The sequence below is a fragment of the Arachis hypogaea genome, chromosome 15 (assembly GCF_003086295.3).
Source record: "Arachis hypogaea cultivar Tifrunner chromosome 15, arahy.Tifrunner.gnm2.J5K5, whole genome shotgun sequence".
Taxonomy (NCBI): domain Eukaryota; kingdom Viridiplantae; phylum Streptophyta; class Magnoliopsida; order Fabales; family Fabaceae; genus Arachis; species Arachis hypogaea.
In genome coordinates this window covers 158,719,715-158,863,893 of record NC_092050.1, presented here as the reverse complement: position 1 = coordinate 158,863,893, position 144,179 = coordinate 158,719,715, and the positions used below count along the sequence as shown (strand labels likewise).

Sequence of the window (144,179 nt, the reverse complement as noted above, 5' to 3'; positions counted from 1 at the left end):
TTAAGTGTTGCAGGCCAAAGAAAAATAAAGCAGCAGCCTAATATTATGGAAAATAAAACCAAAGCTGGTGGGCTACAGAACACTAACAGCCCAAAGGAAACAAAGTAATAAAATCAGATGGGCCAAGTAAATCAAACACAACCTAAGCCCAAGCTTCACAAGCAAATCCCTCCAAGTTGTTGCCTCCAAAGCAACGTTCACCTTTTTCTCTTTCGGTCAAAAATCAAAGAAGTGAGAGAGAGCTTCGTTTCTAAGCTATTCATCAAAGAAGAAAGAAAGAGAAGGGTTAAGCAAAAAGGTTGAGGTCTAATCACCCAAATCTACCCATCTTAGGCTAAGGTAGAAGTTAAAGGTAACTTATTTCCTTATGTATCGTGCTTTCTTCTCCTCTTCCCCAACTCTCTGCCACTCCAAATTGAGATAAATGAAGAAAGTGATCTCTATTCACCACTACTGTAAATCAATGGTCAAATTTGTTTCTTGGAGACAAAGTAGTATTTCAAGGGTTCAGATGTGGGATTGCCATTGAAAACTGTTCTTAATTGCTTCATTGAGGCTTTCGGTCAAGCAAGAAAAAGTCAGACTCAAATTTCTAATTTGGGGATCTGGAAAAAGTGATGTGGTAAGTTGGTAGCACACAGCTCAAGGAGTTGACTTGGTAGAGAGCAACTCAGCAACATGCAAGGAGATACAAAAGAAGATTTTTCATAATTTTGAAGTCAAGGAGAGATAACCAGTGTTTTTGAGGTTCATGTTCTGAGAAGAGTTCTCTAAAGAAGTTCATCAACTTGGACAGTGCTTCCTAGTCAAAGGAGCATTCTGCAAGAATGAGGAACTAAATCAGAGGCAAGCAAATTTGATTTATCACATAGCAAATAGGCTGTTGAAGCATTAATCTCCTTCATGTTTTACAGATTCTATTTTTCTTTTCAATGTTTATCTTTCTGTAATTTCTTGAGGTAAAAGGCTGAATGAGAGAGTTCAAGAAAAAAGCTTAAAAGTGGAAAGAGGCAGAGGGATACACTTGAGTGAAAAGTCTAGAGTGATTTCATATTTCTTTAAGTTAATTTTGTGTCTTGTATCTTGTACCAGTGGATACCCCTTTCTTAGTTGGTTGAGCACTAAGAGTGAATAGTTAGGTATTAGCATAACCAAGTCAAGTTATGTTAGAACTTGAGAGTGAAAGGATTGTGTCAATCCTGTGGAATTGGTGTATGTAATACTTTAACTATAGTGAAAATTCCACCACAGTTGTGGTGGAGACTGGATATAGGTTGCATTGCACAAGGCAACTGAACCAGGATACTTGATGGTGTCAGCTTCTCTCTTCCCTTCTCTGTTCTATTTTCTGATATTCATGAGACAAAATAAAATTGTCTCATAAATTCTCCGCTGTTGAGTTCAAACAGAATCAGATTAAAAGTTTATTTTAAAGGGTTGTTTTATTAAAGTTAAAAAATGTTATAAATTCAACCCCCTTCTCTAAGCCTTCTAAAACCTTCATAGCTCCTATGAAAAAAAAAAAAAGAACATTTTCACTACAAATTGTACTATTACTCTATTCATTAAAAAAAATGTATCAAAACTTAACTATAAAATTTCATTAAAACATAAATTGAAACAATTTATATAGATTTTTTTTTAAGATTCATTTAAATGAATATTTGTTCTTTAAAATTAGACTAACTGTAACTAAGTTTATAAAAAAGTTAAAGTGAAATTTTATTATAATTTGAAACAATTTATATAAATTCTTTTTTTAAAAGATTCCTTGCCTATAAATAAATATTTGTAGTTTAAAATTAGGCCAACTGATAACTTTGATTGATTTTAACGGTTATTAATAAAATAGTATAAAAAGTCTTAATAAAAAAGATTATTTTTCTAAAATTTTTATTATTTATAACCTTTCAAACTACTACATGAATTTAACCTTTTTTTTGTTTGAGCTCTTAACCTAGCCATCCTTTTCTTTTCTGATTTAAATGGAACACCAGCGAATTCCAACTCATTTGCCTAATGTAACTAAATGTTATTTTTCTTAAATTAAGTCTATTAATAATTATAATTAATTAATCACTTTTTTTATTAATAGTGGAATGTATAACCATAATTAAAAATTATTTAACGTCAAACGTTTTTTAGATATAACCTAAACTTTTTTTTGGTCAGTGTATTAAGGTTGTAAACTTGCAACGGAATGAACGAATCATAATAACTGCTAGGGGTGTACATGGGTCGGGCCACACCGGGTTTGGCTTAACTCAGATCTGGTCCGAAACATAGACTGAACTTAATTTTTTGACCTTAACCCGATCCTAGACCCGATGAAATCTACGCACTTTTGGACTGGGTAAAAATCGGGTAAAAACCGAGTTTTTAGCATGTAAAAATCACCTAATCTCCAACCATTATTTCACAATTCATATAGTAAAATTTACTTTAAAAAATATAACAAGAACTAACAATTCTCTAAAATTAAAACATAACTATAATCAATACTAATATTGTCTAATAACATCAAATATTTAAATCAATACAAATAACACAATATTATGCATTAGTCTAAAGTCTTATGCATTTTAAACATAAAACATTAACTTATAATCTTATAATGACTAATAACACAAAATATTAAGGTTTACAATATTTAAATTCCACATAAAAATAGCCATCATCTATCACTAATAACATAAAATATTAATTGTGTATGATGATCGGGCCACCGGGTCAAGTTCGGGTGACCCGAGCTATGGTCTGGACCCGACCCGAAATAATAATCGGGTCTATTTTTGAGACCCTTATTCGACTCTAGATCCGATGAAATCACACTAAATTAGTCCCTAAAATATTCGGGACCAAACCAAATATTCGAGCCGGATCAGACCATATACACCCCTAATAACTGCAATAGGCCCGAACTAAATTTGCAAACACAAAGAGATAAAAACAAAATATTCATACAATAATAAACCGTAATTTACATTGCAAAAAATAAAATGTCTGCAGTTACAAATACATGATTGAACTTCTAATTTTGTCAATACCAAAAAAAATTCTAATTTTATCAGTTCAGAATCAATTTAGTTTTCAAAATTTTAATTGCAACTATAATTTAAAACTTAAAACTCTAATGGTCATAACTTTATCTTCTTTCAAATTTCTATTTTCCATTGATATGAGCCTAAATAAATTTTGGTTCATATACCTAATTTTTTTCTTATCTAAGCTTAAAGTTTACTACTTTAAATATTCAAAATACATTCCTATCCTTCTCTTGGTCGTTGTAACTTTACATGTGAGATTTTCTTATTTATTAAAGTCCCTTTTTACCTCATCAATTGTAATTCTCAAAGCATATATTTATTACCGTGAGAACTTTATCTCATTCAATACAATTGATTGATTGAATTAGTAATGGTGTCACCATAAGTGATAACTCACTTTGGATTTTTCTTCCTTAAAGTCTTTGAACCCTATATTACGACATAGAATTATCGGACTTGTCATTTATAGTGGATTTTATCTTAATAACTTTAATTTATTCGACATATGTCCATATATTATTGGAACAATATGAAAAAATAATAATAAGTATGAATAATGTGAACAATAGGTTAAAAAAATAAATAAATTATAATTTATAGTTTTATTAAGTAAACAATAATTTTTGTAAATAATATGAATAATAGACTTTAAAATTGACTCAATAAAATAAAAAAATATTTTCTCTTCAAATTACCTCCTAAATCCTAACATTAAAATAATTATATGCATACATAGTGAATTAAACATCTAGCCATTGTTAACTGTGCATGAGTAAATGTAAATCGAATAAAAAAGAATAATCATCCAATTAAAAATAATTAACATAATCATCTACATACATATTGAATTGAACATCCGACATATCCATTATTTACATTATTTAGTATTCTCATTATCTCTTTATACTTCTCCTATAATTTAATATCATATTTTTAGTTAATTATCTAACTAACAGATTTTAAAATTTTAAAAATTAGAATTCACAATTAAATCTATGGACAATACGGATGGTTACTCTAAATTTCACCATAAACTTCTAATCTACGTTTTCCCTCTCCCGCGCAGCCTCACCTGGGTCGTTGAACCCCCTCCTCTCCCGACCAACCGTTCTGACGCCACCGCTAGCTCCAACCAATGCCGCCCGGTCACCTTTACACACCACCACAACATTAAATTGTGTCCCTCTTTCTTCCTCTATAACCCAGCGATCTCCGATCTCTCTCTTCCCGCTGTTTCATCGTCTGTGAACCCTCTGTTCGGCCGTACACACGCCGTCAGCGGCTCCAAACGACACCGCTGTGGATAGGGACGGACTCACATGCAATGAAGAGGGGGTAATAAACTTTTATATATATATATATATATACCAATATATATATCAATACCAGAGTTTGGTGTCCAATTTTTATAGACATCCTTTACTCTCAAATAATTCATTCTACAAATCAAATTTATGGATAAAATAGTAATAATACACTTTTGTTTCTTAATTAAAAAAAGTCATCAACCCACAAAAGAGTTAAATAACTGCTGCAATCGTGAGGAAATTAAAGAACTGCTCCACTTATAAATATGTCGTCTGGCTGTTGTCGACATATGATTTGAAAGGGAGAATTCAGAAAGGGAGAATTCAGAAAATTAATAAAGGAAGAATAAGGGAGAATTCAGCAAATTAATAATTACGTGCAAATGATCGCCATATGATTTGACAAGGGAGTTGATACAATTCATACGCCAACTTCATTGTTAAACACAGGTATCTATATTTTACCTTTTGAAAAATATAGAAATCGACACGATAATGATCCAAATAATAGGTATAAATGGTAGGTATTTTTATATTCATGGTTTATTTTATTTTTGAGTACTAATTTTAAATTTTTAAAATAAAATTCAAAGACAACATCCTCAATAATATCCACCTTCTCCTCTTTTCAACATCCTCAATTGTATCGCCTCCATCGTCATCCATCCGTTGCAGTTGCAAATTTAATTTGGCTTCACGCATAACTTCTACTTACATTTTTTTTTTCTTCAATTTACTTATTTAATTTATATTTTTAGTCATTCTTCTATTCTTTTAATTCATTTCCAATATTTTAGGTAAAAAATAGTTCTATCTTTTTTTCTAATCAATTTGATGTAAAAGAATTATTTTTTTTTTAATCTTATTAATTTGATGTAAAAAGAAAATATTTTTTATCTAATATGTGTTCTTATTTTTGTTTATATGTCTTTATCTATGGAATGAAGAAATTTTATAAATATTTTCTTAACTTTTTAAATTGTTTTGCAATAATATTTATTTAATTTTTTAAATTATTGATTACAGTACATAAATATTTTTTTTAAAATAAAATAAAATTATTAATTTTGTCTATCACAGTATCATTTATCTTACATATTGGACCGTACTAATGTATAACGGGAATAAGAAAAATTTGGTATCCAATTTTTTCTTCCTATTTTATCTCTGTTTATTTTTTTTGTTAAACAATGAATTTAATATAATAAATTGTTACTACGTCCTCCATATTTTTTATTCTTTTTTTATCAAATAAAGAATTTACCCATAATAAAGTATCAAACTGATTCACTATCAACCCACGACATATTTTAAAACCGAAAAAAATGACGTACTCAATTTAAAAACTAACTCCCTTTCAATAAAAAACTGTTCCACCATCAGTCATACTTAACCCTCAATTAAATTAAATTACTCTTTCACTTTCAAAAAATGCAGACGGAATTGCTAATAAATAAAAAAAATGGACGAGAATGAATATAAATATTTCACATTTTTCACTATCTTCATATTTTATTATTTAATTCTATGTTAATTTAGTTTCTACTTTTCTATATTTTTCTTGCTGTTCATTCTTCTCCTTTCTTCAATACCCTAGTCTCCATCATCTTCCATTGCCTTCAGTTGCAAATTTTGGACGATTTTGCAGCGGTTATTGCTTTCACGCGCATAACATCCACTTATATTTTTTTTGTTCTCTTTAATTTACTTATCTAATCTATATTTTCAGTAATTCCTCTGTCTTTTTAATTTATTCTAAACTTTTTACATATAAAAATAGTACTATATCTCATTTTTTTAATCAATTTAATGTAAAAAGAAACAATTTTTTTTATCTTATCAATTTGATATGTATTTTTATTTTTTGATATATCTTTACCTATTAACGAATGAACGAAGAAAAGTCTCATAAATATTTGGTTAACTTATTTTTTTTAATTGCTTTGTAATATTTTTTTATTTTCTAAAATATTGATTATGTAAAGTATTATTTATATTTGATATTTGAGTACATAAATATTTACTTTAAAACTAAATTAAATTATTAATTTTATCTACTATAATATTATTTATTTTGAATATTGGCCAATTTATTTGAGTGGCATATACATAAGACGCGAGTATTGAATTTGATATTTAATTATACAGAGTACTTGATTTGACATTTATTAATTTCTAAATTATATTGCAAAAAAATTAATTAATTTAATATTATTTATTTGTCACATGGTTAACATATAAAAGATACAAAAAAATCTACACCTATCAATAGTAGAATAAAAAATTTCAACGCATATTTTGTTAATTTCTTTTTTTATTTGTAATCTATTTTATATTGGATAATATTTTTTTTATTGATTATTAGTTTGACATATAACACAATAAATGTAGTAATATAAGAACTTTGTTAATTAATTTTTCAAATAATATGGCGACCTAATATAAGAAATTTATTAATTAATTTTGTTAATTTCTTTTTTATTTTTAATCTATTTTACATTAAATAATATTATTTTTTATTGATTATTAGATAGACATATAATATTTAAATGTGGTAAGATAAGAACCCTGTTATACTTTTTTTATTGTTTTAATCTTAATGATTATTTTCTTCTCTTTATTTTTCTATCTCATGGATCATGTAAGTTTTAATTTATTATTTTTTCTTATATATATTCTATTTTTTAACCTATTTTATTTTATTAGGTTTTTTAATTTATTTTATTATATTTTTTTATTTTAAAAATTTTAGAGTCTAAAGATCTCCCGTTTAAACGATTCCAATTATATGATCCAGAAGTAGTTCAAGAAAATAGATTTAAATTTTAGTAATTTATTAAGTCTGATTATTATATAAGAAGTTAAAAATATTCTAAATTTAAAAAACTTTTTACTAATAAAATTGATTTTGTCCAAAATCGTAGAGAGAGATAGAGAGAAAGAGAAAGAAAAAGTTGACATTTTTTAACTAATTACAAAAATTCACCACCATCAAATAGTGTTTCACTATTAATAACTTATTAAGTGAGGATTAATAAGAAGCAAACCAGAACGATAAATCAAAAAATTTGTTGTCTCTCTTTATATAGTATTTCACTTTAAGTAACTATTTTTTATGGATAGTATTCAAATGACAAACAAAATAATAAAAAAAATTACGTTAGATTATAAAAATTAATCTCATCCTTATAATACTGGAATTATTCTAAAACATGTAAAATAAAATAATAAAGTCCATTTTAATTAATGTGCATAATAAAATAAATGTAAAACTTATATAGTAGCAGTCAAATATAGATAGCAATGGCTGTCTTCCGTCCCAAATTACTATATTAAATTACAACTTATATTTATAATTATTAGTTAAAAAATTTACAATTATGTATTATTTTAGTTGAAAATAATATATTTTGATTTTTTTTTAGGATTACTTACATCAAATTTTGATAATTGAAAAAAAAAATTAAACGCTCTATATCTTACTTCTTTTAACAAAACTTCAACCACTCATAAAAGTTAACAGAATAATTGGTTATAAGAAAAAACGAGAAAGTAGAATAAGATAATATAATAATGACGATGAGACAATGACAGATATGTGTATAGAGAATAATAGTAAGAGAAAGAATAGCGTTTGATATAGAAAGATAATATAATAAAAATATAAATTAATAATCTAAAAAAATAATAAAATTAAAGAAATTTTAAAAAACTAAATATAAAATTAAAAAGATATTTTTTATCAATTAAAATTATGCATGAAAATAGAGTGTGCTTTGAATATAAATTTTTATCTCGACTTCAAATTAAATACTATTAAGAACAAATAATTAAACTTAATAACAATTATAAATAGTGAATTTTGTAAATAATGTTTCTAAATATTATTATCATTATTTTTTAAACTATATTTTTTCTGATAATATATATACCTCTTTATTATGTGCTTTCATAATTTAATATTTTAAAAAAATTTTTGTAGTAATTTTAATTTTAATAAAATATGATATAAATAAGGTCACGTTAATATTAAAATAAAAATATTTATCTAATAAATTTAAAAAATAAATAATATATTAACAAAAAATAAAATTAATTTCTTAAAAATAATAAAAAAATGCGGCTGAACAGGCACGTTAGTGCCTGTTGAGCCGCTAGTATATATAATGGGAAAATCTATTTTAGTGTCCAATTTTTTTTTCACTTTTATCCTTCCTAATAACATACCTCAATATATGTCAGTTATTCCGTATTACAGAACTCCCACTACTTCATTTTTATTCACGTTCTTTTCTCTTACTCATACATCTACGTAACTTCTATAATTATCTCTTTCTTCTTTTATTCTCTCTCACTTTACATTACTGTTACTGCATAATAGAAAAACTTCTTTCGTTTTTCATCCATCTTCTCATGCATTCTTCTCACTTCATCTAAATATAATGTAAAACCTAATATAATTTATTTTTCTTCCTTAAATAAAAATGTAAAACCATGTTTATATGTTTGTTTTGATTAATTACAGTTGATAGGATACCAATAAAAGATTCAGGTGGAAGTGGTCGACCGACTTGGCAAGACTATGCCAGGCAACAAAGACAAAATATGAGCCAAGAACAGAGGCAGCAACACCTCGCCCGCAAGGCGTGCCAGTTATCGAGAGAGTATTAGACGAGGAAAATAAATTGATACATCGAATGGTTGTGTCATCTACTCTAAGTTATAACTTTTTCAATCCTTCGCTCAAATAATTTACTTTTTTTTTCTATTTCTGTATTTTTATTTACTTCTCTTACTCAACTCTAGCATTTTTAACCTTTAATAACTTTTTAGATAACTTCATGATGACCATGCCAAATGTTAATTTTCAAGTCATGAATAGAAAGAAGAAAAGAATAATTATGATAAAAGAAAGTGTTCAATTATCATCAATAATGATAAGTAATTTTTGGTAAATATTATTATATTTTGATATATTCAATTAAATTATATTTTGTTTAGTTTTATGTTTATTTTAGTTTGTACTGTTTCGTCTTGAACATTGTACTTTGATCAGTCATTTAGTTTGACTCTAATTATTTTATTAGAGATTTTGTTGTAATTTCTTAAAAAATTTTTTACCATTTTTGTATTTCTATCACTGTCTTTCTTTTCCTTTTTTTAACATTCTCAATTGAATTGCCTCCGTCCTTTTCTATTACCTTTCTTCACTGCATTCATCCACCGCAGTTACAAATTTTCTTTTTCTTTAATTTACTTACTCTATCTATATTTTTAAAATATTTTTTTAACATTATTCTTTTTAAACTGCTTTGTATAGGATAATTTTTTTTATTTTCTAAATTATTAATTATGTAGAGTATTGTATTTAAAATTTGAATACATAAATACTTATTTTTAAATTAAACTAAAATAAATAAATCATACTATAAAAATGTTTATTAATTTTGTCTTTTACAATATTATTTGTTTGGCATATATACTAAGTTATTTAATTGACATATAAAACATGCAAAAAAGTTCACACCTATCAAGTATTCCTTAAAACATTGGTATGCTAATTTTTTAAAGGTTTAATTACTCTGATGGTCCTATAGTTTCGCAAAATTTTTAATTAAGTTCCTATGTTTTTTTTTCTTTTAATTAAGTCCTTGCACCAATTTTTTTTGGATCTCTACACTTTTTTTTCCTTTTATTTGGGTCTCTGCACCAATTTTTTTTTTGTTGGGTCCCTATAAAATTTAGCCAATTACTATCAAGAGGGATCTAATTAAAAAAAAATTAGTGCGAGGACCCAATTAAAAGAAAAAAAAAGTATAGGAACCTAATTAAAAATTTTACGAAACTATAGGGACCAACAGAATAATTAAACATTTTTTAAATTATTAATTATTTAGAGTATTGAATTTGACATTAATTATGTAGAGAACTGAATTTGTCATTTATTAATTTTTTAAAGTATATTACAAAAATTTAAAAATAAATTAATTTAATATTATTCATTTAACATATAGTAAAAAATTATTTGATTGACATACAAAGGATACAAAAAATATGCACATATCAACGATAGAATGAACAAACTTTATATAACATTAAAATATGACAAGATAAGAACTTTGTTAATAAATTTTGATTTTTTAAATAATCTGACAACCCAATAAATATCTAAATATATATTTTTTATTATTTTAACATTCATGATTATTTTCTTCTTTTTTTTTTATCTCATGGGACATGTAAGTTTTAATTTATTATTTTTTATATATCTTTTTTTTTGAATTATTTTATTTTATTAGACATTTTAATTATTTTATTTTATTTTTCTTTACTTTAAAAATTTTAGGGTCTAAAAATCTCCTATTTAAATGATTACAATCGTATCATTAAAAAGTAGTTCAAAAGAATATATTTGAATTTGAACAATTAATGGATAACTACTAGAAGAAAAAATTATTGCATAAATAACAGAAATAAGTTGATAATATATAAGCTAATTTAGACAACTAAAAGAAAGTAAAATAAGTAACAAAAATAAGATATAGAATTTTATTTTTTATTATGTGGTACAAAGATAATATATAATATAATAAATCATAATATTTTCATATATAAGAACGTGAAACTTAATATTACCTTTTTATATTGTTATAGATTTTTGTCTTTAAAAAAAATACTATCATTTAATTTTAAACTTTTAGAATAAATAAAAAGACGTGATATTTTATGCATTAGATAATTTAAAAGATACTTATTATATAAAAAATTAAAAATATTTTTACCTAAAAAAATTAAAAATACTCTTACCTAAAATAATATTTCATAACAAAATTGAGTTTGGAGAGAGAGAGAGAGAGTGAGAGAGAGATGAAACTTTTTAACTAATTACAAAAAATAAGAATCATCAACATATTAAATTTGAATAATATCAAATGAAGATTAAAAAAGAAACTAGAACGATAAAACTAAAATTTTTTTTTCTCTTTATGTAGTGTTTCACTTTAAATAATAATTTATAATTATTAGTTAAAAAATTTACAATGATGTATTATTTTTTAATATTTAGTTAAAAATAATATAGTTTAATATTATTTTTTAGAATTATTGACACCAAATTTTGATAATATAGCAAAAATTTTGAATATTTTTTGTCTTAAATTTATTCTTAATAGAATAAAATAAGACAACTAACATGCTTACATAAAAAAATATAATTTTTATACATTTAAATATTGAAAAGACACAAAAAATTCTTTTAGCAAAATTTCAAAAACTCATAAAAGTTAATAGAATAATTGATTATAAATCAAAGTGATAGATAAAATTAAAAGTTATGATAATGATATTTGGTGATAATTAATAACCATCGAGAGAAGAGAAGGTAGAAAGAGGGGAAGATGAGAAAAAAGAACAATGCAATATCACAATAGTGGCATTGAGACAATAATAAAAATATAATTTAATAATTTAAAAAAATAATAAAATTAAACATAATTTTAATTAATAATAAATATTTATTATTAATTAAAATTATGCATAAAAATAAAGAATACTTTAAATATAATTTTTTTTTATCTTTGATTCAAATTAAATACTGTTAAAAATAAATAAATAAACCTAATGACATTTATAAATATTTAATTTGTAAATAATATTTCTAAATCTTTATTTTAACTTTTTTACATGTAATAACAACATAATAAAATTTTTTAATATCTTATTTAATTTAAATTTATAAATTTTATACATTCTAAAAATTAAATAATTTAAAAAATATTTTTACCTTTAAATTTTTTGTTCTTAATATTTAAATTATTCTATTAAATTTATAATTTTAACAATAAAAATATAAAAATTAATATCTTAAAAATAATAGAAAAACAGCTGTTGAGCCGCTAGTATATATAGGGACGGACTCACATACAATGGAAAAGGGGCATTTGTCCCCACAAAATTTAAAATATATATATGTATATTACTCTTGTTATATTATGTTTATCCTAAAATAAAATATAAATAATTTTTTCGTATTTTTTGTTAAATTTTTTTTGTTAAATTTAACATATAATAAATAAATAAATAAATAAATAAATTCAAAAAATAGTAATAATTAATTTTTATTATATTAATTAATTTGTTGATAATTAAATTAAAATTTAATTTTTTAATTAAATATAACTTAAATTATTAGTAATTTTTTAAAAATTTATTTAAGATAAATTTTTTTTTATATATTAATATATTGTATTAATGTTCATTATTAAAATAGTCTTAGTTATAATAATTACTTTAGTTAAAAAATTTATTCATACCAATTTTCGAAGTTTGTTTCACTGCACGGTATTGAAAATATGACATTGAATTATTGATGGCCTTGTCATTTGCCACTATAATAAGTTTAACAATACCAAACATATAATATATTATGGTGATAGCATGATGCATATTAATTCATATAAAATACACATGTAAATTTTATATTGGCTGGTTTTTATTGTTTCTTGATATTTTTCCTTTAAAAAATACAATCACACTTTCATCAAAATTTCCAAACTCACCAGAGACAGAAGAATGAAAGAAGGAAACAAGTTGACTCAAGTCAAGTAATAAACTAAGGTCTTTCTAATAATGCCAGCTTACATTGGAATATTCCATCAAGTATATGTTATTTTCATACTTAAGTTTGTGACTACTTGCCAATCTTAAGTTTTGGAGTGGTCCAATTTATTTCTCAGCCTCAAAAAACACTTGCCTTGTAAATTTATTTTTTTCATACGTATACGATGTTTTTATGTATGTGAAGATGATAATTAATAATAGCTATATAATTTAATATGTTTAATTAAATTATTTTTGGGTAAAATATATTTTTTGTCCCTAAAGTTTGACAAAAGTTTCAAAAATACCCCTAAGTTTTATTTTGTTTCAATTTTGTCCCAAAAGTTTTCGATTTGCATCAAATATACCCCTGACGGCTAATTTTTCAAAAAATTTAAGACGAATTCAACAACAATTTCATAAGAACAACCTTCAATACAAGCAAATCAAGCATAATTTTCATGTATTATTGTTAGATTGGTCTTAAATTTTTTTGAAAATTTAGCCGTTGAGGGTATATTTGATGCAAATCGAAAACTTTTGGGACAAAATTGGAAAAAAATAAAACTTAAGGGTATTTTTAAAATTTTTGTCAAACTTCAGGGACAAAAAATATACTTTACCCATTATTTTTAATTATTAATTTTTTACAAAGACAATTGTACCTGAGGTTTTAATATTCTGAAACCAAGTTAGCATTTATTAATTAATAGTAAAACATGTGTCCGTGATATTCGACAAAATTAAATCAAGTTTCATCGATTTCTCTATTATTTCTTTTTATTTTTCCCCTTTATGGTTTAGTTTGTAGAAACCTTTTTTTTTTCAAGTTGGAAAGGTTCAATTGTAGCCTTTAATCTAAGGATTATTCTCATTTTTTAAAGAAATATTTCGATAAATTTGAAATTTTATGAGATGCAAAAATCATCAGATAACAATTTTTCCGTGACCTAACTAATAAGTAATGGTGTCAGTGTCACCATAAGTCTTTGAACCCTATCTTACGACATAGAGTATCGGAATTATTGGACTTGTCATCATTTATCGTGAATTTTATCTTAATAACTTTAATTTATTTGACATATTGTGCATATATTATTGGATTTCTCTAACCTTTTATCAGTGGACGTAAATTTTTAGATGTTAAAAATTGTTTTTATACACACAAAAAAAAAAAAAAGAAAAATAAGGTATATACTTGGGTGGTTGTCAATAATGAATAAAAAATCAACCTCTTTATAAAGCGGTACCTGGACTAGAGTAAAACCTATCCTCATCTATCATAATTTTCCGTTGTTAGTTCATTATTAATGACCACAATCACGACCATGGGTCCAGTTTGTTTCAAGATTCTCGTTCAAGCCATATTTATGTTGTGGTTGACGATGTCGCAGTACTTGCATCATGTGAAGTATGTTTCTGCTGAATTTTGGTGCAAAGATAGTGAGAAGCTTGCACTCCTGGACTTCAAGTCAGGTATTAAACAATCATATATAGTTAGTAGAGTTGGTTATTCTACCTGTGTGTTAATGCATCTATCTATTATAAATTTATAATATATAAAAAAATATCGGATAAAATATACTTTTTATTTCTAAAGTTTGAGAAAAGTTTAAAAAATATCCCTAAATTTTATTTTATTTCAATTTTGTTTCATAAATTTTTTATTTGCATCAAATATATATCTGATAGTTAATTTTTCAAAAAATTTAAGACCGATTTAACAACAATTTCATAAGAACAACCCCTCAACACAAGCAAATCAAACATAATTTTCATGTATTATTGTTAAATTGGTCTTAAATTTTTTAAAAATTTAGCCGTCGAAAATATATTTGATGCAAATCGAAAATTTTTGGGACAAAATTAAAACAAAATAAAATTTAGAGACATTTTTTAAATTTTTGTCAAACTTTAGAAACAAAAAGTATACTTTACCCAAAAATATTAAAGCAATATTACAGTGAATTCATATTTGTATATAATAATGACATGTACAATATATTTAAAAAATTAGACTAAACAATTTTATCATTTAGTTATATACTTATATATAATAATAACGCCGTTTAGTTTAAGATTATTGTAATGATCACTTCATCCTTTTTTAATCATTAGTGAAATCTATTTAGTATTTACTTAAAAATTTAATTTTGTTGTCGCATGAAATTAGAGCCATTAAAATAGATTAAATTTATACCAGCTTATTTACCTGTTTAAAAGGATAAATTTTATTTACCTGTTTACAAGCGGTTTGGATCGGTTTGGATTTATGATTTTTTAAATAAAAAAAATTAACGGAAATGTTTGGTAACCAAAGAAAATCAGCAAAAACACTCATAACTTGCCTTATTTAGAATTCATTAATTGTTGCGACAATTAATTAATGCTAAATAAGGCAAGTTTTGCCTGTTTTTTTTTGTTTACCTAGCATTATCCAAAAATTAAATACATATAATAAGTCTCAACATCAAATTTTAAATAACAAACAATGACATAACAAGTCTTAACAATATCTTAAAAAGCCAACGATAACATAATAATAGAAATAAAATTATAGGTTAGTTAAAATAAATAAATAAATAATATTTTGAACATAAAATATTTAATAAATAATAATAATACATGAATAATAGAAAAATGTATAACAAATTGAACATGTTATAAGTATAATTGTAAATATAATAATAAAATAATATTATAGCACATTGTGCGATTTGGATTGGATTGGATCGGTTATGAAAAATAGATCTGAAATCCGATCCAATCCAGCGGTTTGCAAAAAATAGAATCCAATCAAATCCGAATTAGTGCAGTTTTAATCGGTTTTCGGTTTGGATTGAATTAGATGAGCGGTTTAATTTAAATCGGTTTGGATTTGAACACCCCTACTTAAAAGTAATATTTTTTGTTAAAATATTTTTTAAAAATAAAATAAAAATGTAAATGGATCAATCTGTTTAACCTATCGAACTAGCCATAAATATCTGGATTGAAAAATTATGACATGTGAATAAAGCGGATTTAAAGGAATCGGTCTATTTAACCCGTTGACTTAAATGGTTCGGGACTAAATGGATCGAGCTAGCTTATTTGACAGTCCTACGCAAAATAGTTTTATAAATCCGTAATGCTAGAGAGACAAAAATAGTCAGAATTTATCTTATTTAGTATATTTAATTATTTTATTAATTGTTACAATAATTAATGAAGACTAAATAAGATAAATTCTGGTTGTTTTGGCTAAATAATTTTAGTTATCAAATATTTTTATTTATAAATATATCTAATTAAATAATGTTATGTCAACATAAATAATTATTTTTATATTGACCATATGAATGATAGTCCACATTAAAAATAAATTAAACTACATAAATATATAATAAATAATTTTGATAGCTAATTTTAACGTGTAAATAGCATCTTTGTGAAATAATTTATATTGATGGTTCAGCACATCAATATTTACTACTTAATTAATTTTCTCTCTACTCTTCAACATCAGGTTTAGTTGACGACTACGGAGTTCTGTCATCATGGGAAAGAAACGAAGATTGTTGCCATTGGAGAGGTGTTTTCTGCAACAACCTAACAGGCCATGTGCAATACCTCGATCTTAGTGGTCTCTATGATAATCCTCTTGTTCCCAATGTCGGTCTCGGATATACAGCTCGTCGCTTGAAGGGTCAGATCCACGCATCATTGTTGGAGTTGAAGCATTTGGTGTACTTCAATCTCAGCTATAACTATTTTCCCAACACCCATATTCCACAATTCTTTGGATCTCTCTCCAACTTGGAATATCTTGATCTCTCACATTCTTATTTTAGTGGTCAAGTTCCACCACAACTTGGTTCTCTTTCAAAATTGTTGTACTTAAATCTTGAAGACAACAAGCTTGATGGTTCAATCCCTTACCAACTGGGAAACCTTTCTAGCTTGTTGTATCTTTCATTATGTGACAATGTTTTTGAAGGAACAATACCTTCTGAGCTTGGAAAACTTTCAAGCTTGGAGCAGCTTTGCCTTGGAGGACAAGCCACCTTTGGTGCTCTCACAGTTGATAATCGCGGAGGTCAATGGTTGTCCAATCTCACCTCCTTAATGGTTCTTGATTTAAGCGAGGTGATTAATCTAAACAACTCTTATATTTGGATGCAAATTATGGTTGGTAGTAACCTACCTCACCTTCAAGAACTCCACTTAGAAAGTTGTTTCCTTTCTGATCACTATTTGACCAAGTTTATGTCAAATTTCAAATCCAATTCTTCTTCTTCTCTTCGAAGTCTTGATCTTAGTAACAACTACTTCGAGTCACCCATGATTTTCAAGTGGATATCCCAAGTCAACCCCAACCTTGTTATTCTAGATCTTTCTGTCAACTCCTTGAAGGGTCCAATACCAAGTGATTTTGGCACAGCAATGACATCACTGCAAGAACTTTACCTCATTGGTAACAGATTCACCAAGGGCAAGGATTTGAGATCCTTAGCAGATATATGCAGTTTGATGGAGTTAAGCTTGATGGAAAACAACTTGGACGAAGAACTTGCAACAATTCTTCAAAACTTGTCAGCTGGTAGTTGTTCTGGACACTCATCACTTTTTGTACTCTTCCTGAACATGAACCAAATAACCGGAGAATTTTCCGGCATTTCGACCGGTTTTCCGTCTTTGATACAACTGAGTCTTGCTGGAAACCGGTTATCCGGAAAGATCCCTGAAGACATCACATTGCCATCCAAGTTGGAGTCTTTGTCTATTGGATCAAACTTCTTAACAGGTGGAATTCCAAAGTCTTTTGGAGATGCATGTTTGAATTCTTTGAGTCTAAATGATAACTCTCTGAATGAAGAGCTTCCTCTGATAGTTAACCACTTATCTGGAAGATGTGCTGGCAACTCGCTTCAAGAATTAGACCTGAGCACCAACCGAATCAACGGCACACTGCCTGACATGTCGAAATTGATTCCATTCTTGGAAGTGTTGAAGCTTAATGAAAACAATCTGAGAGGGACTATACAAGCAGATTATAGATTTCCATCTCAGCTGGCCACTCTGGAGTTGGATTCAAACTCTTTAGAAGGTGTGATCTCTGACTCTCATTTTGCAAACATGTCCAAGTTGAAGTACCTGAGTTTATCTGGCAACTCGTTGACTTTGATGTTTAGTCAAAATTGGGTGCCACCTTTTCAGTTAGAAGAAGGCATATTATTGAGTTCTTGCAAACTAGGTCCAGCTTTTCCCAAATGGCTGCAGACACAAAAGAGCTCTTTGATTGATATTTCCAACACTGGAATTTCAGATGTGGTTCCTAACTGGTTCTGGGAAAAATTGGCATTTCCAATGCCAATGGATGTGGATATTTCACTCAATAATCTCATAGGTAAAATTCCAAATTTACCTATATGGCCTAGCTATGTAGATACTTTAAATCTTGCTTCAAATCAATTTGAAGGTTCAATTCCACCATTTCTAAGTGGGGTTTATATTCTTGACCTATCCAGTAATAAGTTTTCAGAGTCTAGGCTGTTCTTTTGTGCTTATAATAATGCTACAATTGGCATGCCAATAAGCATTTTGAGCCTTTCAAACAATACTCTATCTGGCTCCATTCCCAATTGTTTGAGTCATTTCAAGTCATTAGTGTATCTAGATTTGAGTCATAATAAGTTCAAAGGAAAGATTCCAACTTCAATAGGATCTCTTCTTAATCTTGGAATCTTGGTATTGAGAAACAATAGCTTAACTGGCAAGGTTCCTTTGTCTTTGAGGAGTTGCACAAACCTAATGAGGCTTGATTTGAGTGAAAACAAATTATCAGGACCTATTCCTTCTTGGATTGAGAGTTTACACAAGACATTAACAATGGTAAGCTTAAGCAGCAATCACTTCCATGGAAGTTTACCATTAAATCTTTGTCATCTAACAAACCTTCATCTGTTAGATCTCTCTTTGAACAATCTTTCTGGACAAATTCCCATCTGCTTCAAGAATTTTACTACATTGGCTCAAATTAGTACCCCAATAAATGTTTCTCTTCGTTTCCAAGTCAATATTGGTGGAGATATCATTTTCAGAAGTGTGAACTATATGGCAATTTTGATGTGGAAAGGTGCACAACGAATCTTCATAGAGAAACATTTATTCTTGAAAAGCATTGATCTCTCTAGTAATCAATTATCTGGGCAAATTCCAACAGAACTAGCTGAATTATTCGGCTTAGTTTCGTTGAATTTGTCAAGGAACAGCTTTACAGGAACAATTCCTTCAATGATTGGAAGGCTAACATCACTGGAGTTTCTTGACTTGTCAAGAAACCAACTCTCTGGTTCCATTCCTTCTAGTCTCACTCAAATCTACCGGCTCACCATGTTAGATTTATCACATAACCATCTAGCCGGAGTGATTCCAACTAGCACACAGTTGCAGAGTTTCAGTGCTTCAAGCTATGAAGATAATCTTGATCTTTGTGGACCTCCACTTCCAAAACTGTGCAAGGAAGTAGTGAAACCTCCATTGCCACCACCACAAGAAGATGAAGATGCCTCAGTTTTGTCTCTTGGATTTTACATAAGTATGGCACTCGGATTTGCTACTGGATTTTGGGGAATCTTTGGCTCAATGCTGGTCAATCGCCGTTGGCGCCATGCATATTTCAGGTTCTTGAATACTTTAATGGACCACATTTATGTCACCATAGCAGTCAAATTTGTCAAGTTCAAAAGGAGACTCACAGGTTTGCAGGTAATATATTTTATAAAAACTCAGTCATTAAATCGACTACTATGTATAATTATACGTCTTAATTTTATATTTTATATGTAATTTTACTATGGAGACTTAACTAATTTCTTAACTTATTTGTTTCTTCTCTTTTTCAGTCTTAGTTGGGAACGCTTAAACATGTTAGTCTCCTGTGCAAGGCATGTTTTCTAAGCTTGAAGCTAGGCTATGATGACTGATGAGGGCTACATTAGATCTTGTAATGTATTATGTAACTTAAATTTTTCATGTACTTTCATTTTTCTTAGCTTGTTGGAAATTAAACTTGTTTTGTAATAAATAAAGTCTTAGACTATATATATGTAATTAAGACGCTAGAAGTGTTAAAACTGTAGTAGAACTCTCAACAATGCAGCAACAATAAATGAAAGATTTGTGAGTTGGGAGAGAAAGAAACCGAAAGTGGTGTTGGTTGAGTCAGTAGCATACACCAGAAGCATTAAGTTTAACAAAAGCATAATATGCATATAAACAGAGTTTAGAATTAGTAAAAATTAATGATGAATAATACCTCAACTTGATTATAAATTGCTCTAAAAAGTATGGTATTTGATTATAAACATCCTTTCAGCATTTTTCTTAGTTCATGTTAGCATTCACCTAAATATTTTATTAAAAAGAAAGATTTGAAGTTTTATAAATCCAAGAAAAATTGACATAAATAATTCGTTCAACAAATTCTAAGCAATGGAGTATAAATTCTACTATCTGAAAATTCTGTCCATATATGATATCATACAATGCAATGCAATCCATAAAAGAGGGTTTGATGTAGATTAATCCTACTTCCCAAAAATCCATTGCATCTTCCAAACCACTCATGACAGTAGAATCCCCCTAATTCAACTAGTCCTAGATTTGTTTTGTAAACAATCCAAACAATAAATTTAGAACCCTTGATGCATCATGATTTCTACATATCCTTTGGAATTGGAGGATATATAATCTGCCCTTAAAGCTAATGTGATCTTAGCTTATGATCTATGAACTGTGGGAAACTTGGGCACACTTTGAATTCTCTGAAGGACTCCTCTCCCTTGTTAACGGTAAATATTTGAATCATTTCATAGTGCAAAATACTCAGTTCTGAAAATATAAAGACGGGTGATAACAAGAAAGGAGATGTTCAGTGATATAATCACTTGGTATACCAAGCCTTCAATTTTCATAAGGCTGCAAAAGTTGGTCCAGTTGTTCCTTCAGCTGTGATCGCTCCTGCGCAAGTGTTTGGAGCTTTTGTAATTGTTTCAACTCTACAGCATGAAGTTGTTTGGTTCAAGCTTCAAGATTAATTTTTTCTTTTGACAAAGATAGAAGAACTTCTTTGTCAAGCAGTTGTTTCCTGTGTTTAAGTCTTTGAAAAGGACCTTGAAGGAGATTTTCATTCTGTTCGATTTCAACAAGTTCTTTTAGGATAGCTTCCTTTTTTTTCTTTAATTGTTCTAGTTCAACAGAAGCAGCATTTAAATGGGAATCTAATGTAAGAATTTTTTCCTTTTTACTAGTCAGGGAGGCACCCACTTTGATATCATTCATTCATTCTCTTTGACATCACAACCTTCCTCCGGGATGTTAGCATCCACTAATACTCCATTTACCACAATCTTGGATACATCCATATCAACCACGTTAACCTCCGGCGCAAGAGCCTTAATTTGACTTATAGCACGATCAAACCCTTTCCGAAACATCTCACCCACCTTTAGAGTTAATGCCTCAATCTTCTCATCGCGTCCCTTCAATTGAGACTGCAAAGTAGTTATCTGTTTTACCATTTCCTCTGACTCTTTTTCCTTCGCCTTCAAAGCCTCGGTCATGTCCTTCATACCCAATTCTCTAGCCTTATCCTTCAATTGAGAAACCTCCAGATACTTATCAAGACCTACAACACCTGACTCTAGCTTTGTTCTCTTTAAACTAATCTCCTTAGATTGAGCAACCTTGACCACATTATCTTTATCACCTTCTGTCGAAGGGTCGTCCTTCCGGGACGACCTCTTCCCGGAAAAGGCCTCCAGAGATGCCGAAGTCAGGGTGGGAACTTTCTCACCTAGCAATATAAATCAAACAACCATGACAACATAAACACACAAAATAACAAAAAAAAAAAAAGAAAAAAAAAAAAAGACTACACCCTATCAATCTTCTTACCTATATGATCCTTCACGGAATCCCTGTCTATGTCCGACGTTCCGTTGCTGAGCGAGAAAAGAAAGGAGGTGCAGAGCACTTGAATACCGCGGTCCTCTAAGAAATAAGGCCTCATATCGAAGACTCGATTCACGAGTAGACGCACAGATAAGAATCTTTGCTGCTCCTCCTCTTGTACAAACCCTAATTCAACTACTAAAATGCAAAGGGATGGAATGCCTTCTGCGATACCACCGATGATAACGCATACTTTGCTGTTGCCAAGGTCAACCAAGTTGAGATCTGAGCACCCATCATCAAAGTAGGATGGTTGGATAGCCTCATACAACTCATCAAGGCATTGATGGCGAAGAATGCAATAATCTTTATTATCCACCAGCAAAGCGTGTATGTGATATTTCACACCATGTCGGTAAAGAGCCTCCAGGTTCCATGTCAGCACCACACTGCGATCGTCTACATCCCCAAGGGACGACACACCCAAGAAAACATGATAATAAGGAAGAGAAAGTGCGCGCTCCAGTTTAATCCATTTTTTAGGTTCGGGGTAGTAGACAAAGGCAACTCCTGGTCCAAGGATGCAGGAGGAGCTTGTCATTCAGCACGAAACCATGAGGCAAATCATTATGAGACTCGACTTCGGTTGGAGGAGCAGGCATGGAATGCCAGTTCGGGGGACGGAGACGGGGACTTAAAACCCATAACCCCGTCTTTCTTGCTAACCCTGGTTCCGGACCATGCTCCAACAAGTAAACGTCATCTTTAATGTTTGCAAGGAAAGTGAAGAAGCCGATCGGTAGCGGAGGGATTGCGCCCGTCGCTACTGCCTCAGATGTGCCCAACGTGTCGCCGCCGACATAGGAGATTTGGTAGATCTTGGTGCCAGAATCGGTTTCATTACCGACTAAGAAAAGTTTCGAGTCGAAGATAAAGTAGTGAGGCAACGGGCTGGACTCTGGAAGATTCAAACGGAAATCAATGGGAGCCTTCTCAAGATGGGATTTCCAATCCCTATCCTCATTCTTCCCCAATTTTTCTAACTTGTCAACGCGGATGCCAAAGATGTAGGCGTCTGTCACCATCCACAGGCATTCTCCTGTTTCCGCCGACTCCATCATCAACAATATGAACACAGAGAAGAAAGGATTTATTTGTTTGTTATACAGAAGGCAGACTTAGGCTAGGGTTTCGGACTTTCAGTTATAGAAGATTGGATGGAGACCCCGTTTTTCCTCACCGAGGCAATCCTTTGGTTCAAGATATGTTCAAAAAAATTAGATAAAAATGACAAATCGACTCTAACTTTTTAATAAGAAGATGGAAACAAAAATGGTATTGGACTCTATATGGGAAATACAGGTGCTTCACAGCGATGTGGTATCAGTGGAACAGAACTCGGACCATGCGAGTTCTTTATCAGTAAACGGACGGTCCGAATTGTGTTTGATATTCCATTTCATAAAAAAATAAAAAAATTGACAACAACAAAGGTGCGTTTTCTAGCTTCCGAAATTGATATTTGTCCAACTACAAGTCGGACCATGTGATTTCTTAAGCAAAATTTTAAAATTAAACAACTCGCATGATCCGATTTGTGTACTCCCATAATTTTAAAAAACACCAAAAATTACCCTTTTAAAGTATATCACTCATTTTGTCTCACTCATTTTGTTTCCATATCAAAATTTTTTAACCTAAGTTTTTGACGGATTAAAAATAAAAAAACTTTTTAAAATACGACATATTTAATTTAAATTTTTCAGTTTAAAATATATAAAGATAAATCGATCTCTTAAAGAGATTTAAATATTTCATATTTTAAAAGTAAGAAATTTTTTTTATTTTTAATTAATCAAAGATTTATTTGTCTTCAAAATAAAAAATCAAGATGTATTTACTCAAAAAATTTAGATAAATCTAATTCAAATTATAAACATTCTTTCAGCATTTTCCTTAGTTCATGTTAACATTCACCTAAATATTTCATTAAAAGAAAAGATGAAAAGTTTTATGAATCCAAGAAAAATTGACATAAATCATTCATTCAACAAATTTCTAAGCAATGCAGTATAAATTCTACTCTCTGAAAATTCTGTCCATATATGATATCATACAATGCAATGCATACCTAAAAGAGGGTTTGATGTAGATTAATCCTACTTCCCAAAAATCCATTGCATCTTCCAAACCACTCATGACAGTAGAATCCCCCTAATTCAACTAGTCCTAGATTTGTTTTGTAAACAATCCAAACAATAAATTTAGAACCCCTTCCCTAAAACCTTGATGCATCATGATTTCTACATATCCTTTGGAATTGGAGGATATATAATCTGCCCTTATAGCTAATGTGATCTTAGCTTATGATCTATGAACTGTGGGAAACTTGGGCACACTTTGAATTCTCTGAAGCACTCCTCTCCCTTGTTAAGGTATATACACCTTAAGATCAATGTTTACAAAGTCCACAAAATAAACCAGCTTTTGCACACACTTTAAAGGAAGTAAGTGAGTTGCTGCTTCTTCCTTGAACCTCCTTCTCCATATAATTCATTCCATTGTTTCAGCTCATTCATAACCGTTCCTTCGGATGCAAAACTAGCAGCCACCTGCATCGAAACGGATATTATTCATAAACTTATGTCCATGAAAGAAGACAGATTCCAAAACTCTAAGTAGCAAGTTACAATGGTTTAATCGGTTTGCCATTTACCTGACTCTTTGCCTGTCTCATGTCTTCCATGTTTAAAGACCTCAGAGTAATTTGATGATCTTCTTTATTCTCTGATGCATCTTCAGAGCTTTGGCCTTCTGTCTCTTTTTTCTTCTTTTCCTGATACAATATATATGCATTGATATTAGTTACCCTTTCAGCTCATAAGTCATAACAATTTTCTGCATGAGATAAAAGATGTTACCATATCCTTCTTTCTCTCCTGCTGTAATAACTCCCTAACAGGTCGATAAGCCGCAGTGATGCACAAATTCTGTTCAAACAAATTAATCTCAGCATCAAGTCACCACAGATAGAAGTAGTAAATCATAATAACCATAAGAAATTAACCTTAAGATCACTTCCAGTATATCCTTCTGTCATGGCTGCAAGCTCTTTGAAGTCTAAGTTTTCGTGTTTTTCCTTAGCTAGGAGAGTTTTCAGGATCATTTCTCTGTTCTCAACAGATGGAAGACCAACCATAATCCTGAACAACATTAATAGATGATTCAAGATCAAGTGTCAACTGATATTGATACTAGATGATTCAACCATTGGAAGCAAAGTGTCTAGAAATGTGAAAAATGTACCTGCGCTCGAATCGTCTTATAATTGCTTCATCAAGATCAAATGGCCTGTTAGTTGCAGCAAGAACCAGAATTTGTTCACCAGGTCTAGTTAATAGTCCATCCCAATGTGTCATGAACTCATTCTTGATCTTCCTCATGGCTTCATGCTCTCCAACTCGGGTGCGCTGTCCAAGCATGCTGTCAACTTCATCAACAAAGATGATAGTAGGGGCAACCTTTGCAGCCAGTGTGAACAAAGCTCTAACATTCTTTTCATCTTCTCCAAACCACTTTGAAGTGATGGTGGACATTGATACATTGATGAAACTAGCTCCGGCTTCATTCGCAATTGCCTTTGCCAGCATTGTCTTTCCAGTCCCAGGAGGTCCAAAAAGCAATATGCCTCTACATGGCTTCAGAAGTCCACCTTTGAAGAGGTCTGGTCTTCTAAGAGGAAGCATGACCAGTTCTTGAAGTGATTCTTTGATCTCATCCAATGAACCAATATCTGCAAAAGTAACTCCTATCTCATTTGCAGGGATAACTTCTGGTCGAATGCGCTTTTCAAACTCGTTGTCAGGAACTTCCTGCAAGCATATAATTACTTTTAAGATAACCAAATTCTGATATCAAGTAGTATCAACTTGAAAGCTTGGGAAGCCAAGACTATGATGAAAAAAAAAATGATCTTACTGCTTTTGCAGGAGCAGTATTTTCGCCATCTTTCTTTGTTACAGGGATAGATGTTTCATTTTTGTTTTCAGGTGCCTGGCCATCACACCGAACATTGGCTCCGGCAATGCCATCAGCATTTTCCTAACATTAAAGAAAACATATGAATAGATGAACATTGAATAGATAATAAGCATTCTTAATCATATTTTCCTCACTTTTCTGATATTCCTATGCTGTAACAGATAAAATAGTGTTAGAGATACCTTGTTTGAATCATTAGTCTTCAAATTCCCACTACTCTTGCCTTCTTGGAACAGGCTCAATCCATGGGACAAACTGCACCATGCAAGATATCTAACTAAAAATCTGTCTCTTAAAAGCCTTAAAGATTTCATAGAACAGAACATACCTGTTGGCTGATATAACTAGCTTTCCATTTCGATATTCAGGATCCTTGGTATTCATCAAATGGTAAGATATTGCAGATACCACAATTTCTTCAATGTAAGTACTGAGTACCATAGTGTCTGCATGGCATATTGATGACAGGTCATAACAATCGATGTCATTCGCTGCGAGTACTTCTGTGATGTGGTTTTTGTTATCTTGGAATTGAATCATTCTCATGTCCTCTTCCAGTTGAGATTTCCAGTTGCAAAGATGAGTTGCATCTTCAGGAGGATTTATGTCAATGTTGTATGGGAACACCATAGTGAGTCTTTCATCAATTTCTTTGCATTCATCTTCTGTATCTATTAAATGTGAAGCAAGTACTATCACAGATCCTGAAAGCTTCTTTATCATTTTATGTAACAAGTTGTATAACCTTGGTGATTGTAGAACAAGCCTCTCAACGTCCCTAATGTATAAAATGATGGGACCAGTTTCTGAGACAGAAACCAAGACCTACACAAAGAAAATGTTCTTAGAACTTGTTTTTGAAATCTATATACCAAAGGTGGTTGTTATCAAATATGAGATGATAATATAAGTTTAAAGAAATCAAATCACCTTGTAAAGTGACTGAACAAATAGCTTTTCATTGAAACACAAGCTACTTGTACGCTTTAAAGGAGCTGCAAAATAAATCTGAAACAATAAGCATAATATTGCAACACATTGAAATTCAGCACATAAAAAAGAGTATGATTGAATTTGAAGTATAACCTGGACTTGCTACACCACAATGAGAAGCAGCACTACTTATATCAGATGCAGCAGAGCCATTCCTCCGAAGTTTTGAAACATTTTTCGAACTTTCAGCATCGACACTTTGTTGATGTAAAGTACCTATAAGATCAAAAGATGGTTATAAAATGAAAGTAGCAATTAATATCTAGGACAAGGTCAATAACAAAAGGATATCAATAAATGCAATTCTAGTAAATTTTGTGTAGAAAATTTGAGCTTTGCTTTCTCTAGTACCTGTAGTTTCAGCAGTTGAAGGGAGGATTGAAAGGGAACCAAATAAACCGGACATTCGCTCGAAAGTCATCTCTGATATGGACTTCTTCAAACAACAAATAAATGGTTACATTTTCCTACTGAGAATCAACATGAAAGTAACCTAAGAATCTGCATTTAATTGAATTAAAGAATGATAAAACTTACAGGTTCTTTTCTTGGACATCCATATTTGCTCTGCATCTGTACATGGGAAAACATGGCAGGTATGACTATGTATTTGAATATCACCATTCAAAGCAAAATAAAGTTAAGAAAAGAAAAAAGTGCATAATTACCTTCACTGAGAAGTCATTAATATCTAGCAACAGCAACTTCGATTCGAAGCTATGTGCCAAAGCCCTGGCAAGCATTTGCTGGTATAGTTCTTCAAACATTCAATGTAAATGTAGTTAGTAAAACAGAACTAAAAGCCATATTTGTTTTCAGGACAAGATTAATTATTTGCATTTTATATACCTCCAGGACCAGATAGCAAAATAGCTCTGCTTGCTGGAGAAAGGTTCCTGGTGTGCTTGGAAAAATCAAGATGCTTCAAATGAACATGTGCAGCACTTGTCAACAACACTCGAGTTTTTTCGCTGCCATTATCAACATTATATGGAAACATGAGTGTTATTTATTCATCATAACTTATCCATGAATCAAAAAATAGTTACGAATATAAAATTGTTGCACAGTTAGACCAAACAGTAGATGATTAAACCATATTTCAGGAAACAATACTGTTTCAAAGTATGTTTGTAACTTGATAACTAATTGGAACATGATGATTGAGTTTAACTAGATTCCAATTATTGAAATATAAATTGAAAAGAAAAAGAAGCAAGAAGCTCTAGTTCTAGTTCAAGTTCAATTGACCTTTTTATTGTTAATATTTCAATCTTGAAGAATCAGTCTCATATTATTATATATTAAAATTGCTGAACTGAAGTTACATAAGATCTAACTGACCTATTAATTAGATCACATAAGAACACAAGAGCATATACTAAAATAAATGATGAAGACTTCAATTGAGTATGGAATACATAAGATTGACTTATTATTTTGTACATCTTGTGAGGTTGTAATTATCTTCACCTAACTTCTAAGCTATTAATACATCTACCAGTGTCCAAAACCCAACAATGGTGAGAATCTTATGCAATTGGCAACCTTCTCATCAAGGAAAGATTATCAGAGAACTAACATGATCTATAACAAAACTACATAAATAGTATTGGAGATCCAAATAAGCTATCATTTCATCACTCTTCTCTTGTAGCTTTGCAGTTCTTGATCCAAAAGATGCTCTCTCAATTCACTCCTAAAAAGCCAAAAGAACTAAACCAATATATAACCATAGAAATTTTGGGATTGACAAAGAAGCACAAGTGAACTCAACAACAACAACAACAAAATCTGAGAAAATACCATAGATATAAGGAGAAGACAAGAACACATCATTGAATCCACATACATGAAGATTCAGAGAAGATTCCAACAAAACATAGAAAGTCAACTAGGCACAGATCCATGTCCAAAACATGTTTGACGACCAAGGCTTATTATACTAATAAAAATTCAACTCATACACACCCCCCAAAAAGATAGATATCCAAAGCATAAAACTTTTTCACTTAAACCAATATCATTATATTATTATTATAATAAATGAATAGGAATCTGAAACCAATCACCTTAAGTAATAAGGGAAGTCATCAAATGTGATTCTGCTGTCTCTGCCATCAAGCAGAAGCTTCTTGAGCTCAAGAACAATGAGGTCCCCAGAAATCTCATCAGAATCAAGCTTGCTTCCACCAACCCATTTCTGAACAGCTTGCCCTGTACTCAACCCAAGACCCACTCCCAACCCAACACCAACACTCAATGCTGACAACAGAACATGCTTCTGCTCCATCACCACCAAACACCAAAAAGCTTTCTCCTTTACCACAAAAAATGAAACTTTTCACCAAAGGGTATTCAGGAAAAGAACAAAATGTGAAGCAGCAGAAGCACCAAGGTTCATAGAAAGAGTGCTTCAGGTGTTGTTGATTCAGAAACAGAGCAGAGAGGATTGAAAATGGAGGTTGAAGTGTTTGAAGTTTGAACTCAACAAAGAACAACCTATGTGTTCCTCCTAAGACAAAGTTGGTCTCAGAAGAGAGAATTTTTACAAGGCAATGATTCTTCTCTTTCTCTTTCTTTTTCGCTCTTTCTGTGTCTCTTTCCTTCCCTCAGTGTTCTATATATAGCATGCCATAACTAATGGACGTAAAATGCTTTCCATGAACAAAAAAATGAAGAAAGGAAATAAGAAAAAAGTTTTTTTTTTAATTATTTTTACTTTATTGTTGTTTATTATGCTTCTTTTTTAACATAGTGGTGAGGTGAGTGGTGGCACCAAATCAGGCTTCTCTCTCTCACACACACTCTCCATTGTTTTGTTAACTTTTTTTTTTTTAATATTATTTGCTTATTTGGAAACCTTTTTCAAAAGGCATGTTTTGTGGATTAATTTATACACATGCTTGTGACTCGTGAGTTGGTAGTGGTATGATATCTAATTACTTCATTCTTTTCTTAATATATGTGCCAAAACAAGAAAATATACATATTAAGAAAACAAAAAAAATTGGTAACTAGTAATAAAAAAAATTTAAATTATATGAAGAAATAGAATTAGTTTCATATGAAAATACAAACGAGCCAAATATTTTGAAATATTAAAAATACAAATGGGATATATGTTATGATTGCAAGCGTAAAAGACAAAAAAATAGTCAGAACTTTTATTTAATTTTTATTAATTGTTAAATAAAGTAAATTTTAATTGTTTTTTGTTAATATTTTTTTATTATCAAACATTTTTGTATAATAAATTAGGCCCACATCGATTAAAAAACAAAGAGAAATGACAAGTTTATAAAATAAAAGAATCATTAACTCGACATCTTAAGATTTTTAGTTGGATATAGTTGGATATAGTGTCTTGTATTATTCGCATTATATATATATATATATATATAGTAGGGGTTGTTCATGAATCAGGTCGAATTTAAGTAGTTTCAAATTCAATTCTAAAAAAAACACGTTATATCAAAATAAATTATTTTAAATATATTTTTATTATAAAAGACAATTTTAAAGTCAGGTCAAATGATTCAAAACATAATTTAAATTTAACCTAAAAATAACGCCGAATAAAAATAATGAATTCGAATTTAATAAATTATAAAAAGATTTTCAAGTGTATCGTCATATCGGTGTATCAATGATTTTTAATCGTTGATCTTAATTATATATATTATATATATTTTTTATAATTAAGATCAACGATTAAAAATAATTGAAACACTGGCGGTACACTTAAAAATTTTCCTAAATTATATATCTCAATCAGGTCCGTGCAAACCGGGTTTTGAATCGGTTCGGTTCTTGAGCCCCTATTAATGTCTACTAAATCTTTTTCTGAAAACCATTTTATTTATAATACATTGTTGTTGTGCCCTTTGTTTTCTTTGGTGGAGTGTGTAATTTTTTATTCCTCAATAAATCAATGTAATGTAAAGTGGATGAGAAACGGTATGGTTGGTGCTTGGCTTATTGTTTTTCTCTAATGGCATGAAAATGACAGCGCCATCCTTGCAGTTTTCATAAAGTTGTTAACAAATTAACCCTATCTTGGTACATTCCAATTTTTCATATTTTTCTCAATGCGGCATGCATGATTCTAGTAAGTTTTTTTATATTTGATTCATATTGCATTCTACTGGGAAAGGTTAGATGCTGATTTTGTACCTATTTTAATTTGTTCTCAAAAGAAAGAAATATCCTATCAATTTGATCTCTAATAAATAATAGTTTATGAGTGTTAAAATAGGTAAAAGTTAATGTTACATTTTTATAGAATTAAATTGAATATTGATATTAGATTTTATTGAATACTAGTACTATAAGAATATAGACAAATAACAATGCATACCTGTTGAAAATGTATTCATTTGTATGAATGTTGATATTCGAAAACATACTATACAGTCTTCAAGAGAATTAGATTAAAATATACATCTTTTTCTATTTGTGGTGAATGAATATTAATTATTAAATGCTAGATCATAAAGGAATCTTCTATTAATCATTGGGCCTAAGACTCAATAATACATTGTAACATTCAAAATCAAAATAAATTCAATTACTTAAACACTTTATTCAAATTTGAATAAATTGTTATGAAGCTACAGCACCATCTAAATATGAATTTAAATCTCTAATAGAACTTTATTATGTTTAGAGTCAATCTAGCTCCAGTTAATTTATTAACATTTTAACAAAATATTAATGTGTTGTAGATTATTTATAAGCAATTCATATCATCATATGTAATTATATTATCTATAATATATAACGAGTTTAAAAGCATGTTTGTACATGTAATTAAATCAGCACTCTATGTTTATACTTTATGCTATTTTGGAAGATTATATATCTTTCATTTAAGGGTGTTCATGACCCGGCCAGTTCGAAGACTCGGTTTGGCTTCAAATTTTTTTAGGGACTAATTTGATATAATTTCACTAAGTCTAAGGTTGAATAAGGGTCTTAAAAATAGATTCAGTTATTATTTTGGGTTAGGTCTGGATCATATCTCGAGTTATCCGAAATTGGTCTGGTGGTCCGGTCATCATACACAATTAATATTTTGTGTTATTAGTAATGAATAATGGCTATTCTTATGTGAAATTTAAGTATTGTAAATCTTAATATTTTATGTTATTAGTCATTATAAGACTATAAGTCAATGTTTTATGTTTAACATGCATAAGACTTTAGACTAATGCATAATATTGTGTTATTTGTATTTATTTAAATATTTGGTATTATTAGACAATATTAGTATTGATTGTGGTTATGCTTTAATTTTAGGGAAGGGTTGGTTCTTATTATATTTTTTTTAAGTGAATTTTACTATGTCAAATAATGGTTGGAGTCTTAAAAATTTGGATATTTTCACATGCTAGCTTACAAGAAGATAATGTTAACAGTCCGGTTTTCACCCAATTTTTACCCGGTATAATCGTAGTCCAAAAGTGTGTAGGTTTCATCGGGTTTAGAGTCGAGTTCGGGTCTAACAAATAGGCCCGATATATATTTCGGGTCGGGTCTCAGTCACATCAAACACGATTTCACTCGACCCATGAACACCCTACTTTCATCAATCGAGAGATATATAGATGTGATCGAGCTTCAAGTAATTTCACTTTACTTTTTGTTTTGAGAGTTAGCTAAAACGTTGATTTGGGTTTGAACGTGATATTTAGATTTTCTTTTTAGGCAGCATCCAACTTGTTTTGTGTCAAGATATCGCCGTCTGAATTTTTCGTGAGGAGGTGGGGTTGGTACCTACAAAAAATTTAGATGCTTAAGTTAGTAAAGGATTTAGATAGAATTTTAGTAAATTAAAACGTGAGTATACCTGAGGAATATCAGTATATTTAGAATAGAGAGTTGTTAATCACCTTTGTTAGAATAGTTCTACTGATGCTAACCATTCTCTTTATCTTAAGAGTTAGTTAGGATCTATATTTATTTAAATAAGTACAAGTCGATCCCTTTCGTCATGTCCAACTTTTTAAAGAAATCAGATATTCGATAAAAGCTATTTTTTAAAATCGACTTTTTATTTTTATTAAGCCTGATTTTATAATTTAGACCAGAATATAAACACTTTTATATATAAATTATTAGAATTTTGGTCACCACTAAATTAAAAGACTTTCTTTGGATAATATACATATATATGTTGATTCTTCCCTACAAAGTTTAGGATTTATAAGATCTCTTTCTTTCATTCTTTTATTTATTTACTTATTTATTTATTCTTGCTTTTACGTCAGAGCTAAAGATCATAACACTTTACCAATTGCATTAAGCAACCTTAGCTTATTATTTCCCTTTTTGAATAATAATATATAAAACTATTTCTTGCATAAAAAATATCTTTATATATAAAGAGATATATGTATTAATAATGTTTAGTAGATAATAAAAAAATAATTCAAATAGTCTAAATTTATTTTATTTATTATTACCATATATGTATAGTTAATTATTATTAATAAACATATTAAGATATATGCATGCCATATGTAGATAAATACATATTAATTAGCAGCTGTATCTTATGATTATGCTTTAATGAAAGTCACTTTTTTTTTTGGCTATCATAATGTTAGAAAAATAAAAAAATAATTAAAATTATAATTAATAAATATTAAATAAAATAAATTTTGATTTTTTATTAATTATTTTTTATTATTAAATATTTTTTTTTGCTAATACTGCCACCATGCTTACGTGTATCTGATTAGATATATGGTATGTGCCAGCAAGAAAAATGTTACAGCACAAAAATTAGACCTAAAATATATTATTAGTGCAAATTGCAAAATGTCAGCCTAAGAATATTCAATTTAGTGATGCCAAATAACAGTTCACTTTTATTGCCAAAACAAATAATAAATAAATAAAGCAATAAAACTAATTATACGTACGTAATGTTTCCGTATATAAGGTGAAAATGACATATTAACTAAATTAATTCTGCTATACATACATTGAAATTTATCATCAAAATTATTAATATAAAATATATATTAATATAATAATTAATTTTAATAACTGATTTTAATATACAAATAATATTTTTAAACTCAATAAATACCAACAAGGGATACCCAAAATTAAATAAATACACATGTATCTGTGTAAATATGTTAGATTCTTTTTTTTATATAGAAGTAAAAGTGGTGATATATTTTAATATTGTAATTTTTGGTATTTTTTAAAAGTGTAGAAGATACATAAATTAAAGGATCCGATTTCTATACTTTAAATTTTTATTCTTTTTTTAACAGAAATCCTTCGATCCGATTTCTGTTCTCTCACAAATCTCTCAGTCCGATTTCATAAATCCCTCAGTCTAATTTCTGTATTATCACAAATCAGACAGTCCGATTTCTGTACTTCTCACAAATTAAACGGTCCGATTTTTTTTTAAAGAGAAGCTCAACACTACAAGTGGAGCGTAGAGTCGTCTGATCAGAATAACAAAACAAACGAACAAAGGAAAACAACCTAACTAAAAAGAATAATAACCCATTGTCATCTCCGGCATAGCCATCAACAATAAAAGGGATATGCACCAAACCACTCCCTATAATCCATAAAGCACATGTTGATTATCTCCTCAATCCTTCTACCTTTATTCTGAAAAATTATTCTGTTTCGTTCCAGCCATATGTTCCAAATTATAGCACAAAAACACACTATCCACCTCTTACATTCCTCTTTTCTGGTAGATAACTCTGTCCAACTTAAAAAATGCTCATTTAACGTATCCGGGTAAGATTTTTATTTATCTAATTAGATAGTTCCACATTTAAAAATAACACTCCGTCAACCCACATTTTAAAAAAATATCATTACTATTCCAATATAAAAAACAAAATTTGAATATGTTATCTGAGTGTAAAAAATAATTTGTAATTGAAGAATCTAAGTTCAGTATTATTGCAGGTACCATTATTTATCCTGACAGTAGCCAAGACAAATCAAAGCCTGCGGATTCCATTTACTGTATAGTAAGTACTATTATTGACTATTCAGAGAATGTAAATTTAATGCATGGAGCCATGGAACATTTTTCTTTTCGCACGTTCCTAAAGTATTGTAATTAATTACCTTTTTTTCCCTTCAAGTTTGTTGTATATATAGACTTTTTTGTAGGTATATTTAAATAAAGATATTAAAAATATTTTTTTTATAAAAATATGTGATAAATGTATAATTTGTTTATTTAGTTATATTTTAAATAAAAATAATATTAAATATATAAAATTATACTTTATAATTTATTATTTAATAATAAAATAAAAATATTTTTATGTAAAGATAATTATAAATTTTTTGTTGTAGTAACTAATTTTTCTCCATTATTGTTACGTGATGAGACAAGCTAAAGGAAAAATTTTAAGGAATTTTATATATATATAATTTTAATTAATATTAATTTTTTATTAAAAATTATTTGTAAAATTTTTTGAAGGATTTAAAATTACAGTTAGAATTTAAAATCTAAAATTTAGGATGAAAAATTTTTAAAAAATTATTTGATATTGATTAAGAAATACTTAACTTTATGTATTCCAATTTGATTCAAATAAAAAATTTAAATTTAATATAATAATGTTAACTCTATAAATTTCTCTAATCAATCAAATCGGCTCTTAATTATTATAACGATTTTAAGAAAAGTCATATTAAGATTATTCAACTAATTAATAATTGTCACTATCTAGACATTCTAGATAGAAAACAATATATATAGCTCCCTTCTTTGATTTTCTTTTTCATATAAAACTCACATTCATGTACATGCAATAATGAAAGCTATTGCCTATTCTATGATACAAAATTTGGCACGCACTAACATATATATCAATGTTTCGAACAAATAAATAAAAAATTACTACAAGTTTTATATGTGGCAAGTGAGTGTACGAATTAGAATGGTCCATATGCATGTATTTTTAATTTTGAATGAATTGAAGGACGGTCCATATAATTCACATAGTCAATTAAAGGAATCATTTAAATATGCAGGCTTGGCTGAAAGTTCCAAAGTTTAGAAAATTACTTTCGGTCATTGCTTTTATAAGCACATGGACAAGCCCGGAAAAGTGTCTTTCCACATGCATGTTTTGTGTTTGTGTATATATATATACAACCCTATATTATTAGGTGGAAACTCAGGTGAAGTCGAGTTCACGTAAAGTTGATACCTGAGAGTCGTTAGATGATTTGACTGATTTGACTAAATTTTCATCCAACGACTCTCAGGTATCAACTTCACGTGAAGTCGACTTCACCTGAGTTTTCACCATATTATTATTCATAATATTAAGAAGATAGAAAAAATAATTTAAATTTATTTTATTTAATATTTATTTATTATAAGATATATTAAATAAAATTTAAAATAGTAAATTTTAATAATTTTTAGTTAAAAACTTTTATTTTTTTAAACTTTTCGTATTATTATATTTTTTGGAGGTGCGTATTTGTAACAGAAATTATGGTTTGTCAATTTAATTTTTGAAATATTAAACATTTTAAATTAATTGATAAAAGATAGAATATTGAATTAAATTAATTATTTTATTAGTTAAATAATAACTATTACAAAATAATTTTAATCACATGCATGTCATTATTATCATTATCTAACTGGCAAAATAAGCAATTATAATTATAATTTTTGAGAACTAATTTAAAATATTTAATCGAGAATCAAATTGCCTCACATATTCTTTCTAGAACTAAATTAACCATGCATTAACCCTTAAACAATATATATACATACACACCATCATGTTATTAATTAGTTCTTCTTTAGATAAAAGTAGAACAAAAAAATTATTGATTCATCTTAATTAAATAAATTAAATGATAGGTGTCTATTAGAAAGAAGGTAAAAATGTCAAAATATTCTGAAAATTACTTAACCTAAACATATATATTTCTATATTTATAAACTAGTAAAAAAGTAATATAATATTAATTTATCTATTTATATATACACTTAATCTAAATGTAAATTCTACATGTATGGCCAATGAGTAATAGCTCAAATGGCATAGACTCCCCATACTCAATTAAGAGGTTGCGGGTTCGAATTTCCTATCTTTCTCCCCATACTCAATTAAGAGATTACGGATTCGAATCTCATATTTTTGGTAAAAAAAAAAATTCTACATGTATGATTGAAGATATCATCAATTAATGTTATGTTTATATATATATATATATGAGATTAGTCATTAGTGTATATTATATACATATATAATATATCGTAAAAATTTATATATAATATCTTTATATAAAGTTGATAATTTAATAAATTATTATCTAATAAATTTTTATTATTATATTTATATAAAATAATTATACGTAAATTTTTATTATAATATATACTTTTATTTATAAAATAATAAAATATTGAGTGATAATATATGAAAATTATAGTTTTTAAGGGGAGAAAGAAAAGAAAAGTGGTAGAAAAAGTGAATGTGTGCATGGCAGTGCGCGCCAGGCAAAAGAAAACAAAAGAGAGAGAGAGAATGGAAGAGGCGGCTACGGAGGCTGAAGGAGGGGAGGGGGGCCTCCTTTATTCTTTCAATCTTTTTTGGTCAAAATTAATCCAAGTCACTCTTCATTGGCTGCAACTCTGCAACCTCCAGAGTCATAGATAGCATTTAATTTGAAGTATTGAAGAAAAGATTAATTAAGAGGAGGAAGTTTAGAAAGTTAATAGAATATCCGTATAATGTATACAATAGAGGTTTAAGAATGTTTAATTTAGTATTAGAGATATAACTATTAGTGTTATTTTTTTTTATTAACTTAAATTTTTGGGATGAGTGATTTTCATGACATGGTCCGAGAGTTCTAGATCTGAAAGGTCGATTATTGGTGAACTCCAAAATTAACTTAAATTTTTGGGATGAGTGGTTTCATGACATGAGATATTTATTATTCCTAGTATTCGGATGGTTATTCTGGATAGTATGGGTGATGTTCATTTTTTAACTCATAACTCATTGTACAAATACTTTATTGGATCCCTAACGGGATTCAATTAAGAGATTAAGATTCATTTTCATATTTGTTAGTCTAAAAAATAGTATTAAAATTTTAGTCTCCATTTTTAAAATTTTAATATTTTAGTACTTTTAAAAAGTGAATATATAAATGACTGAAATTTTTGGGATCAGAAATTGAAATTTTAATAATATTTTATACTTAAAATATTCTTATTTTTAATTAATTAATTTAAATTTTATTTTTGGTGTAAATTAAATTAGACATTTATTCTTATTTCAGTTTTTATCTCTCGTTTTGTACCAAACACAATACTAAAACTTATTTTAGATGTGTATCTCAATTTCAATCTCTCAATTTCTGTCTCTCTTCCAAACACTATCGTGTATAAAATTAAGATGTGTTACAAAATTTAAAATTAAAAAATTAATCAAAACGTCGACACCATTTTCTTTTTAAAATATTAAAAAATATTAGACACATACAAAACGTCAATTATTTTTTGAAAAATGAATATTATCTCATAGTAGTGTAAAACTCACTTGTACAAAAAAAAAAAAAACAAAATATATCACATATTTTATTACAATATCAAAAAAATTGAGCCTGAGATTAAATATAGAGTATATATAGATTTTAATATCGTATTAGAATTGAGGGAATTTTATTTACTTTAAACATTGTTTAAGAAATAAATGATATTTCAAACTTTTTAAGTATTATAGAGATTATATTTTTGAAATATGAATAACTTATAAGACAACTTTTTTTATGGAAGAAGAATTTAATAATGGACGTTTGGCTAATATGTAATTTATAGAAAATTATGATGTTTTTAAAATTTTAGAAGTTTTGCACTTTTGCTTTTGACAAAACATTATTATTTCTTTGATTAATGATATTTTATTGACTAAGTGACTAATAAATAAAATAATATTACAAATCATTTAAAAACAAGAAAAATAAAAAGAGAATGAAGAAAGAAATCCATGTTTAACCTAACCCATTCTTTAAGAGATCCCAATTAGTCAATTTTAACTTCAATTATTCATGGGCTAAACATGTGATATTTAAAATTTAAATTTTAAATAATAATTAATGTTGGTGTCAAATAATAGTGTGTCAAAATTTTGAAAATAGTATATTTGGATGAAATATTTCTTAAAAAGGTTCATTTAGTACTAAGAAAATGAAAATTGTGTGTGCTTGGAGGCTAACATTAATATTTTTCTTGAAATAAAATTAGAAGCGCAACTTTTAAGAATAAACATGAAAAGTAGCCAGTAAAAATTAATAAAAGATAAATATTAAAAAATCAACATATTTTATTATTTTTGATCAACAATATTTATTAATATAAACTAATAATTAAAAATATTAATAAAAAATAATAAATTTTACTCACCGTCAAACTTTTTTCATAATTAATTGGTTCCTATAGTTTTGTGAAATTTTCAATTAGATTCCTATACTTTTTTTCTTTTTAATTGGATCCCTGTACCAATTTTTTTTTTCAATTAAGTCCTCTTAGTAGTAATTGGCTTAATTTTATAGGGATCCAACTAAAAAAATAAATTACTACAGGGACCTAGATAAAGAAAAAAAAAAGTGTAGGGACCCAATTAAAAAAAATTTGGTGCAATGACTCAATTAAAAGAAAAAAAAGTATAGGAACTTAACTAAAAATTTTGCAAAACTATAGAGATCAGTAGAGTAATTAAACCTAATTAATTATCGACCAATATAAATAATTTTGAATGTGTGGGAGTGGAGAAATTAAAGCCTTGATACAATATTGAAATCTGAATAATCTACTTTTTGAGAAATCTTATTTAACATCTTTTGTAACAAAATCCAAAAATTAATTATAGAGGCATGAATTTTCATATAAAAATTAGAACAGCAGAATGTTGATTATCATTGGTAAAAATTACAAGTTGCAATGATAAGAGTTTCATGGGAAGTGTCTTGATCATCATGTGTCGACACTTTTGAGCAACCGATCACTTTTAGAATATGCAAAGTACATTTAAGTAAGATTATTGGCTCACATATAAGCAACCAAAACTGTTCCATATATATTCAATTTTTTAAAATATATATATATACTTTAATTTCCTCTATTTTTTTCTTTAATGTTTTTTCAGTCATTTCGTCTTCTTTATGTATTCTTCCAACTTTCCATCAGCTTCTCTTTTGACTATGAAAGTTTTGCTTAGCCAATGAGTAAAGGAGCATGCAGCAAAAAAAAAAAAGGGAATAAATAAAGCACATATATAATGCATAGTAGTGACTTTATTTTGATGCATTCAACATGTGGGAAATATTCGTGTATCCGACTCATTTTTTGAGTCAAAAGGAAGGAAATGAAATGACAAAAGGCAAGACACCAATTAATAAATAATAAATAATAAAAAGCTAGACCTATATAGAGAGTAGAGTAGACTACTTTGTTTATTATGTTATAATTAATTTAAACCACTGTAATTGAAGAAACTAAGGTTTTGTTAGTAACCATATTAAAGACTATATTTCATAAAAAATTAGAGAAATTTGTGTGTATTTTTTTGGATATTTTATTTTCATCTTATTCAAAAATATATTTTATATAAAGAAGTATGCATGATTAATAAAAATAATATTTAAAAAAATAAATTATATAAAAAAATATATATGTAACAACGAGAAAATTATCTTTTCATTTTATGCATGAAATTAGATATTGAATAAAACTTTTTTATCTTAAATTTTATAATTTTCTATTGAAAGTTACGAATTCAAGTTATAAAAAGAGCTAATCACCGATAATATAGATATAATTATCAAATTAAATTGTATACATTATATTTTTTAAGTGTGGCTCTTTCTTAAATTTTGTATTAACATAGGATACTTGTGCATCGAATTTCCTTTCTATACTATCAATGATAATAAAATATATGAATAATGATTAAATGTATGAAAATTTTAGTGAAAGTTTTGCATATATTTGCATGTGAATGTATGTTAAGATTCTAATAACGTACCAAAAGTGCGATTAATATTCTTTTCTTAATAATTATATTGGTACTATGCTTTCTTGCTCTTACTACTCAAGCGAGATAAATTTAAGGTGAATTCTACCCAACCCCCTCTAAAATAACATGTAAGTTACCCTTCATGATGTGTCACATTTTAATTGGTCATTACTTAACTATAGTTGGGTTATTTTGTAATTTATTATTTGAGATGGGTAATTGTATAATTTCTTAAAATATTAAAATTCTACCCCATTAATTGAAGCACGTTCTCACGCAATCTCTTTCTACAGTGCATCATTCCTTAACGAGTCGTTGAATTTCCATGGCTTGTAACTTTCTTCGTTCTTCCCAGTATAGTCAGCACCGACTTCCAGTATAGTCAGCATCACTCAATCTCTTTTTTTTTTTTTTTTTTTACCATGGATCATTCCTTACCAATAGAATTAATGGTTAGTTTGGTTATTAAATTTTTTTCATTAAAAATAATATATGGAATATATATTCATATGTAAAATATAATATAATATAATAAAATAAATCTATTAAGAGTACTTAAAAGTATAATTAAAATCAGGAATATACAAATATAATAATAAAATTTGTACTCTAAACAAGTAAACATATCTTTTATCATACATAAATTATTTAAAAAAAATATGAATTGTTAAAATTAATAATACAAATTTAAAATGATAAAATTCAACTTTCTTACAAGTAATTTTTATAGTATTTTTATTCTTTTAATTTTTAATTTATTAATATTTTATTATTTAATTAATGATTAAACAAATTATTTTCATGAGAAATATTTTTTGTATAATCTTAAAGAAGAGACCAATATACCAATTTAAAAATTAATGTAAAAATGATATTTTAAATAAAAAATAGTTAATATTAAAATTTTTAAATACAAAAGCAAATTATATAGATATTCAGGATATAAATATAAAATACATGTTTAAAATAAATAAAAGAGACAAAAATAATTATTTATTTCTCATGAGTACTTCCATTTTATCTGTTTTATTTATTTTATGCATATATTTTATATTTATCTTTTAAATATTTATACAAATTATTTTTATATTTAAAAATTTTAATATTAAATATTTTTTATTTAAAATTTCATTTTTACTTTATTTTTTAAACTAATATATTGGTCTCTTCTATAAGATAATACAAAACATAATTTTTTATAAAAATAATTTGTTTAATCATTAATTAAATAATAAAGTACTAATAAATTGTAAATTAAAAGAATAAAAATATTATAACAAATACAGTAAAAAATTGGATTTTATTATTTTAAATTTGTAGTATTAATTTTAATAATATATTTATTTTTTAAATAATTTATGTATGATAAAAAAATATGTTTACTTGTTTAGAGTACAAATTTTATTATTATATTTATATATTCATGATTTTAATTATACTTTTAAGTATTTTAAATAGATTTATTTTATTATATTATATTTTAAATATGAATATATATTCCATCTTGTAATTAAATAAATATATATTATGAAAAAATTTAATAACCGAACTAACAGAGTGATTCATGGGGATTGAGTGAGAGGACAAGAGATAGCAATGAAGTCCGCGTTGGCTATACTGGGAAGAACAGGGAAGTTACGAGCCATGAGAATTCAACGACCCGTTAAAAAATGATGCACTGTAAAAAGAGATTGCGTGAGAACGTGCTTCAATTAATGGGGTAGAATTTTAATATTTTAAGAAATTATACAATTACCTATCTCAAATAATAAATTACAAAATAACCCAACTATAGTTAAGTAATGACCAATTAAAATGTGACACATCATGAAGGATAACTTACATGTTATTTTAGAGGGGGTTGGATAGAATTCACCTAAATTTAATGTCACTATTCAAACCACTAATTAAAATGGATTTGACCCAAGCATGATAATGAAAATGACTCAAAAGTGGAATTAGAAATTGATAATATATAGTATTTTATTTTTCTTAAGTTATTATAACTTTTTATTTATTTTGTTCTCAACAAGCTTTTCAATGTTCCGAAAGATTACGAACAATAATATTAGCTTTTCTGGCTTCTTGAAGGTTTATATATATATATATATATATATATATATACACACACACACAAACTTCAATAGAAAGAAATAGATTTAAGAGGAAGAGAAACTAAAGTTAGTAAATATTTTTTAAAAAGAAAACTGACATCGGTCGACTAACTTTGAATAAGATTGTTTATTATTATTTAGCATTTCCATATTTCAAGATAATTACTTTTAGTCCTTAAATTTATCTAATTGATCTGAGGAAAGGTAGCATTATTATATATAATTGAGGCTAAAGTTTCATAATATTTTTTTAATATTAAAAGGTAAAACAACTCCAACTTTATATATTGGTCCAAGTGACTTGGACTTATTATTTTCCATTATTTGGGTCAGTTTATTGAAAAAAGTAATAATGAAAGTGTTTTATTATCATAATATATGATGAATAATTAATCTCCCATTAAAGTCAAAGTAATAGGGTTTACAAACATTTCAAATATATTGGTAACTAATAATTTAAAAAAAAAATAAAAGAGAATAAAATAAACACAAGAACAAAATCTTAAGAATGTCCCATGTTAATTAAGAGTCAAAGATAAAGCTCCTCTCAATGGATTTTTGGCTATTGACTAAAACACCACTAATACTATCTTCTTGTTACTACTTTTTGGGTTTGTTTATTTATACCTTTTTGTGAAAGAAGCTTTTGGAGTGATGTGAGTTTTCCATTGTAAAGTAGTGTTTATTAGTATGAAAAATAATAGTGGCATTGCGTGTAATCCACAAATCAAAATGTAAGAAAAAGATTGTGAGCCAAAGCATGTGATGCTGAGTTGGAAAAAGGGTACCCTAAGGAAAAAAGGAAGATGGCATGGATATACCAGAGGAATAATCTATAGATTTTTCTTTTAGGGTTTATTTTGCCTAGAAGCTAAGAATGATAGGAAAGTGAAAAAAGAAAAAGGAGAAAACTCCACATAAGAATAGATTCAAGCCGAGTATTATTGTCGCAAATTATTTTTGATATTGGGTTGAAAATGGTATTTTTTAGGATTATGAATAATAAGGGCGTTATTATCAAACGTGGAATTTTTTTTTAAAATGTGAAAATCGGACCCTCCGATTTGTTTGGCAATAAAAATCGGACCATCCGATTTATAAAGAACAAAAAGTCGGACCCTCCGATTTGTAATTTAAAAAAAAAATCATAACAAACAAATCGGACTCTCCGATTTGATATTTAAAAAATTTTAAAAATCAAGTTACAAAGTAATCGGTAAATCCGATTCCCATATCAAAATAAAACACATGCACACACCAACAGAATTGAATTGCACACATTTATCTTTCATAATAAAATTTTTTAGCCTATTATTACACGCTTTTTAATTTTTTTTACGTTGGGTTGATAATGATATTGTTTTGGCTTATGGATTATTAAGGTATTAATCTCAAATATAGTACTGTTTAATTTGAAATACATAAATTAAAAGATTTAATTTTTAAGAGGTACATAAATCAGACGATTATTCGATTTTTGGAGTACAAAAATTAGATTCATTGATTTCTGAAATTGGATTTCATTCTATTTCAAACAAATTAAAAATTTTGAGGTATAGAAAATCGAATTTTTTTATTTGTATATTTTTCATAATTTTAAAAAATATCAAAAATTATAATATTTAAGTATATCACTCATTTCACCTCTATAAAAAAAAATTAGTCTATTATTGCATGTCTTGTCCATTTTTATTTTAATTTTTAAATCATTGCATGCCCACCCTTTTTGTTTTTGATAACTTTGATAAGAGCTCTCACTGCTCACAATTCTAAGAACTTTCTCTTCAACTGGCTTCTCTTTCATATTTGAGGAAGTCTAAAAGGCACAACCACATACATTTAAACACCTTTACACTATGGACCCAACAAAATCCTCCATCCATACACACATACAATTAAAGTGGTAGATTTCACTTAGCTTTTATAAATAAATTGATTGATAGTCTTGTTTATTTTTGGAACCAACTATTTTTAGTGTGTGTAGACTAAAAAATGAAAGGGTATTACCAATAATAAATTAAATAATTGTATATTAATATTACTAATACATATTTAATGTGTTCCCTAAAATTTAAGCATCGTCGATATAATCATTGCTTAGACTTTTTATATAAATTTTACATATTATAAATGAAAATAAGTGATACTAAATATTTTTATAGCACACATTAAATAAATATGTTCTAAAAAATCTTAAATATTTTTAAAATTTTTCTTAAATGATTATTGGGATTAGAATTTTAATTTGCTAGAGGGTATATTGTTAATTAAGGTCATTCCCATAAAAAAAAGATTAAATTTTTTTCTCATCATGAAGGCTGTATATATTTAAAACTACTTAATAATTAATCTTTTTTATTTTTTTAAATAATAACCTTTTACATACCATACATTAATAAGTGTCTTAGCCAATTTTGTAAGATCAATTGAAAACAAAAATATTTATTTATTTATTTTTTGAATAATCTCATTTCTATGACATTTTCAATGTGTGAGAGAGAGACATAATTTTTTTTTCTGAACTCTTTATTTTCATATCACCAAACCCTTTCTTGCTCGCCTAAATTTAAAGTGAACCATCAAATTAAAGTAAGGTGGCTGTCCATATAAAATTGATAACTGAAAATCGTTAAATAATTTAATATATTTGATTAAATTATTTGACATAATATTTATTAAAATATTACTAATATAAATAAATAATATTTTAATATGATTTGATAACATCTTTTAAATATTAAAAAAATCAAATATATATAATACGTAGTGGTTCATTTATTTGTTATCATTTTCATATGAAAAGTATTTTAACATGAATAACCACTTTAAAGTAAATATTGTACCATGGAGGGAAAAAAATAGCACAAGAAGGGGAGTGACATGTAGTAAAACGGTTTAGCAGTATCAAACCGTCGCTAAACACACAAAAAGAAAAGCGCCGCTATATATTATAGGGTGAAAATTCATATACAATTATTTTTATGTGAAGTTAATAATTAAAAATTATTAGATAATTTAACAAATTTGACTAAATTATTATCTAACGATTTTTAATTATAAACTTCATATGAAGACATCTATGCATGTGAGTTTTCACCATGCTATATACTTATGTCGTATAATTAAATTAAGGTGAAAACTCGAAGTCGATTTCATGTAAAGTTGATATTTGAGAGCTGTTAGATAAAAATATAGTCAAATCAGTCAAATCATCTAATGGCTCTCAGGTATCAACTTCACGTGAAGTCGACTACACCTGAATTTTCACCTTAAATTAACTACAAAATAAATGATTAATAGTGAGGAAAAAAAATGAATGTCTTGTGGTAGATATGCATGTTAGAAAAGCAAAGCAAAGCAAAGCAGTTTTATACTAAACATTATTAGTGGATGGGAATGCTTTGTTTCAATTTGTGTAGGACATGGCTGCATCAAAGAATTATTTGGATGATCATTGTCCCACTTTCTTCACCCTTAGCTTCTCCTTCATTTTCAAATAATTTATAATCACTTCCTCATTGCTAAACAACAACAACAACAAATGTTTAATTGCAAGTATATTATTTATTTGGCCCAATAATACCGATGAGTAAAATTAGAGAGTTAATTTTTTTTTCAGTTAATATTATTAGCTAATAATTTTTTAATTTATTTTATTTATCTTTCATTTCAAACAAATCATAAATTACTAACAATAAACTTTAAATTTTCCAGAAAAATAATTTGTAGAATAAAATAATTATTTTTTACTCAGATTTTTCCAAACTTGCAACGCAAACTAAGAAGTTCGTTCGTATTTTACTAAAAAATGTATTCCTAGTCATTTGAAAAAAAAAATGGTAATGTATAATGTGCAATGCTAATATCTCTCATGCCTTTTAAGAACATACTACTAATTAGTAAGAAAATATTTGATAATAAAAAAAATTTGACCAAAAATAATTAAAATTTATTTTATTTAATATTTATTAATTATTATAATAATTTAAAAATATTAAATAAAATAAAATTTTATTAATATTTTTTGTCTATTTAATATTACCTAATTAGTATTCAATTGTTGTCTAGTGCTGCCGTGCTGGCTACTTATATATATTAATTATTTGATGACTCATAATACATTCATATATATACTTATTAATTTATTATAATATGTTTCTTTCTTTGTCTTTTTTATATATATGGAACTAATGATTATTTTTGCATTGCCATGTGTAGAAATAATTATTTTAGAATACTAAATTTAAAAGTACTATATTTTAATATTGATAAGTGATATAGATTGCAACAACCACATACACAAATAGATCAAACAACATATATTTGATACAAGGAAGGGTAGAATAAGGGCTGATAATAAATTTTTAATACCATACATACATATTTGAGAATATAATAATGTATAAAGTATAAAAAAAATTTAAACTTTATATATAAAATTTTAGAAAAAATTTTAGATATTCCCGGAACACCAGAAGAGTCGAAATTTTAAAAAGAGTCGAAAAAATCTCTAAAATTTTTATAAAAGCATACATAGTGCATAATAGAATTGACCCTCACCAGAAGCAACTTCCCTTCCATTGCTAGTCTTGTCTCTATTATTTGCAAATCGGATTGGAGTGAAAGTGAATTTGTCATGAAACGATTTGATTCAAAAGTTTAAATAGCCTTAGCTTTATTAAGCTTGTATAATTAAATGTTTTTTATTTTGTTTAACACTAAAATTATTTTTTTAGAGGTCAATAAAAATTAAATTTATACTTATTTTTTTGTAAAATATTATATCACAAAATTCCTTAAATAAAAAATGTAAACTTATATAAAAATTCTAAATCTTAAATTCTTTTCTTTTTCCCACAAAAACCTTAAATTCTAAAATATCTAAAAAGTTATATACTTATATTAGATACTTATGGATTCAAACTTGTGAAAGTAATTACTTCAATAAAAATATTTTTATATAAAAATAATATTATAAATTATTAAATAATTTAATTAAACATATTAAATTAAATATGTAAACCCATATAACAATTCACAATCAAATTTTTTACATGATTCATGGAGAAATCACTAATTTCAAATAAATAGTGTTACCAACTCTCTACAATTTTAATAACAAAAATATTTAACAGTAAAAAAAATTAATAAAAAATAACAAAAATTTATTTTATTTAATATTTATTAATTCTAACAATAATTAATAAATAATAAATAAAATAAATTTTAATTAATTTTTTTATCTTTCTAATACTTTGGTTTCAATAATATGTCATGGTTAAATAAAAGATGCAACAGAAGAAAGAGAATAGACTAAAGTAGAACCGACAAACAGGGTGTAAAACCTAACATACCTAATTGGCAAAGAGAGAGAAAAGAGAAGAGAAAGAGAAGAGAACAAAATAAGCCAGATTGATCCAGTCACAAACTGCCGACTGGCTTTGTTTTAATATTTAAAAATATTATTCGTAGATTAAAATTAACTACTAAAATTAGTCATCAATTTATTTATATATAAATATATATTTTATTTAATTTATTTTTAATATGTATTTATATTTCAATATATATTTTATATTAGTAATTAATTTTAATGATTAATTTTAGTGTACACGTAGCATAATAGTTTAATATTATATTAAATTTGTGCAAGTTGGTGCAAACTTTTTCATCAATCTCCATTATTTTTCTTTCTGCTCCCTTGCAAGTTGCATATTGGTGCCCAATGACACATTATTGGAATAGTTTCTTAGTGATGTTTCAGCCCCAATAATTATTTTCATTTTATAAATATTCAAAAAGTAGTTTTGGTTTTCTCTAGCTTAAGAAACATACATCTCTCTCTAATTAATTTTATAATAATAAGTTTGTGTATGTTTTGTCAAATTGATAGTGTGTAGTTGACTCATTGCATGGCTTGTTCCACTAAATTTGTATATTTATATTATGATAATATAAGAATTTAATTTATATCCACTACAAGCATTAAAATAAATTTATATTACTTATATTAATTATATATTTTTAAGAGAAAAAAATATTTTTACAAATTTTATACTTCAAACTCAAAAAAAAAATATGTGAAAGAGAAAATTAGATATACAATCATTTATTTATGACTCTACCTAATTGATAATAACTTAAACTATTTTAAAATTATTCGGTACCTGCTGTTCTCGAGTATTTGACGGGTCGAACGATGGTGAGTTGAGAAGAGGGGAAGACCCTAGGCTGATGTGGAGCGAGGACTGATGTGCGCCGACGATGCCGGAGGTGGAGTGGAGCACGGGGGTGGCCACCTGCAAGGACACTCCGACGATCAAGTCAGAATCCGTACGGGAAGATGACTGAATTAGGTAAAAGTGTAACGTACCTTGGGGGGAGAGCTGTCCTCTCCCCTTATGTACTATGTTGGGTGGGCCTAGTGATGACCTAACCCATTGGTTGAGGAGCTTATGAACTGTCGTATCCCACGTGGAAGGAGCAGATCGTCTCGGACTTAGGGTTAGGACGCCGGGTGCTGCCCCAAGAATACCGATCCGAGCGATTGCACGCTTCGTACGGATAGTAGGTCGGTTGTGCCTTGGATCGGGTATTAGGAACCGACCCGTTGAACTCCTTTGTTGGAGGTTTGGGCCTAGGTTGGAGGTGGTGCCCTGACCCGGCGGCTAGTTGGGCTGGACTTGACAGTCTATAACAAAAATAAACGGTTAAAATTTCATGATAATTTGAATAATTATCTAACCAAATGATAACATAAAATAAAATTTGTTATACTATGCATTAAAAGTAAACTCTTATAATAATAATAATATATAAGAATGTAGTTTGTGAATGTGAGTAGGTCATAATAAAAGTGAGCTATAGAGGAGTACCATGTCATCACTTTAGCAATAGGAAGCAATAATAATATATTTGTGGACTAATGCACTTCCATACTTGAAAATTGTATATGGAGCTATCATTCTTCAATCAAATTTTGTTTCTTTGTTTTCTTTTCCCCCTTTTTTTTTGCATAGAAAAGGACTTTGGTGGACAAAGACTTGAAATTAAAAAAGGATTAAATGATTGTGGCTGAGTCCTTTTCATAACTGAACAAGACGCCATGTGATAGTGCATCCACTATACCCTTACATTGTTTTCATAAACCAAATATGCCGGTTTTGATTTTGACTAAGTAGTAAATTTTAATTTCTGTTCTTTACTCTATATCCTTTTCAGACTGTACTTTGTTATTAGAATAACCAATCATCTTTCATTTTTTTAAGATTAATTAATTAATTTTTTTATTTAAGTATCTAGCGCTAATTAATAGAATATTACATACATAAAGTTAGATTTAAAAATTTGATATTTATTTAAACAGATAATTGAGTTAATTACTCTACTTATATGATAAGATTAATTTGCTTTCTTTGTAGGATTAGCAATTGGTTGCTTACAATTAATGACAATCTAGCTAGCTAATAATCCTAGACTCCTAACTAGTAGTAGCTAGCTTCTTTAATTTTCCATTTCAATTATAAATTTATAATCCACTAATGTTCATTAAATTGAAGTAGCTAAGTGTGAAAATAAAATAAAAAGAAAGCAAAAGCTATTTTAGTTTTAGGTACGATTAGTTACGCACTTAGGGTGGAAAATAAGTTTTTTCTTAAACCATGATTCGATATATAAAATGACAAATTAAATTTCGATATACTTTTTTACTACTCCAAACAGTCATGCTATAAAATATGTGATAAATACGAGGATGTAATAATGGACTATGATTCGAGTTTCAAAACAAATCACACAAATATAAATAACGATTACAACAATTTACTCTCATAAACATGATTAAAATGGATAAATGATCATAATTTTTTTTCTCTTATAAACACGGTTAATTGAATAAGAGAAAGAGGTAAGTTTTCAATTTCAGTTATTTCACCCAAAAAAAATATATTTCAAAGACTAATTAAAGCATCAAAATATTTTTTATGGGAATCTTTAGATAAAAACGTTTAAAACATCTTTTTTTAAAGATGTTTGCTAATAATTAAAATTCAATACATATAACGGATTAAATTGTATTTTTTTTGTTAAAATTAGATCAGACAAATTAATTTGGCAAAAAAATCAATGAACTAAATCTTAAATCGGTATAAATTAATACTCTTTTTTTTTATAAAAAATGAGTATCTTAGTAATTTTTTATAATAGAATATTATAGTTATTTTTTATAAAAAATATTAATTTATATCGATTTAAAATTTGGTTCATCAATTTTTTAGCCAAATCAGCTTGTCCGATCTAATTATGACAGAAATAATACTGTTTAATTGATTACATATATAAAATTTTAGTTGTTAAAAAATATCTTTAAAAAAAAATGTTTCAAGCGTCTTTATCCCGTCTTTTATAGATACTCACACTTTTTACTCTTTAATAACAGATGTATAACTCCTCCAAACAAAAAATCAAACTTAAAAGAGAACGAGCTCTACAAAGAAGTCTTAATAGTAGAACAAGAACAACCATTATATATATATTTTTTTCTTATATATGAAAACATCACAAATAAAAGAAAATATCCATTGCGAGAATAAGATTTTTTTTTTTATCAAAGATAGGAGATTTGAACCCGCAACTTCTTAATTGAGTATGGAAAAACTATGTTATTTAAACTATAACTTATTAGCCACTGCCAGAATAAGATTGGCAAAGAATAAATATAACTTTTTATTGTTTCCGTGTATATATATCCACACATTTTCAGGACAAATAAGTAGTAACAAGTAACATCATCAAGTGATCAAGACTCAAGAAATATTCAACTTTGCTTTTTCCATTCATAACAACTCCTTGTGTCTCAAACTTAATCCTTATCCTTAGTATCTAAGAAACAGCTGTTCTATAACACCTAATAAAAAAAAGAAAAAGAAAAGAAAAACTAGTCTTCTTATTTCTCATCGAGTACAGCTTGAATTTTCAACTTTTTCAAAGAAAAGTATTTCAAATTAGTCAAAAAAAGAGTATGTTGATGACTAGCTAGCTTCCATTCTCTTTTTTCTTTTCTTTTTTTTTTTTTCCAACAAGAGTTTTTCATTTTCTTTATTTTTTTTAAATACGGTTAGTTTATTTGTGGACTTGCGCTTCAGGGACTTCAAAAATATTGAACTTCATAGTGTTTTCTTCTTCTTCTGTTTTTTATTTTTTTTGGGAGAACTACTTAGCTGGTAAATAGTTTCATCCTTATCCATTAGTTGGTACCCTTAATGGAAGCTTTACGTTAATTTGGGCCCATTTATTATGTAATAAAACTTCTTTGGGCCTGTAAGGACAAACAACTGTATGGACCTATGTAAAAGCCCAAAATATAGATTATATAATATATAAATATAATTTGTTCTCCTGTCCAAAAAAAAAAAATATATAATTTGTTCTTAGTCTATATATATATATATATATATATATATATATATATATATATATATATAATTTGTTCTATACCAAACAGAAAATTTTTTCTTTCTGTTGATATTCACGAGTTTATATGATTATATGCCTAGTAACTCTATTGAAATATATCTATATATATAGTAATAATTATTTTTTAAAAACATCATATCATTTTTATTGAAAAAAAAGGTTATGTTATATATAAACTATAAAGTATAAACAATCAGTAAATCAATGACCCTCTACTATAAGAATGTGGGGTCCACTAAAAATATGTTGTTCCATTATTTAAAAACTAATTTTATGATGTTTTTTATTTGGTATCTAATTTTTTATTAACTTATTTTTATAATAATTTTAAATATTTTAAAATTTTTTAAGTTTTATATTTTTTAATTTTAAATTATTTATTTAATCTTTTTAATAATTAAATAATAACTTTTAGACATCATAACAAATATTTTATTTAAATATTAATTTTAAAAACAAATATATTATTACTCATTTACTCTTTATCCCGACTCTTTTTAAAAAAAAAAAAAAATCCACTTATGATGAGTTATTTGATACTATTCTTTTTTTATATATTTTTTTTCATGGTGTCTCCTAATTTGAGAGGTCAATAACTAATTCGTCGCGGATCGAAATTTCATTTAAATACTAATGATAAATTGCTGCATGCATAAGATAAAATTTGAACTTTCGATACTTGATTAAGTGGACGAGTGAGTTAACCACTCGACCAACTCAAGTTGGTTTTTTCGCTTCTTATATATTTTCTCTTTTATTCATTCATTTCTCCTTTTTCTAGTTTTATTTATTTTGGTCATTTGAATTTTCTCTCCTGATCAAATCAAAGGGTTCAACTTGAGCGTCGCTTTGGACCAAAAACAAGGAAGCAAATTTTGTTTAATTTCTACAAACTCCTCTCATATATTATAATAAATAATGAACAAATTTATTAGCTTTCACAAAGTTGAAAGGTTAAAGCTGAAAATGCTTTTTAGTTGACAAATATATTCCGCATTTCAAAAGTAGTGTATATATTGTGGAGACTCACTAAGAAAAAGGTAATGCTTTATGTGTTTTAATTCATCCAATAAGGCACACGAATATTCATGGTGTTAATAGCGTTGTATGTGAAATTTGACTCATCAACCCAACATCTAGCTAGCAAATGCATCAAACTAAGTTGTAGCATTAAACAACTTAATAAATCAATAATATATTTATTCTTTTATATTTTTCTGTTTAAATAATATTTTTAGATAATAAATTTAAAAATTAGTTATTTTTTATAATATAATAATAGATGATTGAATATCTGTATAAAGCTATATTATATTATCTATGCATGAAATTAAACTAAATTTATAAAAAATATAATCAAAATTAAATATGTTCTTGGTTGTTGTACAACTATTAATCTAAAGTGTTAGTTAGCTAGTTATTCGGCAATGTTAGAAAAATAAAAAAAGAAAACAGTTCGATCCAAATTTATTTTATTTAATATTTATTATTTATATTATAATTAATAAATATTAAATTATATAATTAATAATTATTAAATAAATTAAATTTAGACTGTTTTAATTTTTTTAATATATATATTTTAAAATTAAAAATAAAATTCGAATTCAAAATCTTTAAATAAAAAAAAGATTATAATTTTTAAATTATAATTTGTTGGCAGCTTTTTTTATTAAAAATAAAAAAATTTGAACACGTAATTTTTTAAATAAATATAAAAAAATTATGTCATTTGAATTATAATTGGATAGTGTTTGGCGGCTTTATATATAATTATATATACTTGAAGAACTTTCCCATTATATTCCTCGCATATAAATATAATCATGATATTCCTCCCAGAGATATATCCATATAGATGACCAAACAGAGAAAATTGAGGCGTGTATTAGGCTACGTACCACATAATAATAATATATGAATATTAATAATTTGTTATTATTATTACTAACAAATTAAAATTGAGTTCCAATTGAATGGCACATCTTACTGTTATAGCTGTAAGTGGGGACTGCTATATATAGTTTGCAACTACGCCTTTGACTAATCATTCAACTTTCTCCACGTATGGTATCAATCTATATTATTATACAATTTTATTTTTTTTCTTAAGAAAAGTTTCGCTGCCCAAAAATTGATGCTATAAATAAATAATTTTAGTGTATAGTGTACATCATGAAATGAAAACATAAACAAATAAAAATACACACACACGCCCGAAATATGTTTTCTGAAAATCAATTTTTTGAATATTGTAATTATTTGTTACTTTCTAATAAATTATAAAGATTTGTTATTGATGTATTGGTTCTATTAATTACAATTTATTATTTATTTTGTTTCGTCTGGTGATGACTGATGAGTTTTGATTGGGATATTATAATTTTCTCCACCCTACTATTATGTTTTTTTTTTTAATTAATATTCGCGAATATAATTGAGTTGGTGATTATATTTGTAATTTATTACACACTCATATGCGCATATCAATCGGATGTATTATTCGACATCTATCTATAATATAATAATAATGGAGTTGTTGAAAAAATATATAATTATTGTATCAGTGAAAAAATAAAGCGGCCTATTATTGTAGCTAAAAATTCGTATGTATTTTTTTATATAAAATTAATAGTAAAAAATTATTAATTAATTTAATATATTTGACTAAATTTTTTATATAAGCGTTCTTAATTATTAATTGTACCTAAAGTCAATTCATATAACTTTTTTCTATTATTATATGTGACCCTATATAATCGTACACATGATCGAATAATTCGAATTGTAAAGTTTATTAATAAATCAAAAAATCTTAAAATACTGGTTATATAATAATTTTATGTATGTATTAATCTCATGATCACATATATAACCTAGCAATCCAAATATGCTACTCTCACTATCACTTGATGATCTTATTTATTTTAATGTTGAAAATAATGCAGAATGGAGAGTGTATTTAGGCCGTCTATCATTATTAATAATTTTTTTTTTTCTAGTGTTGATTGCGATTTTTCAGGAGTACATCTATCGTCAACTAAATCAGGCATATTAATTAAACCGGATTTATATTTCAATATTATCTACCAAAAAAAAAAAAGGGTCAATATTGGTTGCTTGTCATAATTGGTTATAAAAAAAATATAGGGTACCAATATATTATCTACTAATTTATTATTAATAATAATTAATTATTATATTTTAAATACATATACAAAGAGATACATCTATGAAATATATTTATAAAGACACTTCTATTAAATACAACTATAAAAAAGATATTTTTATTAAACACATCCACAAAGATACTTTCATTAAACACGGTCATAAATAAGAGTTAGTAGAAGTTAACAAAAATGATATTGGTAACGTAGCGAAATTATTATAGATATTTATTTTGTTTTACTCGTGGTGAACCACTATTGTAAAATATTTTAGATTTTTTTTCAATACTATTATTCATATACTAAATATTTCTCATATTCATATAAAAATAAGTTGTTATTAATTAATTAATTAATTATTGATGTTATTTTTTATTAACAAAATCAAAGAAAACGTGCATTGATTGTTAAAAAAAATACTGGTATTAAAACACGGTCTTCAGGAATTTTTTATTATATATTCAAAAACAAATTTATCAAGGATTCAACGTGTTGTTTACTTGTTTTGCATTTAAAATAAAGATAATAAATTTGTGTTGTTTTCAGATTAGTTTGAAATTTTTGTGTTGCTGATGACATGTTACGTGCTAAGCATGTTTATCTCTTCCACAAAATCTTAAGAATATATTTTTAGTGATAGTTCTAATTTTAATTGTATTTTAAGTCTTATAAGATGATATATAAATATTTATAGAATTATATGTTATAAATAGTGATTTAAAATTAATAATAAAATTTATTTTTTTAATATTTAGTTTTAATTTAGTTAAAAATTTATATTATTTTTAACTATTTTATTAACATAATTATTCGAACGATAAAATTTTATTGATTCTCCATTAAAATAATATCGTATCTCTAAAATAATATCAATTTTATTTTGTCAATCAATTTTAATATAAATTTTAATTTTAAGTCAATTTATTTTTTTAAAATATAAAAAATAATATTCTAGAAAAAACATTCCATTAAAGATGCTTTAAGGTTACAAAATCCAAACCTAAAATCAAGGGATCCAAAAGGTTATAAACAGCAGCCAATTCAGTGCATGTTGTAATGATAATGACATAATTGAATCCATTGACTTGGCATCTTGTCATCCATCTACTTCAAACTATCTTCACCTTTTAATATTCTTGCTAGCTATGTCTGATTGTCTATAGTGTCCATATTTTTTTTTAATTTTTTTTATTATTTTATGTGTTACCAGTTTTGCCCTTTATGCTCCATTTATATTGGACTCTTATGTATTTTACAAGAAAGATATAGCTCCAAAACTTTGTGACCATAGAAGACTACTCCTTTGTCTTTGGTATTCTAAATGTATGTAACTTTGTTTGGAGATTATAACATGACATAAATTTATAAATATTCAAGATAATCAGAAATATAGACCCAAAAGATGTACTAGTATTTTGGATTGTGTAAGGAAAGATTTTGTTTGATAGTAATATGAGATAAGACAAAAAAAATAAAAAATAAAAAAATAACAATTATTATTTCTATAGAACCATGAGAATAGCTAAAATAATAATTATCAGCAGTTTAGCTAGAGAATAAATAAAATCAACTAAAAAAATTATTATTTTTTCATATCTTTACTATTTGAATGTCTTTATGTCTTATGTGTTAATGTGTTAATAGTTTACCCAACAAACCCACTTTAGTAATTTGGATTGATCGAGTAATCAGTTCATTTGTCTACTTAAGTAAGTGTTGGGGGTTTAAATTTGGTTTTGTACATATAACAACCTATTGGTCCTATCAGACCTTTAGATAGGAGCCTAGATCTGCAACAAATTAGGCCCAGTTTGGATAAACAACTTAATTAAGTTACTTTTGAAGAAATAGCTTAAACAATAAATGCTTATATTAATAGTAGCTTATAAATAAGTTATTTTGCGTTTTATTTTTTAGTTCTAAAAGTACTTATTTTAAGAGAAAAGTGATAAAAAGCTTTTTATTACGAGAGAAGTCATTTTTTTAACTTCTTCTTAAGCACCAAAATAGCTTTTTAGAAAGTTGCAATTTTGCTTTGAAAATTATACTAGACATTAATACTACACATTTTCATAAATTAAAAGTTAAAAAAAAGTCACTTATAAACCTATCCAAACAGACCCTTAGTCTTTGACTTATCGGGTTGGGAATTCGTGGACAAAAAAAATATAGTTTACCCAACAAAAAAAAATCAATTGATGTATGTTGCCAATTTGATGAATGTTGAATGTTCTTGAGTATGCAATTGGAGGAGGTTCTACACTTCTACATCTAAACATGGCTGGCACCTACTCAATGTTTTTTGTTTACATTGAATTCACATCCAAATTGTTTAAGTGAGAAAAGCAACAACATTATAAGCTTGTTTAAGAATGATGTTAAGTCTTTTCAAAGTTAACAAAATAATATGAATTCTTACCTGTCATATTCCTACCATATATATTTTTATGCAGCTTTGTCTTTTATCAAAGGACACGTCCTTCTCACAAAAACCATTAATAAGCAGCCGTGATTATCTCAAATCAAATGTGCTTTTGATGTACTTGGATCCTAATTCATCATCTTCCTTTGACTTCAAACCATTTTATGCCTACCATGTGTTCTACTTATTTCCTCAGTAGGTGAAAATTTCTCACATTGGTTCATTTTCTTGGATCATCTTTCAGTCATCACTGGAAAAGAAGATAACTACTTTTGAAGGTTTGAATTCTCTTTTCTTGTTATATTTTCTGCATTTTCTGTAGCTTTATTTATACTATGATAGTATTTGATCATTCTTGAAATTTTCCTTTTTTATATGATTTTGATATTGAGAAGTCTTAATAAATTGTTGCTTCATATCTTCATGTGGATTCATGGCTAATAAGAATCCAATTCATTAGATGGGGTATATTGCATTTATGGTATTAATTTTTAACCAAACTTGATAAATGTTATTACTGTTCCTATGGAAGATTGAAAGGGACAAAAGCTTCATATATCTAACGTTTTCACCATATAATAATGCTTATTGTTGGTCCACTAAATTAATTAGTTATTTTCTGCCACCTTTTTATTTAAGGAAAAAAAAAAAAATAAAGAACCTTTCCCTGTTTGTTATTATGACTGAATCAGTATCTTAATTAGATTGCACAACAAATGCATTAGGCATTGCCATTAAGATTTGATTGTATTAGAGTGAATATTTTTACATCATTGGAACATAGTTTCTGAGAAAGAAAAGGACACTTTGTGAACTAAGTGGATGATTGTGATCCCATTCATAATTGCAAAGATTTTCAATTTGGCTCAGAATCTTGTGGATGTAACTAAACAAATTTTTATACATCTTTTCAGGTCTAGCATGGAAACTAACAAAAAAATTGAATTAGCAGAACAAGGTTCTCCTGAAGTTCCATCACTAATTAAGTATATATCATCAAATGAAGTAGTTGGATTTGATACTGGTGATGCTCAACTTCCAAGCCCATCTACCAAAGTAAGACATATTTAGCTCCTTTCGGTGTGGTTCACAGAAGGATTTTGCGTTCCTGGGAGTGCGAAAGCATTCTGCGAACCACACACATCCTCTGTACTTTTTCAAATCTCGTTTATAATCTCGGATTTATGTTCAAAATCCAATTGATTGAATTTTGAATGTTGCAACAGGAAAGTGAATTAACATCAATAGAAAGACAAGGTGATGAAGCTGTGGTGATCAACCACCAAAGGAAGCAATCTGTTTCAATCAGCATGCCACTAACCTGTGAAGAGGCTCTGCCACATGAAACCAACATGGTTTTCTTCAGTGATGAAGTTGGTAGAGACGGTGTTCCGATTTCTGCAGTTGATGCAGATTCTAAGTCTCCACAGCAATCAAAATATTACTCTCAACCAATGCCAAAGGCCTATGTGCACCCTACTGATTCATCACCTCATGGAGCAGAAATTCCAAACCATCCTGGCATCAGAGCCTTCAGGGATAAGAGATTTGATTCCTTCAAAACATGGTCTGGAACACTTGAGAGACAGATATCAATGCTTAGAGGGAAGTCACCCAGACATACTAGAGAAGAAGAAAACAATAACAACAACAACAACAATGTCAGGAATACTGAAAGGCCTGTACCGGTTGATCGATATTTCGATGCATTGGAAGGACCAGAATTGGAAACACTAAGGGTATGTACGTGGTAGCCTTCTTCCATATCCAAAACAGTTATTAAAAAATCCAATTTTGGGTAATCTGAAATTAGCCATTATATTTCATACATAATAGACTTGTGATGCAAGAAAATCTAGACTTAAATTTACTTTGCACAAGTGAAGAAGATCATATTTAACTCATTGAAGGTCTAAATAATTTACTTATTATGGATTGGTTCTAACATGCTATCTTGTTTTCCTGCTCCAACAGTCTTCAGAAGAGATACTGCTTCCTCAGGACAGCAAATGGCCATTTCTTCTTCGATTTCCTGTCTCGGCTATCGGTATCTGTCTTGGAGTTAGCAGCCAAGCAATTCTCTGGAAAACACTTGCAAGTTCTCCATCCACTGAGTTTCTTCACTTAAGCCTCAGAATAAACTTAGTCCTATGGTTTATCTCCATTGCTCTTGTTATTACTATCTTCACCACATATCTTTTCAAGATAATTCTCTACTTTGAAGCAGTTCGTCGAGAGTACTACCATCCGATCCGTGTTAACTTCTTCTTCGCACCCTGGATAGCCCTTTTGTTCTTGGCTCTTGGTGTTCCACCATCAATCACAAAGAACCTTCACCATTCACTTTGGTACATTCTAATGACACCAATTTTCTGCCTTGAGCTTAAGATCTATGGACAGTGGATGTCTGGAGGCCAAAGGAGGCTATCAAAGGTTGCAAACCCATCAAACCATCTTTCAGTTGTTGGAAACTTTGTTGGAGCATTGCTTGGTGCAACAATGGGACTGAAAGAAGGGCCTATTTTCTTCTTTGCTATTGGTTTGGCTCATTACACTGTCTTGTTTGTGACTCTGTATCAGAGACTTCCAACAAATGAGACACTCCCTAAGGAGTTGCATCCAGTGTTCTTTCTGTTTGTGGCTGCACCTAGTGTTGCCTCAATGGCTTGGGCTAAGATTCAGGGCTCTTTTGATTATGGATCAAGGATTGCTTATTTCATTGCCATGTTCCTTTATTTCTCACTGGTTAGTTTTCTCCTCATATTTGATGAAATATGCATATTAATCATGAAATTGCAAAGGGGCTTTAGTTAGTCCCTTAAATTTCAAAAGTACCAATTTAGATTACATTTTGCAAATCAACTTAGTCTTATTAGACAGTCAACCATAAGTCAATTATTACTGTTTTACTAACGTGTCATGTTATGTTATGTTGACTGGTGATGTGGCATGTCAGAGAAAATATTATGTAAGGACAAGTAACAGTTGACTGTCCAAAACTAAAATGTTCGAAGAAATGTAACTTTAGGACCAAATTGAACTTTACTAACATAATAAAGCCAAACCTTTTCACATCCAACACTTTAATTTTAGTACTTTTTTTTTAATTTCTAGCTTAAAAATCTCTTATTAATTAGTTTCATGATCCTATGATTTTGCAGGCTGTACGGATCAATTTTTTCAGAGGCTTCCAGTATGTTGACCATCTTCTTCCATATATCTCTTATTGTTTATGAACTTTCTGACTAGAGTATCTGATATATATATTTATGTGATTCTTGATTCTGCAGATTCTCACTTTCATGGTGGGCCTATACATTTCCAATGACTGGTGCAGCAATTGCAACAATAAAATACTCAAATGAGGTCACAAATGTTTTCACAAAAACAATGTGTGTAATACTAAGTATCATCTCTACATTGGTGGTAACAGCACTTGTTGTAACAACCATGTTGCGTGCATTTGTGTTCAAGGATCTGTTTCCCAATGACATAGCCATTGCCATAAGTGACAGAAAGAGAAAACCCCACCATCCTAGGAAATGGTTTCATCTTGGACATGGAAGCCATGACACTAAAGAGATTGAGAATTACTTGAAGTTTGTGGATTCAGATAAAATTGATATAGAAGCTTCAACAACACTTCATCCCTCTAATAGCATAGAGGATTCTTCATCACCATCTATCTGAGGATGATATGGTACTAAGTTCTTCATAAGAATAATAAAAGCATGAGTATAGTCACACATGTGAGGAGCATAATAATTAAGAGTTTTGATTATTGTTCCAGTGACCATGTATGTTAGAATATGTGAAGGTTTGTGTATGAAGATTGAAGAGCTGAATTTTGTAGCAAAGGTTTGTGTGATTGTAATATATTTGAGAATCATTATAAATAATGAGTACTTAATTATAATAAGAATACAATGATCCTACAGTATATAGTCTAATTAAAAATATAACAGTAATGTATGTGATTTGTGAATGTGATCAACAAAAGCTAAATAATGATGGTCTTGCATGCATTATTTATTCTTTCTTATGTTACCATATAATATATAACATTGAAATAAAGGAGATCTCAGTTTATTCAAAAAAATGATTATAAGTTCAACAACAACATGCAAAGTCCTCACCCAATAGAACCTCCATTTATGGTATGCACCTCCAAATTAACATTGTGCAACACCACAATAAACCACCAATCTAAATTAATCCTTACATTTTTATTATTGCGGCAAACCCAAATTAGAGGGCCAATTAGTATGAAATCGTTTAAACTAGACTTAGATTTTTGAACAGATCTATTAAAACATTTTAAAAAGTCTCTAAAGATGTGTTTGGAAAGAAGACTGATACTGAGAGACATGGACTAAATTAAGTCTTTATACTGAATTAAGTTATATCTTAGTATCATATTTAATTTAAGATAAATATAGAGATTGAGGAATATATTTAAAATTTGAAAAGTTAAATGATGGTATTTTTTGAAAAAAATGTTATTAAAGTTTCAGTTTTTGTTCCTATAAATTCCAGTCTCCTGTATCTCTACTTTTTAGAGGTACTGAAACGACTGAAATTTTGTATCTCACGATTAAAATTTTAGTTTCAGTTTCTAATCATCAAACACAATAATCAGTTTCTATATTTTTATGCATTTTATATTGGTAACATAAAAAAAATAAGTACTTTAACAAAAGCTTTTCACTTTTGCTTACTTTAACAGATGTTATTTTAAGGCACGTTTTAACCAGACCTCATTTTCTTTAAAAGTTTTTGACAATGCCAATTTTGTAATTATACATTGCTTTACATGTGTTTTTTTCTCTTTTTTTTTTCTATATATATTTTTCGTGTGAGATAAGATAACTATTATTAAAATGTATGTAAAAAATATGTGTATTCTTGTTGTATTTTGTCATGAGTCAAATGGTTGAATTAAATGAATTAATTTTTGTTAAAACATAACACGTTAACCACTAAACTCACTTTTTTTCCCCCAACTTGCATGATCTATCTATATATTGATCTAGCTAATTAACACATATAGATTGAGTCTCACGTGTATCATAATAGGTCTGAAAGAAGATAAATTAAATTAAATGATTGAGATTGTTGGTGAATGCAAAATGAGAGAAGAAACCATCTTCACCCAAAACTGCAGCTTTTTGGTTTGCTTCTGATCCGACTCTGTTTTATCCCTAACGCCTTTGGCCACTTCTCTCCAACTCATAGGCCATTTGCTTTGAGGTTTCTTGGTTCTAATAAGGCCTCAAATGTGTTCAATATATAACACCGCGTGTTTTGGATGCAACAACTGCGAATTGAAGAAAAGAATTGCAGCTGGGAAGCAATGATGAATGCAAGGAAGCAGAAGAAGTAGGCATCTAAAACGGGAAAAACAGAGTTCTTGTGGCTTAGGTATATGCAAAGAGAGAATGTGAGATAAATGTTATGCAACCAAATGCACCAAAATCCAAGACAACTATGTCACATGCATGACTGTGATGCATCTGAAACAATGATTGCTTAACATCTTCCCATCTTCCTACTTAGCTCAATTCAGTTAAGCCATATTGAACTGCTAGTCAAGCTTCTCAAGAAAATTCATTGCCATGCAAAAATGATTTGGTGACTATTATCCCATGAAAGATATAAAATAGACATCATATTCTCTTGTCTAAACCAAATACATCATAATACTGATTGGTAACTGGTAGTTACAATTCACAAATACAAACTGATATATCAATAAGTAACAATCACTAGTACTTAGTTACAAATACACAACTCATTTTATTTACTTTTAAAGTTTCACAAACTCACTTCATGAACGACTACTTAGTTTTGTTAATCCCTTGAAAGTACTGCTGCTTTATTTGCTACCTGACTAGAATGATGCCAGCACATGGTCGCTGATCCGCTATCAGTGAAAAGATAAGAAATCATTAACATCATTCAAAGTCCATAAATTGAACAATATTTCATATCAACGAAAATTGAAATAAGATCAACTTAAAATAAATAAATAAACAAATAAGTATTACCAATCAAGCTAGTAGTTGTTGCATATATTACCACCGTTGCCACCTTGACATAACTTTTTCTGTTATGTTGTTCAAGAACCGGAAGTAAGCATGTCTCCATGAGCGATTGAAGAGGATAGTGCCAAAGATCCCCCAAAATCCAACAAAGAATCCCAATCCCATGCTTGCAAAGAATGCCTGAATAAAACCATCATTTTCGTCTTGGGTTTTGATCAAAGATTCTTGATGTGGCCCGTCCTTAGGACACATTTTTTCAAGAGGAAGCCCACAGAGATTTTGATTTTCTTCGTAACTTGAGGCATTGAAACTCTGCAACTGTGTGCTAGTTGGAATTTGTCCAGACAAATTATTATGTGATAGATCCAACACAGAGAGAAAATCAATTTGTGCAAGACTAGAAGGAATGGAGCCAAATAAATGGTTTCTTGACAAATCAAGAGACTCCAATGATAACAACCTTCCAATTCCTGAAGGAATTTTTCCTGTCAAGTTATTTCTTGATAAATTCAATGAAACTAGCTCCACCAAATTCTCAAGCTCTGATGGAATGTCTCCTGACAAGTGATTACTTGAGAGATCAATACCTTTTAGAAGCAGCTCATCATTCTCAAATATGTGTTCTACACCTTTCCACATCAACAAAGCAATTATATCATAATTATACAGATGCGTTCCACGAGTTTGGTTGACAGTATAAGAATGATCATAATAGGAATCTGGTAAGAACCTTTCTTGGGTGGTCATTGCAGTGAAGTTAATGAAACATTTCGGAATTGGGCCCCACAGATGATTAACCGAGAGATCCAAGAAGCGAATGCCATTTAGAAAACAAAGAGATGATGGTATACTTCCAAAAAAGTGATTTTTCCGCAAGCTTAACATTTGCAGTTGTTGTAAGCTGCTTCCAATCCAAGAAGGAATGATTCCTGATAATTTGTTCTCTCCTGCATCCAACATCACTAAATTTTTGCAATGCTTCATCGAGAAAGGAAGCTCCCCCGTCAAGCTATTGTTTCTCAATATCAATACACGAAGCTCAACAACTGATCCCATTGAAGTGGGGACTTGTCCAGAAAAATTATTGTTACTCACATCTATATAAACTAATGATTTAAAATTCTCCCAACAATCAGGGATTTGACCAGATAAATAATTGTTGGAAATATCTAATTGGCCTAATCTTTCAGCTGTATCATTGGCACATACAAATGAAGTAACATCTGAAAATTTATTGTTGGACAGATCCAGGGACACAGCATTTCGTAAAAAAAGCGGGATTGAGCCTTCAAATTGATTTGAAGCTAGATTTATAGAAGGATATTCCGTAAGCCTCAATGGAAAATCTGGAATTATTCCAGTGAGATTGTTGTACGAAATGTTCATCCCATTTAGCCTTGTTGATAGAGCCCAAAACCACTCTGAAGTGATATCCGAAATTCCAGCATTAGAAATATCAAGTTGCATCAAGTTTTTCTGTGTCTGCAACCATTTTGGAAGATACGGACCCACCATGCAATGTTGCAACATTATCACTTGCAACTGAAAAGGTGGAATCCAATCAGGATTAATTTTCAGAACGAATGAGTTGCCAGATAATCCCAAGACCTTCAAGTTAGACAAATTATAAAAATGAGATTCTGTGATCACACCTTCCAAGGAGTTTGAGTTCATCATCAAAGTCTTCAACTGCGATGGAAAACGAATATCTTCGGGAACCTTTCCATTTAGCTTATTTTGGGACAAAGATAATGTTATTAAAGATGGGAATATTGATGAGATGTCAGGCAAGGTTCCGTTGAATTGGTTATTTTGGAGATACAAATGTTGGAGTGAGTATCTTGCGCATCCAGACAAGTGCTGGATTGCAACTGGAAGCTCTCCTGTCATCTTGTTATAAGACAAGTCTAATGATTCGAGACTACATATGTTTCCAAATGATTTTGGAATTCCACCTTCTATAGAGTTCCAAATGATGTACAAAGCCTTTAACTGAGATGGCAACCTGATATTGTCAGGTATTTTTCCTCTTAACTGATTTTTGAAGAGGGACAACTTTTTTAAAAATGGGAATATTGAAAGGTCATCAGGTATTGTGCCAGTGATCTGGTTATAGCCCAAATACAACTCTTGAAGTGAGTGAGTGACACAGCCAGCTGAGAGATTATGAAGAATTGATTCCAAATCTTCAGTCAAATTGCTATCAAACACCGACAAAGAGGATAAGGTGCATATATTCGCAAAGGATTTGAAATCCCTGGCCGTGATTTGATCATGAGATATGTAAAGCCGCTCAAGTGATTGCATTGTGATGTCAAAATGATTTGATGTGGCAGGTGTGGAACCCTCTAAGAGGCTGGAATCAAGGTAAAGTTCAACAAGGTTGGAAGTGACATTGGACAACCATTGGAATAACAGGGAAGAAGTGAAGGTGTTATAAGAAAGATCCAAGACTGAAAGAGAATTAGGAAATTTGAACTTGGAAAGTCTTAGTGTTTGTGAAGAGATAAAATGATCTGAAAGTGCACAATCGAATAGGACTAGTTCTGTTAGTGTGGAGATATTACTGATGGCTTGTATCCATTTATAAGAATTGTTGAGATTCAATATAGAGCTCAAGCCAAGATGGGTTAAAGAGGTAAGAGTGGATAACCATTCTCCATCATCATTCATTTTGAGAGAATCACCTGTACCGCCAAGGGAAAGCTCGTGCAAGCTTGAAAGGTTCCCAAGTTGAGATGGTATTGTTCCTTGTAAAGCATTTTCCGAGAGATCAAGATACTGCAACTTGGACAGATTTCCAAGTTGATAAGGAATTGAACCCTCTAATTCATTCCTATTAAGATTCAAGTATGTTAAATGAGGAAGAGATCCAAATTGAGTTGGAATTCTTCCACCGAAGCCACAAGATGACAAATCAAGATACCTCAAGCAGGTGAGGTTACCAAAGTATTCAGGGATATGGTTATATTCAAAACGATTGAAACTGAGGTTCAAGTACCTGAGGTGCTGCAATTCCACTAACGAGCTGGGAATCTTACCTCTCAAAAATGGTTCTAAGTAGTAGTCACCGTGAAGGTCGAGACTGATTACATGGGCAGTGAGGTTGCTGCAGCCAACACCGTTCCAATGGCAGCAATCACGACCCTTCCAGGAAGAGAGCATGCCGTAGTCATCAACCATGGCGGCCTTGAAATCCAGCAGTGCTTGCCTCTCCCGCTCTGCGCACTTCACCGCTCCTCCTGCTGCAGTAGCACAAACAAGAAGAAGGTCCACCGTAACAAAGAGTAAAACAACTTCAATCAGAATCAGATTATTCATCTTCATCATGACTACGCTCATCACAAGTGAAGTATGAACTCAAGAATGTGCCTGTTATAGCACCATATATGGATCCAATATATAGTAGAGCACCACGATTCGTTGCTATGAATTACTATTACTATAATGTCGCACTAAATTTCCAGAGTATTTCTATACTCCAGGCTGCATGCAACTTTGAATTCAATGACACTATTATCCACTATATTTTTTTTTGGTGACTAAACAAGGAAAGAAACAAAGCAAAAACTATTCTAAATCCGAGCGGATGATTCGTTGGAGATCAACACCAGGCTCAGGCTCAGACCAAATAACATGATTAGAATTACTCTTGGCACCATATTTAGCCATCCAATCCGCAGTTCTATTTGCTTCTCGGGACACCCATTCAACGTGAACAAGCCAAGGACGAGATAAAAGCTCCTGAATCTTGTGAACCAAATCTGTTACTTCAGATGGATACCCACTTGTAAGCTCATGCATGATGGGCAGAATGTCAAGGCAATCTGTTTCACATATAATATTCCTCAAACCGCAATCTCAAGCTAAAACCAACCCTCTCCAAGCAGCAAATAATTCACATCTGATTATAGACCAAGGGGAAATGCTTCCAGAGCAGCCCGAGATCCAATTTTCCTTAGAATCTCTAATAATACACCCAAATTCCGCTATTATCCACTATATGATGTTGATATCCAATATCCTTGTAAAGAAAAAGTCATTATTATTTAAATATTTTTATTGTTTTCTATTAACTCTAGAAGTTAAAAAACAAAGGGATGAAAATTTTTATGGATAAATTATATATATAAGAGGAGTGTTAGGGCCAGCACTTTTATTAAATTCTGGCCGGCATTTAACAAAAAAAAAAATTAAATGATTTTACACCATTAAATATAATCTTATACCATTAAAAATATCATTGATGGCTAATTGATGGCTAAAAAACACAAAATCTGCTGGTCCCCTAGACTTTCTCTATAATTGGCAATTTAAAGATATTTAAACTCTCATTTAATTTATTTATATTATAAACTTCATACTTGGTTCAATTGATGTATGTATCAATAAAAATTAGAACAGAAAAGAATAAACATTGTTGCAGCTTCCACACTTACACCGACCATGCCAGCTATTACAATTCCTTGACTCCTCTTCTTTCTCCCTCCTTTTTTTGGTCAACCAAATGAAAAGTACAAGCATCACATTGTTGGCACTCATCTTTAAGTCAAACTTTTCATCTACTAGTATCCATGGCGTTTTACATGCACGATTCAAAGTCATCAAATTATCTTTCTACCATGTTTCACCCCCACTTTGAATTCAATGACACCATTTTCCACGATATGATTGTTGATAGCCAATATCCTTGTAAATAAAGTGTCATTATTATTTGAATAATTTTACCATTTCCTATTACTTCTATTAGCTCTACAAGACTACAAGTAAAAAAAATAAGATGAAAATTATGGATGAATTCTATATCTAATTTAACTTAAAATATTTGAACTCTCTTCTATTTTGTTTATATCTGTATAAAAGTTAATACTTATATTTTTTGCCACTAAAAAGTAGCATCTCTTCTAACTTATTTGATTGTCACATAAATTCTTATACCAAATTATAATTTTGATAGAATTTTAAATTTATTTTTTTATTATCCTTCCTCATCTAATAATATTAATTAGCATTATATCTTAATTAATAATAAATTTAATACCATTATTAATGTATTTTCTAAAAACATTGTCATATTTATTTCATTATTTGACATTAATTAATTTTATTTATTAAAAAATTATTCTATTCTTATGTATTTTATATTATAAATCAAATAATTTATACTAAGATTTTCTTTTCTATAATTTATACTTGGAATTATCAAAATCAAATAGAAAAAAAATTGACTCTTTTTTTTATACTTTATAAAAATTATACTTGGTACAACATGATTTCTCTACAACTTTGCATTGGTATTTTTCCAATGTGTGACTATGGTCAAGTTTGGATAAATAATTTAATTAAGTTACTTTTGAAAAAATAGCTTAAATAATAAATGCTTATACTAAAAATAGTTTATAAATAAGTTATTTTGTGTTTGATTTTTTAGTTTTAAAAGTACTTATTTTAAGAGAAAAGTGATAAAAAGCTTTTTATTATGAGAGAAGTCATTTTTTTAACTTCTCCTTAAGCACTAAAATAGCTTTTTAGAAAGTTGCAATTTTACTTTGAAAATTATACCAGACATTAATACTACACATTTTCATAAGTTAAAAGTTAAAAAAAGTCACTTATGAACCTATCCAAACGGGCCCTATATATAGTATCAAGTGCTATTTCAAAATAATTATGAGTGGCACACATACTTAATCGTAGTTAGGGCTGTGTTTGTTTCTGAAAACAGGACGGGATAGGACAAGACACTGAGAATAAGATAGGATAAGATATTGAAGAATAAAGAGTAAAGACACAAAATTGTATTCTTGTATTCTGTTTGGTGATAAACTAGAACAAATTATTAAAATTCAATTTATTCTCATTTTTTTCATTTAAAAAATTTGAGATGAAAAATATAATAATAAAAAATATAATTATAAAAAATTAATAAAAATAATAAAAGAAAAAATAAAAATAAAGTTGTATCCTTAATAGTATTCTTATGTCCTTTCTGTATCTTAATACCCTGTCTCTATAAATGTGTTTCTATGTTCCTGTTTCGGTGTCCTGTCTCTATAAACAAATGCAGCCTATGTGATTGTTTCAGTGCCTTATAAATGGTGTCTAATTCACTATAACACCGCGTGTTTTGAATGCAACAACTGCGAATTGAAGAAAAGAATTGTAGGTTTTTGGATGCAATAAGGTGATGCATATTATCATTGAGTTGTGTTTAAGATCTTGTCTATGGTGGGCAAGTGATGAACCACAATATGTGAATTGAAGCAGCATGCATGCTGGGAAGCAATGATGAATGCATGGAAGAAGAAGTAAATGATTATGGCTTCAATGGCGTAGGTTTTGGAGATGGATAGAGGGATTCGAACGAGAGATCTATCTAATAAGTGAGCATGCGTTTGCATAGCTCTAGTGTGGGGATTGTGTGTTCTATAATCACTCCAAAATTCATACTAAGATTTTCTTTTTTATAATTACTAACGCTTGATTCTAAAAGAAATTTTAAATGAAAAATAAATAGTTAAAAATGAGATCATCTAACAAATAAAATTAGTAAAAAGCAAATTAAGAGCTTAAAAGAAACATTCGGATTCGATACACCGAATAGTTGTAGATGTTCAAAACAGGGGAAAAAAAAGAGTGGCCATCAGTTCTCTTGTGGCACAATTAATGGTACTTGGTGCTGATTAAGTGTTGACCAACCAACATATGTGTGACACTTGGGTGAAGGATTATGAAAGGTAATAAGTGGTGAGAATGGTAAGCAGCGGATAACTCTTGGAATGTTACTGTGATGACAAAATAAAAAATTGAGTACCGAAAATTGGGCCTTATATATGGGCTCTGTACCAGACCAACAAAAATATGAAAAACACAAGACTTACGGACAAAAATTAGAAAAAACCAGAGAAAAAAAGTCTTGGATTGTTTTGCCTTTTTTTTTTCTTTAGATGAAGATAATAATCAAATTTACAATATATGATTTTAAAGAAAAAAAAATCCAATTTACAAGCAAGAGGGAAAAAATTAAAAGGAAAAAGAAGAGAAAAATACCTTCTATGATACCTTTTTTATCTGAAATTCTTTCCTTTTTTTTAGTGGTCTTGTAATTTTTTTTTATTTACAAAATTCTAATATTTTTATTAGTATTCATAAACACTAATATATCTTACAAACACTACAAAAAAAACACTCGTTTAAGTACACTTGAAGAGTGTAGTTAAAAAAAAAATGATACCTTAAATAAAAGCTACGTTTTACAATATATGACTTTAAAGAAAAAAAAATCCAATTTACAAGTAAGAGGAAAAAAATTAAAAAGAAAAAGAAGAGGAAAATACCTTCTATGATATCTTTTATGTCTGAAACTCTTTCCTTTTTTTAATGGTCTTGTAATGTTTTTTTTTTTTACAAAATTCTAATATTTTTATTAGTATTCATAAACACTAATATATCTTACAAACACTACAAGAAAAACACTCATTTAAGTATACTTAAAGAGTGTAGTCAAAAATAAAGAAAAAATGATGTCTTAGACAAAAGCTACGCTTTTCAGACTATAAAGACGCTTTAGTGAGAAATGCTTATTCTGCCGTTGCCTATTCTTAAAGACTACGCTTTTTTGTGCTAAAAACTATACTTTTGGCGTTTGAAAATAGGGTTCACTTTTCAAGTAATGCTGTTTGAGACCAAAAGCTACGCTTTTCAGCTTCCATGCTTACTAGAATACATTACACTTATCCTTGCTACTACATCACCTTTAAAGCGTAGCAACATTGTATACCATAACTACTCTATATAAGTGTAACCTTAAATTCCTCATTATTTTTTTTTATTTTGTGTATATATATAATATTCTAATAATTTTTTGTACAATTTAATATTTAGTAATATAATTACATATATAATTTTGTAGTTTTAATTAAACTATTTAAATATTATAAAATAAAAATAAATATATTATAGTACTAAATAATTTTTTTAAATAATAAAAATAATCTTTCAACAAAATATATTTATAATGAACCAAAAGTATTGGAATGAACATCATTTTAAATATTCATATATCTCACACTAAATTAAGCATATCCATATCAAAATACACATAAGACTACTTAGAATTTACCACTAATAAACTATAAAAAATTAAAATATTATATCCTACATAAATATCTTCTAATAAACAGTTTAATCTTCATCAGCATCCTCAAAATCATAATGCATAATTATATAAAAAAATAATTAAAAAAATATTTATAATGATATATATTTATAATGATATAGTGCCAAACTTAAACAAGATATGTGAAAACAACTACATTAACTCGCAATTATAAAATAAAAAATTAAAATAATTAATTAATGAGAAAAAAAAATTCAAATATTAAACTATTACGGATAAGCTCCTCAAACACAAAAGATAAGAAATAATTTTGAATCAAAGTAGCTGTAGATAAGAGTTGCAACTAAACAAAACAAAACGGAGATTCCATAGCCTTTTATTTAGGCTAAACAATAAAAATGCATTATCAAGAAAGATAAATATTATGAAAAAAGTTATAATTTAGAATTAAATTTCAGCACATTACATATTATGAATATGAGAATGATCCAAAGAAGATAAGCAATAAAGGCAAGAAAAAGACCAGATTAATAGAAGAATCTCATACCCAATAGATCTACCAAAAGTAGTTTATCATCATCATTGATACAAAATATATGGAGGAAATAGCCAAAATCGTCCCTGAAAGATATCCGATCTCCATTTTGGTTCTCGAAAGAGATAAAGTTAATCGAAATCGTCCTCGAAAGATACACGATTGGTTACGTTAATCCTTGCGTCAGTTAAATGATGACGTGGGGGCTAATACCACGTGTTACAAGATGATTGATTGACGTGTCAGCTCAGTGACACCTGACATGCCACGTGTCAGGTCAGTGACACCTGGCATGCCACTTATCATATCAGTGACACGTGGCATGCCACGTGACACTTGATATGTAAAAAAGTTATTTATAATCAAAATAGTTTTTGAAAGTTCAAACATAAGTCATTTTCATCCCTAAAATTTTAAAAATTAATTAAATTAGTCCTTATATAATTTTTTTTATTTTTTCTTGATAATATTAAATTTAAAATATTTTTTGATACTACTAATTTTAATAGAAATGTAATTGACAATCAAAAAATTAGTAATTGTATATTTTATTTTTAAAAATTTTTCAATAAAATTATCTCTCTCCTTTAATTCTTGTCAAAATCTCTCTTATTCTTTTCTATTCTAAAACCTTTTTCTTACATTATTATATTTTGCTGGAATATATATATATTACTCAAAATTAAAATATAGGTATTTGTTAATCTAAACAAAGTTATATGCTCAAAATCAAAATTTATATATCTTAACCTAAACAAAATTAATAAAAATTTATACTTTTTTTTTTTTTCATTACGGTATTACTTTAATTTAAAACAGAGAAAAACAGAGTTCTTGTGGCTTAGGCATATGCAAGAGCGAATGTGAAATAAATGGTATGCAATCAAATGCACTTCCCAAAATCCAAACAACTATAGCTAGCAAAGAATTCAGGGATATGATTGTATCAAAAATCATTTGAACTAAGATTCAGGTACCTGAGATGCTGCAATTCTCCGCTATTTAAGAGAACGACTTTTCTTTTAACACAGATCAGCCACATGTTGATTTCAGTTGTTGAAAATTTTGACTATAGCTAAAATCAAATATTCCAATATAACAGTTCGCTCCTAGAATCGTAATTTCCTAATTATGCCAAAATTAAAACTGCATGTTGGTGTTAATTATCTAGAAGAAAAATTAAAGTGGAATTGTTCATTAAGCATTGCATCATTAGAACTGAAAAGAAAATGATTAACGCCACTCAAGCCCTAGATCATTACATCACATGAAATGATGAAAATCCATATCCAAATCCAGATAAGAATTGAAAGAGTAAAAGCTACTATCATTAGCAAGGAATCTCGGTCATATACTACTCTAATCAAACCATGCATGCATTACCTCATTACTAATCTCAGAAATCAAAGGCGCCACACGAGTTCTTCTTCTTGTTAACCTTCTTCTTGGACTTGCAAGAATCTTGGCTCTTACCGGCTTCATGTCCATGGATCATACCATGCAGCTCCAAACCAATGAGGTAGCAAAGATAAGTATCAATGGTGATGAACATAGTCTTCTCATCCGTATACACGTTGTACAAATACCACCAGGTTTCTTCATCGTACCAGTCCAGCTTCTTTTCCGGCCTCACCACGTCAAAGTGCTTCCCCAGCACTGTTTTCGCCAACTTGTCAAGATCGTACCGCCACAGATCCACCTTCTCCCCTACCTCCTTCAGCCCTTCCACCGCCATCGCCCTAAGGTCCAACGCCTTCTTCAGCTCGATCCCGTGGTGCTTCTCCAGCTTTGCCTTCACCTTTTCGATCTCCATTCCCACCGCGATAACCCTAGGGTTGGCGAAGAAGTCGCGAAGGGGCCTAGGGCTTTGCTTTGCGTTGTACCGGTCAGCTTGTTCGGGAAGAGGGTAGAGGAGGCAGTGAGAGCCAACACAGAGGGAGATGAAGTCGTAGCTGTGGTCCTCGACGCCGCGCTTGGTGTACTTGGTAAATTGGTGCTCGGCGGTTACGCCAACGATGACCGGGGTGTTTTTGGGAGTGGACTTGAGGAGGTTGGTGAGCCACTTGGAGAGCGTTTGGGGAGAGGTAGTGTTGATGCAGAGGATGCGTTGGTCGTCGGCATAAACGGTGTAAGGGTAATGGCGGTAAGTGAAGTCGTAAGTCTCGACTTCGGTGATCATGCTGGGTTCAATGCTGATCTCGAGAACCATTATTGTTAGTGGTTGCTGCTACTCTGTGTGAGAGAGAGATATCGAGAGTGTGTGGAAAGAAGAATGAAAACGGTTACGAGGTGGATTGGAATGCGTTATTAAGGAGAGGGACGCAAATATGATTCTGTTATAACAAATGCAGTGACGCGCATTAAGTTGCTTGATGGTTGTTGCAAGTCACGCCCGTCGTTCCGTTGCCTTCTTTTGATTCTGTTACAAATCGTAGTTAGGTGATTGTTTCCGTGCCTTATAAATGGTGTCTAATTTCCCATAAAATGAGTATGCATGAACCTTCGGAAATTGCTTTCAGGCGTCTTGGTTCTAATAGGTCCTCAAATGTGTTCACTGTTCACTATAACACAGCGTGTTTTGGATGCAACAACTGCGAATTGAAGAAAAGAATTGTAGGTTTTTGGATGCAATAAGGTGATGAATATTATCATTGAGTTGTGTTTAATTAAGATCTTGTCTATAGTGGGCAAGTGATGAACCACAACATGTGAAATTGAAGTAGCATGCATGCTGGGAAGCAATGATGAATGCATGGAAGAAGTAAATGATTATGGCTTCAATGGTGTAGGTTTTGGAGATGGATAGGAGGGATTCGAACAAGAGATCTACAATAAGTGTGCATTTGCATAGCTCTACTGTGGGGATTGTGTGTCCTATAATCACTTCAAAATTCATACTAAGATTTTCTTTTCTATAATTATTAACGTTTGATTCTAAAAGAAATTTTAAGTGAAAAATAAATAGTTGAAAATGATATCATCCAACAAATAAAATTGGTAAAAAGCAACTAATAGTTGTACATGTCCAAAACAGAGGAAAAAACAAAGTTCTTGCGACTTAGGTATAAAATTGGTAAAAAGCAACTAAATGGTATGCAATCAAATGCACCAAAATTCAAAACAACTATGTCACATGAAGATGCATCTGAAACAATGATTGCTTAACATCATGCCATCTTCCTACTTAGCTGAATTCAGTTAAGCCATATTGAGCTGCTAATCAAGCTTTTCAAGAAAAATTCATTACTATGCAAAAATGATTTGATGACTATTATCCCATGAAAGATATAAAATAGATATCATATTCTCTTTCTAAACCAAATATATCACAACATTGATTGGTAACTGGTAGTTACCAATTCACAAATACAAACTGATATATTAATAAGTAACACTCGCTAGTACTTAGTTACAAATACACAAACTCATTTTATTTACTTTTAAAGTTTCACACACTCACTTCATGAACGACTAATTAGTTTTATTCATCATTTGAAAGTACTGCTGCTTTATTTGCTTCCTGACTAAAATGATGTGGGCACATGGTCGCCGATCCACTATCAGTGAAAAGATAAGAAATCATTAACATCATTCAAAGTCCATAGGTTGAACAATATTTCATATCAACAAAAATTGAAATAAGATCAACTTGAAATAAATAAAAAAGAAGGTATTACCTATCAAGCTAGTAGTTGCTGCGTGCATTTATCACCACCGTTGCCACCTTGACATAACTTTTTCTGTTATGTTATTCAAGAACCGGAAGTAAGCATGTCTCCATGAGCGGTTGAAGAGGATAGTGCCAAAGATCCCCCAGAATCCGACAAAGAATCCCAATCCCATGCTTGCAAAGAATGCTTGAATAAAACCATCATGCTCATCTTGGGTTCTAACCACAGATTCTTGATGCGGTTCTTTTACAAAACACAGCTTTTCAAGAGGTAGCCCACAAAGACCTTGATTTTCTTCGTAGCTTGAGGCATTGAAACTCTGCAACTGTGTGCCAGTTGGAATTTGTCCAGACAAATTATTATGTGATAGATCCAACACAGAGAGAAAATTAATTTGTGCAAGACTAGAAGGAATGGAGCCAAACAAATGGTTTCTTGACAAATCAAGAGACTCCAATGATAACAACCTTCCAATTCCTGAAGGAATTTTTCCTGTCAAGTTATTTCTTGATAAATTCAATGAAACTAGCTCCACCAAATTCTCAAGCTCTGATGGAATGTCTCCGGACAAGTGATTACTCGAGAGATCAATACCTTTTAGAAGCAGCTTATCATTCTCAAATATGTGTTCTACACCTTTCCACATCAACAAAGCAATTATATCATAATTATACAGATACGTTCCACGAGTTTGGTTGACAGTATAAGAATGATCATAATAGGAATCTGTTAGTAACCTATCTTGGGTGGTCATTGCAGTGAAGTTAATGAAACATTTGGGAATTGGGCCCCACAGATGATTAACCGAGAGATCCAAGAAGCGAATGCCATTTAGAAAACAAAGAGATGATGGTATACTTCCAAAAAAGTGATTTTTCCGCAAGCTTAACATTTCCAGTTGTTGTAAGCCGCTTCCAATCCAAGAAGGAATGATTCCTGATAGTTTGTTCTCTCCTGCATCCAGCATCACTAAATTTTTGCAATGCTTCATCGAGAAAGGAAGCTCCCCCGTCAAGCTATTGTTTCTCAATATCAATACACGAAGCTCAACAACTGATCCCATTGAAGTGGGGACTTGTCCAGAAAAATTATTGTTACTCACATCTATATAAGCTAATGATTTAAAATTCTCCCAACAATCAGGGATTTGACCAGATAAATAATTGTTTGAAATATCTAATTGGCCTAATCTTTCAGCTGTATCATTGGCACATACAAATGAAGTAACATCTGAAAATTTATTGTTGGACAGATCCAGGGACACAGCTCTTCGTAAAAATAGCGGGATTGAGCCTTCAAATTGATTTGCAGCTAGATTTATAGAAGGATATTCTGTAAGTCTCAATGGAAAATCTGGAATTATTCCAGTGAGATTGTTGTATGAGATGTCCATCGTCTTTAGCCTTGTTGATAGAGCCCAAAACCACTCTGGAGTGATATCCGAAATTCCAGCGTTGGAAATATCAAGTTGGATCAAGTTTTTCTGTGTCTGCAACCATTTTGGAAGATACGGACCCAGCATGCAATGTTGCAAATTTATCACTTGCAACTGAAAAGGTGGAATCCAATCAGGATTAATTTTCAAAACGAATGAGTTGCCAGATAAGTCCAAGACCTTCAAGTTAGACAAATTATAAAAATGAGATTCTGTGATCACACCTTCCAAGGAGTTTGAGTTCATGATCAAAGTCTCCAACTGCAATGGAAAACGAATATCTTCGGGAACCTTTCCATTTAGCTTATTATCGGACAAAAATAATGTTATTAAAGATGGGAATATTGATGTGATGTCAGGCAAGGTTCCGTTGAATTTATTATTGCTGAGATCCAAGTACTGCAGACTTGAGCATCCAGACAAGTGCTGGATTGCAACTGGAAGCTCTCCTATCATATTGTTATAAGACAAGTCTAATGATTCGAGACTACATAGGTTTCCAAATGACTTTGGAATTCCACCTTGTATAGAGTTCGAATTGATGGACAAAGCCTTTAACTGAGATGGCAACCTGATATTGTCAGGTATTTTCCCTCTTAACTGATTACTCGAAAGGACCAACTCTTTTAAAAATGGGAATATTGAAAGGTCATCAGGTATTGAGCCAGTCATCTGGTTATTGACTAAATACAACTCTTGAAGTGAGTGAGTGACACAGCCAGCTGAGAGATTATGAAGAACTGATTCCAAATCTTCAGTCAAATCGCTACCAAACACCTCCAAAGAAGATAAGGTGCATATATTCGCAAAGGATTTGAAATCCCTGGCCCTGATTTGATCATGAGATATGTAAAGCCGCTCAAGTGATTGCATTGTGATGTCAAAATGATTTGATGTGGCAGGTGTGGAACACTCTATGAGGCTGGAATCAAGGTGAAGTTCAACAAGGTTGGAAGTGACATTGGACAACCATTGGAATAACAGGGAAGAAGTGAAGGTGTTATAAGAAAGATCCAAGACTGAAAGAGAATTAGGAAATTTGAACTTGGAAAGTCTTAGTGTTTGTGAAGAGATAAAATGATCTGAAAGTCCACAATCGAATAAGCTGAGTCTTGTTAGTGTGGAGATATTACTGATGGCTTGTATCCAGTTATAAGAATTGTTGAGATTCAATATAGAGGTCAAGCCAAGATGGGTTAAAGAGGTAAGAGTGGATAACCATTGTCCATCATCATTCATTTTGAGAGAACCACCTGTTCTGCCAAGGTAAAGCTCGTGCAAGCTTGAAAGGTTCCCAAGTTGAGATGGTATTGTTCCTTGGAAATCATTTACATCGAGATTAAGATACTCCAACTTGGACAGATTTCCAAGTTGATAAGGGATTGAACCCTCTAAACTATTGGCAAAAAGATTCAAGTATGTTAAATGAGGAAGAGATCCAAATTGAGTTGGAATTCTTCCACCAAAGAGACAAAATGACAAATCAAGATACCTCAAGCTGGTGAGGTTACCAAAGAATTCAGGGATATGGTAATCTTCAAAACCATTGAAACTGAGGTTCAAGTACCTGAGGTGCTGCAATTCCACTAACGAGCTGGGAATCTTACCTCTCAAAGTTCGTTCTAAGTAGGAATATCTCGTTGCGATGTAGTCACCGTGAAGGTCGAGACTGATAACATGGGCAGTGAGGTTGCTGCAGCGAACACCGTTCCAATGGCAGCAATCACGACCCTTCCACGAAGAGAGCATGCCGTAGTCATCAACCACAGCTGCCTTGAAATCCAGCAGTGCTTGCCTCTCCCTCTCTATGCACCCACTCGTAACAACTCCAACATGCAACATCAACACCACGATAACCATAAATATGGCTCCACAGCTCGGATTCCTCGGCATGATTGCGCTCAAACTCATAATTCATCAACAATACAAGCAAGTTGCTTTGACTAGAAATTCTGAAGTGAGTGCAAAACAAGTTCAACAGACTCTGAATTATACATGTCTACTCTTGATATCTACAGCAGGTTTTTTTTTTTACTTTTAACTCTGATTAAATTACGTCGAAGCTGCAATCCTGCAATGCAATCGACCTAGTCAATGGCTTAACCTTGTGGAGTTGCGGTCAACATAATTATTGTAATTATATATATAGGTTTGTACACATGCATGCTGCATCTTATATACTACAAATATATGGAACAAAAGCTAAAAGTTAAAGCATTTTAAGTATAAAAAGAAATTAGTTAATTAGTGTCTTTAAGGTAAACATGCATGCATGATACATCTAAGGCATTGTTTGTTTCATGTCTATGTCCATCAAAGAGATAGACACAGTAATATATGTTTATTGTTTGGTTATTGAAACATAAATTTTTAAAGACATGCTTACACACAAATGACAAATGAACACAATAAACATGTATTTGGTATATTTAAAAAAAGCTAAGACACGAAAAAATGAATATGAACACTAATTTTTATGTCTCTTAGTCAATGTCTTCGTAACCAAACAAATTTAACATTAAATTATCCTTTTGTGTTTATGTCTTTATATATATTTGTATTTATGTCTCAAAATTTTAAAACACTAACCAAACGGAGTCTTATATACTACGAATGTATCTAATATGAAAATAGAAGTCTAATAATAAAATATAATTTTTATTTTTTTATTTTTAATTTATAAATTTATATTAAACTTACAATTTTTAAATAATATATCAATACATCTGGCTTTTAAAAGTAAAAAACATAACACATTTTTTTTTATTTGTCATTTATCAAAATATTAAAGCACAAATGCAAAAGCAAAACACGTATATGATACATTGATACACATTACCAAACCCCACCTTTCCACTTAAACTTTCTCGTTAAAGAATGAGACAAGTGAAAGGCAAAATTGTTACAAAGCATCACACATTCAATTTTCTTTTTTAGGTGTCACAAAACATTACCAATGAAATGAAGGTAGCCTTCATAGTTTAAACAACTTGGTGCATTCAGCCCACTCACTACCACCTTGACATAACTTTGTTTGTCAACTTGTTCAAGAATTTGAAGTAAGCATGTCTCCAAAAGCGATTGAACAGAATGGTGCCAAAGATGCCCCAAAATCCAACAAAAAATCCCAATCCCATGCTCATGTAAAATGCTTGGTAGAAAGGATCATGATCATCTTCTTTGGTTTTTGCTGAAGATGTTTGCCTTGATTTTCCTTTGAAACACATTTTCTCAAGAGGTGGCCCACAAAGATCTTGATTTTCTTCATAACTTGAGGCATTGAAACTCTGCAATTGTGTGCTAGTTGGAATCTCTCCAGACAAATTGTTATGAGACAAATCCAACATAGATAAACGGTTGATTTGTGTAAGACTAGAAGGAATCAAACCAAATAGATGGTTTCTAGACAAATCAAGAAATTCTAGTGATGCAAGATTACCAATCTTTAGAGGAATTTCACCTGATAAATTATTTCTTGATAAATTCAAGGTAACCAATTCAACCAAACTCACAAGTTCTGTTGGAATTTCTCCTGATAACTGATTGCTTGATAGATCAATTCCCTTTAAAAGTAATTTGTCATTCTTCAACATCCGTTCCACACCTTTCCACATCAACAAAGTAGTTAAATCATACTGTTGTCCTTCTGCCATGAGACCATCAGAAGCTCCTTGCAAAGTATTGTTGACAAAATAAATATGATCATCATAGGGCATTGCTGAAACCATTCCCTTAATCATTGCAGTGAAGTTCTTGAAGCATGTAGGAATTTGTCCCTTTAGATTGTTAGAAGAAATATCCAAAAGGTGAATATTTGCTAAGTGACAAAGAGACAATGGTAGACCTCCATAGAAGCGATTTCTTCGCAAGATCAACATCTGCAATTGTTGTAAGTCGCCCCCGATCCAAGAAGGTATAACCCCTGATAGTTCATTTTCCCCTGCATCTAACATTACTAACTTTGTGCAACTCCTTAATGAGAATGGTAACTCCCCAGTTAAGTGATTGTTTCTCAACATCAACACTTGAAGTTGAAGAGCTGATCCTATTGAGGTAGGAACTTCTCCAGACAAATTATTATTACTCAAATCTATATAGCTTAAAGACTTGAACTTGCTCCAACAATTTGGAATTTTCCCAGATAGATGATTATCTGAAAAATCCAATTTGCCTAATTGTTCAACTATACCATTGGCACATGCAAACAAATCAAAGTCTGAAAATTTATTATCAGACAGATCAAGGGAGATAGCTCTTTGCAAGAATGGTGGGATCGGACCTTTGAATTGATTTGTAGCCAGAGATATCGATGGGTATTCACTAAATCTTACTGGAAAATTTGGAATAGTACCTGTAAGATTGTTGTATGAAATGTTCATTGATTCTAGCTTCCATGATGGTAGGGTCCAAAACCAGTGTGGAACAACATCTGAAATTCCAGCATTAGAAATATCAAGGCTCAACAAGTTATCTTGTGTTTGCAACCATTTGGGAAAAGATGGACCTAACTTGCAATTTCTCAAGTATATCTCTCTCAGTTGAAAAGAAGGAACCCAATTATTGCTAAATGTCAAGAACAATGAGTTGTCAGACAAATCCAGCACCTTCAACTTTGACATATTAGCAAAATGATGATTGGTAATCACACCTTCCAAAGAAGTTGATCCCATGTACAAAGTCTCCAATTGTGGTGGAAATTGAATATTTTCAGGAATCCTCCCATTTAGCATATTTGCATCAAGAGATAATTTCTCTAAAGATGGGAATATTGAGAGGTCAGGCAATGTTCCATAAATTTGATTACCTTCTAGATGCAATTCTTGGAGTGAATTTCTAGCACAGCCAGATAAGTGGTGAATTATCAATGAAAGCTCCCTACTCAAATTGTTCATTGAAAAATATAATGACCTCAAGGTACATGTGTTCCCAAATGAATTTGGAACTACACCTTCTAAAGAGTTTCCTGAGATTGAAAATGATTCCAACTGAGATGGCAATGTGATGTCTTCAGGTATCTTTCCGCTTAGCCGATTGAGTGAAAGATCTAACTGCTTTAAGAATGGAATGATTGAAAGGTCAGGTAATGAGCCAGTGATTTGATTATTGCCCAAATCCAATTCTTCTAGTGAGTCCCTCATACAGCCAGCTGACAAATTATGAAGAATTGATGCAAGATCTTCAGTAAAATTGTTTTGGGACAAGTATAATGATCGAAGAGTGCAGATACTCGATAACAACTTCATGTCGCTCCCCTTGAGTTTATTATCTCTTAAGTCAAGCTTCTCAAGAGAATTCATTGCCATGCCAAAATTATTTGATACATGATCCTCAAAGAGGTTATTATCACTGAGGTTGAGCTCAATGAGGTTTGAGGTGACATTTGACACCCACTGGAATATCATGGATGAAGTGAAGTGGTTCAAAGAAAGATCAAAGACAGATAAGGAATTTGATGATTTGAACTTGAAAGGATAAAATGAAGAGATGGAATGATCCGAAAATTTACAATTGGTTAGACTTAGCTCTCTTAGGTTGGACAGATTAGCAACAATTTGGAACAAGTAATGAGAATTCTCAAGATTCAATACATGACTCAGATCAAGATGGGTTAAAGAATTGAGCTTGGACAGCCATTGGCCACCACTATCACCATTTTTGAGAGTACCAAAATTGAAGAGATAAAGCTCTTGCAAGCTTGAAAGGTTTCCAATTTGAGATGGTATTGTTCCTTCTAAATCATTGACATCAAGATTTAGATATTGCAACTTGGACAGATTTCCAAGTTGAGATGGAATTGAACCCTCTAGAAAATTAGCTTGAAGATTTAAGTATCTCAAATGCGAAAGAGAACCAAATTGAGTTGGAATCTTTCCACCAAAACCACAATGTGACAGATTAAGATACCTCAAATTTCTTAAAGAACCAAAGAATTCAGGGATATGATTGTCCTGGGAATGAATCCCAGTGAAATCTAAGTACCTCAAATGTTGCAACTCCAACAATGATTCTGGAATCTTTCCTCTGAGTTCAATGTATTCAGCTTCTGAACTGAGATCAAGTCTTTGCACATGGCCGGTGAGTTTGCTGCAATGAACACCCTTCCATTGGCAGCAATTGCTCTTCTCCTTCCACGACGAGAGCACGCCGAAGTCATCCACCATGGCAGCTTTGAATTGAAGGAGTGCTTCCCTCTCACTCTCTATACACTTTGCATTTTCTTTAGAACAAACAAGGTCCACTACTTGCAACATGAAGCACATTATGAGTATGGATTTCATGAGAATTTTGAAACAAGTTGGATTTGTCATTGTCATTGCACTCATCACAATGGAAGAATGGAATCAAGTGGTGATAAATGGGATGGGATTAGCATTAAAAAATGATCACATATTTATACACAAACATTTTAGCTAAGCTAGCAAAGCCTCATCTTCCCGGAAACAAATACTTGCATTTGTTTTCTTCATATGTTTGAAAAATTGTGGAAGAGGAATTATTGCATATTCTCCAAACATATTAAATGAATGAAAGTCAAAGTAAACACCTCCATGGCTCCACCATCACCGTCCTAGTAATGCAGAGTTATCCATGTTTGAAAAGTGAGGACAATCTGCTCTCTGCTTGTAGTTTCTCTTTTGAAATTAATGATGATTTTGATGAGGACTATCCATCCATTATCCCTTTAATTAGTACGTAGCAATGTAGCATTTCAACGTGTGGTATGTCATATGTGGCATATAAGTTTTGATTTGTATATTATTTTTAAAGATATTTGTATTAAAACTAAAATCTTAAAAATATTTTATATCGACATGAACAAATAGAATTGAAATTTATCTAAAAATATTGAAAATTTTGAATTTATGAAAAAAATAAAAAAAAATGATAAAGGGATTAATTTGGCATACAATATTTAATTTTGGAAACTAAAATAAGTCACTTAATGAAAAGTCAAGAACCAATTTGATGCATGTACAATAATGACACGTGGATAAATCATATTGCAACATATGACACAATCGTCTACGTTAATATACTCCATATTATTGATTGACCTGTCATTATACAATTACACGTGACCAAACTATAAAGTGACACGTGTCACTAATGATCCACATCATCAACATACATCAACATGCCGTTAATTGAAAATGAATCAAGAATCATGAACAATTTTAAAGCATGATGCCAAACTCGGATGCCACTTTGGGGTTTAAACTCGTTCAGGAAGTCAAGGTAAATGGCCCCGTAAAAATAGAACGATCCATTCTATACTCAAGCCGCAACTTTGAATTCAATGACACCATTTTCCACAATATGATGTTAATATCCAATATCCTTGTAACGAAAGTGTCATTATTATTTGAATAATTTTACCGTTTCCTATCCCTTCTATTAGCTCTAGAAGTAAACAAAAATGAGAAAATTTTTATTGATGAAATCTATATCTAATTGCTAAATTAAGATATTTGAACTCAAATTTATTTATGAAATTCATACTTGGTTCCCTTGATGTATTAGTAGAAATCAGGACACAAAAGAAGCATCATTTGAAACAGACATGACCAGAACTGCATTATATTCCAGCAGACCCCAAGAAAACAATCACTCTACCATGCACTATCTAAGTCTTAACCAAGAGTATCTCCATGAAAAATAACAAAAGAGTCAAATATGCATTTTGTTCAACAGCATAATCCCACACTCAGTATACATAATCGTTGTCAAGAAAACAGACTAATATTCCCATTTCTTCAACTCCATGCCATCAGGAGGACTTCCCTCCACCTTCTTCGATCCCACTTCTTTCCAGTTTGTTGACAGCACTGTCCCGTTAGACTCCACCTGCAAGAAAAATTTAACAAGCACCAAATGCTTAGCATATATACAAAATTTGCTAGAATTCTCAGCATCAGTTGTGTTCTTTCAATACATAACAAGATGACAAATATGAAACTTACAAATGATTTTCTCATTGCTCTTCGTGTATCCTCGTCCGCATCTTGATATATTTCCCGGAAAAACTTGTTTAGAGCTGCATCGCCATCAAGCTTTTCTTCTTTCTCCTGAAATAAACAATATCATGAGTAAGAGGCACACTGAAATGGAGTTAAATACATTTTTACATAAGCAGCAGACAAACCTCTTTCTTTACTTGAGCTTCAAGCTTATCCCAATCAACCCTTGTTGGTTTTGAGGATGGGTAAGTTGGTCTATTGATTCCTGTGGCTGCAAAATTTAGGCCAAGGAATATAGCATGTTAGCATGTGAATTTTGATACATTTCGGGGGATATATGAACATGCAGAACTTGTTTCAAATCCCTATCTAATACTCCTGGACAGACCCTTTTACTCATGCCAAACTGAAAACTACTGCGGATTCAATTAAGATTATGCATATTACATGCTTACAATATAAAGTTACCTGATGGGACAACAACCATTTGTGGAACTGTAGCTCTGGTGAATTCAAGAGATGTCCAGTGAATAGGGTCTGCTTTTACGAGTCTTATTTCAATTTTTGTGGACAAAACTTCATATCGGCATCTGGAAGGTATGATCTGATTGAAAACAAAAACCAGTAAGAATGACATACCAAAAAAAACAAAAACAAAAACAAAGCATAGCTAAAATGATCATACACGGGTGGTTAATTCATATTTTGCAAATACAGGATCAGCTATATTTTTCCATAATTTTATGAGTTTTGATATATGTGAAGAAACCACAGCAAAAATTCAAACCAAAACTATTTGAATTGAAACAATAATGTAGCTGAGATAACATAAAATTACCACCCAGACATAAATACCCACATTAAAACCAAACCAATTTACAGCGGAAGCTACATTTGTCCCTGTGCCCAAGCTTATACAAACAAGGAACCTCACATTCATATACCTTTCCAAATAACCGAGGTTGAAAAACATATGGATCTTCTCCAGGAACATTAATACTAACACTCAGCTGCAAAAAGAGGAGGGAAAAAAAATCGTTTAAAGTGCAGAATCCAATTATCAAATATATTCTAAAGTGTAATAAAAAAGGCATACAACTGACGAGATAGTTTTATAATGTGAACCATACTATTTGTTCGCCAAAGTCAACAGTAACATTTTCCCTTGGAATGCCCTTTGCAAATACAGTTACAACCACCTCATTAGGTTTCTGGTAGAACTCATGCCTGCAATTTTTTTTTCATAAACAAAAAATGGCTAGTTGATTAGAACCATCGTTCACAAGAAATATGACAGATGCACATATGCTTTCAAAACGTACATAAGCAATACCAATATTTACAAGGTAAAAGATTCCAGACAGAGCTATTTATTAGTCGTCCCAATCATAAACCAATATACAGAGAAACCGGAAGAAAACAACAAATTAAAAAAAAATCTGCAACAAGATTCTTGAAATGCTCATAAAAAACTAAATACCAAAGAAAACAATTTGCAAATATACACAATAATTACATCAGTACTAGCACTCTCCACATATAGGCAAAAGCAATATCCATAGCATAGAGGAGTTAAAAAAAAATCCAGGAAGCGCCTTTTACTTGCCTATATTTAGATTTAACCACTGAAACTGGAGGCTGCTCTGGAAGAACATTCTCAGGCTGAACTTCGTTTGCTGATTCTTCCTGTGTTGTGGTCTTCTCCTGTATTGGTGTGTCATAAGATTCTTCTGTTCAACATAATATACCCAATCAAGAGTTAGACAGTTCATGGCCAAACTAAATGTGTATGCAAAATTTTCCCTTTCAACCATCAAAGGGGCAATCACGAGTAACATATAACTTAAAAACAAACCAGAAGTAGACAAGAGAAAAAATACCAGATTAAAAAGTGGAAAGAATTTTAGCACGTAAAAATATACTTTACCTGCAATAAGCTTATCACATTCTTTGATTAACTTAGCAAATCTTGATTCTCCTGGAGCTAATGAAGCACCGACCTCTAGAGCAGCCTTAGCAGTTTGATATTCCTCAAGTTTCATGCACGCCATGCTGCAACCAAAATAACATATCAGAATTTAATCAATGAACCTATCGATTACAGCAGTTAAACACAAACATGGAATATCAAATAGAATATGGAGAGATCTGATTCAATAAGTTGCACAGCACATCAAATAGTATGTAGTATGTTGTCAGATGAAAACACGAGTTGAGGCAACCATCACCAAAACTGCATCACTTTGTTCCATTAGGGATTCCACGTGATGCAACCACATCATAACATGATGCAGATATTTAATATAACAATGAAAACTATTCATATTTTCACATAACAATAAAAAGACAAATCATCAAAAACTGACCATATTTAGATCGGGAAGAAATTAACTCATGACAATGCATTAGAAACATAATCTAACCCAAATAAAAACGCCATATGAATAGTAAGTGAAAATCAAACAAATCCAAGACAAGATTTTTAGAGCAGGTAGCGCTTTAGTTACCCTTTACGCATATATGCCTTTGATAGAGAAGGATTTAACTCAATTGCCTTGTTTGCATCAGCAACAGCCTCTGCACAAAATCATAAATGTTAGCCAAAAATAGTGAATGAACACAACTAAATCTCCAAAAGTAAATGTTTATTTACACCTAAAACACACACAATATCAAAAGCTCACAGGAAAAAGTACATATACAACAAACATGGGAGGAATGAGCGAGTGAAATAAGGAATAAGGAATCATGTTTCAAAACCTAAACAAATGAACAATTAGATAAACATGGGATAGGTCAATCATGTGTTCATTGTCCAATTACAGAAGTCTTATCAAAAAGAGATTAACATATGATAAACAAAATGACCTTTTCTTTTCATCCGGAAATCAACCTGTTAACTCTAAGCATTGTATTCTTATTATAGACATGTATTATACATTAATTCTATATGGAGGTTCAAAACTGTACAAATTATCTTCTTTGAACACAGGAGTACACGCACCATTCAATTGAATTTAAGTATATGGTAAAGTAGTTGAGCATTGCCCATCTTTCAAGCCAAATATAGCTCTTCCTTGAGAAGGCATATTGGAGACACAAAAACAGAACTAAAGTACATGGAAAACAGAGACACACATGAAGCAAAGAAAGGGAAACGTGTGCAAAAGAGAGAATAACACTAGAGTAAACACTGTATAAAAGACAACTGTTTCAGAACATTACTTTTTTCCACCCTCAAAGCAAACAATCGAAGACATCATTCATAACCACCAACTTAGCACGTGCAAGGAATTCTCCTCCAATAATGATTAAAAGCAATTAAAAAAAAAACAACTTCGTTAAATTCCCATAATCTTTCCAGAATCTACCTTCCACACAAGATTAACCCAATTGAACACAGTTTCAGTCCCAAGCAGAAATCAAATAATTCAAACGAAACAAGCAAAAGGGTATGCGAAAAACACAAACTTGATGAGGAATGAAATAATTGATACCAGTGAAGTTGGAGAGTTTGATGTTGGCTTGGGCACGGTCGGCATAAAGTTCAGCTCTGGTGGGTTCGATATCAATGGCCTGAGAGAGAAGTTCAACCGCCAGCTCAAAGTGATCTTCCACAAACGCCTCTTTGGCTTTCGCTTCCAGATCAGAAGCCATGGCACAGGAAACAAACGAACACTGCACACAGAAAGAGAAAAAGGGGCAAAAGAAGAAAATTGGAGAGAGAGAATCGAACGCCAAAGGAGACTGTGATTTTAGGGTGGGAGAGTTCGAAAAAACAAAAACAAGAATGCGATTGACCTCAGAATTGGAGTTTATGGAGATGATTTGGAGGGGAAGGTTAAGAGAAGGAAGGAGAGAAGGGAACAGAGAGAGTAGACTTTTGCATTGCAAAGTCTGCCCACAAATAATTTATAATGGGGAATTTGAAATAAATGAAAAATAAATAAATGAAAGGTTTGTTAGCTTTTTTTTTTTTTTCAATTTTTCCCTTTTTTCAAATAAAAAATAGTCACGAATCAGAATAGATCGATTCAACTTTTTGTTTTTTATCCTCTATTTCGCATTTATCAAGGTCTAAGAGCTTGTTCGAGTGTGTTTTTTAAAAGAAAAAATTTTTTGAGTTATTTTTTTTTTAAAAGATCTTATGAAAAAGTAAAAATAATTTTATGTTTGAATATTTTATTAAAAAGATCTTTTTATCCATCAATTATATTTGGATATAACAATATACAAGTATTTTTTATTTATTTATTACATAAAAAGATTAAAAAAAAAGTAAATTACAACTTTTCAAAAAAGATATTTTTTTTTAGTGCTTTTACTTTTATTATTAAAAATTTGTCAACTACGCTAAAAAATAAAAAGAAAAGATCTTTTTTCATTAAAAAAAGATAAAAAAGATATTTTTTATTAAAATAATGGCGCCCAAATAAGTACTAAATATATTGATATATTCTACTATTATTAGGGGTGTCCGCGGATCGGATTGGATCGGATATAGCCGAAAATTCGATCCGATCCGTACAATTTTCATCGGATCGGATCGGATATGATATCCGCGTTTTTTAGTGCCAGATCCGATCCGATCCGATCCGCAATCGAATATCGGATATATCCGCATAATTAAACCTTCTCTTTTTAATCATATTTCTACGTAAAAAAATTCAATAAAAATATTTCTTTTATACTTTTAAACTTATTTATTCCTAAAATATTTTTAATCAAACTCTTTCTAAATAACAAAAATAAAATAATACAATATATGAATAATAATTACTAACTAAAACATACAAACAAGTAAATATAATACCAAACATATATATTTATTTATTTTTAATTATTATTGTGCAGATCTGCAGATCCGCGGATCGGATACGCGGATGTAGAGCAGATATCCGCGATCCGATCCACAATCGTGCGGATCGGATCCGATCTGATCCGATCAATTTGCGGATCGGATCGTATCCGCAATTTTCGGATCAGATGCGGATATTTACCACGGATCTGTGGATACGATCCGATCCATGAACACCCTTAACTATTATGTATGCATTTTTACATTAATGCAATTTTTTTACTTTATTTGGTAGGGTGTGGTGAATTTTACAAAAAGATTTTTTTAAATTATTATTTATTAAGAGAATTCTGCCTATGCTATATTTGCAGTCCATATTCGATTCTAATCTCGGATAAAAGATAAGGGGTGTGTTAGGCCTTCGACAATCAACATAAAAATTTAGTCAAATCTTCATGATATGGACTAAGGTTACAAAAATCGGACCGGTCAATAAACCGATAAAATTACGGATTTACTAGTTCGACCAAAATTCAACCAGTTTAATTAAATATTAAATAAAATTATTAAAAAATATATATATAATTTCAAATATATAAATTCAACCTATAATCTTTTATCAATAAAATTGAGATGAGTTTCAAGCTTTCTAAAACCAAAATAAATAACTTCATAAGAAAATTTTTAACCAAATAAAAACACTCTTCACCACAAATTATAATCAACAACAACTCAGACTTAATCGAAAAAATTAACAATTTATTCTAAAATCATTCTAATAAAAAACAACAACTCAGAATCACTATAATCAACAAAAACAAAATAAAAAAAAAACAGCAACTCACAATAGTTACAATCAACAAAAAAAAAAGAATGCAATAGCAACAAAGTTCTATCCGAAAATTAGACTCTAAAATCAACAGAAGAGCAATTCAAAATCTGAGGGATCATTATAATCAACTCCAGTTTCATAAACATTGGCAACTCAAAATAAAATAACAAATTCACAAAATCAGTAACACAAAATATTTGAGGATCAATAACAAATTCTTTCCAGAAAATTTAACAAAACAAGAAAAAATTTACAAAATCAGTAACTCAAAATGACAAACCCTCTATCAGCAACTCAATTATTAACAATAAAATGAGCAAACACAGAAGAGACGAGAAGGAGGCAGCGACACCGGCAAACACAGTATTATCAATGAAGGTTGTAGAAGGCTTAGAGAATAGGGGTTGAATCTATGACCTTCTTTTATTTTAATGAAATAAGCCTTTACTTACAAACTTTTACTTAGAATCTGTTTGAACTGTGCAGCAGAAACTTTATGAGAAATAACACAGGCATATATCCTGGTTCAGTTGTCTTGTGCCACGCAACCTACATCCATTCTCCATCACAACTGTGGTGGAATTTTCACTATAGTTAAAGTATTACATACACCAATTACATAGGATTCACACAATCCTTTTCTCTCAAGTTCTCAACTAACTTGACTTGGTTATGCTAATAACTAACTCTTCACTCTTAGTGCTAACCCAACTAAGAAAGGGACACCTTACAGGTACAAGATACAAGACAATAGAAACAACATAAAGAAATATGAAATCACTCTAGGCTTTTCTCTCAAGTGTATCACTCAGCCTTTTGTCACTCATAGGTTTTTTCTTGATTCCTCTCTTTCAGCCTTTTTCCACTCAAGAAATTACAGAAAGATATACATTGAAAATGAAATACAAACTATAAAACATGAAGGAGATTAATACATTAACAGCCTCTGTTGCTATAAGTTGAACCGGATTCAGTTGACTCTGATTAAGTTCTTCATCTTGGCGGAATGCTTCTTTTACTAGAAAACACTGTCCAAAGTTGATGAATTCTTCACAGAGAAACTCTTCAGAGCAAACTCAAAATCTAGTTCTCCCTCCTTGCCTTCAGAAAGAAGAAAAATTTTCTTTTGTACCTCTTTCAATGTTGTTGAGTTGCTTTCTTCCAATTCAACTCCTCGAGCTGTGTGCTTTACCAACTTACCATTTCACTATTTTCAATTAATCCATAAAATAGGAATTTTGAATCTGAGCTTGACCGAAAACCTCAGGGTAGCAATGAAAAAGTTGTTCAGTGGTAAACCCATATCTGAACCCTTGAGTAAGAGCTATGTCCCCAAGAAACAATTTGGCCTTTGATTCACAGCAGTGATTATCAGAAATCACTTTCTCCATTTATCCCAAATTGGAGTAGCAGAGAGTTGGAGAAGGAGTGAAGAAAGTAAATTGCATGCAAATGGAAATAAATCACCTTTAACTGCTAACTTAGCCTAAATGGGTTTGATTTGGGTGATTAGACCTTTGCTTTTTGCTTAACCTTTCTCTTTCTTTCTTCTCTAGTGAATGAATGGAGAAGAAGAAGCTCTCTCTCTCATTCTGATTCTGACCGAAGCACACTTGTGAAGTGCTTTGGAAGGCTTCACCTTGAGTGATGTACCTAGAGCTTGGATTCTCTTCACTTACCTCTTAGCCCATGTGATTTCTTTATCATTTCTCATTTGGGCTTCGTTTGTAAATATTGCCGACAATAGCAGATTTTGTTTCTTTGTTCCATTTTGGGCTGCTGCTATGCTTATATTTTTGGTCTACAACACTAAATAAGACCATCAAAACTAATTAGGTGTTTAACCCAATAAAATAGTATTTGTCATCATCAAATTAAAATTAGTTATCTACATAACTCAACAATCAAAATCTAAGTATTATAAGAATCCAAGTCACAATGCTTACAAACAGCGAGGAGGAAGGGGAGTGACAGCGACGACTGAGGAGACGGCAACACCGACGAACACAGAGAGAGAGCTTGAACAAGGGAGACGACGACGGCCACAGAGCTTCCACACGACGGCGAGGGAGCTTCCTACAATGGCAACACAGCTTCCAAGGATGACGACAGAGATTCCTACAACGGCGACACAGCTCTTGCGACAGCGACGGAGCTTCTGCACGCGATGCCTCTACCCAGCGAAGACAAGTTCGGCGATGACAATGAAGCGTGGTGGCAGGGCTTTGGCGGTTGCGATGGCTGCAAAGCTAGGGGCTGGAAGGCTAGGGTTCTTTGTGCTTTCAAATTAAAATTTGCAGTTCAGTTTCAAAGAGGAGAGGGGAGGAATGGGGCTTGGGTGTGTTAGGGATTTAGGGTTTCCTTTTATTAATTTTTTTTAGAATTTAAAACAGCGTCGTTTGAAGGGGTTTTTGAACTGGAAACCTTGAAAAAAATTGACCGATTTTGGCAATTCACCGGTTAACCGTTGGTTCGATTGGTTCTTTGCTAGACGGTTTATGAGGCTAACCGAACCGGTCTGGAGATCGATTTCTAGTTACCCCAATTTGAATCGATCGGTTCGGTTCAATTTCAGAACTATGATATAGACTAAACACGTTATTGCGCTAAAGCTAGGTCGTTGCTCGGAAGCAACGCGTTATATGGCTCGCGTACAGTGGCAAATGAGCAAGAGCCGCTGCATCAGTGTCCGGGTGTAGTGTTAAATGAGTAAGGGTACTCGCATTTTCGTGAACGGACAATGGTAAATAAGCTAGTTCACAAAGAAAAAGGTAAAGGTAAAGGTCGGAGCAACAGAAGGTTGAGATTTGGGACATAGAACATAAGCACGCTAACAGAAAAATCCATGGAGGTGGTGGATACCATGAAAAGGAGGAATATTAACATCATGTGCCTACAAAAAACAAAATGGGTCGGTGCGAAGGCTAGGGAGTTGAAACTTCTGGGTTCAAACTTTGGTATGTAGGAAAGGTTAAGATTAGGAATTAGGTAGGTATTATCTTGGATAAGCAGTGGAAGAAGGACATAGTGGATGTAAAGAGGATGGAAAATCGAATCATCTCTATCAAATTTGTGGTGGAAAGAGGTACTTTTCATGTGATTAGCTTCTATACACCGCAAGTAGGTTCGTACGAGCAACACAAGATAAGGTTTTGGAAGGATCTAGAGAGTTTGGTCCAAGACATACTTTCGGGAGATAAGATTTTCTCAGGAGGAGATTTAAATGGCCATGTTAGGTGAGAAGTGCCTGGGTATGGAAGAATTCACGGAGGCCATGATTTTGGGGTGATCAATACCGAGGGTAAAACTATTTTGGACATTTCTTCAACCTTCGACCTTCTCATCGCAAATACATATTTTAAAAAAAGAGATGAACATTTTATAACCTATAGAAGTGGCATGACAAGCTCTTAAATCGACTTCTTCTTGTTGAGGAGAGTCGACCGAAAATTTTGCATTAATTGTAAAATTATTTCAGGGGAGAGTTTAACAACACAACATAGGATGCTCGCCATAAATTTTGGCGTTGAGCAAAAGTTGAGGAAAAGACATCATACGAAGAACCCAAGGACGAGGTGGTGGCGGATGAAAGGTGAGGAACAAAGAAGCTTCCTAAAACGGGTGGGAGAAGAGACAAAGTGGGGTGAAGATGGAAGAGCGAAGGAGAGGTGGAAGGAGATGATAGAAGTTATTAGAAGAACAACAAAAGAAAGTGTTGGTGAATCTAGAGAGATAGGACCAAGAGACAAGGAGTCTTGGTGGTGGAATGCGAGTGTACAAGAAAAGATAAAGGCAAAAAGGGAGTGCTTTAAAGAGTGGTCTCTGTGCCGCAATACAGATAATTGAAAAAATATAAGGTGGCTAAGAAGAGACAAAAGTAGATGTAAATGAAGCAAGAATTAGAGCATATTAGGGTCTCTACCAATTTTTAAGCACAAAAGAAGGAGAAAAATGTATATATAGAATCACAAAGAGTCGTGAAAGAAGAACGAGAGACTTGGATCACGTTAAGAGCATAAAAGATAAAGACGGAGAGATTTTGGCTCAAGAGGAGAAGATCAATGAAAGGTGGAAGAGCTACTTCTACGAGTTATTTAATGAAGGACAGAAGACTCTTTCGAGCCTTGATCGGTTATGCATAAGGGAAGAAGATCAAAACTCCGACTACTATCGAATGATTCGAGACTTCGAGGTAAAGAGGCTCTAAAGCGGATGAAAACTGGCATGACAGTAGGACCCGATAATATTTCGATTGACGTTTGGAAGGGTCTTGGAGAGAAAGGCATCAATTGGTTAACAAAGCTTTTTAATGAGATTTTAAGGTCAAAGAAGATGCAAGATGAGTGGAGAAAGAGCACCTTAGTACCTATATACAACAATAAGGGGATATACAAAGTTGCGAAAACTATAGAGGGATCAAGCTTGTGAACCATACTATGAAGTTACGAAAAAAGCTGATAGAACGGAGGCTGAGACACGAAACACAAGTAATAGAAAACCAATTTGGTTTTATGTCAAGCAAATCTACCACTGAAACGATACATCTGTTAAGAAGGGTGATAGAGAGGTACCATAGTAATAAAATGGATAGACATACGGTGTTTATTGATTTGAAAAAAATGTACGACATGGTGACAATGGAGCTCTTATAGAAGGCTTTGGAAAGAAAGAGAGTAAAGATCGCATATATTCGTATAATTAAAAACATGTATGATGGGGCTACAATTAGTGTGAAGACTCAGTGGTGTGACAGAAGAATTTTCTATTGATATAGGATTACACCAGGGATCATTAGTCTTGGAAGTACTCACAGAGCATATCCAAGAGCCTGTGCCATAGTGCATGCTTTTTGCCGATGATATCGTCCTTATAGGAGAGTCAAGGGAAGACCTAAATAAGATGTTGAATTTGTGGTGAAAAACTCTAGAAGTGTATAGTCTTCGCATAAGCCGTAGCAAGATAAATATATGGAATGTAAGTTCGGCGGCCGAAGAAAAAACCCTAATACAGAGGTGAACATTGGAGAAAACATCATATGAAAAGTTAAAAGTTTTAAATATCTTGAATGCATCATACAAGATAATGGATAAGGGTGGCAATACTACCCGAACATGTGGGTACTCACCCCACCCCTACCCACTCGGTGAAGGTTTTTAACGAGACGGGTTCTTGGATTGGGCAGAGCGGGGTCGGGTTTAGGTTAAACCCGCCCCCAACTTATATAATATATGTAATATATATAAAATAGTTAGTCAAATAATTAATAATATTATATTATATTTAAGTTTTTATTTTAATTTATGTTATGTATGCAATGATGGTTATATAAATTTTAAATTTTATTTTATTTGTTGGATTTTAATAATTATAGCGGTGGGTAAGGGTAGGGCGGGTTAGGGTTTAACTTTTTACTACCTGCGGGTAGAAACGAGACAGGTTCTATGCGGGTTATTGTAGGGCGAAGCGGGGTTGGGTAGGATAAAAATCCGCCCCATTGCCACCCATAATAATGGAGAGATTGAACAGGATTTAAATCAAAGGATTCAAGCAAGTTGGTCAAAATGGTAGAGTGCGTCTGGTTTTATATGTGACAACAAAGTGCTTTTAAAACTTAAAGGTAAATTCTACCGCACTGCTAGGGGTGTTCGCGATGCGGTTTGATTTGGTTTTTGAGAGAAAAGTCATCCGATCCAATCGTTTAATTGAACTACGGTTCGGTTTGGTTTGATTTTTTTATCCAGATCATCCGAACCAAACCAAACCAATTAAAATCGGTTTAGATAGATTCGGTTTGTTTGGTTTTATCAATCAATTCGAAAAAATACTACCATACTATTTCACAAAGTCATAACATTGAAATCGACAAACACAAATACACAATAGCTAACAAAGTCTTGATCAAATGAAATTCGATGACAAATGAAATTTAAATATGGAAATTAAAGAAGTTTAAAAGTTCAATAGTCAAAATAACTGAAAATAAATATAAATTTTCATCAAAGGATAGCCAAGTTATGGTGTCTTCTCCAACAAAACAGCTAAACTTCTTTACGTAAACCAACCTGAAATCAAAATGCAGTTACATAATAAGAACAATAGTAATAATAAAAGTGTTTCCATCTTTGATTGCTACTGTACAACACAACTTGCTAACCCTGACCATGTTACTCGTCAACAAAAGTGTTTGTATCCAAGCAGTCTCAGCTTTTTGGTCAATAAAAATGTTGCCTCTTCATCCTTTTCTACCTGTTTGTGACCATTTCTTGCATGTATAATGTCTACCAAAATTATCCTTTTATTCTTATAAGGACTCATATATCATATATGCAATTTTACTAATGCAACTATAATTTTCAACAAAAGGAAAGTCACTGATTCAAAGAATTGACAATTCATCCCAATCTTATCAAGATACTCATATTCAAAGAAAACCACAGCAATTCATTTAGAGATGAAAAACGGCACTGAGAAGCACTTAATCAACTCCAGATATCCATACTCTAACATAAGCGCATGTGATGCCTAGCTCAACTCCAAAGTTTCACATGGCAGTAACTGTTAACCTTGCGGCCTTGACTAACAAACATCAGTTATATACCTCATACCAAATTACTAAATACTAATAATGCTTGCAATTGCAAAGCCTAGAAAATTTCAAGCACCAAATCATTGTACTACTATTGTACATATGTCTATAATCCCATCAATTCCCTAGAAAATGAAACCTTACATTTTTCTCAGATAAGAAAATTTATGGTCGTTTGTGCATGTTGTGATCGAATGATATCTTCCAATACAGGGAAAGGGGAAGCGTGCATGCAGATTCTTTCCTAGTACATCATAACCAAAGCTACAAGTGTTATAATGAACAGGACAAACTGTCATTTTTTTACTATCATTTTTATCTATCAATCCAATTTCTTTGGTCTAATAATTCAACAGCAGAAACACAACAACAAATAGATTAAAAATAGGAAAACAAATAAATTAAACAATGATCAGTGAACCAGGAATCAGAAGCAACTTCCCTAAACAATGAACAACAAATAAAACAATGAACACTGAACCAGCAAGAAAACAACAACCAGCAACAACGAAATCAAATAATCAGTGAATCAATAACAAGTAAAACAATAAAACAAATAAAACAACAAATTTCCCTAAACAATGAGAAACAAATAAAACAATAACAAGTTAACAACAACCAGCAACAATGAATCAATGAACAATAATTATTGAACAGAAATTAGTCAAACTACTTAATTACATACTTGACTCGGAGGCTCGGGCTCCATATCTCACTTGAATCGGTGGTTGGGTGGCTTGGTGGTCGGTGTTGTGTTGTGCTGTGCTGTGCTGCGCTGTGGGTGGCCAAAAACGTTGCTGGGTGGTGCTGTGCTGGGTGGCTCGGTGGGAAGAAGGCTTCGGCACTGCTGGGAAGAACGCTACTGGGTCGATGCTCGCTGGGAAGAAGGCTCCGGCTTCCGCGCTGCTGGGAAGAAAGTTGTTGGATCAGTTCTCGCTGGGAAGAAGGCTTCGAAGGCGCTGCCAGGTGGTGGGAGGAATGGTTTCGAGCTCGAGACTCCAGTGCAGAGAGCGAGAGTGCGAGATTGAGAGAAGAGAGCAGCTAGAGCTAGGTTTACGTTTGGGGGTGGGGGGGTTAGGTCACGATTCAAGAGTCACGTTTGGGGGTGGGGGGTTTGGTTTTTGATGGTTTTTTATATACCTGTTTAGTTCGGTTCGGTTGGGATTTTCATTGTCAGAACCGAAAACCAAACCAAACCGTAACAAAAATAGCAAAATGTGTTTTTTCGGTTTGTTCGGTTTTCGATTTTTTGGTTCGATTGGTCGATTTAGATCGGTCCAGATCGGTTTTGAACACCCCTACGCACTGCTAGCAGACCGACTATACTTTATGGTACAGAGTGTTAGGCGACTAAAGAGGAGCACGAATATAAGTTAAGTGTGGCAAAGATAAAGATGTTGAGATGGATGAGTGGTAATACGCGATTGGATAAAATACGGGACGAAGATACAAGAGAGAGTTGGAGTAGCACCTATTGTGGAAAAGATGGTAGAATCGCATCTCAGATGGTTTGGACATATGAGAAGAAAACTGACAGAACACCCAGTCAGGAGGAAAATGGGCAAGGGGTGAAAGGCAAAGAAAGTAGGAAGACCATCCATGAGGTGGTCAAACGAGATCTACATGTAAATGGTTTTTCTGTAGACATGATACATAATAAAGCTCAATGCGTCCTTTGATCGATGTAGCCGACCCCACCTAGTGGAACAAGACTTTATTGTTGTTGTTGATGTTAAAATCTTTCTTTTGGTCATAGCATCTGAAAAATGATTGAACCCTCAAAGAAAGGAAAAGATCCAATGGAAAAAACTTCTAGAACAAACCTTAGGGTTTTACCAAAGGACTTAGACACCATCATCGAGGATCCAATCGATACCTCCAACGTAGACAAAATTCTCTTCCTTTTGATGTCGACTATCATGTACATTGTTTTCTAAGTCCCTTACTGCCCTTTTGTAGTATCGATGAAGTCTTCTCTTTCTTTTGGATTTTGCCGAACCAAGAGCTGTTTATAAAAAACGATATTTACATGGCTCTCTTCGATGACAAAACCCACACTTTTTGAAACAATCCTAAAATTTCTAAAAGTACACCCTTTTTGTCCTGGTTTAAGAGACTCGAACCTAACAAAAAGAAATTTTGGGCTACAAGTGGGATCTATGACCTTATTCGACTGTCTCGATATCGACTCACTACTCATCGCTGGATGATTGGAGTTGCTCTTTATTTTTGGAGTCAAACAACCAACAATCTACACCTTCCATGTGAAATGGTAGGCCCAACTTTGTTCAAAGTTGCTACAATAACAGGTCTCTTCCCTATGGGCACCATTATTATGCATGACTTAAAGCCATAGAAAGAATACACACTCAATTCGAATAGTTCATCTTATGGGGAATTCATCAAAAACAATATGGGACAAGGTGATGACCTTGTCACTGATGAAGAACACATTGTGTTATTGGCTATATGGGATAGTCTTTTGTTTGCGCAATGTGACAATGCAAAAACTCTATCAACCATTGGCAACACTCTTCCATGAGAGCACATTGAGCTACTGCTTGGCTAAACTCCTTTTAGAAAACTTATTAACTTATACGAAGAGTTAGGTCTAATGGTTGAAAATCTGCGAGATCGATCTCCTCTCATGGAGATCCACTATTGTTATTCCAATTATGGTTGAATGTTACCTTCAAGAAGTTCATGGTAGTCGATGGCGCTCCTATCGCCGACAAAACGCCGCATTGAGGGCAATAGACCGTTAGTATTGAAGCCAAATTTCTCTTGTTCTTTTGTGGGAGATTTATTTTGGGAGGTTTTTACCAAGCTTTACAATGCCAAATCCTTCTAAAACGATGATCTCAACTTCACTCTTTTGTCAAGTGCAAATGTGGTCCTGATTTCAAGCCTCCATAATCAAGTCTAAAAACAAAAAAGGCAGCATTGGTCCACTTTTACTGCTATCCAAGGGTTTGCCATTGGTTTTCTGGTATACAAAAAAGATCAATATCAAATAACACTTCATGCTCCTCACCTAGTTGCTCGACAAATGGGATTTTCTTAAGCATTACCAGCTCCCTTGGTCGAAATTATCCAGTCAACTTGGTACAAGTTTATAATTTGAAGCAAATTCATTAGCACTTGAATCAAGATAAAGGCCGTCGATTTGATTACAATCCCGTTTATTTCAATGCCGTTGATTTCATCTCCAGTTGCTTTGTGACAATCTTTCCTTAAATAGTGGCAAAAATATTTTTCACAATGTGATCAAAATCTTAAGCAAATTCACCAACTGGAGATGAAGTCAACGGGATCGTAATTAAATCGACGACCTTTATTTTGATTCAAGAGTTGATGAATTTGCTTCAAATTATAAACTTGTTGACCAAGTTAGCTGGATAATTTCGACCCAAGGGGAGCTGGTAATACTTGAGAAAATCCTATTTGTCTAGCAACTAGGTGAAGAAAATAAAGTGTTACTCGATATTGAGCTTTTTTGTATACCACAAAACCAATGACAAACACTTGGATAACATTAAAACTGGACCAGGTGTTATTGTTGAGGCGCTGTCCCTCTTTGTTTTCTAGAGGCTTGAAACCAGGCCACATTTGTGCTTGACAAAAAGAGTGAAGCTGAGATCCGTTTTAGAAGGATTTGGCATCGTAAAGCTTGGTAAAAAGCTCTCCCACAGAGGAACTAGAGAAATTTGGCTTCAATATTGACAGTTTATCGCCCTCAATGCGGTGTTTTGTTGCGAGAAAAGCGCCATCAACCACCATGAACTTCTCAAAGACAGCATTCAACCATAATTGGAATAACCATAGTGGACCTCCAGCCTTGAAAGGAGATCAATCTAGCAGGTTTTTAACCATTAGACCTAACTCTTCATATAAGTTTCCTAAAAGGAGTTTAGCCAGGCAGTAACTCGATATACTCTCATGGCTTAGTATTGCCAATGGTTGATAGAGTTTCTACATTGTCACACTGCACAAACAAAAGACTATCCTATATAACCAATAGCACGAGAACACAATGTGTTCTTCATCAGTGACGGGTCATCACCTTGTCCCATATTGTTTCCAATGAATTCCACATAAGATGAACTATTCCAATTGAGTTTGTATTCTTTCGATGGCTTTAAGTCATGCGTAATAACGGTTTCCATAAGAGAGAGACTTGTTATTGTAGCAACTACAAAGTTGGGCCTACCATTCCACATAGAAAGTGTAGATTGTTGGTTGTTCGACTCCAAAAGTAAATAACAACTCCAATCATCCAATGATGAGTAGTGAGTTGATATCGAGACAGTCGAAGGTCATAGATTCCACTTGTAGCCCAAAATTTCTTTTATCAGGTTCGAGTTTCTTAAACAAGGTCAAAAAGAGTGTATTTTTAGAAATTTTGGGATTGTTTCGAAAAGTGCGAGTTTTGTCACCAAAGAGAGCCATGTAAATATCATTTTTTATCAACCGCTCTTGGTTCGGCAAAGTCGGAAAGAAAGAGAGAACTTCATCGATATGAGAAGAGGATAGTATGGGACTTCGAAAACAACATACATGATTGTCGACGGAAAAAGGGAAGAGAATTTTATCTACGTTGGAGGTATCGATTGGATCCTCGATGATGGTATCTAAGTCCCTTGATAAAACCCTAAAATTGGTTCTAGAAGTTTCCCCATTGGATCTTTTCCTTTCTTTATGGGTTCAATCATTTTTCCGAATGCTATGGCCAAAAGAAAGATTTTAACATCAACAACAAAGCCTTGTCTTACTAGGTGGGGTCGGCTACATGGATCAAACGAAGCCATTGAGTTCTATTATGTATCATGTCTACAAATAGACCATTTACATATAGATCTCGTTTGACCACCTCATGAATGGTCTTCCTAGATTTTTTTCTGCCTTTCATCCCTTGTCCATCTTCCATCTCATCCACCCTCCTGACTGAGTGTTCTATCGGTCTTCTTCTTCTCTTCTCTCTCTTTCTCTCTCTCTTATATCTTCGTTCCTTATTCTATCCAATCGCGTATGAGCACTCATCCGTCTCAACATCTTCATCTCTGCAACACTTAACTTATGTTCGTGTTCCCTTTTGGCCACCCAACACTCTGTACCATAAAGCATAGTCGGTCTGATAGCAATGCGACAGAATTTACCTTTAAGTTTTAAAGGCACTTTTTTGTCACATATAAAACCATACGCACTCTGCCATTTTGACAACTTGTTTGGATCCTATGATTTACATCATGTTCAATCTATCCATTATCTTGTATGATGCACCCAAGATACTTAAAACTTTTAACTTTTCATATGATGTTTTTTCCAATGTTCACCTCAGTATTAGGATTTTTCCTTCGGTGGCCGAACTTACATTCCATATATTTCATCTTACTACGGCTTATACACAGACCATACACTTCTAGAGCATTTCTCCTCCAACTTCTTATTTAGGTATTCCCTTGACCTTTCCATAAGGATGATATCATCGGCGAAAAGCATGCACCATGGCATAGGCTCTTGGATATACTCTGTGAGTACTTCCAAGATTAATGTGAAAATATACGGACTTAAAAATGATCCCTGGTGTAATCCTATACCAATAAAAAATTTCTCTATCACACCACTGATTCTTCACACTAGTTGTAGCCCCATTATACATGTCTTTAATTGTATGAAGATATGCGATCCTTACTCTCTTCCTTTCCAAAACCTTCCATAAGCAATTTCTTGGTTCTCTATCATATGCTTTTTCCAAATCAATAAACACCATATGTAGATCTATTTTATTACTACGATTCCTCTCCATCATCCTTCTTAACAGGTATTCGCTTCAGTGGTGTATATGTCTGATATAAGACCAAATTGGTTCTCTGTTACTTGTGTCTCCTGTCTCAGCCTCCGTTCTATCACATTTTTCCATAGCTTCATAGTATGACTCATGAGCTTGATCCCTCTATAGTTTTCGCAACTTTTAATATCCCCCTTATTCTTGTAGACAGGTACCAAGGTGCTCTTTCTGCATTTACCTTGCATTTTCTTTGATTTTAAAATCTCATTAAAAAGCTTGGTTAACCAGCTGATGTCTTTCTCTCCAAGTCCTTTCCAAACTTCACTTGGAATATTATCGGGTCCTACTGCCCTGCTATGTTTCATCCGCTTTAGAGTCTCTTTTACCTTGAAGTCTCGAATTCTTCGATAGTAGTTGAAGTTTTGATCTTCTTCCCTCATGCATAATCGACCAAGGCTCGGAAGAGTCTTCTGTTCTTCATTAAATAACACGTAGAAGTAACTCTTCCACCTTTCATTAATCTTCTCCTCTTGAGTCAAAATCTCTCCGCCTTTATCCTTTATGCACTTAACCTTATTCAAGTTTCTCGTTCTTCTTTCACGGCTCTTTGCAATTCTATATATACATTTTTCTCCTTCCTTCGTGCCTAAAGACTGGAACCCTCTTATGCTCTAGTTCTTGCTTCACTTACAGCCACTTTTGTCTCTTTCTTATCCACCTTATATTTTTTCCAATTATCTGCATTGCGGCACAAAGACCACACCTTAAAGCACTCCCTTTTTACCTTTATATTTTCTTGTACACTCGCATTCCAGCACCAGGACTCCTTGTCTCTTGGTCCTATCCCTCTTGATTTACCAAAACTTTCTTTTACTATTTTTCTAATAACTTCTGTCATCTCCCTCCACATCTCTTCCGCACTTCCATCTCCATCCACTTTGCTTCTTCTCCTACCTGTCTTAGGAAGCTTCTTTGTTCCTCCTCACCTTTCAACTACCACCACCTCGTCCTTGGATTTTTCATATGATGTATTTTTCTCAACTTTTACTCAACGCAAAAATCCATGACGACCATCCTATGTTGTGTTGTTAAACTCTCTCCCAGAATAATTTTACAATTAATGCAAAATTTTCAGTCGACTCTCCTCAACAAGAAGAAGTTGATTTGAGAGCTTGTCAGGTCACTCTTATAGGTTATAAGATGTTCGTCTCTTTTTTTAAAACATTCATTTGCGATGAGAAGGTCGAACGTTGAGGAAAAGTCCAAAATAGTTTTACCCTCGGTATTGACCACCCCAAAATCATGGCCTCCGTGAATACTTTCATACCCAACCACTTCTCTTCCAACATGGCCATTTAAATCTCCTCCTAAGAAAATCTTATCTCCTGAATATATGTCTTAGACCAAACTCTCTAAATCCTCCCAAAACCTTATCTTGTCTTACTCGTCCGAACCCACTTGCGGTGCATAAGCGCTAAACACATGAAAAGTATCTCCTTCCACCACAAGTTTGATAGCAATGATCCGATCTCCCACCCTCTTGATATCTACTACATCCTTCTTCCACTGCTTATCCACGATAATACCTATCCCATTCCGATTCTTCACCTTTCCTGTATACCAAAATTTGAACCCAGAAGTATTCAACTCCCTAACGTCCGTACCGACCCATTTTGTTTCTTATAGGTACATGATGTTAATCTTCCTCCTTGCCATGGTATCTACCACCTTCATCGATTTTTCTATTAGAGTGCCTATGTTCCATGTCCCAAATTTCAACCTTCTATCGTTCCTACCTTTACCTTTATCTTTTTCTTTGTGAACTAGCTTATTTACCTTCGTCCGTTCATGAAAATGTGGGAACCCTTGTTCATTTAACACTACACTCGGGAACCGATGCAGTGACTCTTACTCATTTGACATTGTACGCGAGTTATACAGCGCGTTGCTTCCGAACAACGACCTAACTTTAGCGCAATAACAACCTAAATTTTCATGTTGGCTGTCGAAGACCTAACACAACCATTCTCCTTTATTCGAGCTTGGGACCAGCTATGTACCGCAGATGTAGTATAAGCGAAGTTTTTAAAAAAGGCAAAATAATCTTATATTTAAATATAATAACATAAAATATTATTTATTTATTTATTATGTTAAAACATCTTTTAAGAAAAAAGATTTTTAAAAAGATATAAATTATAATTTTTCAAAAAAATATTTTTATTATTTTTTAGTGCTTTTATTTTTATTATTAAAAAATTATTATTCACACTAAAAAATAAAAAAATATATTTAAAAAAATTCTTAAAAAAAGATTTTTAACAACTTAATAACATTTAAACAAGTTCTTTTTCTCTAGTTACATCAAATCGAAGAATTTGGATTGGTTCGTTTATTTTGCTATATTTCAATTATAATTATTGATTTTTTTACGTTTATTATTCTAATTTTATTCCAAATTCTCATGAAAAATGATTTATTATCAAACATAATGATTAATTATTTGAGCATACAATTTGCAAACTTGGTGAATGCATAGCAACTAATTAATTATATTTCTCTCTTTAATAAATTCATTATTGTTTTCCAGACGTGCTTTGTGAAGCCAATTTTAAAATTAGAGAAATACTACCTAAATAAGTATTTTTATAATTAAGTTCATAATTAAATTTTATTATATTTTAATGAACATCTCAATATATTTTAACGCTGATCTTATTCAAATTTATACATGCATTTATTAAGATGGATTTTGTTATACTAATAAATTATTAGACTAATTTAGTTAAATTTAATTACTAAAAAGACTTAGTTATATACCATCATTTTTAAAATTATTGTTGTTTTCTCTTTATGTATTCATTATTCATATCTTACATAAAATCAGATCCATATCTAAAGGTATCTCAATGAATTTGATTTTGAGTTTAATTTTAATGCTTATATACTATAAAATTTGTTGAGATTGTCATATATTTGAAAAGAATTGGGTTGATTTTATATTATATTTTTTATCTTTGTATCTTGTAGTGTATTAGATTTCATTGATTTTAAAATTTAAATTACACATGATCTAATGTAACACAAATTAATATAAAGAAAAGTTACAATACACATTGAAGTTATACTCCTTGGACAATACTATTCCAAAGGTGGATCATTAGCTAACCATGTGGGAATTTAAAATATCGTTGTTAGATCTTCGATGGAATTCACATTAAGAACGCAACCCAACGATGGCTTACCAAGATGATGATAATGAAACTTGTTATGTATATATGTTATTTCTAGTTTTCTACCCATGTGCACTTGAATTTGCTTATGCTAGTTGAAATTATGGGAACTAATTAAACTCACAAACATATCAACTTAGTGTGTATAATATTATTATGAGTGCACTACATTGATCTAGAATAAACGAAGTAAAAACTTGTACAAATCTAACTAAGCTAGGTACTTTTAATTTTTAAATAATAACTAGAGCCTAGACTAAATTCTCCTCTTTGCAATACCCGGATATCAAAATGTTAAATGTGACACCATTCAGTTTCACCATCACATACATCAAGCTTCTAGGCCTACCAACTTTTCTATTTCTGCAAAGTGCATGAAGCAAGGTGTTGTAAATCAGAGTGTTTGGTGTGACCCCTCTGCTAGACTTGATCACCTGCAAGAGCTTAAAGCCCTCACCAATCCTATTGGTCAAGCAGAGCCCTTTCATCAAGATCCCAAAAGTATAATCATCCCCAACAACCCCAGACTCCATCATACTCTTCCTAAAAAAACTCCCTAGCTATGCTAATGTCCTCCTTCACAAGGACACCAAGAATGGAGTTGTATATCTTTAAGGAAGGACTGCTATGAAACTTGTACACTAAGTCAAGGACCTTGATGACTGCACGAGTCATGCTGGCAGCAGACAATTGTGACAAAGATTTCATCGCCAGGAGGGTGCCGATTGAGTTAGGCATTTCGTCAAGCATTTGCTTAACGCTGTCGAAACAACAGAAAGTACATAGCTTATGGATCAAGGCATGGTATGTGGATTGGAAGTGGGTGAAGCTGGGTAGTGAGGAGGCCCATCTGAAAGTTTCAATGGCCTTGGAAGCAGTTTTCTGTTCAAGGATGAGGTGGCAGACATGGTCCTGTGATGGGGTAGCAGGAGCAGAAGCAGACGTTGATGAAAGGGAACGAATTTGGAAGGTGAGAAAACGCGTGAGAGCGAGAGATTTGGATAATATAGAATTTTACAGTGCGTTGTAGAGCTTTGAGGGCGGCATTATTTGAAGGGGCCAACAAAATTTACAAAAGGTTTTAACTTTCAAGTAAATGAATCTGTTTCTAGAAATGGGTTATGAAAAGATAGTAACTTTGATTTGATTATAAGGGGTATATATGGACTAGTGAAACCGGTTTGTCTTAATCCAGACCCAGCCTAAATATGTACCAAGCCTATTTTTTAGACCATAACCTAATCTTAAACTCGTTGAAACCTATACACATTCGAGCCACAATGATGCCAGGTAAAAAGCGGATGAAAACCAGAACTTTAATAATAATTTGTAAAAAGAGATATTCAGAGAACAATAAACAAACAGAACACCAAAGCACAATAACAATAAACAGAACAATAATCAGAAAAATCAACAATAACCGCATCAACTAAATTAGAAACAAATCAGAAAAAAAAAACAGGTAATAATCAGAGCAAAAATTCAATTTACTGGTAATCAGAACAAGGATCAGAATTCAGAACACCAAAATAGCATCACTAATTAATTTTTTCCAGAAAAAAAAAAAAGAGAGGGAAAATACCATTACTGGTAATCAGAAGTCAGAACAATAATCAAAATACTAATCAGAACAATAATCAAAACACTAATCAGAAGTTCTAAAGATCAACATTAATTTTTTTTTAAAATAAAAAAGGAAAAAAATCGGTTTACCTGAGCTTGAGAACAGGGAAAGGGGCAGTTGAGCAGAGGTGGTTGCTAACTGAGCTTCGCCGTGGCGGGGCTAACCTTCGCGGGGACTGATGGTGGCAGAGAAGAAGCAGACGAACGGGAGCAGCAACGCCGGAAAATAGAGCAGAGAAGCGCCAGCGCACGGACCGTCGCACCTCGCAGCTCTTGATGGTGTCGTCGTCACTGAGAAGCAGTGCAGCACCGTGGCCGTGAAGCATCTACGACAGTTCGATTCAACCAGAGAAGCGCCGAGAAGCAGTCGGACAGAGGAGCTTCGGCGCGGGCCAAGGTGACTCTGTAACGAGTAAAATATAGGCCAAGGCCCAATTAGGATAGTTTTATTAGTATTTGAATTACTATAAATAGATATAGTAGAAGGGTAATAGGAGGACATGAATTGAGTAATGAATATAGTTCTTTTTTTGGAATTTTTTTTATGGAATTATCTCTCTTCCTCTTAATTCTCTCTAAATTTTTTTTGATTGATTAATTCTTCTCTATTCCTAAATCATACCCCTTACAGACTCCGAGGCTGCCGAGCCTTGACAGTGGCAGGTGGTCTCTGGTGAGAGATAGAGAAAAGAGGGGGTTGTGCCGCCGTGCGTGTTCTAGCCTCTAACCAAGTATATTTTTATTTTGGAGTACTATGCATTCTCACTAGGGGCATTTGCGGTGCGGTTTAGTTCGATTTTTTAAAAAAAAGTCATCCGATCCAATAGTTTAATTAAACTGTGGTTCGATTTGATTCGATTTTTTTATTAAGACCATCCGAACCAAACCAAACCAATTAAAATCGGTTTAGTTTGGTTCGGTTTGTTCGGTTTTTTCAATCAACTCAAAGAAAAGCTTGCCATACTATTTCACAAAATTATAACATTAAGCTCATATAACACAAATATGCAATAACTAACAAAAATCTTGATTCAATGAAATTTGACAACAAAAGAAATTAAAATAAATAAAACTCAGAATCACAATTTCACAAACATGCCAAAAAATTCCTAAATGTAGTAAAACAAATGAATTAACTCTATTAAATGACACAAGATAACACAAGACTAACATAAGTGTCATTGCATTATGTAAGAAAATAACACATCTAAAGGTATATTACAAACAATAAAATTCTTCCTTTCTATTTTTAATATCATTATATCAATATATGTAGAATGTTGAAGACATCTTTCATAGTACAAAGAACTTCATAACTTGTAATTGAAATGCACTTTCTCACAAAAAAAATGCAGGCAAAACATAAATACATTGTGCCCATCTAGTTCTCTTGAAACTAAAAGTCGCAACCGAGACATGTGTAGAAAGACCAATTACCTTAGAGAATTGCACCTTCTGTTCATCAATTATATTGATTCCAAGTTCTCTTCTTATATCCTGCCAAAAACCAATACCAGATAATGAACAACAAATACTAGGAATCAACAACAATGAACAACAATGAACAAATAATTAAAAAAACAGAAACAGAAACACAACAAAATAAAATTACTAGCATTCAGCAAATATGAACAATGAACAACAATCAGCAAAACCGAACAAATAATGAACAACAATGAACAACAATCAGCAACAATGAACAAATAGATTGAGTAGAAATTGAATACAAATAAATCACAAAATCAACTCAAAACAAGCAAAAATAAATTAAAACCAGCAGCTCAGAATCACAGAATCAGAATTATTAATAAATTAAATCACAAAATCAACTCAAAACAAACAACTCAAATTAACAAAAACAGTAAATAAGCACAGTAACTCTGCCTATGTTACACTTGCGGTACATAGCCGGTCTGAAGTCCGGATAAAGGAGGAGGGTTGTGTTAGGTCTTCGGCAACCAACATAAAAATATAGCCGAACCCCCATGACATTAATCAAAGACATTATTGCGCTAAAGCTAGGTCGTTTCCCGGAAGCAACGCGCCGTATGGCTCGAGTACGGTGTCAAAGCAAGAGTCGCTGCATCGGTGCCCGGATATAGTGTTAAATGAGCAAGGGTTCTCGCGTTTTCGTGAACGGACGAGGGTAAATAAGCTAGTTCACAAAGTAAAAGGTAAAGGTCGAAGCAACAGAAGGTTGAGATTTGGGACATAGAACATAGGCACTCTAACTCAATTCTCTATAAATTTGTCTCTAATAGCTAATTCCAAATTCCAAACGTAGAAAAAGTTATAGGGATTACAAAGTGACGATCCAGATTGAAGATTTCACCTAAATGCCTCCTAACATAATCTGCACATACCTGAGAGCTATTTGATCCTTCCTTTCTCATTCTATTCCCTTTTTCTATACAAAACATTCTAGTATGCACAAAGTCTAGCCATGAAACAAGTCTCTCTTCACTAACAAACCGCATCTATTTGCATCGGAATACCTAGCGGAACTTCACTTGAGGTAGGGAGTTTTGTGCTATTTTTTATATGTCATATCTTAAATGTTTTTGAACATATATGTTAGCATCGGACGTCATGATATAATGTCTCTTTTCTTCATATGCATTATGCATTATAATAACAATCTTATGTGCATTAAAGAACTGAGGGAATGATCATTCGGTAAGGGAAGGTGACCCCAAAGACAAGATAATCGAAATGATCGTTCGGTAAGGGAAGATGATCGGCAAACCTTTGAGATAAAAACATTCGGTAAGGGAAGGGGACTATCCCATCAATTTTATATAATAATATATTTTTGTTGACATGACTCCCTTCTTGTGTATGTCTAAATAACCTTGATTGTAAATTGAACTGAGAGAATAATCCTTCGGTAAGGGAAGGTGACCCCCAAAGACAAGATATCGATATGATCCTTTGGTAAGAGAAGGTGATCGCCAAAACGTTTGGGATAAGAACCTTCGGTAAGGGAAGGGGACTCCCACCTTTTATACCGGTTTGAACTCAATACCTTCCAAAAAAGCTACGAGAAAAAGTAATAAAAAGTGCAATGAAAAATGTGATCATGATTGTTCTTCTTTTATTTTTTTTTTTTAATTTATGATTATGTTTATTATTGCATTCAAAGATCCTTCTTTTTTCCAAAGTTCCTTTTTGTATAATGTATGATATTGTTTAAGATCTTTATTTTATTCAGATCTATTCTGTTTGATTTATCTATGGCAATGTTACTATTCTTCTCTTATTTATTATTTATTTCGTCTTGCTTTATGGCCTATGAGAACATCATACCAAGGTTTATGAGTTACCTTTATATGTTTTAACGCTATAGGCATTTTGTATGCATTACACATGTCATAACATAAGTAAATGAGAAGCATCTAAAAGTCACACCACTCCGACTAATCAAGACTTTTGAAAATAATAATTGAACAACATTGCATCATCACTGTTTTTATTTTAAAACTTGGAGTGGCTGGGGATGGATACGATGACACCATATAGATAAACTACTGAGAAACTTTTGTTTCTCACCCCTCTCTCCGTACCATCTTCAGGAACGATGCAGTACGAAGCAATACAATTGAGGTGAAAAGACAGGTGCACTAGTGGGAGCAAACTATCGAGGACGTAGATAAAAAACATTAAACGTTTATCTTAAGAAGGAAGAATATGCGATTGTTTTAGCCATAGTTAAACAAAATAAGAGAATTAGGATTTCCTATGTGTCTTATTTTATCCTTATTGACTGATTGCAATTGTAACTATTATGTTTCCTTTTTTATTTGGTATGAGTAAAGCTTGTCATTGTTGTGCCTTCATAGTTTAGCACACCGGTTTTTCATGTTAATATTTTCAAATCCACTTATATTTTTCAACTAGTAACTATTCTAATAAAAACTAATTATTCAATATTTTTATCTATAAATTAGTTTATATAAATATTTCACATTTGTTTTAAAAGAAAATTTTCGCAAGGTTTTGAATATCAGCTACTAAATATAATCCAAATAAAGCTTAACTCAATTTAAAAGTATTAAAGTGTTACATTACCTACTCTCCTTGATTAATAACCTACTCTCTTTGATTAAAATTTCTCATTACATATGTGCATTTACAGTTTTTTACACAATGAAACACCTAAACTAATTAATGAAAAGTAAAAAGATAATATAATTTTTTTAATGTCAAAAGATTTCTTGTTACGACAAAAATTATAAAAATCAACATTTTTGCCATTTCACTTGAGCTATTCACCGAACTATAAACTTTGGTAACTGATATTGTAGATTTCATTTACTCAAAATTGGATATATTCCTAGTCCTATATTTTATTAAAGAGTCGTATTAACAAAAGCAGCAAATACCTTGAATAATGGATATTTCAGAGTTAGTTTTAAAATGAATTTATTATGGCTAACAAACTAACTGAGCAGTCCAAATCTTCTATCACTTTTGACATTCTGTGTCAAGAATTATAATCTCACTTCTTTAATGACATAATGACAATTACAGTTCATAATTATCAAATCAAAAAAACATTGAACATGTAATGTAATAAAATACAAAAGTAAATGATTTCTGCACTTAATGCATGCACATCAAATCAAGCACATTGCTTAAAGTGAGAAAAGAAAGACTTCAACCACTTAAAATTAATATTGCATGTATTCAGCATTGGACACTAAAAAATTTCAGTTCTAACACTTCCAGTGCTATTAAAAATTACCAGTGTGCTTAATGTCAATATCAATCAAAAGGAAATGATAATCAAACAAGTTATTCCAAAATTAATCAAACATGATTAGCAGGTCTTTATATGAATTACAATCTTCATGTTGGTTATTGATTCCCATGGATCGACATGTTGATGTACCACTGGCTAAGATGTCTTTGGAAAAATCATTTTTTGTTGAATTTTGAAGCTGGTATGTATTTTCATTCATGTTAAATTTTCCACCAACTTAGTAAGGCTGCTGAGTTAGAGCTTCAATTGCATAATTTGATCCTTAGTCCTTGTCGAAAAGAGTGATATCATCTTAACCCACACAAAATTAAATAAAGTAGATAAGATCATCATATAAGAAAACGGTAAAAAATTGAAAAATAAACGATATAAGTAACTCTAATAGGCATGATATGATTATGTTCAGGACTTCAGGTCACTACTTTTTCTCCTGGGCTCCACCCAATTTTCTTTCTTCTGACTTCTGAGGTATCCTCTACAAAATTAAAAGAACAAAAAAAATAAGTAACGACACAAGATATTATTCTCTTTCCTAATCTGCTACATACACTTTGGAGAAAGCAGCATATCAAACTTAAACATGTGAGATATTCATCTTTAAAGCAATTTATAGAGAAATTATATGAAATGAAAAATCTATCAATTCATCCTTAAGGCAATTTATAGAGAAATTATATCAAATGAAAAATCTATCAGTACTCTTTAAGAGATAAAAGTGAAAGTAATAATATATGATATCCAATTTTAAAATGATGGGTTCTAGTTATCCATAATTTGTTGTCTAGATGCTTGTATTTTTAAAAATACCATATCACTGGCATTGGATTTTCCAAAATTAATGTGCAGGTTAGATGAATCGAATGATCAAAGTCTCTAGGCCGTTCATTCAATAAAACTACTACAAACCGTTAAAATATCATGATAAGACACAAAACACTCATCAAGCATTTGAACTAATATAGTGGATGTGATTGGCTATCAGATAGTATGTATAATAATATTAAATTTACAATAATATCAAACCTGTTATATTTTTACACTTTTTCAGCATGCAGGATTCATAATGCTTTAACTAAATTTACAATAATAATATCAACCACTTGTTTAACGATTAAAAGATTCCGTACATAACAGTGAAAAAAAAGACAAGATTATAGTTGAAAGGTACCCAATTTAATCACCCAACAGGCATCATGGATACAAAATTACCCAACAACCACCCAAAACAAACACTCAAAGCCTAGCAACAACATCAATGCTAAAGCTAAAACATAAAAACAAAAAACACAACAAAACAGAGACAGCAATCCCAACATGAAAGACACCAACTACAACAGCACCCCTGCCAAGAAACATCACTACCAAGATATTCCACCCTCAAATGCGTATAAGAGAGTGTCATTTACTTTGCAAATTAAGCATAAGACTGAAGAGCTCGTCTACACAAAGCATTATATTCAAAAGGTCAGGGCCATGAAGTTATTTACTTTACAAGTAGATAAAAGAAGCTTTTTCAGTTGCATATTCAAAAGTGGAATGAAGTGAGCACAGAAAGATTAGAAAATTACAGCAGAGTGAGGCCTGTGCACTTCATCCCCCTAAAGAACTTTTCCTTTTTCTTTTCATACTAATGATATACTATTCCAGATACAAACTATTCCAGATACAACACCAATTAATAATTTTCATTGAACTAAATTGAGGGAGGAAGAGAGTTTGAGTCTGGAAAACAATTAGGACCAGGAAAAAGCTCTTCCTAAAACAGGACCAGGACATATTCATGGTCTCATTAGGTGCTAATAGGGAAACTTAAATTTAGCATACCGATGTTAGCAACCAAGAGTCGAGCCTAGAATAGAACCAAGCACGAGCAAAAGGCCGACGATGTTAGCCAATGATATAAAGAATGCAGAGCAGACACATTGCCAACTTGCCACTATATTCAATCCATACTTAATAGTAAGACTTGGGCTCAACTTTGTGTTGGCCGTTGCTAGCAAACATCAAGCAGATCGCAACCCGACATGTTGATTGAAGGCTGAAACATTAATCCAGCTATTGCCAGCTTCCTTGACCAACCTTTTTGTCCTCATCATGCTTCTCAACTCATCTACACAATCCCACTTTCCAATGGCTGCATAAAAATTCGATACAAGCACAATATGGCTAGCTTTATCAGGCTCCATCTGCAAGAGATGCTTTGCAGCAAATTCACCTCTTTCAACATCCTGATTAAGACTACAAGCATTCAGCAATGCTATCCATACTCCTACAGTAGGCTTAGTACCTTGCTCAATCATATTTTGATATGCTGACCATGCTTCTTCCATGTTACCGGCTCGGCCTAAGATATCTATGAAGCATGCATAATGCTCTGGATCTGGTTCAAGACCATATTTCTCCCTCAACAAATTGAAGCATTTTTTACCTTCCTCCACCAATCCAGAGTGAGCACAAGCCGACAATACAGACAAAAAAGTCACAGAGTTCGGAATCACCTTATTCCCATCCTCCATCATCTGCTCAAACAGCTCAACACCTTCATGTCCACACCCACTCCGACCATATGCATCAACCATACATGTCCAGGAAATCACATCCTTCTGAGAAATTCCATTGAACAATGAACGAGCATGTGAAATTTTCCCACATTTCGCATACATGTCCAACAAGGCATTGCACAGTTGAGTCTCATAAGTGAAACCTTGACGTACTGCAACACAGTGAATCTGTTTCCCTACCCACAGATCCAGATTCTCAGAGCAGCCAACCAGAGAACTGGTAAGACCAACCACATTAGGCTTCATCAAGCTCAGAATTTTGAACCCTTGATCATACCTCTTATTCCTGATGCATGCAGAAACCAAAGAGTTATACATCATGTCATCTTTCCAACCCTTCAAACTATAGAAAACTTTCAAAGCATCATCAATACATCCAACACTGGAGTAAAAATCAATAAGAGCAGTGCTCAGCACAACCAAATCACGCCCCATGGACACCACCAAACCATGAACCTGTCTACCCAATTCCAAGGCCTTCAAAGAAGCACAACATTTCAACACGGAACAAAGTGTGAACTCACTGAGCATAACATTCTCCTTTCCCATTTCTCTTAGAACACTTAGTGCTTCAAGGGGAAGATCATGCCTCAAGAAACTCGAAAGCAAAGCATTCCAAGCAACAACATCCCTGTGAACCATCTCTTCAAAGATCCTTTTGGATTGTTCCAAATACCCATATCTCGAATACATGTCCATCAGTGCAGTTTTTGCGACAGTTCCGATATCTGCACCGGTTTTGATCATGTGAGTGTGGACTTGTTTGCCCCGCTTAGAGAGTGGTAACAAAGAGCACGCACGAAGGACAGGGGTGAAGGTGTGTGCATCAAGGTCAGAGCGTGTGCGTCGCACGTCACAGAAGAGGGTCCAAGCAGTGGCAAGGTCTCCACGGCGAACATATGAGGTGATGAGGGAGTTTACATGGGAAATGTCTCTATGGAGCATTTCATCGAACATGTTATATGTGAAGTTGGTTTTGGAGGTAAAATAGGACCGAATCAATGAGCATTTTGAAACCAACCAAGAACAAGACAACTCCAGCCAGCAGGTTCAAACCATCATCTCAATTCCGAAAGCCAGGTCCAGAATAGAGAGACAGGGGGCCAAACAGAGAGTCAATTCGGCCGTGAGGAAGTTACCGGGAGAGAAGATTGCACAACAACGCTGCGTTTGCCGCTGGGTTCACAGTACCAAGAATCAATCATCTCAAACAAACCCACCAGCACGCACGACGTAGCACTCGGAGCTCTTGAAGAGCCTAGTCGGAACCGATCAGGAACCACGCCGGAAGCGACCAAAGACGCCGAGAGGAGAGCTCCGCTGCGGTCCGATGGCTTAACCGATGATAGGAAGTGTTTGAGGTAGCTCGCCGGCCTTAGCTCCACGGCGACTTGGAACGGCGATCCTCTGGTAGAAGTAGTGCTCCTCAGGCGGACTTCATCATCTTCTCCTTCTGGAAGCGCAGCATCAGGAATCGCAGAGAGGGAGAGGGGAAAGCAATTTCTGTTTTTGAATTTTGGGGTTGTTTTCGGGTATTTTTCTCGGGGCGGGTCGGTCTATCCGGCCCATCTCACGACAAAAAAAACGATGACGGTGCTTGCGCATCTGGACGGTGTTCTACTTGGGATCTTTACTTCTGGGTCAGTAACTTTTGACACAATCTAACATTTCACCCACAGATCTGACCCAACAAAAAAAAACCATTTCACCCACAGGTGCAGGTCTGTCTGTGGTGGTGGCTTGTTTTTTTTGAAAGAGAAGCTCGACATATATTTCTTTGATATCTCCGGATTACCATCAACAACAAAAGTGATTCACACCTAACCACTCCTTGTTGATAATCTCTTTAACTCCTTTTCCTTTGTTTTGGAAGATCCTCCTGTTCCTTGGCTTGTTTATTTTGGCGCATTAAGTAACCCGTAACTGTGATCATTTTATACTTGTACTCGCTTATTGATATTGACATTGGAAATTGAATAGCATATGTTCCCACTGAGAAACTTTCATGTCTTGGAACGACTGTATTGATAGTATCTTGAAATCATAAACACCACCCGCAAATGATGAATGATATTTTGCAATGATTTTTAACGTTTAATATCATTATTATCCTTCCTCTCTTTTATTTATTATTTCCTTGTTTTTTGGGGAGAAAATACTTGTAACGAAACCATAGTTATTCGAAATGCATTGATTATTTAATATATCATTTTAAATCCGAGATGGTATTCATTTATCAAGGTTGAGAGTCAAGGGAACACGAAAATGGCAGAATTTGGTGTCAAAAGACTTAAATTAAAATTACTTTTAATCACGGATACATATAAAGACACAAGCAATATTTGTTCTTTCTCAAGGTTCAAAGTTCAGGTTATTTAGGAAGCCAACAGTTTTCTCTCACAAAAGCGGAGCCTGTTCGGTTTTAAACTACCTAGCAGAAACAATTTGATGAAAAGAAAGGGGAAAATACATTGGAATTGAGAAACCAAAAGCTCTTTATCTTCCTGGCTGCAGATCAAGCCTTTGAAGGTGATTCACTAGAGCTGATAGCAGGATTATCCTTTCCTGACTTGGATTGAAGTGCTTCTAGCGTGTCGTGGAACTCTTGAGGAAGAGGAGGAGGTCGGTGGAGGGGAACATGCCTGGGAACTGGTGCATCATTCTCGATCACCTCAATTTCATGATCATCTGGGACACCCCAAGGATCCCACTCTGAAATCCAAACATAAACATGACTATTTAAATCAATTTCGTAATATAACAGTTGCCTTACATGTGTATCGTTCAATCCAAAAAGAAAGGTAAAGCACGTGCAGAATGGGCAGCAGATAACATGCTACTTCTACGTGTATTGTTTAACTACGTGAGTCATTATATCATACAAAGTGAATGTCATATTTAGGAGTATTATTGTATCATATTTGCATATACATTGTTATCCTGCATATGTTGAAACATGGTTATAACTTATAAGAGAAAATCAACTGCACTTGAATGAATGTCAATAAGAAGAAACCTAAGCAAACTATTCTTTGGTGAAATGGTATGATCCTACAATGTGACTTCTAATCAAAATTCAAGGTTATATAAACTATACTACTAGAACTTGAAATGCTCAAACTTTAACAGCTAAAATATTGTGATGCAAGTCCATTTAACTTGTCAAAAAGACAGGAGCGCATCTTGAACTGAAAAACTATCCACCAGTACATTCATCAAGAGCTAATGAAACACCTCGAAACACCAAGGGTCAGGTAAAAACCCAGGAAGGTGTGAACTATCTCAACTTATTGTGTACCAAGTGGATAAAAATCCAGAATTAGGCTTGAAAGACAAAAAAAACAATTGAGTATGACTGTGAACCAGGTCCACAAGGAACTTTAAATGTAGAAAAACAGATAAACAAGTACATGCTAAAATCTAAAACTCCAAGGATGTTATAGGCGGAGGCAGGAACCAACTTGATAGTGTCTTCCTCAGATAGTTTTTATCCCATTGCTAACTTCTACACAGGTTATGTAGTACACAAGATTTTATAGGTTTGATAGACCAACTTTTGCTAACAATGAAAAGCAAAGTGGAACCAAAGGAAAACATCCCCGTGTTTATTCAAATATATATACATATTTCCTTCCTTTGCTCAACATTCACGCGATTCCACAAGCATATAACACACACAGGTGCAGGAAAACACAAAAAAAAAAAAAAAACATCACAACCCTTGTATGACCAGCATATGATAAAAACAACACGACTTAATTATCATTTTCAAGAACCACCAATTTTCCACAAAGGCACACATCAAAGTATCAAACAACAATTTGATCATGTAGTTAAAACTTCAAAAATCAGTCCCCGCAAAATGCATTGTATCCCACATATTAATATTAATCGCTAAAATGAAACAACTAATTCGACCTAAAAATTTCCCATTTCTCAGCACACATTGACCTTCCCTTAAAATCAATCCCATAAAAATTCCCAAATTCTCCATTTCTCACAATCCAAACAATCAAACAGAACAAATCAATTGAATTCAACAAGCGAATCACGAATCCAACAATTACCGATCATTTTATCGATGAGCTTGAGTTCATCCTGAGCTTCCTCGATGAGCTCCTCGACCTGGCCACAACTGAGTCGCTTCTCGATATTCTCCCAATCCTCTTCTTCCTCGCAGACCTTGAGCCGGTGCCTCGTGAAACTCTCCACCGCCTTACGGTACCCTTCGTCCTCCGGCACCGCCTGGATCTCCTTCAGTGTCTTCCTGTATAGCCCTATCAGAACCTCCCTCGCGTTCGGCACCACGTCCAATCCAACGATCCCCGTTGTCTGCTTCACCTTCGCCATTAACGGCCGAGCCACCGCCCTCAGAAACATTTTCGGTCTCCTCCGATCACTCACTCTCAGTCACTCCTTCCTTCTTCTACGATCTCTGACTCTCTCTCTCTCTCTCTCTCTTTCTCTCTCGTAGAGTAGATGCTGGAGACTGTGTGGTGAATGGATCTATATTGGGCCTTCCATTTATGGGTCGGGTGTTCTAAAATCCGAATCAATTTGGTCCAGATTCTGTTGTTAATTGGACCTATAATGAGGCCCAAATATTTTTTTTTTCTCATGTGCAATGTTGATTATGCAGCTTATTCCATGACTAAACATACAAGATGATGCAGCTTATTTAGGATGAGTTTGACAAAGCTTTTTCAAGAGGTGTTTGTGTTTTTAAAAAGCACAATCAACTCTATTTTGAAAGCACCTCAGCGGAAGCTTTTTAAAGTTGGTTTTATGTTTATCAAATTTTCTTTATTTTTTCGCACATATTTTTCGCTATTATATTACCATTGAAATCCTTTTATATTTCTAACTTCTCATCCTAACCTTCACAAATTCTAATACAGTTTTCATATATTGTTAGAAAATTAAATCAAGAAGTATGCAAGTAACAAAAGTTTAGAAAAGTCAAAGGCAAAATTCAATTTGAATTCAAAGTGGTTACAAAGTTCATGGTTCATCACCAAGATTCTACAAACTTCTTGTGCTATCTATCAACTTGCATAGATTAGAATTTTCATGAAACATGGTTAAAGAATTGAAGAAGCAAAGTTTGAGTTGAATACAAATAATCATCAATTGGCTAGATATTGCTAGAAGCTAACATATTAGAAGCTTGAAGAGTTTTGAAGAACATTCAAAAGAATAGCACAACTACAACATTCTACAACATTGAAAAAATTCAAAATCAAATTGAATTGAAATTAGAAGATGATAGAAACTACATGAATACAAGTTGAAAGAAGATTCATGAAGCCAACTCATAAAATGGTGGTCATTACAAAATTGATTTGTGATTCATAAATTATTATTTTAGTAGGAAGCATTGCCTATATAAAGGCACATATGTCTTGTGTATTTTGTGTGTTCCATAATGAAATGAGTATGTTATGAAATTCTCTCCTTTGTCTTATGAGTGTTAGTGAGTTTGAGAGATGAAAAATATGATAGTGTCATTTATATGAGTGAGTGATCCTAGGGCCATTTAGTTGTGGGTATTATATTTACATTTGGTATCAGAGCTGGTTAATCCAGCGCCTGGTGTTTGAGAGTTTATGAGGTGTGGGAGAGTTCTCACATAGTTGTTTGTTCATAGAGTCGGTATGGCAAACACTTTCAATATTGTGTGGTCCGGTCCCAAGTTAGATGGGAAACTTGATTATAGTTATTGGGAGACTTTGATGTCTACCCATTTGAAGGCCCAGAACCTGTGGAATTTCATTGAACCGGGTTTGCAAGAAGGAGTAGATGCTGCCCAACAAAGGAGAGATCAATTGGCGCTATCTCAAATTCATCAAGGAGTAGATTATACGGTGTTTGGCAAAATAGCAAATGCCAAAAGTGCAAAGGAAGCATGGAACACGTTGAAGCTATCATACAAAGGCGTAGATAAAGCTCAGAAAGCAAAGCTACAGTCTTTGAGAAGAGAATATGAAAGGTATGAGATGTCGAGCTCAGAAACTGTTGAGCACTATTTTACTCGTGTTACAGATCTTGTCAATAAGATGAGAGTCTATGGAGAAGATATGCCCGATAGAAAAGTAGTGGAGAAAATTCTTCGCACCATGCCGATGAAGTATGACCATGTGGTGACTACGATACTAGAGTCCCACGATATGGATACTATGACAATTGCAGAATTGCAAGGAACCATGGAAAGCCACATCAGTAGAATACTGGAGAAGTCAGAAAAATCAACCGAGGAAGCCCTGAAAAGCCGAGTGAATTTCAACAACATTGCAGAATCAAGCCGTACACAAGAAGGACGAGGTCGTGGTTTTAATTTTCAAAGTAGAGGCAGAGGAAGTTTCAGAGGTAGAGGTCGTGGCAATTACAACCAAGGAAGTTACAATAACTTTACACCACCTAATCAAGGAAGAGGTGGAATGAATTTTAGGCCTGTCAACCGAGGAAGAGGTCGAGGCAATTTTTATCAAGAAAGAACCAATTTCAACTGCTTTCATTGTGGAAAGTATGGACACAAAGCAACAGATTGCAGATTCAAAGTGGTGAATAACAATCAAGCACACGTTGCAGAAAATCAGCATCAAAATAATGATGATAATCCGGGTACTCAAACTTTATTTTTTACAAGTAATTCATGTGCTGAAGATGAAAATATATGGTACTTGGATAATGCTTGCAGTAACCATATGTCTGGTAGAAAGGAGTTATTTTCTTCATTAGATGATTCCGTTAAATTATTATTGAAGTTTGGTAATAGTACGAAGATCCCTATTGAAGGAAAAGGGCACATACCAATTAGATTGAAGGATGGTTCTCTGAGTTATATTTCTGATGTTTTCTATGCTCCTGAACTTGATTACAATTTACTGAGTATGGGGCAATTATTTGAGAAGGGATATAAGATGATAACTTATCGTGGATATTGCACTGTATTTGACAACAATGGAAGGTTCATTGATAAAGCAAAGATGACTTCAAACAGAATGTTTCCATTAAAAATTCAACATGTTAATCCCTCTTGCATGAGTTCTGTGATACTTGATGATAACTGGCTGTGGCATATGCGGTTTGGGCACTTTCATTTTTCTGGCCTAAACTACCTGTCAAGAAAAGGACTTGTTTCTGGTCTACCACGGATTCATATTCCCAATTGTATTTGTGAGATTTGTCAACTGGGAAAGAAGCACAGAGATCCATTCCCTACAGGAAAGTCTTGGAGAGCTAGAAGATTGCTTGAAATTGTGCATTCAGATCTCTGTTCTGTAGAAGTTCCAAGTAATGGTGGTAGCAGGTACTTTGTCACTTTTATTGATGATTTTAGTAGATATACATGGGTATATTTTCTGAAGCAGAAATCAGAAGCATGTGATGTCTTTAAGACATTCAAAGCGTTTGTCGAAAAACAAAGTGGTTGTAAAATCAAAATTCTCAGAACAGACAGAAGAACAGAATATCTTACATGTTCAGAATACTTTAAGCAACACGGGATTCAACATCAACTAACAACTAGATACACTCCTCAACAAAATGGAGTTGCTGAAAGAAAGAACAGAACCATCATGGATATGGTCAGATGCATGCTCAAGTCAAAACAAATGCCTAAAGAGTTTTGGGCAGAAGCAGTCGCAACAGCAGTTCATATTTTAAACAGGTGTCCAACAAAGAGTGTTCGTGATAAAACTCCAGAGGAAGCTTGGAGTGGAAAGCGGCCTTCCATCCATCATTTCAGAGTCTTTGGGTGTATCGCTTATGCCCATGTACCAGATCAATTAAGGAAGAAGTTAGATGACAAAGGCGAGAAGTGTATCTTTATTGGCTATAGCACAGACTCAAAAGCATACAAGTTGTACAATCCAGAAACAAAGAAAGTAATCATCAGCAGAGACGTGACGTTCGACGAGAAAGACATGTGGAACTGGAACACAGAGACAGAAAAGCAGCTGACTATAATTCCAAATACATGTGACGAAGTAGAAGAAAGACAACCTGACATAACTGAACAACCAGAATCATCTAGAAGATCGCAAAGAGAACAGAGACTACCTGCTAGATTAGCAGATTATGAAGTTGGCAATGACAACGATCCGTCCGATGAAGAGATCATAAATTTTGCTCTATTTTCAGATTGTGAGCCGTTGAACTTTGAATAAGCCTTTAAAGACAAAAATTGGAAGAAAGCAATGAATGAGGAGATTCATGCCATTGAGAAGAATGATACATGGGAGCTGACAGATTTACCAGCAGATAAGAAGCCGATTGGAGTAAAGTGGGTTTACAAAACTAAGTACAAACCCAATGGTGAAGTTGATCGTTTCAAAGCAAGATTAGTTGCAAAAGGATACAAACAAAAACCAGGTATCGACTACTTTGAAGTATTTGCTCCTGTTGCTAGATTAGACACTATTCGTATGATTATTTCACTCTCGGCTCAAAATAAATGGAAGATACATCAAATGGATGTTAAGTCTGCATTTCTAAATGGCACTTTAGAAGAAGAAGTGTATGTTGAGCAACCTGCAGGATATGAAGTTCTTGGAAAAGAAGATAAAGTTTATAAGTTAAAGAAAGCTTTGTACGGGTTAAAACAAGCACCAAGAGCATGGTACAAGAAGATTGATTCTTATTTCATTGAGAATGGTTTTAGAAGATGTCCGTTTGAGCATACTCTTTATATCAAGTTCGTTGAACCTGGAGATATCTTGATCGTGTGTCTTTATGTTGATGATTTAATCTTCACTGGGAACAATTTGAAGATAATTACAGAATTCAGGGAGGCTATGATAAAGCACTTTGAAATGACAGATATGGGCTTGATGTCTTACTTTCTTGGTATTGAAGTGGTTCAAAGAGATGATGGAATTTTCATTTCTCAGAAGAAATATGCAAATGACATTTTGAAGAAATTTCAGATGGAGCATTCAAAGCCAGTTTCTACTCCAGTCGAAGAGAAGTTCAAGTTGCTGAGAGAAGATAAAGGAAGAACAGTGAATCCTACATATTACAAAAGTTTGATTGGAAGTCTGAGGTACTTAACTGCGACTAGACCAGATATTGTGTTTGGAGTTGGTTTGCTTAGCAGATTTATGGAGGAGCCTTGTACCAACCATTTGCAAGCGGCAAAGAGAATTCTTCGATATATCAAAGGTACTTTAAATGATGGAATTTATTATGAGAATACTAATGAAGTAAACCTTGTTGGCTACACTGATAGTGATTGGGCCGGAGATATAGAAACAAGAAAAAGTACTTCAGGGTTTGTATTTCATCTTGGTTCTGGTGCAATTTCATGGTCGTCAAAGAAACAACCAGTAGTAGCACTATCTACAGCAGAAGCAGAATATATAGCAGCAGCAAGTTGTGCAACACAAGCAGTTTGGCTAAGAAGAATTCTTGAGGAATTGAACGAGAAACAAAGTACTCCAACAACAATATTTTGTGATAACAAGTCAGCTATTGCACTTTGCAAAAATCCAGTATTTCATGGAAGATCGAAGCATATTGATATTCGGGTTCACAAAATCAGAGAGTTAGTGAATGAGAAAGAAGTTTTTATTGAGTACTGTCCCACTGAAGACCAAGTTGCTGATATCTTTACAAAACCACTGAAGACAGAGTTATTTTACAAGTTGAAAAGGATGCTTGGAATGATTAATTCTACAAGCTTGATTTAAGGGAGGCAATGTTAGAAAATTAAATTAAGAGGTATGCAAGTAACAAAAGTTTAGAAAAGTCAAAGGCAAAATTCAATTTGAATTCAAAGTGGTTACAAAGTTCATGGTTCATCACCAAGATTCTACAAACTTCTTGTGCTATCTATCAACTTGCATAGATTAGAATTTTCATGAAACATGGTTAAAGAATTGAAGAAGTAAAGTTTGAGTTGAATACAAATAATCATCAATTGGCTAGATATTGCTAGAAGCTAACATATTAGAAGTTTGAAGAGTTTTGAAGAACATTCAAAAGAATAGCACAACTACAACATTCTATAACATTGAAGAAATTCAAAATCAAATTGAATTGAAATTAGAAGATGATAGAAACTACATGAATACAAGTTGAAAGAAGATTCATGAAGCCAACTCATAAAATGGTGGTCATTACAAAATTGATTTGTGATTCATAAATTATTATTTTAGTAGGAAGCATTGCCTATATAAAGGCACATATGTCTTGTGTATTTTGTGTGTTCCATAATGAAATGAGTATGTTATGAAATTCTCTCCTTTGTCTTATGAGTGTTAGTGAGTTTGAGAGATGAAAAATATGATAGTGTCATTTATATGAGTGAGTGATCCTAGGGCCATTTAGTTGTGGGTATTATATTTACATATATTTTTTATTTTTCAAACTAATCTTCACAAATTTCAATACAAATAGTCAAATACATCTCTATCATATATGAACTTCTATCTATTTATATTATTTTTTTGCGTTGTTTTTGTATTTTTTCAATAGATCTATTATGTTTGTTTGTTTTTTATCTGTTCTTTGAAATGTGAAGATGTTGACTTGGTTTATGAAAGCCAATGATAAAATTTTTCTTGCAGGAACATTAGTCAAAATTATAATAACAACATGTATATACATATGTAAATATAGATATATAATCATAAGAGTAGTTTATTTGAGATATGTGTCCCATTTGATGTGATCTGTAAAGGTGAGCCAATATATATAGGTAGGGGTGGCAAAGCGGGCTGGCCCGCCCCAACCCGCCCCGCCCCGCATAGGCCCGTCACATAAACGGGGCGGACCGGCCCGCCCCGCCAACTAAAATGGGTTCAAAATGCTAGCCCGCCCCGTTTTATGGCGGATTGGCGGGTTGGCGGGCTAGCCCGCTTGACTCTTTTTTTTTTTTTGAAAAATAAAATTCATTAAAATTAACCAAAAAATAATAATTAAAAAATCAAATACAAATAAAAAATAGTCTAATTATAATATAATTTTTTTACTATTTTTTTTATTTTTAACTTCAATAAAATTGTTCAAAATAATATTTGTCAATAGAATCATATTTATTTTAAAAAATAAGTCACATAATTTGAGCATATATACAAAATTATAAAATAAAATAAATAAAGTTAATAACTCAAAAAAGAATAAAAACAAAAAATGAAAAAAAAAAGTGTTTAAAAATTCTATAATTATTAATTTTATAATAATAATCACTCTTTTATTTAATTAAAAAAAAAGAAAATAAAAATCTTCGGCCCGGCGGACCGGCCCGCCCCGCCCCGCCAAAACCCGCCAATTTGGCGGTGCGGGTTTGGCGGGTTTTTTTAATTTGGCGGGCTCTAATTCCTAGCCCGACCCGCCTTTTTTAGCGGGTTTAGCGGATCAGCCCGACGGGCTCGACCCGTTTTGCCACCCCTATATATAGGTGGGTAATGGATGTACCCAGTATTAACATTGGATTACATACAAATTTTATTATTGACGAGTGATAACTCTATTTATATTAGTACAATCAAGTAAATATTTAAACTATTAGGTAATTTAGTATTTTTAATGATGATGTTTAGGATAAAATAAATTTTTATGATACTTATATAAAATTTTAAATTTAAAAAATAAAAGAGTTTATTTATTATATTTATGTTTATTATGAATTTTTTATTTTAAAATTATTTTATTTTAAAATATTATATAAAATTTTAAAGAATTTGAAAAAATAAATTATTTTTCGTTATAAATATGTTTATTATAATTTTTTTAAATTTTAAAAGCTGTTTTATCAAACATAATTGTGGTGTTTGTGCTTATTAAAAGTAATTTTTAATTTGATTTTACCAAACGTAAATACTGCATCTTTTAAAAATTTATCTTTTAAAAGACAACTTTCATAAACTACTTTCAAAATATAAAAGTTTTACCAGACCAACCCTTAGTATTTTTGTTTGGAATACTTTAAGAGAAAGTACAAGGAATTAACATTTACTTAGTTAATTTTAGTATTTATATTTAAATTTAAAATTTATTATTAAGATTTAGATTTTAAGATAAACAAATAACTTTTAAAAAATTGATTGATGTTGATTGAAAAAATTGATTACCTAATATTATTTATATTTTATTAGTATTAAACATATAATTATTTAAACTAACTTAGATTGGCCAAATAATTAGTTCATTGATTTATTTAAATAAGTTTTGAGAGTTATAATTCTACTTTTCTGTATGTGTGTAGCAACATATTAATCAATAATAAATTTTTAAATAAAATTTAAATCTACAATAAATTATTTATTGACCTACTAACGTAAAAAATAATTATTTTGTAAACCTATGGCTCAATTGATAGTTTGAAGTTTTATGATATATCCATTAATGGATTACCTGAAAATGTTTATATTCTCAATACCTCATTGGAACAAGGTTTTTATAATATTTATAAATATAAGACATTTCAATCATTTTTGAAAGGAATTGTGTCTATTTAATTATTAAATAATATTAAAAATTATATAATCAGCAGTCTGTCACGGTAAATTTTAGAAGGTTAGATTTAACAGTATTTGTATAGTTTTCTGTAGTGTTTGAGAATACTCTAAATGGTTCCGGAACGTTCTAGAATGTTCTAGAAGGTTCTAGAAGACTCTGGAAGGTCATAGAGTATTCTAGAAAAGTGTAGATGTATATAGAAATATAAAGAGTGGTATGGAATAATCTAGAAACATTTAGAGAGTTGTGGTAGAATAGATATTTGTAAAGAAGGTTCTGGATGATTAATCTGAACCGTTAATTAGATTTAATCCTAACCATCCATTGAGGAGGTGGATGGCTATATAAATAGGAGTGAGAGTTAGAGTTTGGGTGTGTGTGAATTATTTGTTACCACACTTGAGCAATAAAGTGTTCTTCCACCAAAGCTTCATTTCTCTTGTGTTCTCTTCTATTCTTAACTTTCTTACTAAGTATTGAAGGTTAGGCTGACTTGGTCTTAGCTCAAGAGGTTGAGTAAATTCGAGTGCCGGTATGATAGCGTTAGAGTGTGTCCAAGGCCGTGATAAGTCTCTCAAAAAGTAAATTTAAGTACCTCCATGACACTTTGAACTTTGAAGGTGTATGCTTGTTTATTCACTTGTTTAACATCACCAAAACAAAACAAATTGGATAATGAAGTCTATCGCCAAAAATGACCTTTTTAAAGACTAGTTCAAACTCCAAATCCGGGTCACCCTTAATCAGATTCCCTTTATTAAAATACTTTGACAACTTGGCCAATTAAATAAAAAAAATACATATTATATAATTAAACAACTTGCATACACACATTTTATTTTATATAAATAAAAAAACCAGTTTCGTGTATCACACACCCCCAATCAAATACTTAACTGCAAGAGTCACAAAAAAAATACTTAACTGCAACGCTGCAATAATAATAATATAGGAAACATTTCAAATGCATCAGAAAGTATCGGTATACCAGTTATTTTAACCGTTGATTTTAATTAATATATATTATATATATTTTTATAATTCAGATAACGATTAAAATAACTGGAATATCAATATTTTCGGTGCACTTAAAATGTTTCAATAATATATATGCTTTAATTTGATATTTTTTGTCTGCCTTAAATGTGGCACATATGTTTATTTGCATAAAGGAAACACCAAATAAAATATAGTTGACTGGCTGCTCCTTCCGAGGAATAAAAAAGCTTTGACCTTGGTATCAACAGCTGGTGATCGTGGATGTGAGAAGAATAAATATATATATATAAAAAAAAAGTGTAAACTCAACTAAAAATGATTAAATGATAATTTAATTAAATATGTTAAATTATTTAATAAATTTTAATTATTAATTTTACCTGAAGTCAACTTATTTAAATTTTTATCAAATATCATTCTCGTGATAAAGGCGTGGTTTTGAATTAAAAAAAACAATCACACATTGTTCTGATAATTTCCCTACTTATACATAATAAAATCTTTTGTTTCCTCTTAGAATTTTGAACATTTTAATTCAAAGTATGACTATATATCATTCTCTAAGGGAAAAAGACAAGTATTATTGTTCAATGAATTAAAAATTATAACTTATACAAGCTGCACTATTATAACGTTGTGGATTGAAATAATTTATTCACTCCTTTACAACATGACATTTTCAAAATCTTTTCTTCCCCAGTTGCAGACACCAGACAGAGGGGGAAAATGAATTATATTAGATTGAGCTTTCTTAATTGTATATATGAAATATTCAATAGAAACTTAAATATTGCATGATTTATAAATTGGATTTGATTTGGCGTTACTCCTTGCCACGACTTTGATAATGATATGCCGACTTCAAAGTTCAAACTTTGACATGGTCATTGAAATGAATAGAAATAATTATTTAATTTTCTAATTACTCATTAATTAACTCGATGAGTTGTTGTCATGATCCTATATTTTGACATTCAATTTTTATCATAAAAAATAAATTTTGACAAATTTGTTTTTCTATGTGGTCAATGAGTTTGGTTACGCATATGGACAATAAAATTTGTACTAACTAAGATTTCACACATATTATCCAAACATTTTAACACTAAATTAAACCAATCTTAATTGCATCCAACACTAGGATGAAGCCATCGGATGACGATGATTTCATGATGATGACATCAACAAAACTCAATCACCAAAGATGCAATAGTAAATCTTACGTCCCTTAATTAAGGAGTGAGAAATTTATAAAGGTAAAATAATTATGTACTAATGAAATAATCAAATGTTAACAAAGTTAGCTCCCATAAAGTTAGAAGATTGGATATAATTAAAATTATTGTCTATAAACATTGAAAAAGCACTATTAAATCAACATTATTGTAAAAACAAAAATTCTAAAAAGGATATCTATTGACTTATAACAATACAAACAAATAAAAAACTAAAAAATAATTTACACTTACAGTATATTAAAATTAAAAAATATAAATATTACATTTATTTGCATAATAAAAAATAAAAAAGACAAGCCGTTTATAATTAACCTTTTGGCAAAAAAAAAAAAAGAATAATATCAAATTTTGTTAATTTTTTACGTAACTAAAAGAAAAGGCAACTATTAACATAAAATATCTCAATGTCAAAATAATAATTGAAAATGAATTAACTAAGCTATTTAATATAACATATGTGTACATTTTAGATATTAATTATATTACTATGTGTATATAAAAAAATTAGTCACAAAATTAGTAAAAACTAATTTGGTGAGTGATTTTTTTGTTACACAACCTAATTTTGTTTAGATATTATGTTTACAAATGGTAATAGACTAATAGTAGATTAGTAGCCACCCAAAAAAGAAGCTATTATGCTTCATAGGATTTTGGACCGGACAGAGATAGTCCAACCGGTGCTGAACCGGTTATATCATAAACCGGTTCAAAACAAACCTTAGATCCGATTACTTGGACCGTCCGGATCGGACCTATTCTCAAATCCACCGTCGCAGTGCCATGTTTCAGCGGCGGAGCTGCTTCCCAAGAACACTGCATCCGACATTGCAGCAGTGCTGTTGGGAATCAAGACACCATCATCATCACTGTCTTCACATGAAGAATCATCCATTTCTTGTTCAATTTCCGGCGGTTCAGCGTTCTGCTCTTTCGTTGTGGTGCTGCTATTCTGAGCCTTCTCATCAGGATTATTATTTTTGTTATTATTATTAGGATTCTTAGTATCATTATTTTCTTGGGTCTCAGCTAACCGAGGCGTGGATGGTTTCCGGGTACTTCCGGCGAGTGAGTTCCGGTGAGCCGGTTTAGCGTGCTTGTGTTCTCCGGTGTAAGTTACAACAAACATGGTGGGGTCTGATAAGCTTCGCTCTACTTGCTTTCTTGCTACACAACCTTTGCAGCTGCTGCATCTGTAATAGTTTCTGGAAAGAGATGATGGCACATTAAAAAATGTTTATGAGAGGACTAATTGTGTTTTATGAGTGTTAATGTAAAGTAATTAAGACTAGTACCTTGGATATGGGGAACCCTTGATGGGTTTTTGGCCATATTTACGCCATGCCCACAAATCTGATGAGAGGTTATCTGCGGTTACATGGCATACCATTCTTTTCTGTTGGCTTTTTCTGTAAAAGGGAAAAAAAAAATGAAAAGTAGAAGTAATAAAATGTTAGTACTTTTTATTTGATGTTATGAAGGGTATTTATGTATGCAGAAATTAAAGTTTGGTTTTTTATATTTGGGATGTAACGAGAATGATTGGAAATTAGTATATTAATGGAAAAAGAGAATATTTTCATAGTTATTTACCTTTTTCTTGATCTGGGTGTTTGCGTTTGTGATTGTGATTGTGATTCTGAGCTTGGTAATAAAGTCAGAGAAGTAGTTGTACTAGTTTGGGGAACTTGAACCTGTAGTAGATTATGCTGCTTTTGTTGATGTTGTTGGTGGTGGTGGAATCTATCATCAAAACCAGAAGTGGAGGCTCCAAGGGTGGATGGCAGTGCAATGAAATGAGGAAAAGTGAGAGGATTATTAGAATTGATGCCATGGGCACTAGTGGTAGTGGTGGTGGTGGTGATGGTGGGGTTAAAGGTATTGAGCAATTGTTCTAACTCTTGGAAACCATTGGTCCTGGGTTGCACAAAATTGTTAGAAGAAAATGGACCATCATTTTGTTCTGCAGTGATAGTAGTAGTGGCCAAGCAAGTTGTAGAAGAAGTAGACATGATGCTATTACTACTAGTTTTTGTTGTTGTGTCTTGTGGAGTTTGTGCAGTGTTGTTTGCAGCTTTGCAGCTTCTAACTATGGCAAAGAGATCCCAATCCTCCTCATTACTCATTTTTCAGCAGAGGGAGAAAAAAGGAAAGGAAAAAAAATAGAAAGGAAAAGAGAGAATGATTTTGTTGTTGTTGTTGTGGTTTTTTGGTGCTTTTTGTGTTTTTTGGGCCAATAGAAGGAAGTTGAAATTTGAGAGCAAAGAGGGGAAGACTCAGACAGAGGTTGAAATTTGAGGCACAAAGGACGGCGCTGACTTTTTTGCTTTAAATCAGAACACACACAAAAAACAAAGAAGGGACTTTGTTTGAAGTTTGAAGAGAGAAAAAGGGTGTGTGTGGAAGCAATATGTTGTGTTGATGGTGGAGCACTTAACTTGGACAATTCTAAATTACCACTTAATTTATCATTATAAAAAGGAAAAATACGAGGAGCCAATGGAATATTTATACAATATATACAATAGAGATTTAGGGAGTATTAGAGATACAATTATTAGTGTTACCTTTTTCCATCAGCTGAACTTTTTGGGATGAGTGGTATCATGATATGGTATTAGAGTGCTAGATCCGAAAGATCAAAAGTTCAATCTTTGGTGAATTCCAAAATTAATTTAATCTTTTGGAAGATGTTTATTAACCCTAGTAGTCGAATGATTATTTTAGATAGTAGGAGAATGTTCATTTTGTAATTCAATAAAAGTTACTTGTTAACATTTTTTATTATATTTTCTTTTGTTTTTTTTTTTTCCAATGGATTTGAGGGTTATTTTAAGTGGAAGATTTTTCTCTCTCCATACAAGGGAGGGGAAAATTCGGTTACCTTTTTCATTGACTTTGGTAAATGTCAAAGGGGGACCCAAGTACCAAAGGTGGCATTAGCAATGTTAGGAGTTAGGACGATGATTCCGATGCTTGCTAAGAGATGCCCTATACCATGCCATTAAATATTTAGATACCCTTATAATAGTAATAACTAATAAGTAGTGTAAATGTGTAATATATTCCTTCCCTTTTATATTAAGTATTTAAAAAAACATTACAAAAATAATATATTTTAGACAAATGAAAAAGAGACATTTAATTTAAAATAAAAAGAATAAAATATTATATATTAAGATCTTTTGTTAGTTTAATACATTGACTATATAAAAAAAAAACTCTAGTTGGATCTTAATATTCAATATGTCTTTTAATTAGTAACATTTTTTAACATTATATAAAAAATAACTTTGATCAAGTAGTTAATTTATTTGTTTATTTAAATATTTGATTTTGTATATATAAATTTTTAAATGAGGTTTAAATTCATTTTCGGATTGAGAGATACCCAAAAAAAAAATCAAATACAGTATAATAAATTCAAATGTGATATATGTAAAAAATAATTACTAAATTGAACATTCAATTATTTATTTATTTTTGTACGTAGGAAACTCAACTAGTAATCATTATTCTTTAAGAGCGTGTTTGTGAGTTTTGATTTAGAAATTTTAGAAGATACAAAAAGACTTTAAAGGGTTTGGCTTTATTTACGAATTTTATTTATAATTCAACGAATAAGATCTTTTAGATAATTTTTATTAATACATTGAATAAAATAGATAAAAATTTAATAGCAACCTCTTGCCATGATAGAATGCGCGTGCTTGCTAGTTTGGGAATGTACCTACGTACATACATAGTACATTCATTTATACTATGATAAATAATGTTTGTATTTTTTGTATATTTTTATTTTATTTTATAAAGAATGTAAAAAAAATTATACAACAATAATACATATAACATTTTTATGGTGAAAACTCAGGTGCAGTCGACTTCACGTGAAATTAATAGTCGAGAGTCGTTACATAAAAATTTAGTCAAATCAGTCAAATCATTTAACAGCTCTTAGTTATCAATTTTACGTGAAATCAACTGCATCTGAGTTTACACCCATCTTTATACATGAATTAGGTGTGGTAGTAACAAATAGTGGAGTAGTAGTGGCGCCTTTTGTTTCAAAATGGTGACCCAATAATGTAATGGATATCAACACTGTCGTTACTGTGTCATGTTTTCTGCATGGCATGCATATATCATGTCTCTTACCATCGGGGCCCCATTCTGCATTCTGCACTACCTCCTCCTCTCTCTTTATTTACATCCTCCACACATCGTTGTTAATTTTGATGAGAACTCAGCTGCAGTTAAAGTTGATAGTAAAAAATTATTAAATAATAATTTAATTAAATCTATTAAATTATATAAGATTAAACCACCAAAAGAGTAATCATGAAAGATTAATTTGCTGACAAAAGTAACCATAAAAGATTATAACACTTCATATGTTTATAATTGATTAGTTTTGTTTGTCAAAAATAGCCAATAGACGATTACTCTAATAGATCATAGGAAGAGAAATGTTAACATACATAGCCATGAAGATTGAGAAGAAGATTAAAAGTAAAATCAAAGCTACGAGAATATGACTTATGTACGTGGTTATTTTTGTCAAACAGATCTAATCATTTGTGGGCATATCAGAAGTTATGATTTTTTATGGTTACTTTTGTCGCGAATCAATCTTTTATGGTTACTTTTGGTGGTTTAGTCTAATAATTTTTTTATTATTAATTTTATGTTAAAATAAATATACATAAATATTCACCTTTAATTTATTTTATTATTACACCAAAACAAAAGTGTTTTAGGTTTTGAATGTTTTATAAGCTAGCAAAGGTACCTAGAGTCAGCAAAGGAGTATTTTCAATGAACTGTGCAAATTAAAGTAATCATTTTAAAAAATTATTACCTTTGCACATAAAATTATTTATTGAATTAATTATTATATATTTATATTATATTATTTAATTTATTTTTTAATATATATTTTATATTCTAATATATATTTTATACGAATTATTTAACTGTTGATTTTTAAATATTTAGGTAACATGGTTAATTAAAAGAATTTTTGTGTGCTTGGATCGTATACAATAATGTGATATTCTTTTGGACAAGCAAGGACTAATAATATATATAATATATAGTGAAATCAATTAACACCAACGCAAATATAACAAATTACATTAGTTAACTTTATAAAATATCTATGATTTATATTTATTTCAAGTATTATGGTTCAAAAAAAATTCTATCTTGTTTTTATATATAAGGAAAATCCAGCTAAATTTGGCAAAGAATCATGCCTGTTAAGTGATTTGAGATATGTATACTTTTAGCAAAAGATTAAAACATTGTATACTATTTTTTTTTTTGCACTTAGAATAAAAAAGAGAAACCGGAACAAAGTTGGAGGGAGGAAATGAGGAATGAATATGAAAAAAACAATATATATGTTGATGCTTCCAGAGACCGGAATATATCCCTACATTTATATAATAGAAAGAATTTTAAGTGTATCTAAAATATTAGGTGTTCTAATAATTTTAATCATTGATCTTAATTATAAGAAATATATTAATTAAAATTAATGATTAAAATTATTGAAATATCAGTGTTCAAAATACATTTTGAAATTTTTCCTATATAATATACTATTTTATTGAAAATAGAAGTAAAATGTAAAGAATTGCATGCACTATTTTTACACACTTGATTGTATTGTGGATTGAATGAACTGCTTCGTAATTTTGTTTTAATAAAAGTAAGTTTGATATAACATATTATGCCCCAATTTGGTAAATATTTTGGAGAAGCGTTTATATTTTTAAAAACATAAATATTTTAGTTTGTATTGGATAAATAAAAAGATCACGTATTTATACTTTTAATTTTAAAATTAAAAAAAATTATAAATATATTTTTAAAGTTAAAAAATATAATTTCATATATTAATAAACATCTATATTTGTTCTTATTTTTGTTATATTTATATCTATTAAAATAATTTTAAACAGAAATAATTTTATTAAATACAAATTTTGTAATTTATTTTTATTTAAAATTACTTTTATTTTAATTTATTAAACAGATTTATTATAATATTTGAAAATTATCTTAAAAAATATCAATTTTAATAAATTATTTTTAAAAAATTAAAACTTTACATTAGATTTTATATTAAAAAAGAGTAAAGTATCGTTTTTGTCCCCAACGTTTGGGGTAAGTCCTATTTGTGTCCCTAACATTTAAATCGTCCTATTTGTATCCTTAATGTTTATAAAAGTGATTCAATGTTATCCTACTATCAATTATACTAACAAATCAAATTATATTTTTCAATTATTCTCACTTGGATGTATTCATTATCAGTTAGGTCTCATTTAGATGGTTCGATCTTAATATTATACCTACTATTTGTGTTTAGATTTAGTTATGTCCCTAGAAAAGTGAATTATGTAAATGTTGTAGGAATTAGTTTCAACATTTGATGAGCTATTTTTCGGAGTAGATCATTGATTCTATCTCAGACATTTGTATTTTAACTTCAAGAAGAGATTTTTAAAACTCAAACTAAAGCGCTCATGATGTGTAATTGAACGTCAGGATAACATTGAATCACTTTTACAAACGTTAAGGATGCAAATAGGACAATTTAAACGTTAGGGACACAGATAAGATTTACCCCAAATATTGGAAATAAAAACGATACTTTACTCTATTAAAAAATAACAATACTAACTTTATCTATAAATATTTAAGATAACCTAACCCATTTGAATAAGATTGGCAATTCGATCCGCAATGGGTCAGGTTTAGAGCAAAACGTGTTAAATTGTGGATAAGATCAGCTACAAGTTTAAGTTTTTTTTTTTTGGTGACAGCTACAAGTTTAAGTTTAATCCTATCCGACCAACCTATACTCTTGATATATTATAGTATGTAGTTAAAAATTAATATATATGTACTACAATAAAATTGATGGAGATTAAACATATATCCTCTCTCTTTTATAATTTTAACATAGATTTTATTATGATTTTTTTGCTTTAAATTTTAATGTGGATTTAATTTTATATTTTTTTGTTTTATTAGTATGTTAATGAAAATAATTAAATATTCATTTGAATATTTGATTGAAAAAATCATTTGTTGCAAATAGGGTTGAGTATGGTCGGGAGAAAAATTTTAAAATGTAAATAAAATTAAAATTAAGAGCTTTCAATTCGTAGATAAAATAATAAAATTATATTAAAAAAATAAATTGATGTATAAAATTAGAGCGAAATTTAAAGCTTAAGCTACCCTACTCATTACTCATTGCTAATTCTATCTATATGTGATTAGAAGTTTCGACACTAAACATTAAAGTGAGTTTATGTGGAAAAAGCTGTTTGGAATATATGGATTATGCTAGTGTATATCAAAATTAGCCACTAAAATATAAAATATATATTGAAATATAAATACACATTTAAAATAAATTAAACTACACATATATTTATACATAAATGCATTGATAATTAATTTTAGTAGTGGTCAAAGAGTATTTTCTGAAATATATTGATCAATAAATCATCACTTTAAGTGGTTTATGAATACTTAAAAGGGAATATTGACGTGCGATGTAAGAAAAATAGACAATGACCGTATAACTAATAAGGGTTGGGATTAAAAGTTTGATGATAATATATTATATAGATTATTATTATGAATATTTAACATAAAATTAAAATATAAATATAATAGCAACAATATACGGTAGGACACTTAGCTTCCACTTTTATTAGGCATGGCTGGAATGACAATTACTTTTGATGGCTAACATTTTTTCCCAATATAGACTTAATTTATTCTCAATACATGGTTAGGATATAATTTTAAAGAAAAAAGAGGTTAGGATTATTTCAAATGAATCCTCCTTGAAGCAGGACTAAAAAGGTTAGCTTAATTTTTTTCAAGCTCTTTGATGATTATTAATAACTACATAATTTTTGGAAGAGGGGAAGGTAAGGATGGCAAAACTTCTCGAGACGTAGGAATTTCTGCGGGGACGGTCTCGAATGGGGATCCGATTGTGGGAAATTTTTTTTGTGAAGATGGTGATAGGGAACAAAATTTTTCCGAGGCAGGTACGGGGACCCGAGCGGGGATCCCCGCCTCATCCCCGCTAATCTCTGAAATTCATAAATTTACTGAATTGTTCTTAATAGTTTATTTCTTATATATGTTTTTTAGTCCTTTCACACACACGCACGCGCACACGCGCACACGCACGCGCGCGCACACACAGAAACCTAAAACTCCTAATCCTCATTTGCATAACACTTCTTCAATTCAGATATCCCCTAACGCTGTCCATACTCCATCCAACCTCTCTGCAGCCACTATGTCGCCACTCTCCTTCTCACCGCATCGTCACACCTCACGGTGCCATCACCTTCATCGCGCCGTGCTCTCTATTTGCGGCGTCCCTTTCCGTAACTCTGTCGTCGTGTCCATTTTTCTCTCTATTGTCGCGTCTTCCACCTCGTCCACTACTCTGTCCTCTGGCTCGCTGTTATGTCTCCTCACTGCGTCATTTCGAAAAAAGTCACTATCTTGTTGTTTAGACTTTTTATATAAAATCTTGTTGTTTTTGTATAGGATAGATACTTGCAGTTCTATTCATATGGAAATCAATAATTAATTAGAACTATCAGATAGATGGAGAATGAGATTTCCGCGGAAAATGAAGCCTTGTGGAGGATGGAGATGGGAAACAATATTCTCCCACGACGAAAAACGGGAATGGAGATGAAAAGCAAATCTGGGGGCGGAAATGGAGAGCAGGGAGGCATCCCCACCCCGCCCCCGCCCTGCTCCGTTGACATCCTAAGGGGAGGCGAGTTTGAAATTCTTAGAAGTATAGTTATAGGTAGTCCATTGTAATTTGTAAAGTAAATTCTTGATGAGGTTATGATTTTACTTTAATTACCTCCATGAAATAATTAAATAAGATTCTCACTTACTATTTTTCTTTCCGAAAAAGAAAAAGCTAGTCCTTTCTCATTGTCCAAGTTTCTGGAATCACTACGAGAATATGATTTGATGACACTATTTCTATGGCATCTTTGATGATTGTGATATAGGAGTGTTGTTCAAACAGCTTTATATATTTCAATAATAAACATGCAGATATATAGTTAATTGGTGCACCAATATATATAGCAATGGATCAAAATAAAAATGATATTTGTATATTTTTTTAATTTTTTTTTGCATATATTATATATCTTCTTTTTATAGTATAAAAGATAAATTTTTTTATCTTCTTTCATTTCTTAGTTACTTAAATAAAAAATATAAAAAAGATGTACGTACAAAGATAATAATACATATAACATTGCTAGATTAAAATATATATTGTAACAAGGAGTAGAAGCATATAGAGACGGTACCTCAAGGAAGCTAAATGTGTAGAATGGACCACCACCACTATCATATCTCTGATGTATAACCCATTAATTTCTGCCCTTAATTGTGGGAGGGGTCCAAACAAAAAATTATTTTAATTCTTTTTTCTCTTGTACAAGAATATATAATAATGAGATCTTTTAAGTATATATTTCTTGATTTCAGTTGAGTTTGATTGGCCGTTTTCCAATGGAATAATAATTTACAAAACGTCAGTTTTCTTGTGTGGTCATTTTGAGAATTTAATTTAGACATATATATATTTTTTAATTTAGACATATCTTTCTTGCTTTATATCGATATCATCCTTCCTTCTTGTGACGAGAGCCCACTTGAAAAGAATTGCTGATTTATGATTATCCAGTGGCTTTATTTCTTCTTCTCAAATTTCAAACATTAATATCTTACTGACTTTGATAAAAATATAAAAGAGTTATCTAACCAAGTTGGGTTGGTCTAGTGGTTAGCTCACTAGTCCGCTTAAGCAAGTGTCGGGGGTTCGAATCCCGCCTTGTGCATGCAGCAACCCATTGGCCAGCGGCAAACCCTTAAATGGAGCTCAGTACCGCGACGGATTAGTCCTTGACCTGTCGGGTTGGGGGATACCGTGGGAAACCAAAAAAAAAAAAAAAAAGAGTTATCTTTTTTAATGTGTCATATTTTAATTGGGTGTTTATTTTAATTTGAGTTACTTTTTTTACTCTTTCGTCGTCATTGTGCCTCACTGTCTTATTGGTGTTTCATTTTCTCTTCTCAAATCATTCTTCTAAAAAAGATACTCCAATTTTCTCTAATTGCTTTTATTTCTCCCCACTCTTTCGTCATCGTCATTACGTCTCACAAGCATCACCATCTTATTGGGTGTCTTATTTTTTCTTTCCAAATCATTTTTTCATAAAAGGTACTCCAACTCTCTCTAATTGCATTTATTCCTCCCCATTATACTCCTTCATCGTCGTCGTTACGCCTCCCAAGCATCACCGTCTCATTGTGTGTCTTGTTTTCTCTTCCCAAATTATTCTTCCAGAAAAAGTACTCAAACTCTCTCTAATTGCGTTTACTCCTCCCACTCTTTTGTGATCGTAGTTGTGCCTCCTAAGTATCACCGTTTTATTGGGTATTCCATTTTCTTCTTCTATCAGGCCGTCACCATCTTCCAAGATATTATTAACTCTCATGAGATTAAACTAACTCAGGTTAAACTAAATACCCGATTAAAATATGACACATTAAAGAGGGTAACTTATATGTTATTTTAGAGAGGGTAGGATAGCATTCACCAAATATAAAATACCAATAACAAAATGTTTTTTTTTTTTTTTGCCAATGAGTTATAGCGCAAAGGGCATAGTCTCCCCATACTCAATTAAGAGGTTGCGGGTTCGAGTCTCCTATCTTTGGTAAAAATTTGGAGTAGTGGGTAGGGGTGGAAACAGGCCAGGTCAGGTAAGACTTTGCTCTTAACAGGTCTGGCCTGTTATATAGTTAATTGGCCTGAGATTGATCTGCAGTCTACTATAGATTTTTTTTAAAATACTAAACCTGATCTGTTATTCAGTCTGACCTGAAACCTGTTAAAAGGTCTGATAATTTTTTTTATAAAAATAAAAATATTATTTAAAAAACTATTTTTTAAAAAACATATTATATATAATATGTCATATTTAATATTTATAAGAATTTTTAAACTTTAAAATATTTAAAATATACAAAACTATTTATAATTAAATATAATAAATTAAAATATTTCATAATTTTGTTAATAATAACAAATTATTTATATATGTAATTATGTATTAACAGGACCAAACAGACTTACAGGTCAATAAGATTAATTAATAAGCTTGGACCTAGTCTATTAATATAATAAGGCTTTTATAAAAACTTGAGCTTGTATCTATTTTATGATAGGCCAAGTCAAGCCAAACACAGGCCAAACTATAAACCCCCTAACAGGCCACCTGATCTTTTTTCACCGTTAGTAATGGGGAATAAAATTGTCTACAAACATATTTTCACCATATACCACTTGATATATATTAAAGGAATTTATTTGTGCAATAAGATATTCACTTAAAAGAATTAATATTATATGTATTTATTTTATTATTATTATTATTATTATTATTATTATTATTATTATTATTATACAAATACATAGTTGTTAAATTTTTGGTAAATACATAGTATAATTATTATTTTATTAATTCATGGTATAAATTTATTTTCATATCAATTAAACTTAATTTATATATCCACGCACTTTTAAAAATACACGCCGAGTTTTTTATTGGAGTAAGACTAATCCGAATCGTATTATAAAATGTATAAACTTTTTTTTTTTATCTATGGTAGATTAATTCTTGATTTATAAGATATTATAAACAAATTATTTTGGGGAGAGAATACCATGGGAGAGGGGAGATAAACAGGATATAAAAAGATTGATCTTAGATGTTTATGCAACTTCAATCCTTCAAACCCTTGCTTTTCACTCGCTAGCCACTCGTAAATTCAATTTAGTTACCATCAATACTTTTTTATATAAAAAATTAATTATTAAATTAATTATTATGTATTTATATATAAATAGATGTATTATTTAATAAATTTATAATATATTTTATATTTTAATATATATTTTATAATAATCATTAATTATATATATATATATATATATATATATAAAATTTGTATGCATGCATATTATTAGCAAGTAATTGTAGCAAGGAGAGGAATAACAATAATAATAAGGTGAAAATAGGTGCACTCAACTTTATGTGAAGTTAATAGTTGAGAATTATTAAATAATTTAACTGATTTAACTAAATTTTTATGTAACGATTTTCAGTTATCAATTTTATGTGAAGTTAACTACACCTAAATTTTCACCTAATAATAATAAAAAAGGTCTTTCAACCATTTCATTTGTGACCGGGGAATTAAAATATCAATTATGTTTTTTTAAGGGAAAAATTAAAAGTAATTTACTGTGTTGTTGTATATCGAAATTTAATTACTTAGTTTTCTTTCGATCACAATTAGGGATGTTAATGGAGCGGGGCGGGGGATGCCTCCCTACTCCCTATCTTCACCCCAAAATTTGCTCCTCGTCTTTGTTTTCATTTTTCGCTATAGGAAAATATTGCTCCTCATCCCTATTTTTCATAGAGTTACATTATTCGCGGGTCCCCATTCCCCATTTCTCTAATAGTTCTGACTAATTATTAATTTTCATAGGAATAGAACTAAAAGTATCCATCTTGTACAATAACAGCAAAATTTTATACAAAAAATCTAAACTACAAGATGGTGACTTTCAAAATGACGCAGTGAGGGACACGGCAACAGAGAGGAGAATAGACATGACGACAGAGTTGTAGAAAGGAACGCCATGAATATAGAGAACGACGCAGTGAGAGTGATGAAACAGTGAGGAGTGACAATGCGGTGAGACGGAAGAATGGCGACGGGATGGTTGCAGAGAGGTTAGATGGAGTATGGACGACGCTAGAAATTTATAAATTAAAGAAGGGTTATGCAAATGAAGATTAGAAATTTTAAGTGTTTCTCTATATATATGACATGTGAAATGACTAAAAAATCATATATGAAAAATAAATTATTAAAGACAATTAAGTAAATTTATAAATTTTGTAGATTAGCGAAAATCTCCGTTTACGTCCCCACACCTGCCTCAAAAAAATTTCGTCCCCATTCCCATCTTCGCAAAAAAAACTTTTCATTGTCAAATCCAATTTAAAACAATCTCCACAAAAATTTCCTTATTTCCAATAATTTTGCCATCCCTAATCATAATATATATTGATCTCCATCCATTTGATTTTGATGAACAAAATAATGATCTTCTCTAGAGAAGCTGATCTATATTCACCCGCCTTATCCTCTAGCTAGCACTTGCGGATTTTCTTAAAAATTCTTAAAATTGGATTTAGGATGAAACGAGCTATTAAAT

At 31.2% G+C, this 144,179-nt stretch overlaps 11 protein-coding genes and 1 long non-coding RNA gene across 13 annotated transcripts; 2 read left to right on the top strand and 10 right to left on the bottom strand.

Moving 5' to 3' along the window:
- The first annotated feature begins 13,979 nt into the window (after nt 1-13,979).
- Nucleotides 13,980-20,137, top strand: LOC112751878 (receptor-like protein EIX2). The gene is made up of 3 exons (XM_025801170.3): nt 13,980-14,428; nt 16,461-19,702; nt 19,840-20,137. The coding sequence occupies exons 1-3, from the start codon at nt 14,263-14,265 to the stop codon at nt 19,843-19,845; spliced, it is 3,414 nt and encodes a 1,137-aa protein (XP_025656955.1). The 5' UTR covers nt 13,980-14,262; the 3' UTR covers nt 19,846-20,137.
- A 282-nt stretch (nt 20,138-20,419) lies between these two features.
- LOC112751877 (uncharacterized) lies at nt 20,420-23,413 on the bottom strand. Its single transcript, XM_025801169.3, has 2 exons — nt 21,893-23,413; nt 20,420-21,791 (listed from the first exon to the last, which is right to left on the bottom strand). Exons 1-2 carry the CDS (start codon nt 22,488-22,490, stop codon nt 21,274-21,276), a joined length of 1,116 nt encoding a protein of 371 aa, XP_025656954.1. The 5' UTR covers nt 22,491-23,413; the 3' UTR covers nt 20,420-21,273.
- A 505-nt stretch (nt 23,414-23,918) lies between these two features.
- Nucleotides 23,919-29,788, bottom strand: LOC112751876 (uncharacterized). Of its 2 annotated transcripts, none has more exons than XM_025801167.3 (15): nt 28,996-29,788; nt 27,773-27,894; nt 27,592-27,680; nt 27,461-27,496; nt 27,275-27,359; nt 27,017-27,139; nt 26,861-26,925; nt 26,259-26,755; nt 26,113-26,185; nt 25,868-25,990; nt 25,196-25,761; nt 24,957-25,092; nt 24,811-24,879; nt 24,606-24,725; nt 23,919-24,501 (listed from the first exon to the last, which is right to left on the bottom strand). In XM_025801167.3, the coding sequence occupies exons 1-15, from the start codon at nt 29,214-29,216 to the stop codon at nt 24,388-24,390; spliced, it is 2,439 nt and encodes an 812-aa protein (XP_025656952.1). In that variant the 5' UTR covers nt 29,217-29,788; the 3' UTR covers nt 23,919-24,387. The 2 variants fall into 2 exon arrangements, with proteins under 2 accessions (XP_025656952.1, XP_025656953.1); XM_025801168.3 differs by having other exon boundaries at nt 27,275-27,356; nt 28,996-29,787.
- Nucleotides 29,789-57,864: 28,076 nt separating this feature from the next.
- LOC112751875 (S-type anion channel SLAH2) lies at nt 57,865-62,159 on the top strand. Its single transcript, XM_025801165.3, has 6 exons — nt 57,865-58,432; nt 59,069-59,210; nt 59,381-59,893; nt 60,129-60,899; nt 61,316-61,347; nt 61,445-62,159. The coding sequence occupies exons 2-6, from the start codon at nt 59,076-59,078 to the stop codon at nt 61,842-61,844; spliced, it is 1,851 nt and encodes a 616-aa protein (XP_025656950.1). The 5' UTR covers nt 57,865-58,432; nt 59,069-59,075; the 3' UTR covers nt 61,845-62,159.
- A 1,641-nt stretch (nt 62,160-63,800) lies between these two features.
- Nucleotides 63,801-67,714, bottom strand: LOC112751874 (receptor-like protein EIX2). Its single transcript, XM_025801164.3, has 2 exons — nt 64,202-67,714; nt 63,801-64,077 (listed from the first exon to the last, which is right to left on the bottom strand). The coding sequence occupies exon 1, from the start codon at nt 67,538-67,540 to the stop codon at nt 64,229-64,231; it is 3,312 nt and encodes a 1,103-aa protein (XP_025656949.1). The 5' UTR covers nt 67,541-67,714; the 3' UTR covers nt 63,801-64,077; nt 64,202-64,228.
- Nucleotides 67,715-76,078: 8,364 nt separating this feature from the next.
- On the bottom strand, nt 76,079-80,067 carry LOC112751873 (receptor-like protein EIX2). Its single transcript, XM_025801163.3, has 2 exons — nt 76,530-80,067; nt 76,079-76,409 (listed from the first exon to the last, which is right to left on the bottom strand). The coding sequence occupies exon 1, from the start codon at nt 79,867-79,869 to the stop codon at nt 76,561-76,563; it is 3,309 nt and encodes a 1,102-aa protein (XP_025656948.1). The 5' UTR covers nt 79,870-80,067; the 3' UTR covers nt 76,079-76,409; nt 76,530-76,560.
- Nucleotides 80,068-80,969: 902 nt separating this feature from the next.
- On the bottom strand, nt 80,970-84,218 carry LOC112749438 (receptor-like protein EIX2). Its single transcript, XM_025797687.3, has one exon. The coding sequence runs from the start codon at nt 84,216-84,218 to the stop codon at nt 80,970-80,972; it is 3,249 nt and encodes a 1,082-aa protein (XP_025653472.3).
- Nucleotides 84,219-85,424: 1,206 nt separating this feature from the next.
- LOC112751872 (protein SGT1 homolog) lies at nt 85,425-91,551 on the bottom strand. Its single transcript, XM_025801162.3, has 10 exons — nt 89,414-91,551; nt 88,424-88,493; nt 87,844-87,968; nt 87,523-87,646; nt 87,047-87,143; nt 86,861-86,926; nt 86,385-86,520; nt 86,102-86,187; nt 85,920-86,024; nt 85,425-85,803 (listed from the first exon to the last, which is right to left on the bottom strand). Exons 1-10 carry the CDS (start codon nt 89,571-89,573, stop codon nt 85,696-85,698), a joined length of 1,077 nt encoding a protein of 358 aa, XP_025656947.1. The 5' UTR covers nt 89,574-91,551; the 3' UTR covers nt 85,425-85,695.
- A 5,830-nt stretch (nt 91,552-97,381) lies between these two features.
- LOC112751871 (uncharacterized) lies at nt 97,382-109,290 on the bottom strand. Its single transcript, XR_003176508.2, has 2 exons — nt 108,867-109,290; nt 97,382-97,608 (listed from the first exon to the last, which is right to left on the bottom strand). It is a non-coding gene; the product is annotated as an uncharacterized lncRNA (long non-coding RNA).
- Nucleotides 109,291-113,483: 4,193 nt separating this feature from the next.
- On the bottom strand, nt 113,484-117,904 carry LOC112751870 (pentatricopeptide repeat-containing protein At5g66500, mitochondrial). The gene is made up of 2 exons (XM_025801160.3): nt 115,363-117,904; nt 113,484-114,013 (listed from the first exon to the last, which is right to left on the bottom strand). The coding sequence occupies exon 1, from the start codon at nt 117,054-117,056 to the stop codon at nt 115,542-115,544; it is 1,515 nt and encodes a 504-aa protein (XP_025656945.1). The 5' UTR covers nt 117,057-117,904; the 3' UTR covers nt 113,484-114,013; nt 115,363-115,541.
- Nucleotides 117,905-118,365: 461 nt separating this feature from the next.
- On the bottom strand, nt 118,366-121,001 carry LOC112751869 (probable NADH dehydrogenase [ubiquinone] 1 alpha subcomplex subunit 5, mitochondrial). Its single transcript, XM_025801159.2, has 2 exons — nt 120,167-121,001; nt 118,366-118,811 (listed from the first exon to the last, which is right to left on the bottom strand). The coding sequence occupies exons 1-2, from the start codon at nt 120,477-120,479 to the stop codon at nt 118,615-118,617; spliced, it is 510 nt and encodes a 169-aa protein (XP_025656944.1). The 5' UTR covers nt 120,480-121,001; the 3' UTR covers nt 118,366-118,614.
- A 10,216-nt stretch (nt 121,002-131,217) lies between these two features.
- LOC112751868 (uncharacterized) lies at nt 131,218-133,144 on the bottom strand. Its single transcript, XM_025801157.3, has 3 exons — nt 132,392-133,144; nt 132,094-132,207; nt 131,218-132,003 (listed from the first exon to the last, which is right to left on the bottom strand). The coding sequence occupies exons 1-3, from the start codon at nt 132,922-132,924 to the stop codon at nt 131,520-131,522; spliced, it is 1,131 nt and encodes a 376-aa protein (XP_025656942.1). The 5' UTR covers nt 132,925-133,144; the 3' UTR covers nt 131,218-131,519.
- Between the last annotated feature and the right edge of the window lie 11,035 nt (nt 133,145-144,179).

Bases quoted from the DNA above. Each gene is read 5' to 3' on its own strand.
- LOC112751878 (XM_025801170.3), top strand. From the start codon at position 14,263: ATGACCACAATCACGACCATGGGTCCAGTTTGTTTCAAGATTCTCGTT. The intron at 14,429-16,460 runs GTATTAAACAAT...CTTCAACATCAG, and splicing joins ACTCCTGGACTTCAAGTCAG to GTTTAGTTGACGACTACGGA.
- LOC112751877 (XM_025801169.3), bottom strand. From the start codon at position 22,490: ATGACAAGCTCCTCCTGCATCCTTGGACCAGGAGTTGCCTTTGTCTAC. The intron at 21,792-21,892 runs GTAAGAAGATTG...TTATATTGCTAG, and splicing joins TTCCGTGAAGGATCATATAG to GTGAGAAAGTTCCCACCCTG.
- LOC112751876 (XM_025801167.3), bottom strand. From the start codon at position 29,216: ATGGAGCAGAAGCATGTTCTGTTGTCAGCATTGAGTGTTGGTGTTGGG. The intron at 27,497-27,591 runs GTAATTATGCAC...TCCCATGTACAG, and splicing joins TTAATGACTTCTCAGTGAAG to ATGCAGAGCAAATATGGATG. The intron at 25,093-25,195 runs GTACATTTTTCA...AATGTTGTTCAG, and splicing joins ATAAGACGATTCGAGCGCAG to GATTATGGTTGGTCTTCCAT.
- LOC112751875 (XM_025801165.3), top strand. From the start codon at position 59,076: ATGGAAACTAACAAAAAAATTGAATTAGCAGAACAAGGTTCTCCTGAA. The intron at 59,894-60,128 runs GTATGTACGTGG...CTGCTCCAACAG, and splicing joins CAGAATTGGAAACACTAAGG to TCTTCAGAAGAGATACTGCT. The intron at 61,348-61,444 runs GTATGTTGACCA...TTGATTCTGCAG, and splicing joins AATTTTTTCAGAGGCTTCCA to ATTCTCACTTTCATGGTGGG.
- LOC112751874 (XM_025801164.3), bottom strand. From the start codon at position 67,540: ATGAGCGTAGTCATGATGAAGATGAATAATCTGATTCTGATTGAAGTT.
- LOC112751873 (XM_025801163.3), bottom strand. From the start codon at position 79,869: ATGAGTTTGAGCGCAATCATGCCGAGGAATCCGAGCTGTGGAGCCATA.
- LOC112749438 (XM_025797687.3), bottom strand. From the start codon at position 84,218: ATGTGCTTCATGTTGCAAGTAGTGGACCTTGTTTGTTCTAAAGAAAAT.
- LOC112751872 (XM_025801162.3), bottom strand. From the start codon at position 89,573: ATGGCTTCTGATCTGGAAGCGAAAGCCAAAGAGGCGTTTGTGGAAGAT. The intron at 86,521-86,860 runs GTATATGAATGT...GTTTTCAATCAG, and splicing joins AACCTCGGTTATTTGGAAAG to ATCATACCTTCCAGATGCCG. The intron at 86,188-86,384 runs GTAACTTTATAT...TAAATTTTGCAG, and splicing joins AATGGTTGTTGTCCCATCAG to CCACAGGAATCAATAGACCA.
- LOC112751870 (XM_025801160.3), bottom strand. From the start codon at position 117,056: ATGTTCGATGAAATGCTCCATAGAGACATTTCCCATGTAAACTCCCTC.
- LOC112751869 (XM_025801159.2), bottom strand. From the start codon at position 120,479: ATGTTTCTGAGGGCGGTGGCTCGGCCGTTAATGGCGAAGGTGAAGCAG. The intron at 118,812-120,166 runs GTAATTGTTGGA...TTTGGATTTCAG, and splicing joins GCTCATCGATAAAATGATCG to AGTGGGATCCTTGGGGTGTC.
- LOC112751868 (XM_025801157.3), bottom strand. From the start codon at position 132,924: ATGAGTAATGAGGAGGATTGGGATCTCTTTGCCATAGTTAGAAGCTGC. The intron at 132,208-132,391 runs GTAAATAACTAT...TCCCTTTTACAG, and splicing joins ACACCCAGATCAAGAAAAAG to AAAAAGCCAACAGAAAAGAA. The intron at 132,004-132,093 runs GTACTAGTCTTA...ATCTCTTTCCAG, and splicing joins AAGGGTTCCCCATATCCAAG to AAACTATTACAGATGCAGCA.